The 119,773-nt window shown below is 44.6% G+C and overlaps 2 protein-coding genes across 5 annotated transcripts; one reads left to right on the forward strand and one right to left on the reverse strand.

Moving 5' to 3' along the window:
• Positions 1-12,074: 12,074 nt before the first annotated feature.
• PLA2G2D (phospholipase A2 group IID) lies at positions 12,075-19,676 on the forward strand. Of its 2 annotated transcripts, XM_524585.7 has the most exons (4): positions 12,075-12,166; positions 15,148-15,292; positions 16,014-16,120; positions 17,369-19,676. In XM_524585.7, the coding sequence occupies exons 1-4, from the start codon at positions 12,079-12,081 to the stop codon at positions 17,512-17,514; spliced, it is 486 nt and encodes a 161-aa protein (XP_524585.3). In that variant the 5' UTR covers positions 12,075-12,078; the 3' UTR covers positions 17,515-19,676. The 2 variants fall into 2 exon arrangements, with proteins under 2 accessions (XP_524585.3, XP_054536205.1); XM_054680230.1 differs by lacking the exon at positions 16,014-16,120.
• A 20,006-nt stretch (positions 19,677-39,682) lies between these two features.
• Positions 39,683-103,226, reverse strand: PLA2G5 (phospholipase A2 group V). 3 transcript variants are annotated; one of them, XM_054680246.2, is made up of 6 exons: positions 102,905-103,226; positions 71,885-71,945; positions 46,704-46,753; positions 45,347-45,491; positions 41,692-41,798; positions 39,683-41,019 (listed from the first exon to the last, which is right to left on the reverse strand). In XM_054680246.2, exons 3-6 carry the CDS (start codon positions 46,741-46,743, stop codon positions 40,895-40,897), a joined length of 417 nt encoding a protein of 138 aa, XP_054536221.1. In that variant the 5' UTR covers positions 46,744-46,753; positions 71,885-71,945; positions 102,905-103,226; the 3' UTR covers positions 39,683-40,894. The 3 variants fall into 3 exon arrangements, with proteins under 3 accessions (XP_054536221.1, XP_001160738.3, XP_016810774.2); XM_001160738.7 differs by lacking the exons at positions 71,885-71,945; positions 102,905-103,226 and adding an exon at positions 61,146-61,513; XM_016955285.4 differs by lacking the exons at positions 71,885-71,945; positions 102,905-103,226 and adding an exon at positions 50,788-51,251.
• Between the last annotated feature and the right edge of the window lie 16,547 nt (positions 103,227-119,773).

Raw genomic sequence — 119,773 nt, forward strand, 5'->3', positions numbered from 1 at the left:
CCCTACAGATGAATTTTGAGGACTTGTGCTAAGTGAAATAAACTGATTGGAAAAGGACAAATACTGTATGATTTTACCTATATGGGATACTTAGTCAAATTCACAGAGACATAAAGTAGAATGGTGGTTGCCAAGGGCTGAGAGAAGGGGAGAGTGGGGAGTCAGTGTTTAAAGGGTACAGAGTTTCAGTTTTGCAAGATTAAAAGAGTGCTATGGATGGATGGTGGTGATGGTTCCACAACAATGTGAATGTACTTAGCGCCACTAAACTGTACACTAAAAAATGATTAAGATGGTACATTTTATGTTGTATTTACTACAATTTAAAAAAATATTTAAAAAATGGATCATAGACCTAGATATAAAACCTAAGCTTATAAAAATTTCTAGAAGAAAACCAGGGAGAAAATTGTTGTGACCTTGGATTAGGCAGATTTCTTAATACAGCACCAAAAGCACAATTTGTAAGAGAAAAAAAATCAATAAAAAGGACTTCATGAAAATTTAACTTCTGGCCGGGCACGGTGGCTCACGCCTGTAATCCCAGCACTTTGGGAGGCTGAGGCAGGCAGATCACCTGAGGTCAGGAGTTCGAGACCAGCCTGACCAGCATGGTGAAACCCCATCTCTACTAAAAATACAAAAATTAGTTGGGTGTGGTGGCACGTGCCTGTAATCCCAGCTACTCAGGAGGCTGAGGCAGAAGAATCGCTTGAACCCGGGAGGTGGAAGTTGCAGTGAGCTGAGATCACACCATTGCACTCCAGCCTGGGGGGACAAGAGCGAGACCTCATTTAAAAGAAAAAAAAAAAAGAAAATTTAACTTCTGCTCTTTCAAGCATCCTGTTAAGATAGTGGAGGCTGGGCACGGTGGCTCATGCCTGTAGTCTCAGCACCTTGGGAGGCCAAGGTGGGCAGATCACTTGAGCCCAGGAGTTTGAGACCAGTCTGGCCAACAAGGCAAAAATCTGTCTCTACTAAAAATACAAAAAACTTAGCCGGGCATGGTGGTGTGCACCTATAGTCCTAGCTACTTGGGAGGATGAGGCACTAGAGAATTGCTTGAACCCAGGAGGTGGAGGTTGCAGTGAGCCGAGATCCCACCAGTGGACTACAGTGCAACCTGGGTGACAGAGTGAGACTCTGTCTCGAAAAAAAAAAAAAAAAAAGATAATGGAAAGACAAATCACAGAGTGGAAGAAAATATTTGTAAAGCACATATTCAATAAAGGACTTGTATCCAAGATATAGAAACAGCTCTCAACACTCATTAATAACAAAATAAACAACCCAATAAAAAATGAGCAAAAGATTTGAACAGACACTTCACCAAAGAAGGTATACAGATTGGCAAATTAGCACGTAGCATCATTAGTCATCAGATACATAAAAATTAAGAACATGAGATTCTGCTGTGCACCTATTAGAATGCCTACAATTGAAAAAGACTGACCAAATCAAAATGTAGCACAGGTGTAAAGCAACTGAAACTTACCCACACTTGTGGTGGGAAATGTAAAATGGTACAACCACTTTGGAAAACGGGCAATTTCTTATAAAGTTAAACATGCACTTACCATATAACACCCAGTCACTTTACTCGTTGGCATTTACCCAAAAGGAAAAAAAAAAAGCATATGTTCATACAAAGACTTATTCACAAGTGTTTATAACAGCCTTATATTCATAGTAGCCCAGAACTACAAACAACCAAGTGTCCATCAACTGAAGAAAGGATAAACAAACTGCAATGCATCCATCCAACTAAATACCACTCAGCAATAAAATTCATGCAGCAACGTGAATGAACCTCAAAAGCATTAGGCTAAATAAAAGAAGCCAGATACAAAAATTCTACAAATTGTGTGATTCCACCTATCTGAGATTCTGGAGAGGGCAAGACTCAACTACAGTGACTGAAGTGGACCAGTAGTTGTCACTGGTCCGTTTCTGTTACTATCATACAAATACTTGACAAATGTCATATATTTGTAAAAATTCACGAAACTTCAAATGAATATATTTTTATATAAAGTGTACCTCAAATAGTGAGACCCTGTCTCAAGAAAAAGAAAAAGTTTCTAAAATTAGATTGTGGTGATGGTTGCAAAACAGTGAATCTACAAAAAAAATAATTTTTATAAGAAACAATTTCTACATTTATAACAAAAATATTTAGATAATCACCATTTCACCAAATATTTCCTAATCATTAAGCTGTTAACTCTGGAGAGGGAAGCATCAAATGTCATTATTCCCATTTTATGGAGGTGGAAACTGAGGCAGCAAACTGGGAAGCCATGTGTCTCAGCCCCATGAACCAGGGAAGACCCGACTATAGGCGGCTCCCTGAGGACCAGGCCAGTCTCTCCGAGCAGGTCTCTGTCCTGCAGGGATTGCGTGTGCATACCTGGCGTCCAGTGGGAGGGGAGCAGGCAGAAGAAAGGAGCAATGACCTACCGGCTGCTCACCTCCTCCAGGAAGTCTACTGTGTATTCATTATTTTCTCTGGCCTCTCTTAACACCTGTATTAGTTTTCCAGTGCTGCCATAACAAAGTCCCACAAACTGGGTGGCTTACACAATAGAAATTTATTTTCTTACAGTTCTGGAGGCCGGATGTCTGAGAGAAAGGTGTCAGTGGGGCTGGTTCCTTCTGAGGCCTCTCTCCAAGCTTGTAGATGGCTACTTTCTCCCTGTGTCTTCACATGATCTTTTCTGTGTGCCTGTCTATGTCCTGATCTCTTCTTCTCATAAGGACACCAGTCATATTGGATTAGGGCCCACTCTAGTAACTTCATTTTAACTTAATCACCTCTTCCAAGGCCCTACCTCCAAATACAGTCACATTCTGAAGTATTGGGGGTTAGGACTTGAACATATTAATTTGGGGTGGGGGACACATGGGCTGTGGTGCTGCCCATGACAATACCATATGGCTCCTGACTGCGGGCCTCTAGGGGGAAAAATTAGACTTAAGGTGAGAAGAACCGGTTCTGGTCAGTCCTTTGCTGGAGACCCTTCTTTTTGGGATATCGAAAATGTTCTAGGCCTGGAGTGTTGGCTCACACCTGTAATCCCAGCACTTTGGGAGGTCGAGGCGGATGGATTGCTTGAGCCCAGGAGTTCAAGACCGGTCTGGGCAACGTGGCAAAACCCCATCTCTACAAAAAACACAAAAATTAGCTGGGTGTGGTGGTGCGTGCCTGTAGTACCAGCTACTTGGGAAGCTGAGTTGGGAGGATTGCTTAAGCCCGGGAGGTTGAGGCTGTAGTGATCCGAGATTGCACCACTGTACTGCAGCCTGGGTGACAGAGTGAGATCCTATCTCAAAAAAAAGAAAAAGAAAAAAAGTTCTAAAATTAGATTGTGGTGATGGTTGCAAAACTGTAAATCTGAAAAAACAAAAACAAAAACAAAAAACACCACCAACAACATTGACTTATACATTTGAGTGAATATCTCAATAAAGCTGTTTTGGTTTGTTTGGATTTTTTTTTTTTTTTTTTTTTGAGACAGCGTTTTGCTCTTGTTGCCCAGGCTGGAGTGCTGTGGTGCAATCTCAACTCACTGCAACCTCGGCCTCCCAGGTTCAAGAGATTCTCCTGCCTCAGCCTCCCGAGTAGCTGGGACTACAGGTGTGCACCACCATGCCTAGCTAATTTTTGTATTTTTAGTAGAGATGGGGTTTCACCATGTTGGCCAGGATGGTCTCGATCTCTTGACCTTGTGATCCACCCGCCTCAGCCTCCCTAAGTGCTAGGATTACAGGCATGAGCCACCATGCCCAGCCAATAAAGCTGTTTTTAAAAACAGATTATGTGACTCAGCCTGAAAAAGGAAGGAAATTCTGACATATGCTACAACACAGACGAACTTTGCGAACATTGTGCTAAATGAAAGAAGCCAGGTAGAAAGGGAGAGATGCTGTATGATTTCACCTATGTGAGGTACTTAGTCAAATTCATAGAGACAGGAAGTAGACCCTGCAGAGCCCCACCAACCTCATCTGCACCTGGTAAAAATAGTGCCCAAAATATAAAATGTGCTTCAAGGAGCGAGAAAGAGAGAAGATTCTGTGCGTGCCCAAGTGCTATTATTTCCTGTGGAGTGGATGGTGGACCCTTCTAGGCTAAACCTTCTGCCAGATTTCATGAGGCTATGAGCCCCTATGGGATCATATTAACAGGCAGAAATGGCTCTGTCCCACCCACATAAGTCAGCCCACCGGCCCTCCCAAAATAACGCCTTGCCATGTCAGCTGAGCATCTTCAGAAGCGTCTCGGGAGCCCCAGCTGCTCATATCCCTCTGCCCTGCTCCCCTGACCCCAGTGTTGACATCCACTCACAGCTACTCATGGAAGCCTTGGCACCCACAGAGATCGGGCCTATCCCAGGGTGCTGACCTTAGATTCCCCCAAAGCTGCAGACTCTCAGGGTGCCAGGAAAGTCGCCTTGCCTTCCAGCCTCAGAGCCATACACGCTCTGTATGGAAGAGGTGCGTGCCCCCAGTCCCATCCCATGCCACAGTGACACCCTCTATCACCTGTGCCTTGCATAGCCCCTCTCAGTGACCAGAGGGGTGCCAGGAGGTTCTACAGGGTCTCTCTGCAGGACTCTGGCCAAACCCACCAGACAATTATCTTGTTGTCCACAGTCAGCCCTCCATTCCAACTCCTTAGGCAGGGCAACCGACTTCTGTGCAAATCAGTGTGAGCCCCTCACCTGCACCTACCGGACAGGCCACCAACTATCTGCACTGCCCAGGTCCCAACCAGCTGGAAAAGTGTCTGGTCACTCTGAGGACACTGTAAGTTCATGGTGGGCAGGGCCTTGTCTTGCTCCTTCGTCTCTGCACCCTGCACAGTGTGCTGAGTCTGGCTGGGGCTGGCACAGAGTAGGTGCTCAGGAATGTCCGTGGAATGGAATCATGTGCTGGGCTCCTGTAGGACTTCCTGGAAATGTGCTCTTTGCCTCCCTTGAGCTAATACTAATAACAGCAGCACCAAGTGCCATTATCGAGTGTTTGTTCTGCACAAAGCACATTGCCAAGTGCCATGCATGCCCCACGTCTAGGAATCCTCATAACAATCCCACTAGCTGGGTATTATCAGTTTCCCCTGCCCCGTGTAACAGATGAGAAAACAGAGGGGGAGTCAGGATCCATGTCAGGTCTGTCTGACCACCAGGCCTCCTTCTGGATGCCCAGGGTCTGCGGCCTCCCACCGGATGTGGCCTTTATGAAGCAGCAGGGGGCTGGGCTGCATCTAAACATAGGAAAGAATCTTCCAGCAATGACCATCTGGAAGCTGCTGGGCATGGGGATTTCAAATGATTTTGAAAGTGCCTTCTCGTGGCCACTGGCTTGGGAATCCCCCCATTGCATGTGACCAGCTTTGTGTCATTCTGAAACAAGACTCTCTGGGCTTGAGGTGCAGAAAGAGGGCAGTTTGCCCTGCCCCTTGCCTGAGTTTGAACCCTAGACCTTTTCCTCCTGTTACTGACCACTTACCATGTGCCAATCATGCTACCTGTAATCATGACAACAAGCCTAAAGGAGCTGCATCATTGGTGCCATTTTCCAGTTGGGAAACTGACCCTCAGAGAGATGAAGCACCCCGATCAAAGTAACACAGTTATTAAACTAGAAGCCAAAGACAGAGTTTTCTGATATCAAAGCTGGGGCTTTCTTTCTACTACACGGCCTTGGTTGCTCATAACCTGGAAGGATACCTGATAACTTGGAAGGATGTCCAAAGGACTCCTGCTGAAGTTTGAACCTATTTTTTTTTAAGAGACAGGGTCTCAGCTGTCACCAAGGCTGGGGTGCTGTGGTACCATCACAGCTCACTGCAGCCTCGAACTCCTGGGCTCCAGGGATCCTCCTGCTTCAGCTTCCTGAGTAGCTGGGACTACAGGGGCAAGCCACTCTGCCTGGCTAATTTTTATTTTTGATAGAGATGAGGTCTGGCTATGTTGCTCAGGCTGGTTTCAAACTCCTGATCTCTAGTGATCCTCCTGCCTCAGCCTCGTAAAGTGCTAGGATTACAGGCACTACAAAAAAAAAAATTAAACCATCATCCTCATCCTCATTATTATCATTCAAATGCATGGTAATGTAACATACATCCAGGAAAGTGCACAAACCTTAGTGAACAGCGGGATGAATTATTGCAATGCGAACACACCCATGTAACCAACACCAAACAGACAGAACATCAGCAGCACTGCCTGAAGGAAGACCTCTAGTAACCCCCTCTAATCAGCACACACAGCCGTGGGGAACGCTGTCCTGACTTGTGAAATCACACATGAGCTTGACTATTGTGGAACGTCGTAGCAATGGAGTCTCACACTCTGTGCTCTTTTGTATCTGGCTTTATTTTTCGTTCTATGCTTGTGGGATTCATCCATGTCCTTGTGTGTCATTGTGGTTTGTTAACATGGTGTTCTCATCGGTTGACTATACCGCCACAGGTCTCTCCATTCTACTGTTGACAGGCATTTGGGGGGAGTCTAGTTGTTTAATCCATTTCCTTTGATTCAGGTAGAGAAAAGTGGGTCACTCTCCCACAAAAGCTAATCTCTCCCTCCTCCCTCTTTCCCGCCCTGGGGAAGCCCTTCTCCTTTGCTTCCCTCTGATCTTGCAAACCTGTGGGAATTTGGAGCTTCATTTCAGATACACTCTGGCAGGCTTTCATGGTGAATGGAACCTGGGCAATGGGACTCTTCTGGTCAACAGGGCTTTGCACGGGAGGTCTCCTGCCACGGGCTGAGAGGATGTGCTGTCACCTCGGGGGGTATTCTTAGGAAGTGAGAAAGAGGGTCCACTTTCTTCTGGTCTGCAGCGAGGGTGGGGGCAGCCAACTTCTAGACTCTGCCAGCTCTTCTGGCTTTCATGGTTGTCTATGCTGGGCGGGTAAGAGAATTCATATGGCAGTGCTCCAAGACACAGTGACTCATCCATGGAATGGAGATTATGACAGTACCTACTTAGATTTATTATATGTGGAGTTCTTAGGGCAGTACCCCCCCCCCCACCCCACAGTAAGGCGGGCTCCAGCAGAGCTGTGGTCTAACCCAAACTCTGCTGTGTACCTGCTGTGTGACCCTGGTCAAGTTTCTAACCTCTCTGAGCTCCAGCTTCCTCACCTGTAATATGGGAATAGCAGTGTCTTCTTCATGGTGTGGCTGTGAAAATCAAATGACATAAGAACTCAGGTCCTGACATATGGTAGAAACTCAGTCGACAGTAGCTATTTTTAACAGAGTTTCCCCTCTCAGCATCTGATAGCCTTCCTGTTCCCTTCCACCCTCCACCTGGAGAGCTTGCCAGGTTGTGGCTTAACAGTATCATCAATGTTTTTCCAACTGTTGCCAGGGAAGTAAAAACACACAGACTTGCTGATATGTCCCAAGAAACAACCAGGCCCAATAGATACTAAGACCTGCTGACGGGCAGAAGCAAGGGGGTTTCAAATTCACAGACTTTCAGAGAAAGGAAAAGCCATGGAAACCTTTATATATTCATCCTCATTTTTAATTCTTCAAATGCAAATTATATAATGCCTTTTTTTCTTGAGATAGGGTATCACTCTGTCGCCCAGGCTGAAAGAAGTGCAGTGGCATGATCGTGGCTCACTACAGCCTCAAACTCCTGGGATCAAGCAATCCTTCCACCTCAGCCTCCTGAGTAGCTGAGACTACAAGCCCACATCACCATGTGCCGTGAATTTTACTTCTTCTTCTTCTTCTTCTTTTTTTTTTTTTTTTTGAGATAGGGTCTCACTCTGTCACCTAGGCTGGAGTGCAATGGCTTGATCTCGGCTCACTAAAGCCTTGACCTCCTGGGCTCAAGTGATCCACCCACCTCAGCTTCTCGAGTAGCTGGGATTACAGGCACACAAGACCATGCCTGGCTAATTTTTGTATTTTTTATAGAAACAGGGTTTCACCATGTTGGCCAGGCTGGTCTCGAATTCCTGGTCTCAAACAATCCGCCCACCTCGGCCTCCCAAAGTTCTGGGATTACAGGCATGAGCCACCATGTCCGACCTCCCAGCTAACTTTTAAATTTTTAGTGGAGATGGGGTTTCACCATGTTGCCCAGGCTGGTCTTGAACTCCTGGGCTCAAGAGACCCACCCACCTCAGCCTCCTAAAGTGCCGGGATTACAGGTGTGAGCCATCACACCCAGCCTCCAAAAATCTTTATGTCTTCTGACCCAGAAATTTCACTTCTGGAAATCTATACTAAAGAAACCATCAAACAATAGAAAAATGCCCAGCAATGACACAAATGATAGAATTAGTAGTTGGAGGACATTGAAAGTTATAACTACAGTTGTCCTCCTTTATCATCAGGGGATACATTCCAAGACCCCCAGCGGCTGTCTGAAAGCACGGATAGGACCCAACCTATATAGACTACATTTTTTCATACATGAGCCATACAAATCTATGGTAAAGTTTAATTTATAAATTAGGCATGGTAAGAGGTTAATAATGATGACTAATAATAAAATAGAACAATTATGACAATATACTATAATAAAAGTTACGTGAATGTGGTCTCTCTTTCTCTTTCAAGAGAGAGTCACAGCCAGTGTCACGGCTGGGCACTGTGGCTCATGCCTGTAATCACAGCACTTTGGGAGATCAAGGTGGGCAGATCACGAGGTCAGGAGTTCGAGCCTGACCAACATGATGAGACCCTGTCTCTACTAAAAATACAAAAATTATCTGGGTGTGGTGGTGCATGCCTGTAGTCCCAGCTACTCGGAAGGCTGAGGCAGGGGAATCACTTGAACCCGGGAGGCAGAGGTTGTGGTGAGCCAAGACTGTACCACTGCACGCCAGCCTGGCAACAGAGCGAGACTCCATCTCAAACAAACAAACAAACAAACAAAAAACCTCAGTGACCTGTATACCACAGGTCACTGAAACTGTGGAAAGAGAAACTGCCAGGAAACTGATAAAGGGGAACTACTGTAGATTCTCTATGTTTAAGGATATAAAAGAAGCCAGGGACAGTGGCTCACGCCTGCAATCCCAGAATTTTGTGAGGCCAAGGTGGGTTGATCACCTGAGGTTAGGCGTTCGAGACCAGCCTGGCCAACATAGTAAAACCTTGTCTGTACTAAAAATACAAAAATTAGCTCGGCATGGGCACATGCCTGTAGTCCCAGCTACTCGGGAGGCTGAGGCACAAGAATGGCTTGAACCTCGGGGGTGGAGGTTGCAGCGAGCTGAGATCATACCACTGCACTCCAACCTGGGCAACAACAGAGCAAGACTCCATCTCAAAAAAAAATTTTTTTTTAATTTGAAAAAACAAAGAAAGATGAGCATGTTAAGGAGAAGCACAGAAAATATTTAAAAGACCCAGATTAAATTTACAGAGAGGACCAAATGCACTGAGATGGGAAAAAAACAATGGATAGTATTAACAGCAGATCAGAGAATGCAGGAGAAAAGGTTAGTTACTCCACTTATTTTAAGCAGTGATGATGAGGGTGATGATGAGGAGGAGGAGGAGGATGGGAGTCACTGCAGCCGACATTTATTGGTCTCTAGCTGTGGACCAAACCCTGTTCAAGTATCATCTTTTCATCCTCACTGTAATGCTATGAAGTAGGTACTGTCATCACCCCTGTCTTACACAGGAGCAAGAGGAAGACACGGAGTTAATAATCAGCTTGCTCCAAGTTAAACAGCCAGAACGTCAGGGAGGCCAGGCTGTTAACCCAGTCAGTCTGGGTTTGAATCCCATCTCCCCAGTCCTCTTAACCTCCCATGCTGTGGTTACTGTAATGGCATTCCCTAGATCGGTGAGGCTTGGTGCCATGTGCTTTATGGACATTGTATCTAAATCTCACAGCCATCAGGGAAGGGAGGGACTGTTGACCCCATTTTGCAGATGAAGAAACCAAGGTTCCTGGAGGCGAAGTAATTTGCCCAGGGTCCCACAGTTGGTAAGAGAAGGAGCCAGGATTTGAACCAGATCTGTCTGATCCCAAACCTCGCCTGTTGGATGTGCCCTGGGGCTTCTGGATGTGTCTGAGGTAACTCTGAAGATGGGGCTTTTGAGGACGCTTTGTAGCACCAATATCGTGCCTTCTCTCCCTTTAGGGAAAAGTCTTCTGGAATCAACAAAGGGCTTGTGGCTACTTTTGCTCCCATCCCTCCATACCAGATGGAGGGTGGCGTGAGTTCTGACAGGTAGCCACGTGGCCCTCCAAGAGTCCCTGTCTGGAGGATTGTCTATAGGGTAAGGTACCACACTGGTAAGTGCAGAAGACTATTGAGCCTACATGGGAGGGGGTGCATCAAAAAATGTGCCAGAGGCATCTGCTTTGCTTGCTGTTGAATTACTTTGTATGTAGATTGTTGACACACATATGAGCTGGTCAGTTGGTTGACTGAGTCAAGGAACAAAGGCAATAATCAGATTTAAAAGGGAGGGAAGAGAAGAGAGAGAGAGGGAAGCTCCTAGCAGTGGCTGCTGCTGGCATATTCTTTTGGATGGGCTGATTTGCTGGCAACAGAGGTCAGCCTGGTCATTCTGTCCTTAGACAGCCATCTATCAGGCATCAAAGCTGTGGGAACAAGGTTCTCGGTGGAGCCCTGGTGGCTGACCTTCTCTGTGTCGTGGCCGTGTGTGTCCTCCCGTCAGCTCCTCCACCCAAGTTGGGCCGGCTCCACCCCATTTGCCTCATTAGGATTCTCACATGTAAACTGGGGCAGACCTTCTGTAGGGTAAGTTGTCAACACATATCAATTGCCTGCCTTCAAATTGTGTGTGTGCTTTGATTCAGCAAGTCTACATTAGGAGTAGATCCTATGGAAGCAATTCTGGACATGAACTGACTGAAATTTGGCCTTCTTTCACTCTACAGTCTAGATTAGTAAAAAAATATCAGAAGCCACCCATATATCCATCAATGGGGCTTCATTAGATAAATGGTATAGCAGTATAATAATATATATAATAGTATAATGAAATAGGAACCTGCCTTTTTCTTTTTGAGACGGAGTCTTGCTCTGTCGCCCAGGCTGCAGTGCAGTGGCACAATCTCAGCTCACTGCAACCTCCGCCTCCTGAGTTCAAGCAAGTCTCTGCCTCAGCCTCCCGAGTAGCTGGGATTAGAGGTGCCTGCCACCACGCCCGGCTAATTTTTGTAGTTTTAGTAGAGATGGGGTTTCACCATCTTGGCCGGGCTGGTCTTAAACTCCTGACTTCGTGATCCACCCGCCTCGGGCTCCCAAAGTGCTAGGATTACCATCACGAGCCACCGTGCCCAGCCAGGAACCTGCCTTTCACAATGTTACTAGAGAGGAATATTTAATGACATAGAAATATGTGCAAGTTATATCAGCAAATGAAAAAATAGGCTACGAAGCTCTGCATATATAACATTTTCCTAATTTGGTTGGGGAAAAGTATGGAGAGAGAGAGAGACAGAAAGAGAGACAGGCAGCAACGGGACCACAGAGGGACGTACACCAAAATGTCAATGGTGCTTAATAGGTTTGCAGGCGATTTTAAGTTTATTGTTTAGGTTTTCCAAATCTTCTACACTGAGTGTATGTTTCTTTTATCAAAAAGGGCGTGGCGGGGAAGCCAAGGCATGGTGCTCACACCTGCAATCCCAGCACTTTGGGAGGTTGAGGCGAGATGATTGTTTGAGGCCAGGAGTTCGAGAGCAGCCTGGGCAACATAGTGTTGTCTTAAAAAAAATTGCCAGGCATAGTGGCTCATGCCTGTGGTCTCAGCTTCTTGGAAAGCTGAGGCAGGAGGATTGCCTGAGCCCAGGAGGTCGAGGTTACAGTGAGCTATGATCATTCTACTGCACTCCAGCCTGAGTGACAGAGTAAGACCCTATCTCAAAAAATATATATATATGAATATAAATAAATAAATACATTAAATAAATAAATAGAAAAAAACATATGTTTAAAACAAAACAAAACTCCCCAGTGCCAGAAAAGTGGAAGTGAAAGAAGCATGTGTTGCCTCCATGAGAGTGGGGGCTGGGCAAGGCTGAGTGGGGTGCATCTGATATAAGGGGGCAGCCTGCATGGAAAGGGACTGCCAGCATCTGCCTCCACTGCTCTGTGCTGGGATCATGGAACTTGCACTGCTGTGTGGGCTGGTGGTGATGGCTGGTGAGTCGGGGACGGGACCCAGGCTGGGAAGGGAAGGAGGGAGGCCAGTGTACCCCTGTGCTCTCTTTCCCAGATTAGGGGGCTGCTGCTCTGATCCCCAGGAGCCTGGCCCCCACTCCCCAATCCTTCTGCCCCTCTGCAAAGAGCCTTCAGTGGCCGTCAGTCTCCTAGCATGGTAGCTTCAGCCAGAGAGCTCTGGCTGGCCAAGCTGTGCTGCACGTCTCTGGACTGCTGTGAAAGTTCAAACTAGAAGTCCAGCACCAGGGTCTGCTGGGCCCATGATGATGACGCTTTGGACACAGGTCACTTCACCCCTGCCTCTCCCACTGAATAGGAGCAACCCGTACGAATGCATAGCACTCCATATTTTTAGAGCCGTTTCATGTTCATGATCTGCCTTGAACCTGGGAAGAGGGTTCCCTTGACCTTCAGTGAAGAGGGGGCTATTTCCATTTGATCTTAAGCAGACCAAATATAAAGTGCAGTTGCTAGCAAATTGGCCTTTTTGTCCTCAATCCATCTCAAAATTGTGATTTTGGAAAAGACTTGCATTTTAAAATGTAGTTTTATGTTATCTTGGGACTCCGAAATTCTCTAGAGGAACATGTCTCCAGGATTACAGCAAAAACCATTAGGAAATTTGCAATTGAGCTGCAAAAATTCATCTCTCAGATGTAAAGAGGGAAGACACTGTAGAGATCAAATACACAGATGAACCTGCAGTCAAATGCAGGCCCCGCCATCTCTTAGCAGTATGACTTTAGCCAAATCACCAAACCTTTCAATATCCTCATCTGTAAAATGGGTACAACCCCCTTCATAGGGCTGTTAGAGGGACTCTAATGGGAAAACAGATACTAAGTGTTGAGTAAACTTAAATAATAGCTTCACACATGGCACATGCATGAAAGGCGGCAGTGGCACCTCCTCCCACCCACTGTGTCCATCCCTTGGGAGAAGGAGCTTCACCCCTGTCAGTGGCAGCCAAGGGTGGGAAAAGTTACCCAGGCAAGAACGGCTGACAAGCTAAGCCAGTTCATCAACACCTCCCCAGCCACAGCTCCAGCTCCGTTTCTCAGGCTGGGTCCTCCTCACCTTAAAATTATGGCAAGTAAGACCACCCAAAAGCATTCTGAGTCAAAGCTGAATGTATTTCTCACATGGCAAGAAAGAGCTGCATCATTCAGGTGTGAGTTCAGTTTATGTATTTCTGAGCCCAGATTGAAAGGGCTATATTTAGGGCAAAAAAAAGAGGACCGGGGTACCCTAAGAAAGGCAAGATTCTGAACGCGGGGCTCTGGTTGATCTGCAAGGTGGACTCTCTGTTTGCAGTTGGGTTCCTTATCATGGAATCCAGGAATCTCTGATGGATTGTGTATGATTCCAGAGGGCCCGGGATCCTTCACCAGTGCAGCCAAAGCTTAGCAAGTCTTCTCTTGTACATGTCTTAACAGCTAGAGGCACCATGTCAAACAGGCGTGGCAACATGGACTCCCACACATTGAGGGGACATACTGGGGACACGATGGCCCAGTCACTTTGAGTTGCAACCCAAGGCCACCCGTGTGTGGTCTCACTCTTTGTCCACTGTATGAGTTTCTCCCAACCACCCTTCCCAGCCCAACGGGCCCCAATGTGTGGCTCACCCACTGTGTACTATTGACTTCATTTGCCTGAGGTTGGGTGCGGGTTCCATAAGTAGACTCACTCGAAGAGGGGCTGCCCAGCCCAGTCTCCCTGAGACTCTGGGCTCCATCGGGACGTGAGCTCCCTGCATTCTCTAATCATCTCTAGGAGTTGCACACAGGCACAGCTCCATTCCCTTCTGCCATCTGTTTCTCCCAACCTCCCACTTGAATTCATGGACTTAATATATTTTATTTCTCCTAACTCAACATAATGCATTCCTCTCTTCCAGTAAAATAAATTCCCCTTACTATCAATTCTAATCAGCAGTTATTATGAGTGAAATAAAATTATCCATGAAAAGCACTGATTTCTAAATCATGCTGCCTCCCAGAAGACCCACACACTGTCTTTATTACAGACTCAGATTTTTCTAGGGGCTGGAGGTAGGAAGGCTGACTTGGGATCATTCTTCCTATTATGGAGTGGGAAATCAACACCCAGAGACAGAGAATGAAACCAGACTGTTTTAAGTGATGAATTCTGGCTCCATTTACTAGCCACTAAGACTCTGAGCAAGTTACTGAGCCTCAAACTGCTCATCTGTAAAATAGGGCTTAAAAATAATATTCATTGTACCAGTGTTGGTTTTAACAAATGAATCACAAGTAAGATGATAACATTTGAGGAAATTGGCTGAGGGGTATACAGGAGCTTTCTATCTTTGCAACTTTTTTGTACATCTGGAATTATTCCAAAATAAAAAGTTTATTTATTTAATATAACAGTAATTATCTAGCCAGATGGAGTCGAGAAATCAATACAAAAGAAGACCTATAGTAAGCACTCAGTAATTGTCACTTTTTTTCCTTGAGACAAAGTCTCACTCTGTTGCCCAGGCTGGAGTGCAGTGGCAAGATCTCGGCTCACTGCAGCCTCCACCTCCCACCTCAGCCTCCCAAGTAGCTGGGACGACAGGTGTCCACCACCACGCCCAGTTAATTTTTGATGTTTTGTAAATACAGGGTGTTACCATGTTTCCCAAGCTAGTCTCAAACTCCTGTGTTCAAGCAATCTGCCCACCTTGGCCTCTCAAACCCGAGATCATGCCACTGCATTCCAGCCTGGGCAACAGAGCGAGACTTTGTCTCCCAAAGTGCTGGGATTACAGACGTGAGCCACTGTGCCTGGCCTGTCGCTATATTTTTAATAGCAGTAGTAGATGTCGTTTTATTATTATCATCATTTGAGGTCACTCATTTGGTCTGGGCAGAGCAGAGGTGCCGTCCTGTGCCCATTGGTGCTGCCCTGAAATTCATCTCCTCTTCTCTCCTGGTTGCTGGGCTGCTTGGCAGGTGTGATTCCAATCCAGGGCGGGATCCTGAACCTGAACAAGATGGTCAAGCAAGTGACTGGGAAAATGCCCATCCTCTTCTACTGGCCCTACGGCTGTCACTGCGGACTAGGTGGCAGAGGCCAACCCAAAGATGCCACGGACTGGTAACTCCTTTCTCAGGGCTGGCAATCCTATCCTGTCCCCGACTACGGTACTCTTCTTTTCTCTCCACCCATCTGTTCATTTAGTTGAGTTGAATCCATTTTGTTGAGCATCTACTATGTGCTAAATACCACTGAGTGCCAATACGGTCCCAGCCCTCCTGGAGCTTGCCTTCCAGAAGGTTCCCCAGGGTCCCTGAAGGCCAGACGCCCCCTTGCACTCCCATCCCCTACTCTGGTGACAATGCCCACATTCTCTCCTCACTGCAATGGACATTGGTTTTGAAAGCCCCCCTCGCCACCTCTTTTTTTTCCGTTATCTCATTTGATCTTCATAACAACCCTGGGAGTCAGCTAGAGGAGCGGTGAGAGCCGGCCAGGCCTGGGGACACTGCCACGATCTGCCACTTACAGGCTGTGTGACCTTGGGCAAGTGTCTTGACCTCCCCTAGTCTCAGTTTCTTCATCTCTGAAGAGCGGATAATATGAGTACCTCCATCCCATGGTGGTTTTAAGGAGTAAGAGAGAATGCATAGATAAAGCAAGTGTCTGGTGCATAGGAATCGCTCAAAAAATGTTAGTCATCATGATCCTGAGGAAGACTGCAGCCCTGCAGGCCTTGACTCTTCCCAGGTGGGGACACGGGTTCTTCTCCAGTAGGGGGAGCAGCCAGAGACCCCAGTAGGCCGGGGACCCATGCAGCTGTGCACCCTGTCTGCTCCAGGTGCTGCCAGACCCATGACTGCTGCTATGACCACCTGAAGACCCAGGGGTGCGGCATCTACAAGGACTATTACAGATACAACTTTTCCCAGGGGAACATCCACTGCTGTGAGTACGCAGACCTCAGGGCAGGAGCTGGAGACCCCAGGAAGGGAGATCTGGCCCCCACTGCCTTCACAGCACAGCTACTTGACCTCTCTGTTTTTTTTTTGGCATGGGTCCACTGGCTGCAGTTGGGCTGTGAAGAGGCAAGAATGGGTATGGGGGTATGGAGAGGACCCATGGGAGGTTTGGCCCCTTTAGCACCTGGAATTCAGGCCCACGACTGACCAGCTTGGTGACCACATTGCTTAACCTCTCTGAACCTCAGTATCCTCATCTGTAATCTACCCCATTAAGTTATTGCAAGAGCTAAAATGAGACAGACAGAATGGGCCTCACAGGATGCCTGCCACAATAAATTACACAGAGCTACTGATTGGCTGTTACTTTCATCATCACTGATGCTCGTGGCAGCCTGTCGAGGATCGGCAAAACCCTGATTATCTCCATTGTACAGACCAGGAAACCAAAACTAGAGTGGGGAAGTGTCTGCCTCCAACTGACAGAGCCTGGGCTGGAACCCAGGGCACCTGGCCCCTGCATCCTTTCCAGCATCACAAGCATAGAAATGTAGCAGGTCCTCAGGGCTGGGAATCTAAAGGGCTCATCACAGCAGCTGCTGTTAATTGAGGGCTTCATAATAATAGTAACAATAATATCCAACATTTATTGAGCACTTACTATAGGCTAAGTGCCTTGTCTTGTTACTTTAACTCTCATGACAGCCCCCTAGGCAACTCTTGCCATTATCCCCGCTTCATGGATAATGAAACTGTGATCCCTCCTGCCCGGGAGTCTTTGCATAGACTGTTGCCATCCCCCACTCCCGAACCCCAGCTTCCTCCAGGAAGAGCAGACCCTTCCGATCTCAGCTCAAAAGGCTCTTCCACCCTGTTTTCTGATCTCCTAGCCCTGCATGGTTCCTCATGTTAACTTTGCATAGCTGTTTTTTTCCTCCCTGTGGTGCTCTAATACCTGCCCCTCTCTCATGTCCCTATCGTTCAGTTCTCTCCTGCCATGACACGGTAGGTGCTCAATAATTGTTTAATGAATGGGTGAATAAATAACTGAAGGTGCAATGGCACACAGGGAGGTCACGGTACGTGGCCAAGTCATGCAGCTAGAATCCAGGTTGCTGGGACCGGTACCTCTACGACTGAGTAGGAACTGCACTGACTTCAGAGGCTGCTAGACTCATACCTGCCTCTGTCTCGGAAAAGGACAAACACATAGCTCCCCCTTCTCCGTCCACAGCTGACAAGGGAAGCTGGTGTGAGCAGCAGCTGTGTGCCTGTGACAAGGAGGTGGCCTTCTGCCTGAAGCGCAACCTGGACACCTACCAGAAGCGACTGCGTTTCTACTGGCGGCCCCACTGCCGGGGGCAGACCCCTGGGTGCTAGAAGCCCACACCCTCTACCCTGTTCCTCAGCATGGAGCTCTGGCATCCCCACCTCAGTATCTAACCTGAACCAGCCTGGCTTTTCAAACACTCCGGGGGGAGGTAGTCCCAGCCTCCCCCGGAACCCTCTACCAATGCCTTCTGACCTTCTGAAGCTTTCCGAATCCTCCCAGTTGAGGCAGCAGCTGTGTCCTCTGAGGGTGGATGGGAATCTTGGGAGAAGCCCAAGCAAGGGAGCCCTCAGAGGTGGTGTTTGGACCAAAGCATCGGGGTGGGGGAGGGGTCTGCCGCTGTCCCCCACCTGCTGGCCCCCTTGTCCTTCCTCACCCCCTCCAATATAGTCTCGGAGCTACAACCGCAGCAGCCACTATAAAGGGCAACATTGATCTTTCTGTCCATGTGGTTCTATCTTTTAAAACCTCAAGGCCCTCCACTGTCCTAAGATAAAGCCTCTCATAGGCGTTGGGGACCCCGCACAGTCTGGCCATGTGACCCTCTCCCCAGGCAAGCTCTGAAGTCCCTGCAGGTGGAGGCCATGCCTGTCTTAAACTCAGTTGCATCCCTGGTGCCCAAAGCAACACCAGAACCAAGAAGGAGCTCCATAAATCCTTCTTGGGTGAAGCCTAGACAAAGCCGCCAGGTCTTGTGGCTCCAGGCACCAGAGCCTTGAGTACTTTCTCCTGCCTCCAGGCATTGGCTCAGGGTGAATTACAAGGGGCTACTGAATGGCTATTACTTTCATCACGACTGATCCCCACCTCCTCAGGGTCAAAGGGCTACTTTCTGGAAGTCTCCCCAGGCTGACTCCTTCTCCCTGACTGCAAGGGCTCACTCCCTCCTCCAAGCTCCCACAATGCTTCATGGCTCTGCCGCTTACCTAGCTTGGCCTAGAGTGGCAAATGGAACTTCTCTGATCTCCTCCAACTAGACTGGAGCCCCTGAAGGATGGAGACCATGTCTGTGCCATCTCTGTTTCCCCTGTTTTCCCAGTTTTCCCACATACTAGGTGCTCAATTCATGCCTGTGAATGGCGTGAGCCCATAATGGATACACAGAGGTTGCAGCAGATGGTGTGGGTACCTCACCCAGATATCTTCCAGGCCCAAGGCCCCTCTCCCTGAGTGAGGCCAGGTGTTGGCAGCCAACTGCTCCAATCTGCCTCCTTCCCCTAAATACTGCCCTGGTCTACTGGGAGCTGCCTTCCCCCTGCCCCACCTCTCCCACCAAGAGGCCACCTGTCACTCATGGCCAGGAGAGTGACACCCTGGAGGGTACAATTGCCAGCTCCCCCGTGTCTGTGCAGGATTGTCTGGGTTGAACGACATTCTCAAATTGTTCCTGGGATCGGGCTGAGGCCAGGCCTCTTCTGGAACCACCTCTCTGCTTGGTCTGACCCCTTGGCCTATCCAGTTTTCCTGGTTCCCTCACAGGTTTCTCCAGAAAGTACTCCCTCAGTAAAGCATTTGCACAAGAATCCTTGTCTCAGGCTCTGCTTCTAAGGAAAGAGACTGAAGAGGGACAACTTTTTCCTATGAGGACTCCCAATCTGCCATTTGTGTGTGGCTAGCTGTTTCCAGCCAGGGGGCTGAGGCGCCTGCAGTCACCCACACTCTGGGCCTGTGGCACCATCTGTGCCTCAGCTGCCTGAGCAGTTCTGAGATGTGGTGACTCATGTGAGGTGGTGTCATAGGAATGAAGGACTGTGGGCGCTGGGTTCAAATTCCAGTTCTATGCACCACTCCAGGTGGGGATACCCATGGGGGCAGCTGTGCCTGTGTGGGGGAACAGGGTAGGGAAATCTCCATACCTTCTCAATTTTGCTGTGAACCTAAAACTGCCATATAAAGATAAAGTCTAGGCCAGGCATGGTGGCTCATGCCTGTAATCCCAACACTTCGGGTGGCTGAGGCAGGCAGATCACCTGAGGTCAGGAGTTCAAGACCAGCCTGCCCAACGTGGCAAAACCTCGTCTCTACTAAAAATACAAAAATTAGCCAGGCATCGTGGTGGGTGCCTGTAATCCCAGCTATTCAGGAGGCTGAGGCAGGAGAATCACTTGGACCTGGGAGGCAGAGGTTTCAGTGAGCCCAGATCGCCACACTGCACTCCAGCCTGGGCAACAGAGTGACACTCTGTCTCAAAAAATAAAATAAAATAAAATAACTCTAGTTTTTTTTTTTTTAATTCCACTTATATCACTGACTAACCATGTACCTTACAGGAGGAAACATTCTCTGCGTGTAAAGTATAAATGAAAATAAGAAGAGACCAGCCTGGGTAACATAGACCTCATCTCTACAAAAAATAAGAATTTTTTTTTGTTATTGTTGTTGAGACGGGGTCTTGCTGTGTTGCCCAGGCTGGAATGCAGCAGCATGATCATGGCTCACGGCAGCCTCGACCTCCATGGCTCAAGTGATCCTCCTGCCCCAGCCTCCTGAGTAGCCAGGCACCCGAACACCTGGGTAATTTTTGTATTTTTTGTAGAGATGGGGCCTCGCTATGCTGCCTAGGCTGGCCTCAAACTCCTGGGCTCAAGTGATCCTCCTGCCTTGGCCTCCCATCATGTTGGGATTACAGTCGTGAGCCACTGCACTGGACTGAAAATTTTTTAAAAAGAAGAGAATAAGAAGGTGTTCATGTTTGTATTAAATAAGATTAGTGTAGATTAAATTCTTAGCACAGCAGGCACCTGGCACAGGGTGTTAACTTTAAATGTTAGCGGCGTGGTTAATGTTGTTGTTTCGTAGTGACCAGATCTAAAGTCACCCCCAAGAGAAATCAGGAGGAGAAAGTGTCCTCCTCCTTTCCCGCCAAGTCTTCTCTCAGTGACACTGGATGCATTTACTCAAGAGACACCATCGGGAGCTGATGACTCTTATTTGTCTACCAAATTTGGCCCAATAGCTCCCTATGGCTTTGCAGCAACATCTCTCTTAATATTAATGTTGGCTGACTTAGCCATTACGATCCCCATTTTATAATTGAGGACCCTCCTGAGGTCCCACAACCCGAGAAAGGCAGAGCCACAGCTTCGCCCCAGCCTCTTCTTGCTCCGCTCCCTCGCCGCATCACGTTTGTATTGGTTAAGAAGCTTGCAGCTAAAAACTGTGACTCAGTGGGCTGAAACAATGCAGGCGTTTATGATCTCACATGATGAGACGTTCAGAGAGGAGGTGGTTCCAAGTCTGGCTCTTCGGAGCTTGATATCATCAGGGCCTGGTTTCCTTCCTGCTCCTGGCAAGCCACCTCTGTGTGTTGGCTTTGCCCTCTGGGTGACTCCCCTCACAGCTCCAAGCTGGCAACCATGATGCCAGCCCGCAGGCCAGGACGTGACAGCATCCAGCCAAGGAGACGCTGTGTCTTCCTCTCTTCCTGTGTCTTTTTGTTTGTTTGTTTGTTTGCTTGTTTGTTTGTTTTTGAGACGGAGTCTCGCTCTGTTGCCCAGGCTGGAGTGCAGTGGCGCAATCTCGGCTCACTGCAAGCTCTGCCTCCCGGCCATTCTTCTGCCTCAGCCTCCCGAGTAGCTGGGACTACAGGCACCCGCCACCATGCCCGGCTAATTTTTTGTATTTTTAGTAGAGACAGGGTTTCACCATGTTAGCCAGGATGGTCTCGATCTCCTGACCTCATGATCCGCCTGCCTCGGCCTCCCAAAGTGCTGGGATTACAGGCGTGAGCCACCCCACCCGGCCTCCTGTGTCTTTTTAATAAGCCCGCCAGCACCACCCACCGACTTCTCTTCAGGACAGGCCGCCCTAACCCAGAGGTTACCCAAGACAATGGGATGAGCCGGTTGGTTTAGATTCCTTAGGGTTTATTTACCCCCAAGACGGAACAGGATCAATGTCCCTGAGGGGTTGGGTAGCTGATGGAATTTGTGTTGGGCGAGCAAGCCCAGAGCCAGGGACTGCAACCCGCTCTCACTTTGGCTGGAAGCAGAGCTGTGCCTGGGGTGCTCCCATCTGTGACCACCTTCTCACCAGGGCAGGCTTGATATGTAGTAGGTGATCAATAGGGATTTGTTGAACAAATAAATGAATAATGAATGAATGAATGAATCTCAGATTGGTAAAGACATGGGATTTATTTAGATTAGGAGGCTAGATGCTCAGGTGGGGCCTCAGGCAGCAGGACTTGGAATGTCCCACCCTGCAAGTTCTTGTCCTGGATCAGTGTCCAATGATTGAAATTGGACAAGAGGCAGCAAGGAAGGAGTAATTCCCAGGAGAGCCTCTGTTCTCCACTTGCCCCTCTGAGTGCTCCTGGATGGCAGAGGCAGCCACTGTGCTTCCTGTTCCCTCTGGGGTTAGGCTCTGCCCAGTGTGGGAAGTGGAGTGGACACGGAACACCTGTGGTGCTCATTCACCCCTCCTCTTACCTACCTTGAGGCGCTGGTACTGTTACTGCATTTGACAGCTGTAGAAACTGAAACTCCAAGGGTGAGTCACTGGCTGATAAGTGGCAGGGTTGGGATTCGAACCCAGGTATCTCTGGCTCCAGGGCCATGTCCCACTCTATCTCCCACACTCTTGACTGAGACAGTCCCTGACTCACCCCTGGGTGCTCCTATCGGGGGACTAGCCACACCCAGGGACTACCAGGTGGGGGTGATGTGTGTCAAAGGCAGAAAGCTACCCATTGGTGGGTACAAGCCTCAGGCCACCTGGAATGCATGGTTCCACCTCCAGGGGGCCCAGCCCAGGGACAAAGTGACAGGGACGACTTCTCCAAGGCCCTGCCTGTCTTTCTGGCTGGATCCTGCTTCCAAATGCCCATGTTCATTCCCCACATCCTCGCCTTGCTTTGATGTGCAGGAGGGGCTGGGCTCCTGCCACCCCCTCCCCACCCTATCTCAGTGTCCCCTTGAGGAGGACTAGGGAGCATTCACACGTGGGGTTCCTGACTGAGGTCAGCTGGAGGGTCATCCTGACCTCAGGGCACCAGGGCAAGCTGAATAGCCCATGTCTCCCACTGGCTGGCCTGGCTTGTTCTCTAGAGCTCAGAGTCCCCTATTTTTTTTTTTTTTTTTTTAATTTAAAATGAAGAGATTTTTAAAGCAGTTTGTAAAAGCTCAAAGCAAGGTCAGAGAAGGCAGGATGAGGATTCCTCTCTGGTCCCTTTCAGTTTTTGGTTCCTGGCCAAGCCCCGTTCACCTTGGGGCCTCTGCTGGGGGAAGCCTCCCCTGGGTCATGGCAAGACGGGCTCCTTCTTCACCCAGAGCTCAGCTGAACTGCTTCTCCCTCCAAAAAAATGTCCCTGCCCTCCCAACCGAAAGCAACTACCTCCCACCCTTGGTTACTCCCAGTCTCCCTGCCCTGTTTTAATTCTCTGCTTTACACTTTCTGATGGTTTTCTTAATCAGCATTCAGCAATTCACTTCTCTCACCCCAACAATTGACTGGAATATGAATGCCTTGGACACAGGAAGGACCACAACATTCCCAGCATCTAGAACAATGCTGGGGGCATAGGACATTTCTGTTGAATGAATGAATGAATGAATGAATACGGATTGATAGGAAAGCTCCTCCTATTTCTTTCAGCTGGGCTACTTCCCAGCTGTGTGACCTTGGGCTTGTGGTTTTGTTACAAGAAAGGGGTCCGGATCTGGACCTAAGGAGGCTTCTGGGATCTCACGCAAGAAGGAATTCAGGATGAGTCCATAGAGTAAAGTGAAAGCAAGTTTATTAAAAAAAAATAAAGGAATAAAAGAATGGCTACTCCATAGGCAAAGCAGCCCGAGGGCTGCTGGTTGCCCATTTTTATGGTTATTTCTTGATGATACGTTAAACAAGGGGTGGCTTATTCATGCCTCCCCCTTTTAGACCACATAGGGTAAGTTCCTGATGTTGCCATGGCATCTGTAAACTGTCATGGCACTAATGGGAGTGCAGGAGTGAGGACGACCAGTGGTCACTCTCGTGACCATTTTAGTTTTGGTGGGTTTTGGCTGGCTTCTTTACTGCAACCTGTTTTATCACAAGGTCTTTATGACTCGTATCTTGTGCTGACCTCCTGTCTCATTCTGTGACTTAGAATGCCTTAAGCGTCTGGGAATGCAGCCCAGTAGGTTTCAGCCTTATTTTCCCCAGCTTCTATTCAAGATGGAGTTGCTCTGGTTCACACACCTCTGACAGTTTTACTTCTCTGATTCTCAATTTGTGATTAGTAAAATTAACCAATAACGCCTACCCTTGAAAGGGAATTTTTGACCAAACCCTCATCTCTTTCCTACTGAGAACTTCCCACCAGTGAGAAGGTTGGGACAGGGTGGAAGGGGTGGGTGGGCAGGTAGGAAAGGCAGGGACATTCTGTCACCTCCGAAGCCTTCTCTCAGGATGATCAGAAATTAGCTCTTCACCCTCTGCCAGGGCACTCCCCCTACTTTCAGGAGGCCATTGAAGTGGGGTCAAAGTGCATTCTGCTTGTGGGCTGCCTCTGCTGGAGTCCTTTCCAGGATCCAGGGCTAGGCTGGGGTGAGAGGAAGCCAAAGCTGTTCCTGTTCCCTCCTCAAGGATTCAGCCCTGAGATGATGCAGCAGCTGGCCCTGGCTCTGCGGTAAGCGTCCCTCCCTGCCCCAAACACCAACCCAGGAACTGCAGAGCAGAAGGAAGGGAGTAAAATTCAGCCATAGTGCTTCTCGCTTCCTGAGAGGGAATGGGAAAATGCCAATTTCTGGGTTCCCGTGTGCTAAGAACCTTATATACATTTTCTCACTTACCCTTCATTCTGCATGACCCAGCAAGGTGGGTATGATTTTTTTTAAAAACGAAGGTGGGTATGATTGGCCACACAGTACAGATGAGGACACAGGTTCTGATGAGTTAAACTTCTTGCCTGAGGTAACTCACTCACGGAGAAGTGGTGGAGGCCACTTTGGGAGGCTGAGGCGGGTGGATCACTTGAGGTCAGGAGTTCAAGACCAGCCTGACCAACATGGTGAAACCTGATCTCTACTAAAAATACAAAAATTAGCTGGGCTTGGTGGCGTATGCCTGTAATCCCAGCTACTTGGGAGGCTGAGACAGGAGAATTGCTTGAACCAGGGAGGCAAATGTTGCAGTGAGCCAAGATCGCACTCCAGCCTGAGTAACAGAGCAAGACTTGGTGTCCCCCCACCCCCTGCCCCCAGAAAGAAATGGTGGAAGCTGGGCAAAAGTGAGCAAAAGCCATGTTAAGCCCAGGGTCCTGGTGCGACCCTCACCACCCCAGGTAGTGTGCTCCCTACGCTGGAACTGTAATAGGTCTGTTGCCTGGTGCACACAGCAAGTTAACACGATGAGACACCAGGTTGCAGCAGAGAAGGAGGTTTAAACTTAGGGTCACCAAACAAGGAGACAGGAGAGAACCTTAAATCCATTTCCCTGAGGAGTTTGGGGCTGGGGTTTTTAAGGGTTTTGGAGTGGGACAAAGTGTGGAGATCATTGAATGGTTGAAGAGTGCAGGTTGATGTCACGGGACAGGGAGAGGAAGAACATGCATTCTCATGCTGATCTCGTTCCTCTGTGAGAGTCTTCAAGCTGGTGGTTGGAATTTGGGGTTTGAAAAACACCCTAAGCAATCCTTAAACAAGTCAGTCTTGCGATTCTAATGTCAGAGATCATATCTATAGGAACAATGGGAATACCAATCAATTGTAGTGTCAGGAATCCTATCTATAGTAACATGAGATGAAAGTGGGTCAGTATCTAGTGCTTTGTGACTTTTAGCAACATGGAAGTGAGCCAATGTGCAGCCTGATTAATGCTTCATTATCACCATATTTCTGTCCAGAATTCTTGAGGATGGCTTCAAAAGCAGCAGATCTGAAACTTTATGGTGGACAAAAAATCACCCAGGGGAGCAAGTTTACAATGCAGGTTCTCGGGGCCCCAAACCCGAAGAGTATGATTCTGTAGGTCTAGGGTGGAGCCCAGGAACCTGTATTTTGTAAACTGAAAATAAAATTCTAAGGCTCCCCAACCATCGGAATGGACTCCCTCCTCTCAGCCAGGGGCATTCCAAAGTTAGCCTGAAAAACTAGTTTCAGGCCATGATGGGAAGGAGAAGCCAGATATGCCTCATTAAACCCTCCTCCCTTTTGGAATTACTCATAAGACAGGATCTATTAAGCCTGATAAGAAACATTTACAATCTATTAACTCTGATGCCTGCTCTCTGGAGTCTTCATCTGCATGATAAAACCTTGGTCTCTACAACCCCTTATCATCACCCAGACGTTCCTTTTTATTGATAATAACTTTTTCAACCAATTGCTAATCAGAAAATCTTTGAATCTGCCTATGACTTGGAAGCCTCTGTTACAAGAAAGGGGTCTGGATCCAGACCCCAAAAGAGGGTTCTTGGATCTCATGCAAGAAGGAAATCAGGGTGAGTCCACAGAGTAAAGTGAAAGCAAGTTTATTAAAAAAGTAAAGGAATAAAAGAATGGCTACTCCATAGACAGAGCAGCCCAGAGGGCTGCTGGTTGCCCACTTTTATGGTTATTTCTTGATAATATGCTAAACAAGGGGTGGATTATTTATGCCTCCCCTTTTTAGAGCATATAGGGTAACTTCCTGACATTGCCATGGCATTTGTAAACTGTCGTGGTGCTGGTGGGAGTGTAGCACTGAGGACAACCAGAGGCCACTTTTGTAGCCATCTTGCTTTTGGTGGGTTTTATCTGGCTTCTTTATTGCAAACTGTTTTATCAGCAAGGTCTTTATGACCCATATCTTGTGCCGATCTCCTGTCCCATCCTCTGACTTAGAATGCCTTAACTGTCTGGGAATGCAGTCCAGTAGGTCTCAGCCTCATATTACCCAGCCCTTGTTCAAGATGGAGTTGGTCTTGTTCTAATGCCTCTGACACCTGCACTTCCAGTTGTCCCGCCTTTCCAGCCTGAACCAATACACATCTTACATGTATTGACTGATGTCTTATGTCTCTCTAAAATGTATAAAACCAAGCCGTACCTCCACCACCTTGGGCACATGTTCTCAGGATCTCCTGAGGGCACTGTCATGGGCCACCAGTCATTCATGTTTGGCTCAGAATAAATCCTTCAAATATTTTGCAGAGTTTGACTCTTTTGGTCGACAGTTTTTAACAAGGGCTTCCCAAGATCCTGATGCACCTGGCCAGGGATTATGTGCTGAAAAGCGTGTAGGCCCCCCCTCCTCTATCACCCCCACTATCCCCACTTCCCCTACTCGCAGCACCTGGAGCAGACAGAGACCTGTCTCCATTGCCAACCCAGGGATGGAGCAGCTGTTCACACCAAGGTTTGTCCATCCTGTGTAGACACGGCTCCCTGGGCTGCCAAACTAGAGACCACATTCTAGATCACCTGCACCCAAGCCTCCGAAGTTTCATCTGTCAAGTAGAAGATAGGGGAGGACTATGCTCAGAGCTCAGCTTGCCACAGGTCACCTTCCTGAGGCCTGGTTGAATATTTGCTTTTGGGTTTTTTTTTTTTTTTTCACTTAATCTAAATTTATTTTATTTTATTTTATTTTTTGAGACAGAGTCTTGCTCTGTAGCCCAGCCTGGAGTGCAGTGGCACCATCTTGGCTCACTGCAACCTCTGCCTCCCAGGTTCAAGTGATTCTCCTGCCTCAGCCTCCCCGGTAGCTGGGATTATAGGCATCCATCACCACACTCAGATAATTTTTGTATTTTTAATAGAGACAAGGTTTTGCCATGTTGGCCAGGCTGGTCTCGAACTTCTGACCTCAGGTGATCCACCTGCCTTGGCTTCCCAAAGTGCTGGGATTACAGGCGTGAGCCACCACGCCTGGCCTAAATTTATTTATTTAAGGGTTTATTTAAGAAGGAAATTTATATCCCTCTGGCATAGGGAAAACAAGTATCGCTTGTCGTAAACAGAGGGTGACCATAAAAATAAATATAATTTCACTTCGAGAAAGGTGCCCCCCACGCCTTGCACCAAGGAGAGAAGAGTGATTCTTATCCTTGAAGACGAATTTGCCTAAACTGACCTCACTACAGTAGCTCTTATCTTGCATTAGCTCCCCATGTCTTTCCTAGCCACTTCCCCACAATTTATTGTCCCTCGAAGCCCAAACCCACTTTCCTTTGTTAAAAGGGTACAGAAGCCCTGAGCTTTTTCACTCTGGTCACTTTGGTGTTGATGGGGAGTTGCAGGTCAATGTCAGGGAGAAAGACTTTTCCTCTACTCTTTTTTTTTCTTTCTTTTTTTTTTGTGATGGGGTCTCACTCGGTTGTCCAGGCTGGAGTGCAGTGGCACAATCACCGCTCACTGCAGCCTTGACCTTCCTGGTTCAAGCAATCCTCCTGTCTCAGCCTCCCAAGTAGCAGGAACTACAGGCGTGCACCACCACAACTGGCCTTTATTCTCTTATTTTACTGCACTGGGGCCCTGTGAATGAATAACAAAAGACCTATTAGCAGAAGAAAAAGCACTAAATTTCTATTGATATTTAGACACATGAGAGTTCACATAAAATAAGTAAAATTCAAAGATGGGCCCTTGGGACACTGTCCACATTGAGACCTGCTCAATGGCGTCCAGCACCAGGAAAGCCCTGGGGCGCACAGAGGAGCCACGGTCCCCGTCCATTGAGAGGCTCTGTATTACGGCCGTGGGGAACCAGCTCAGGCTGGCGGGACTGCCCCAAATGCCAGGATCTGAGAGCCTGGTTCAAGTTCTGGCTTCGCTACTAACTTGGGGGCAACCTTAGGTGAGACACGTTTCTCTCTATCTCTTGGTTTTCCACTCTGTAAAATGAGATGTTGTGAGGTGCAAATTGGGTCATGGATTTGAAAACACTTTGAAAAGCATAAAAATGTGAAAAGGTCTGTGTAGAAGGGAAGTCTGTAAAATGACTCTTTAGAACTTCGACTAGAGGTTCAATAGGACAGTATAGCTGTCTCCAGATAGAGTTTCTTAAGACAGTAACAAATGTGACCATTGCTTGTAGATCTGTACAGAAGATGTAACAATGACTTGCTTGCAACCCACAAGTTTATTTGAAACCTGAGTAATCTCAGCATCCAGCAGCTGGTTCACTTTGATTTATAGGAAACCAATTATGCAACGTTCTGAATTTACTGGATCAACAGTTTAGAACTGATGACTCAAAGAGACATGGTAACTAAAGAATTGTCAGGTTCTCTGAATCAAGCTTGCCCTGATTTAATGAATGAGTTGTTCACTGATTCTTAGAATTGACCATTTTGGAATTGTTGCATAGGTTATTTTGAGTTCCAACTTTTCTTTCTGTAAGGTTTATCTCACTATCCCCCAACTCTTTTGCTGGGCCAGGAATAAGTCACTGCCAGGGCATTAACACAATGACCCCAAATTATTTTAAAAAGGTTAACCAAATTATAGGCGTTATATTCAGTTCAAAAAGGCAAAGAGGTACGTAACACATTTAAAGAAAATGTTCTATCAAAAGATGAAAAATGTTTTAAATAAAATTTTATCATTTTATTTTATATGCAGCAAGGTCTTGCTCTGTTGCCTTGGCCAGAGAGCAGTGGTGCAATCACGTCTCACTGAAGCCTTGATCTCCTGGGCTCAAGCGATCCTGCCACCTCAGCCTCCGGAATAGCTGGGACTACAGGTGCACACCACTGTGCCTGGCTCATTTTTAATTTTCTTTTTTTTTTTCTGTAGAGATGAGGTCTCACTATGTTGGCCAGGCTGGTCTTGAACTCCTGGCCTTAAGTGATTCTCCTCACTTGGCCTCTCAGTGTTGAGATTGCAGGTGTGAGCCACCATGCCCAGCTTAAATACATTTTTAAAGGAGAAAGCTGTAAAATGTCCACATTAGGGGGATGATGATGGTGATGTTTTGTTCTTTACTCATTAGGAGGGTGCACCTCCCACCCCTCTACCCCTGAGTAGTGCACAGTCCCAAATTTAGAAACCTGGAAAATTAGTACCAGGACCAAAGCTTGTCTCAGCCTCTGGGGATGTCATCAGGTATACCTGTGGATGTGTGAATAGATCAAGTAAGCTTTGCTCATCTCTTGGTGCAAAATAACAACATAGCATGTGTGAGTGGCCCATACAGCCCCCCAGGGCTTGTACCCCTTCCCAGTGTCCCACACGTGACCACCGGTTGCATCACTGGGGAGCTGGTTGACAGATACAGATGTCCAGGCCCTAGACCAGCTGTGTTGATTCCTCTCAGAGCTCTGGTCATTCTGATGCAGCCCTTCTACCTGTCAGTCCCTGGGACAGCCTCAGAATCCACCAGGTCCCAGTTTCTCCTCTCCCCTAGGCCTGGATTCCTTCTGTCCCAGTGGAGGCTGTGCCTTGTCACTGGGGAGAGGTGCTCACTGAACAGGAGTCACGAGGTCCCCCCTGTGGGAGGAGGGGGCTGAGAGACTGTAAATCAGACCCTTTACACACAGCACATGCCAATCTCTGCTGGCTTTGGTGGAGATGGAGCCAAGGGGCTCATGGCAAACTGCCACCTTCCTGCTTAGACATAGCTGCTTTCGTTTTTGTTTTTGAGACAGGTTCTCACTCTGTCACCCAGGCTGGAGTGCAGTGGCATGATTACAGCTCACTGCAGCAGCCTCAACCTCCTGGGTTCAAGCAATCCTCCCACCTCAGCTTCCTGAGTAGCTGAGATTACAGGTGTGGACCACCACACACAGCTAATTTTTAAGTATTTTGTAGAGACAGAATCTCACTGTGTTGCCCAGGCTGGTCTCAAACTCCTGGGCTCAAGCAATCTTCACGCTTTGGCCTACCACAGTGCTGGAATTACAGATGTGAGCCACCACAACCTCTTGGTTCAACTCAAAATGCTTTCACTGACCTCCTGTTCTCATCACAGTGTGGAGTTCTTGCTTCTTGCATGTCAGTCCCTGAGAGACTAACAGGTGGTGGTGGAGATGTGGTGACCTTAGTGCCTAGCCCAGGCCTGGCACACTAAATGTGTGTTGAAGCACTAACTGCGAGTGTTTGAGCGGATGAATCAACAGGATGATGTGGGAACCAGAAGAGAAAGGAGAACCTCTGCTGGGGAAACAGGGGAAGTGCACGAGGCAGCCTACAGGGAGGGAGGGATTTTGCCGGTGGGGTAGGGGGACAGGCGTTCCAGGCAGAGGGCACCACCCAGGCGAGGACTGGAAGTGTCGACATGCGCCACTTTGGGACCAGCTGCAGGGCTGTGTGCCCTGGACCCAGCCTGGATCTCCCCACAGGTGCTGTCTCCCGCATGATTGCTGCTACTCCCTCTTGACACCTCACCAGAGCTCCCCTAAGTGGCACCGATGCAATTCCAGCATCACCGGTGGCCATATCCAATGTAGTGAGTGCTTCATGGGGCAGCCTGGGAAGATGAGAAGAGGGGCCACCTTCTGCCCCAGACACCTGCCTTGGCCCCTAGGACTTGGGTTTAGGGCGAATGGTTGGAGTCAAAACTCTTGGGCTGGGGTTTGGTGGTCCTCTTCCATGACAGGTGCCATTGATTGAGCACCTACTGTATATAGGGCCCCGTAGCGGATGCTTTATGTGCATTGTCTCATCAAATACTCCCAGCAACCTAGTGAGGAAAGTGCCATTAGCCCACTTGACAGCAGAGACCACTGAGACTTAGATAATTGAAATCACCTGTCTGAGGTCACACGGTGAGGAAACACACAGGGCTAAGATATGAGCCCTGATCTGATTTTAAGGCCCTTACAACACAAGCTCTGCGTGATTTAAACTCAGTGGCTTGGATGTCTGTCCCACAGAGGAGCCAAATAGCTGTGCTTGTGTGGCTAGTTCCTGCGCTGGGTGGTTAGTGAACATGTTGGGACTGATGCTGTCAGAGGCTTGGAGATTGCAGGCCAGAAGCCCAGTTCCATTTGTTTGTTTGTTTGGGATTTTTGTGTGTGTTTGTTTGTTTGTTTGTTTTTTGAGACAGAGTCTTGCTCTGTTGCCCAGGCTGTAGTGCCGTGGCGCAATCTTGGCTCACTGCAACCTCCATCTCCTGGGTTCACGTGATTCTACTGCCTCAGCCCCCCAAGTAGCTGGAACTACAGGCACCCACCACCACACTTGGCTAATTTTTGTATTTTTGATAGAGACCAGGTTTCACCATGTTGGCCAGGCTGGTCTTGAACTCTTTACCTCAGGTGATCCACCTGCCTCAGCTCCCCAAAGTGCTGGGATTACAGGTGTGAGCCACCACACTCAACCTCAGAAGCCACTTCTGATCTAATGTTTGAAGACAAAAGAGAAGGATGAGGGGGAGTCCAGGGACATTAAGCCCCAGGGGAGCCTTTGGGGGTTTGTTTAATTAAGACTAAGACACTAAAGCCACTCAGACACCTGCAACTTCAGAGCCAGAAGGGCCCTGAAAGGTTATGGGAATGAGGCTTTCTCAGATCCTTTTGAAGGCAACCCACAAAATGTAATAAAATTGACATCTGGACCCAGTCCACCCACACATACACAGCCAGCATAGACACACAAAGTGCTGAAGCAGCACTTTACTACTTGTGATATATTAACACACACATGTGCACACACACTGGATGCAACCCTCTAAACTGATTTCATGACCCACTAGTGGACGGGGACTGCAGTTTTTAAAACATGATCTATCAATTCTTCTGTAAAGATGAGAAGCAGAGACCCATGACAGGTAAAAAGGCTGCCCAAAGTTAGTACTTGCGCAAAGTCATAACTAGAGCCTGGTGTTTAGTTTCTTTTTCTTTTCTTTCTTTCTCCGCACCCCACCCCCCACCCTCTTTTTTTTGAGACGGAGTCTCACTCTGTTACCCAGGCTGGAGTATAGTGGCACGATCTCAGCTCATTGCAAGCTCTGCCTCCTGGGTTCACACCATTTTCCTGCCTCAGCCTCCCGAGTAGCTGGGGCTACAGGCACCCACCTACACGCCTGGTTAATTTTTTGTGTTTTTAGTAGAGATGGGGTTTCACTGTGTTGGGCAGGATGGTCTCGATCTCCTGACCTCGTGATCTGCCCACCTCAGCCTCCCAAAGTGCTGGGATTACAGGCATGAGCCACCACGCCCGGCCCCAAACCCGGCATTTAGTTTCTAATACTTCTAGCTACCCAAAACTGTGGTTAATAGAATGTTAGCCCATCTTAGTATGTATGAGGTACTTGGATAATTTGGGGTACAAGACATTGAACTGGACCTCACAGCTACAGAGGGTCTAATTCTGTGCTTCTGAGGAAGTTCAGAAGGTGCTTGAAATGCCTCTGGCCAGTAGGAGACCCAGTGGGAGTCCTGGGGGGCCAGTCTTCCCCCAGACCAGGTTTTCTGTGTTGAGTTCCTAATTCTGACTTCTGCCTCTCACATTGTAAAATCTGACTCCTGGGTGTGGTTCCCCAGAAGACACAGCTGTGACCCCTGCCCTCTGGGCACCACTGATGGCAGTCATGATGTAGAGGTATGCATGGGATTTAACTCGTGGACATTTACTGGGCGCTCCCTCTGTGCCAGGCCCTGTGTCAAGCACAGTGGAGAGTGATGAGAGCAGCGAGGCCTAGGCTCTGTGCCAGTGGGCCCAGCCTTGGGATTTGCAGGGACCCAGGCTCAAATCCCCACTCTGCCCATCTCTGATTGCATGGCCTAGGGCACACGTTCAGCCTCAAATTGAAAGTTACTCCCCCATTAAGTGGGATGATTACACTTAGTTGTTGGGCTGTTGGAGATTCAATGAGATAAACTGTAGGAAAGTCCCTGGCACCTGGTAGACAATCAGCAGGTGGTAGCTCTTATTATTGTTACTGATATTAAAAATGCAATTAGTAGCTAGAGATAGGGGATGAACATTCCGGAGGGGGAAGAAACAGCAAGAGCAAGGGCAGAAAGGTGGGAAAACCAGAGCAAGAGCAGAGGAGTGGAGGTTTGGGAGGTGGGGAATAATTGGGAATTCAAACTGGAAAGGCAGTGCAGCCACAGCGAAGTACCTTAACTGTCAGGCTGAGGAACTTGGCAATGGGAAACCATTGAAGGCCTTAGAGGAAGGGAGTGATGCAACTGGAGTTCATGAAAGAGAAGGTGGCCAGCAGACCCTTGATTGATAATATCAAACCCCTGCCAGGGAAGACACTGTATAGTTGTGGGCTTTCTAAATTCAGCAAGAAAAGGGGCCCTGGCACCATCCTGGGAAGGTCTTGACACCTGGGTCAGGGTAGAGGTGGGATGGTCTGTCTGTCTGGCCAGAAGTGAGAATCCAGATTTCTTCCCTGGCTGGTCCAGGTTCTGGGAGCAAGTGCCAGAAGCAGATCTGCAAGTGTGACCTGAAGTTGGCTTCATGAGTGCAGCAGCACCTGGACACGTACAATGGTTGGAAGCTCATTTTCAGCAGGAAGCCATGCTAGAAGATGACACTTCCCTGTGGGACACTGGGGGACTGAGTTAAAGACTCTGAGCCCCCTGAGGACACCACCTAGCATGCCAGTCCTAATGCAATGCCCATCCCCTTACCCAGCCAAGCCCAGCCCAGGGAGACCTCAGGGACAGTGAGGTCACCGGTGAGCCCAGCTCTCATCCAGACTGCCCACTGCAGATGTCAAAATCCCACAATCACTGTATTGTCTGCCCAACTCATTGGTTCTCTCTGTTTCCACACTGGTATGTGAGCTTCCTGAGGATAGGAGCTGCATCTCAGTCATTCGCTTATTTATTCAGTCACTCATTCATTCAACAAACATTTTCCAAGCATCTGCTATGGTCCAAGCATGCTGGCATGTTGATACAGGCACTGGGAAGCCTGTAGCAACCAGGATTTGATATAAGCAACAGAACTACTAGGAGATACCTATATATAAAATAAGAGATGTATTATAGGGATTTAGCTTGCTGTGATTATGGGAGCCAGTAAAACAGTGTGGGTGGGGCTGTTTCTGTTTGTGCTGGTGCTGTGACCTGCAGTCCCGTGTCCCAATTGGCAAGGCAGAGTGGAACTACAAGGATGAGTAGAGCTCTATGAGGACAGACAACGACATCCTTCAGCCTCTCACTGAAGACCGCCACGTCTTCCATGTTGATGATGCAGTGTCTTCCAAGGGAAGCCAGTGCCCTTCATCATGGAACCAAGTACGCTCCTGGCTCCGAAGTAAGAGGAGCTGAAGATCCTCTGCCAGGACCTGGAGTTGCTGCAGCTCCCAGTGCTTCCCTGCACTAACACCATGAGCCAGCACATAAGGGCCAGCATACATTGGCCGCAACAGCATTTCATGCCCTGCTCCGACTATGAGATTGTAAAAATTAAATTACTCCATACCAGTTTCCAAATCTTATGCAAGACATCTCTTGAGACCCATGCTAACCTGGAACTCTGCAGGGAAGGGAATTCTAGGAAATGAAACTTTGGCTTAGTTAAGTGAAATAATACAAACCCCCAAGAGTTCACCCCTTGTTGACTTGGCACCCATATGCACCTCTCCCAAATAAAGGCAATAGCAAGATCATCTTCCTGCCTAACATAATGCAGTTTTCCCTGTATACAATCTAACAAGCTATCCTCTCCCCAAAGTGGATAGAGGATACAAAGTTCTTTTATCCATCTCAATTTCTTATTTCTATTCTAGTTGAGTGACAATCCCCTTTTGATATCCTCTGACTTGAATATTGAGATATAAGGTTAACAACACTGATACACCTTATGTAAACAGCAGCACCCGAGATGGGGCTGCAATGCTGCAGCCATCCACTGTCAGGGAATGGTAGCATATGTGGAGAGCCATCTGTAAAACAGGCCCGGGTCTTTTTCTTTCTCCTGCAATTGGTCACAGGGAACTCGCCATGAATTCATAGGTATAGGTGAAGGAGGAGGCTTGTGGCAGGCACTAGGGCCATGGGCATGCTCACACAACTTACTTGGGCCTTCAGAAGCTATTCAAGCCCGATTTCACAAGACCATTTCCATTTGATTATGCAATTGCTGCTATCCATGCTGAACTTTGTTTTGATGGTCCTGTTAACACCCAGTTCATGATAGGCAACTCAGGTCTCATGATAACGTGGTAACCTGAGGTCAAGCATTCAGTGTCTACCAAGACCTGCTGGCAAGCCAGATACTGTTTCTCAAAAGGAGAGTAGTCCTCTGCAGTTGATGACATGGCTTTGCTCCAAAACCCTTAAGGTCTGCCCTATGCTTTACCCACAGATGCCCCTCTGAGCTTCCATGTAGCATCTCTATGTGCATATACACGTCAAGCACCATTGGATCTGCTGGGTCATACACCCAAGTGGCAGAGCCACTTGCATGGCAGCCTGGACCTTTTTGTTCTGGGCCCCACTCAAAACAAGCAACTGTTCAGGTCGATTGGTAAGTGGGTTGAAGTGGTACTTCATTGGTATCACTGGTAAATGGTACTTCAGTGGTACTTTGACCTGAAACATGAGCTACTCTCTAAAATCTGAAGTGCCCACAAGGCACTGTGCTTCCTTCTCAATAGATGGGAGGGCCAGATGCTGTGACTTGTCCTACCTTTTCAAAGGGATATCTCAACATGCCCCAGACTAAAGAACCCCTGGAAAATGCCACTGCAGTAGCAGGCCCCTGAATTCTTGTGGGATTTTTCCCCCCTAAGGCAAACACATGTCATACATGTCATCACCAATGCTGACGTCCTGTGAGATGCAAAGATAATCAAGGTCCCTCTGGACTAGATGATGGCATAGAGCTGGAGAGTCGATGTAGTCCTGCAGTTGGAAAGTGTAAGTGTATTGCTGTCCCTGCAAGCTGAGAGCAAATGCTTCTGACAGTTTTACTAATAGGTATAAGGAAAAAGTCATTCTGCAGTGGAATAATTAAAAAATAGGTGCCAGGGGATGTGTTGATTGGCTCCAGCAACAAAACTACAGCAGCTGTGATTGGAGGCATTGCTTGATCAAATTTGCAGTACTCCACTGTCTTTCTCTAACAGGCATCTGTCTTCCATACAGGCAGGCAAAGAAGCATTCATGTCCTGTATGCAGATTTTATTTTGTAGAGGCAGGGCCTCATTATGTTGCCCAGGCTAGTCTCAAACTCCTGGGCTCAATGAATCCTCCCACTACAGCCTCCCAAAGCACGAGGATTATAAATGTAATCCATCATGACTGGCCCTGTCTGTGGATCTTGAGTGAGATTTTAAAGCCTTGAGACCATCACTTTCTTTTTCCAAGTTCTCCAACCCATAATAATATTTTTGTTTCCATTAAAGTGCTCTGTGCCATCAACTACTTGGTCACCCTTGAACAGGTGTGGACAGAGGTGATCATTTAAGTAGCTGTTTTATCTCTTCAGGCTGTGGTCAATCAATGTTCCCCTTACCACTAAAAACCAGTCATTTATGCCTTTAAATCTAACCAAGAAGAAAACCAATTCCAGATGCAATTCAAAGAGCCCATCCTTCAAGTTGTTCCTCAGAAACCTCTCCTAGTACCAAATTCTGAAGAGGTTAAGGAGTTCAGGCAGAAAGGCAGAAGTACTCTCATACGACAATACTTTTTTGGTAGAGATTTGACCTGGTACGGATGGGATTGCTGGCTTAGTCCTTCATAGGAGGCTGTTTCTCCTGTGCCTGGTGCTACAGCCTGAAGTTAGCAGGGCAGACAGTCTGAAACGGAAGATGGGTGTGAAGGGGCAGGGGAGAGCAAGGACAAATTGGTACCTGGGAGGATGCATGGAGCCCAAAAGAACAAACAAGAACCAGATGGATCTCAATACCTTCCACCCTAGTTTAACTGCCTGTGCACCCTGCAGGGGAAGTTGGCTCCCTTACTTACAGAGCTAAACACACATCTGGCCCAAGAGTCAGAGAAGTTAAAGAAATCCAGCAGGCTCGCCCCAGCAAGGCGAGCCAGCAGATCCATGATCCATGGGCCTGAGCCACAAACACAACATGCCCTGCTCCCAGGTATAAAGAGAATATGACTGCACTTCCCATCTGCCTCCCAAATCTCAACAAAACATCTCTTTGGGCCCTAAACTACAGCAACTAACCAGAACCTAACCCAGAACTCTACAGGGAAAGGAATTCTGGGAAACATAGCTTAGCTAAAGTTACACAATCCAAACTTGCCACACCCACCCTGAACAAAACAAAATGTGTTTTCCTCAGTGCCTGTTGCAAGACCTGGCCCCAGCTCCAAGCTTCCCCTGCATGATGTTCTACTAAGAACACGGTTTTGGGCCGAGGTGGGAGGATCGCTTGAGGCCAAGAGTTCAAGACCAGCCGGGGCAACAGAGCAAAAGCCTCAGCTCTACAGAAAAATAAAATTATCAAGGTGTAGTGGTGCATGCCTGTAGTCCTAGTAACTCTGGAGGCTGAGGTGGGAGGATCATTTGAGCCCAGGGGTTTGAGGCTGTAGTGAGTTATGATCACGCCACTGCACTGCAGCTAGGTGACAAAGTGAGACCCTGTCCCTGAAAAAAAAAGAGACCACAGAACATGGCTTTGGGATCAGACAGACTGCTTCCTTCCCACCTCTCTTCCTTATTACCTGTGTGGTCTCAAGCAAAACACTTCACTTTCCCAGTCGTCAGGTCCCACCCCTCACATGGGAATGAAAACAGCAGCCTCACTGGGCAGTTAATAATGTCTACATGGTGTCCCGCACAAAGAAGAAACTCCAGCCAGACTCGCTGGCTCAAACCTGTAACCCCAGCACTTTGAGAGGCCGAGGCAGGCAGATCACCTGAAGTCAGGAGTTCGAGTCAACATGGTGAAACCCTGTCTCCACTAAAACCACAAAATTAGCTGGGCATGGTGGTGCATGCCTATAATCCTAGCTACTCGGGAGGCTGAAGCAGGAGAATAGCTTGAACCCAGCAGGCAGAGGTTGCAGTGAGCCAAGACCATGCCATTGCACTCCAGCCTGGGTGACAAGAGCAAAATTCCATCTGAAGAAGAAGAAGGAGAAGGAGGAGGAAGAAGAGGAGGAGGAAGAACAAGAAGAAGAAGAAGAAGAAGAAGAAGAAGATCCATACACCTCCTACCTCATCAGCCCACCTTAGCTCTGTCCTCCTCCCTTCCATCCTGATCAGTGGGCTTTACTTGAGGCTTTTTCAGTTTGGTAACAACTGCAAGGGGGCTCCCCACTGCCCAACCCCTCTGTAGATATGCTTATAGAGATCATTTTACTTATGTTTGGAGGCTCACATTTGTGCCTGAAGCCCAATTCAGATAACAGTAAAGGATCTGTATGTACAGGGCAGTCTGTCCATTAAGGACGTATAAAGATCTAGCTAGGGAGGCATTGCGATCTGGTCTGTATGTTTCACTAGCTTTCTTAAAATGGGATGACCTCCCTGATGGTTCTCCTGCCAGCCAAGGGATCAGCAAATGCAACAATTGAGGAGAACGCCTTTCCCCAAGTTTCGAGGCTCCCTTTGCTCTCATAATTTCCCCAGAGCTGTTCAAAGCAGCCAAGGTGGAAGAGAGCAATGGGATCTCCTCCACTGAGGATGAAGCCCAGAGCCCCAGACTGACTGACCACCCGGGGACAGCCTCCAGAATCCAAAGAGGCAGTTGCAGCAGGGAAGACATGGAGCTGGCCCTCAGCTGGAATCCACGGGTTCCCCTGACGAACCCCTAATGTGGGTGAGTCCCTGAACTGCTCCTTTTGTGGACTGGGGTTGAAGGCAATGTGGGATAGTGGCCAGAGCCCAGGGTTTAAAGCTAGGATCTGAGATCGAATCCTACTTCTGCTGTTGATGTGCTGTGTGACTTTTGGACAGTCTCCTAAACTTTCTGGGCCTCAATTTCTTGGTAGATAAATGAAGGTTCTCCATGGTTCCTTCCAACTCAATCCCACACCAGCCTGTAGTGTTGCCTTCATAACCTCATAGCATCCTGCTCCTGTGTGGATGCTGGGACTCTGAGCTGGGATGTGCCAATGAGAAGGGCCTGCCCACACCCCCTCCTGCAGAACTTACCAGCAAAACACTGCCCTGCCTCCCACCTGACCCCCATGGGAGAAGGGAGAAGTCTGGACTGGGTTCTCTTCTCTGTCATCCAGAATATCACAATTGAAGGAAAATGGGATTAGAGTGAAGACTTCAATTTCCCCCACATACCCATTCAAAATTGGATCTGGGAAATGGCTTTGATTTTAAATATTTCATGAGCAAATTCAGCATTTAAGTCCCTCCCTGTGTGGCATTGTCAAATATAGACACCGAGTCTAAATCAAACTTTTCTAAAGCACTGGTGCATTCAGGGTAATCTCATAAAATTAAATTTTATTTTGAAAACATTCAACACTAGAGCTTTTTAAATATAGACCTATTTATCATGCAGTTATTTTGGGGTATGTCGGAATAAAGAAGCCATAGGTCCTTTCTTGGAAGGATGTTCCTTTGTTTTGGAATACATCCATTCTTCTTTCAGTCTTGGTATCAGAACATCCTTTCTTTTATGAATTGATAGACGGGTTGGTTTTTTTAATGTCCTTACTTTGTAAAAAATAAACCCCACAGCTGACACCTATTAAAAAAAAATTCCTGCTGTGTGAAATCCTAGAACCTCAGCATTCTCCATATCAGCATCAAGGTGGGCTTTAGAAGTCTCATTTTACATTGCAAGGAACAAGACAGTTTATTTCTCAAAGAGACTGAAAGTCGAAGAGGTTCAGTAACGGGTCCAAGACCACACAGCTGAAGAAGCCAGCACCGGGATTTGAATGCCACCCTCTCTGGCCTGGAAGCTGAAGCTGGCATAATCACCAGTTATCTTTCCCTGACCCCATCGAGGAAGAATGAGACCCAATACTGGAGAGGACCCCAAGGTCTAAGAAAATTAGCCCAAGAGAAAGCCTGAAGCTCATCCCAGAAAACCGTGCATTTACTAATCTTCCCTTCTGTTTCGGAGATAATGTAGACATCTTTGGGTTTATTGCCCCAGCGGCAGAGAAAGAGGCACCAGTGATCCCCCACAGCAGAGGAAAATGCCAATGTGGTTTTTATTAGCCTTGAGAATGAATTTTATTTAATACCCATACACCAGATTTAAAGAGTCAATTTGGCTCTTCTTGCGTAAAAATTCTCTGGAGGGTGGTGGTGATGATAATCTGATCGCAGAAGCTGAGAAGTAAGTGCATCTCAGGAAAGTGTTCCAACTGGAGCCAGGACGCTGTCTTCAGAGAAGAAAAGAGACACAGCCAACCCTGAGTTGGAGGAGAGCTCTTGGCACCAGAGGGGCTGCCCTCAGAAGTGGAGGCCTAGGGACCCTGGGACCCTACCAAGTCCTATGACCAGAGTCACTCTCCTGGGACTCGCTGGAGGGTACAGTGTGGCCCTGGGGGTCCGCCAAGCTTCAAGAAAGACTGAGGTCTGTGACTTAGGAGCCTCTCTCAGGAACCAGGCAGAGTCAGTACTCTGTGTTGTAGAAAAACAGAACAAAAGTCTTGGTCTGGGAGGAGCTCGCTGGGGAGGCCTAGGAGCAGAGGATGTTGGGAAAGTATTGGTACTGTGGGTTGTAGCTCCGTAGGTTTCTCTTGAGGCAGTAGACGAGCTTCCGGTCACAGGCACAGAGCTTCACATGGCAGAAGGGCCCGGGCTCTGCAACAGGACACCAAGAGCAGAATGAGGGTGGGAAGAGCATGCTCCAGTCTCAGCAGAGACCCCATGGACTTCCTGCTCCGAGGAGCTTTCAGCCTGATGGAAGAGGCATGGCTCCTAAATCGGGGGAATAGAGAATCTGATGGAAGGGGCACAGCTGCTGCTCAGGGTGAGGTTTCAGTCCAGGAGACAGCTCCTGCCCTCAGGGAGTTCCCAGTCTGATAGAGGAAGCACCTTCCTTCCTCTGGGGGACTCCCAGTCTGATGGTGGAGGCAGCCGCTGCTCTGGAGGAACTCTCATTCTCATAGAGCAGAACCATCCCCAGATTTAGCCTTGAACTCAGAGGCCCTGAGCTTGAATCCTGCTGTGTGCACTGGCAGGCTTTCGAGCTTCCATTTCCTGATGTCTAAAATGGAGAAGACTAAACATACTCTACAGGTATTTTGGGGGGGAATCAAGAAAAAGGAAGCATGTCAAGCACTTTCGCACCCAGTGGATGATTCAGCCCTACCCTGGGGGTCTGATACAGCTGCAGTAATCCTGCTCCTCTCGTCCCAGTTCTGCACCCAACTCCTCCTCCCCCAACAAGATACAGGCTGGCTGTTCTCTAGGGCAGCTGAACTTAAAGTCAGGTGCTCTTCCAATGGCCCGAACGGGAAGCCCCAGCCTTACCGCAGGTGACCACGCCCCACGCGAATCTGTATTTGTAGGACTGTGTGCGAATGTTGCAGCCCTTCTCCTCCAGCCGCCCATAGCAGTGGTCATGCGCCCAACAGCACCTGTCCGTGCAAGAGACTTAGATCCCAAGGGGGAGGGGTGCCCTCCTGACCCCATCCCTAATAGGAGCAAAAATTCAACCATGTCACTTTAGCAGAGGCCACCTTGGTGGACGCGATGTGGCAGGGAGGATCTGGTAGTGTGACTGAGTAATTTCCTGCTCCTCATTTCTAGCCAGCAGGTCATGGACCCTCTTTTTCCTCCTGGTCTCACGACTAGACTACATTTCCCAGCCTCCCTTGCGAGTAGGTGTGGCCGCATGATTTGGTCCTGGCCAGGGGAGGTAGGTGGAATTAATACACTCCACCTCCAGACCTGCCCAGACAAACTTCCCACACTTTACTCCACTGTCCCTCTGCCGCCATCCTTCGGCTGGATGGAGATGACCCAGCAAAGAATTCTGAGGCCATAGGGGATGGCAGAACTACAAGATAGGAGGAGCCAACGTGTGATTCCTACTGAACTGTTATGTGATCCAGAAATAAACTTCTCGTATCACAGGTCCCACATATGTGGATCAGCCAATATGGATGGAAAATGTAAGCAGGCCTATTTTCTTGTGTCTATACTAAACATGTACAGACTTTTTTCTTGTCATTATTCCCAAACAATACAACAACAACTTCCATAGCACTGACGTTGCATCAGCTACGATAAGTAATTTAGAAATGATTTAAAGTATGTGATGGCAACCGAGCGCGGTGGCTCATGCCTATAATCTCAGCACTTTGGGAGGCCAAGGCAGACTGCTAAAGTCCAGGAGTTTGAGACCAGCCTGGGCAACATGGTGAAACCCTGTCTCTATTAAAAAATGTATATATAATTAGCCAGGCATGGTGGCACGTGCCTGCAGTCCCAGCTACTCAGGAGGCTGAGGTGGGAGAATCATCTGAGTGCAGAAGGTCGAGGATGCAGTGAGCTGAGATCGCATCATTGCACACCAGCCTGGGCAACCAGAGTGAGACCCTGTCTCAAAGAAAAAAAAAAATGGTTGGGGGGATACAATCACATAGGTTATATGCAAATAATATGCCATTTTATATCAGGGACTAGGGCATCTGCAGATTTTGGTGTCCACGGGGATCCTGGAACCAGTCCAAGGGATGACTGTATGTTAGATGTAGCAGATTGCATATAAAAGGTTTTCTTGGTTTACAGAATAATTGAGATCTTACAGAGGAAACACCCAGTTCCTCCTATTACTAATATCTTATATTAGTATGAGACCCATGTTAGAATTAATGAACCAATATTGATACATTATTCATAATTATTCACTAAATAATACATCATTATCTCACTAATTGTAAAAAAAAAAAAAAAAAAGCCATAATTGATTCAGAGTTCCCTAGTTTTTACCTAATGTCCTTTTTCTGTCCCAGGATCCCACTGGGGATCCCATGTTACATTTCATTGTCTTGCCTTTTTTTTTTTTGAAACGGAGTTTCACTCTCATTGCCCAGGCTGGAGTGCGATGGCGCGATCTCAGCTCACCACCAAAACCTCTGCCTCCCAGGTTCAAGTGATTCTCCTGCCTCAGCCTCCTGAGTAGCTGGGATTACAGGCATCTGCCACCATGCCCAGATAATTTTGTATTTTTAGTAGAGATGGGGTTTTTCCACATTGGTCAGGCTGGTCTCAAACTCCCGACCTCAGGTCATCCACCTGTCTCGGCCTCCCAAAGTGCTGGGATTACAGGCGTGAGCCACCGTGCCCGGCCCATGGTCTTGTCTCTTTAGGCTCCTCTTGGGTGTGGCAGTTCCTCACGCTTTCCTTGTTCTTGACTGTTTTGAGGGGGTACTGGTTAGACATTTTATAAGATGCCCCACGATTGGGATTTGTCTGATTTTCTTTTTTCTCATGATAAGACTGGAGTTTGGGGCCATTTATTTTGCTGCTAAATTGTTCCAGTGTTGGCCACTGGGGGCTCTTTCAGTCAGCACAGGTGCCACTTGTCACATCCCCATCAATGTGGGCTTTCGTTTTGTTTGCGTTTATTTAAGCACTTCCTTACTTTTTGGCACTAAAAGAAGTTCCAGGCTCATCTCGTATATTTCCTGCCTTGGTCCTAGAATTGACCATTTCTTCAAGGAAATGGTCTTGAAGGGGCCTTCTATTGAAGAATGACATTGGAAACTAGATCTAGGCATTAAGTGTGCTTGTTGCTACTGAGATGTCATTTCTTTTAGACCCTCTCCACTGATAGCAAAAGAATGTTTCTATTTGCCCATGTGTATAAAAAAAAGTATATGCTACTTGGGAGACTGAGGCAGGAGAGCGGCATGAACCCAGGAGGCGGAGCTTGCAGTGAGCCGAGATTGCGCCACTGCACTCCAGCCTGGGCGACAGAGCAAGACTCCGTCTCAAAAAAAAAAAAGTATATGATCACACAGGTTATATGAAAATACTGTGCCATTTTATATCAGGGACTAGAGCATCTGCAGATTTTGGTATTCACAGGGGTCCTGGAACCAGTCCGAGGGATGACTGTATGTTAGGTGTAGCAGATTGCACATAAAAAGTATTCTTGGTTTACAGAAAAACTGAGAAGATCTTACAGAGGAAACACCATTTTCTCCTATTACTTACATCTTATATTAGTATGATACTAATATATCCATGATATCTATGCATACTGCTACCTATGCATACTTCCACATGTAAACATCTGTATCTACAATAAGCTAAACAGGAGTCCATAGTGATGTCTCCAACTTTAGTCCTTTTGCACATGGAGCATTCTGGCTTCCTGCCCTGGCTTATCCCACTCCAACAGTGAGAAACTTGGCCCCAACCATCTGTCCTTCATTTGCTTAATCATCCCTTTCCTTTATATATGTCTAGCAGTATCAGAATTGTTAACCCAGTTGGGTATGCTTTCCAAGGAGCAAAATCTCCCATTTCACACGTTCTTCTAGAACTTTAGCACTTCCCGATCAAGAGGTGGAATCTAGATGCCCTCCCTCTTAAAGCCTTTGTGACTGCCTTGACCAAGAGTACAGTGTAAGTGACACAATGGGATTTCTGAGGCTGACCATAAGACACCATATCCTTTGGTCTTGCAGTTTGGGGTCACTCACTCTTGCAACCCAAGAGTCACCATGCTGGGAGGAATCCCGAACATCCTTGGAGAGGCCTAAGTGACAGGAATTGAGGCCTCTGACCCGCTCCTAGGCCAGGAGATGCTGACCACTTGCCAGCCATAGGAGTGAGCCATCTGGAAGGTGGATTGTCCAGCCTCAGTTGTCCAAGCTGAAGCTGCGACAAGCCATCCCCACAAGCCCTACCCAAATGGCAGATTCATAAGCAAAGTAAATGACCAGTGCTGTATAAGCTACTACATTGAGGACCACTTGTTACGCCACAGTTGACCAACTGACACCTTAGGCCACTGAGATCTTGGGATTGCCAGCTAATTTCTTTGAGGCTTAGTTTTCTTATTTGTAAAATGGTACTTTAATACTCATCTTCCAGAACTGATATGGAATTGAATAAGAAAACATGGGTGCAGAGCCTGGAGCCTAAAGGGCAGTTATAGCGATCAGCTCACCAATCGGTGCCATCCTTGGGGGTTCCTCGGCCGCCCCAGCCGCAGTAACAGCCGTAGAAGCCGTAGTTTGTCAGGGCGTTCTTCCCTGTCACCTTCTCGATCATTGATTTTAGGTCCAGCAAGCCTCCTTGCACAGCAGGCACACCTGGAAGATAGCCCATGTCCCCAGGTGACACCCAGGCAGCCCAGCCCTGCTTTAGGCCCACTGCCCAACATCTCCTACCCTTTCTCCCACCCAGGGCTTGGAGGGACCTGCATGTCTCTTTTTTATTCTCTCCATTAGTGGGAAGGGAGGTGCAAGCAGTATGGAGAACTGGTTAAGAGTTTGGAATTGAAAAATGAGCAGACCTGGGTTCAAATCCTGGCTCTGCCACTAATTCAAAGTATGGTATTGAATGGAGTCAGAGCCTCAGTTTCATCCCCTGGAAAACGGGGACCCCAAATTAGCAGCTACATCTTGGAGTTGTCATGAGGGTTAAAATAAGATCAACTATGTAAATTTTGAGCATGGTGGCAGACACATAGTAAGTGACCATGACATATAAGGTGTAATTCATAATGTATTTGCATGAAGCAGGCAGATAGGAGCTTCCTGTCTCTCTTGGCAATACATCCCTCTTCCCCACCACTCCCTCCCCTCACACCCTTTAGAATATAAGGCAGAGAATCTAAAAGCAGGATGGGACTCTTAGAAATCGCTGAAGCCAGTTCCCTCATCTTACTAATGGGAAACTGAGGCGTGGAGGGAAGAGGTGCCCTGTCCAGGGTTTCACAGTGAGCCCAAGGCTCTCTCCTTGCACCAGGCCTCCAGCTCCTCCTGGAGTCTCCAGGGATCTAGCAAGACATCAAGGAGCAAGACAGCCTGTCGGGGGTTGTATATACGGTCACGGGGCCGCAGGATGGGACTAAAGCCATCTATACAGTCACTTCCCAGCTGGACAAGCCTGAGCTGAGAATGACCCAGGAATCATAGGTTGGGATATTTAGATAAGAGTTTTGATTTTTATTTGGATTGATTGGGGGATTTTGTAAATCTTATTTTATTTGCATACAGGGAAAAAATCTGCCTCCTACATTTGCCAGCCACATAACCTCTATGTCCACAACCTTTACACAGCTGAGGTACAATATCTCCTAGGACCCTGCCACAGCCTTACGCATGGACTGCATTAGCCCATGCCAGATGAGGAAGCAGAGGCTCGGAGGCATGAAAGCTCTTGCTGAATGTCTATGCAGTCAGTGCAGAGCCGAGATTCAAACCCAAGTCTCTACGACCTCAATGGCTGGTGTCCTTTTCACCACCCTGTTACTCCCATGGGGTAAAAGTTCATTCGAAGGTCACGGGGCCAGCACTTACTACAAGCCAGGAACCAAGCCAGTGGGAGGAGGCCTTTCATCTCTGGGGTTCTGGAAAAAAAAACACATCCCACAACAGGTCTATCAGGCAATGCCCCCGTGGCCCATTCAGATCCCACCCTGGCTCTCCACCAGGCCCCATCTATTCCACTCCCCGTCATGGTGGGCAATAAACAAGATGAGTCCAGCCAGAAAAGATGAGGCAAAAAACTGTAGGTCCACTGAGGGCCCTGGAGGCAGAGGGGCAACAATGGAAGCATTTGCAGGGACAGTGTCCCTACCACCAGTGCACTTTTAGCCACAAACACCCTGACATACTCACCCCGTTGGCAAAATGGCTAAAAGGGACCAGAGAATGGGCAGGATTCTTAAATGGAGATTTGGTGGCATACGTGGAGAAGCAGGACTTGATATAACCTAGACATGGCCTTTGATGAAAGATGTAAGACGGAAGAAAAAAATTCCTGGACAGAGAGCACTTGACGCCCACAGCAGGAGGGCAGAAGGAAAGCCGATGATTCTACATCTCATACTCCTTTTAGCTCACAGTGCTGTAGTTGCCTGTTTTCAAGGATGTCTACCCTGATGGTTCTTTGCAGGCAGAGGCTGGGTGGATGCACACCTCTATTCTACCACTGAGAATAGTGCCTGGCCCAGAGGAGGTGCTCAGCAGTGAAGCCTGGGCTCCCACAATGTGCCAGTGGCTTTCAGGGCCTGATTATGGCTCTTATGGGCCCCAAGCGCTTTTGCCTTTGTAGGCATCTTTCTGCTATATCTTTATATTTATATCTATATTCACACAATTATTTTTGACAACTATGATGCTATAAAGAAAAATGTAATCCAAGCTGGATTTATTATTATATATTCATTATTATGTTCATTTCCTTCCTCTTGATTTTAAAAGAATTTATAAAATTAAGACACTCTCCTGGGACCCAGGCACTGTGTCTCCTAAAGAATAAGTCAACCCTGGGGGCTCACGAGAGTGCTGCAGGGTAGGTATTACTGTCCTCATTTTGCCACTGGGAAAGTTGAGGCTCAGAAAGCTCAGGGACCTTGCCAGAGGTCACACAGCCATTAAGCAGTGGAGGCTGGATTCGAACCATGTCCTTCTGCGCCCCTCACTGCACCACGCAGCCTCCCTTCCCAGAGGCATGAATCCTTTGAGGGGTCTGTGTTTGTTCCTTCTCATGCTCTACCTCTCAGGCCAGAGCCCTTGGCTTCACTCCTTAGAATCTGTCTTTGGTAAAAACAGCCATTGCCAGCCTAGAGTCCAGGAAATTCCATGTGTCTCAGGCCAGCACCTGATTCTAATTTGGCTTCTCAGAGGTTCCTTGCCGGCAGCTGCCTGATTCCCTTCCTCCTAGGATCCAAAGTCCTTGTTTGTCCACAGCTGGGCAGGCCTGGGGCTCTCCCCTTCAGTGCTCTGTTGTCTCAAGTCCCTGAGTTGAATGGTCGCTTGTGCCAGAGCTCTACCTGAACCCCTGGTGCCTCCCAAGACCTGGCCTCCAAACATGCTTCAGACTCCCCTGGGCTCCTGGCTACTGCGCTGGCAGGCCAGCCCTTGTCCAGTAGCAACTCTGAGTTCCAAGAACATTCCTGAGGGTTCTGTCCACAGCTGGCCTCTGGGACAACCCTTGTCCAGCAGCAACTCTGAATCCCAAGAACATTCCTGAGGGTTCTGTCCACCCATAGCCTCTGCTCCAAGGGCTCCAAACAGCCAAAGAAATGGCCCTAGACCCCACCATTCCACACCAATCTTTCTCTGCTGCTCCCTGGAACTGTGGCACAAGGACACCACCTGCCACTCACTGAGCACCTCTGGTGTGCCAAGCACTATCCTCTATCTCTCTAAACCCATCAATGACCTTGGCAGGCCCGGTGTCTGTCCTTTTAAACAGTCACTTGTTCAATGAATAACAGTTGTTGATTTTACAGATAAGGAAATTGAGGCTCAGACAAGTGAAGTGAGTTCCCCAAGGGTTTAGCCCAGAACTGTGAATCTATTTCCTTGACTGACTCTACTCCACTGCCTCTGAGCATACCTGGGCACTAAACATGCTTTTGATTTTCTATATTTTAGGACGCTTTGACATCTTGGAGGCCAGAGACAGCCTGCTCCTTCCAGGGCTGCTAGTTAATTCCTAGACACCTCAAATGGCTCCTCTGTGAGCATGCCTTTCATATACAGACCAACTGTGACAGTAGGTAGCTGGTCAGACAGGAGCAGGGCAGGAATGTTAGGCAACCATCAGGTGATGGGCAGGAAATTATTAACCATCTCTCTAAAATAATAACTGGTCACAGCCAGCACCAGGGAAAGGTAGTCTCCCAATAAACAGGAATACCTGAAGTGGGTGATCAGCAGCTTCCAGTAAGATCTCAGGAGCTGGGTGAGTGGGCTCACACATGTGCATGAAGAGGCAAAATGGCGGCATTTAACTGGTATATGACCTGCTAGGGACGTTCGGCTGGTAAGGGAAGAACGCCTCAAGGGAGCATGCATACAACTACAGTACACTACATGTACACTGTGCATGCTCCCTCCCAAGTGCTGGCAGGTCACTGAGCGTGCGGACAGCCCACCCCACCAACCCAAGGGAAGAATCAGGGGATAAGGAAAACAAGACCCCGGAAGTATGCCAATGTATAAAACCCCAAGTCAAAGGTCAAACAGAACCCCTGAATCTCTCAAGTCGCCTGGTTGGCCCCTCTTCCAAGTGTACTTTACTTCTTTTCATCCCTGCTCTAAAGCTTTTTAATAAGCTTTCACTTCTACTGTGAAACTTGCCTCAGTCTCTCCTTCTGCCTTATGTCCCTCAGTCGAATTCTTTTTTTTTTTGTCTCACTCTGTCGCCAGGCTGGAGTGCAGTGGCACCATCTCGGCTCACTGCAACCTCCACCTGCCAGGTTCAAGTGATTCTCCTGCCTCAGCCTCCCGAGTAGCTGAGATTACAGGCGCCTGCCACCACACCCGGCTAATTTTTTGTATTTTCAGTAGAGATGGGTTTCACCATGTTAGCCAGGATGGTCTCAATCTCCTGACCTCAGGATCCGCCCACCTTGGCCTCCTAAAGTGCTGGGATTACAGTCATGAGAATTCTTTCTTCTGAGGAGGCAAGACCTGAGGATGCTGAGGCCTGTATGGATACGTCCCACTGCTGACACAACCAGTGCCTTGGTACACCCGGGCCACCTTTCCCTCACTCTCACACTCCAAGCCAAGGTTTCTCCTGCCCTAAATCACCCCAGGGCCAGAAACTGGACAACTAGGGAAGCCTGGAGTTCCACTGACATGATTCAAACTGGCCGGTCCTAAACTGTGTCCCCTGCCCCACCAGCCTTTCCCAGAGATCACAGCAAAGGCCCTGGGTGATGCTTCCCGTGGCTCCTCCTGACCTGCCGACCTGGCACTTCCTGCGTGGCCCTGGGTGGAAGCATGCCTTCTTCTGGGAGCTGTAAATAACAAGCTATCTTTTCAATGGCAATCATTTCTTGATCTGTTGGCCTCCCCATACCTGGAGAAAACCCACACCCTGGAAAGAGTAAAAAAGCAGTTTCATGGTGGAGGTGGCAGAGGCATGGAGTGGCTGCCCCAAAGAGCGGAGAGCCATCCACTCAGCAGAGCCCAAAGCGGGCCCCAGGAGGAGGATGTGGGCTCAGCTATTTTAATCAAATGACCACAGAGAGGAAGCACATAGCCGCGAGAGAATTTCGGAGGAGGGCAGCGGTTGCAGTAATGAGAGGGGAGAGAATAGAGACGGACAGCCCAAAGGAAGATGTGGAGGCCAGGACGTGGCCAGGTTGCCAAGGGACGGGTCCCCCAAGTCCACATGCAGCAGCTCCAAGACCTCCCAGTTCAGGTCTCCTGGCTGGAAAGAACGCACAGTGCGGAGCCTTACTGCACAGAAGGCGCTGCTGAGCCCTCCTGCTGTCTGTGAGAGAGGTGATGGGGGTTCACTCCTCTTCGGGCCCTGCTCCCCTGACCAAGGGGTCCAGGTGTCTCCTCTCATAGCCCCTCTCTCGGCCCTGCTCTCTGCACCTCCCTCAGGCAAAGCAGCCCCAAAGATGAGATTCCTCACCAGTGAGACCTTTTCTCCGTCCTCAGGCCCACAGAAGAGGCCGGGGCTGGGCCCGCCTGGTTTTAAAGACCTCTCTGTCACCTCCCACACTCCTGCGTGGGCCAGCTCCAAGATTCCTGGTAACTCACATAGGAAGCCCTACTTCCCTTCACCCTGGCACAACTCCTGGGGATTTTTTTCCATTGTGTATTCAGAAGCAGTTGTTTATTTTGGTTGTTTTTTTGAGACGAAGTCTGGCTCTTTCCCTCAGACTGGAGGACAGTAGCCCTATCTCAGATCACTGCAGCCTCTGCCTCCCTGGTTCAAACAATTGTCCTGCCTCAACTTCCTAAGTATCTAGGATTACAGGCGCATGCCACTACGCCTGGCTAATTTTTGTATTTTTAGGAGAGACGGGGTTTTACTATGTTGGTCAGGCTGGTCTCGAACTCCTGACCTCAAGTGATCCACCCACCTCACACTCCCAAAGTGCTGGGAGTACTGCCACAGAAGCAGCTGTTTTCTGAAGCAGGTCACAGTGCCCAGGTGGCTATCAGGAGAGACAGTGATCAGAGTCGGGCTTGGGCCACCCTTGATCCAGGGCTCTTCCCCACCAAGAACAGGAACTCTGGAATACCCCTCCAGGGCACAGCCTCCCTCCCACCCACCACACTGGGTCTTTGCCAAGTCCCCCAGCCGTGGGCTCCTGCTCAGATTTTATCCTGTCTCGTTCAGCCTCAACCCAGGAACTGCCAGAGAAGACAGGCAGCCCCGCTCCCGGACTTGAAGCTTTGTCCCCGTCCTCTTCCTCTTGTTCCTAAGTTGCCAACCCCCAACTTTTTCTGCCTTGTTCCTGAGCTGGGGTGACTCGGGAGATGCCTGCAGAAACACCACAGAATGTTGCCTGCCACGTCCAGGTGGTAGCCCTTTTTTGGCACCTGACTCTGTGCTAACTTCCTACAGTTCTTCTCTCAGGGAAGGGGAAAGTGCCAGGCTTGCGGTTAGAGAGATGCAAGCTGGAGTCCCAGCTCAGCCACTTAGTATCTGTGTGACCCTGGGCAAGTCACTATATTTCTCGGTTCTTAATGTAAAACATGAGAATTATGAGCCCCTCCAAACCCAGAGGCTCCTGGTGAGGAATGTAGTATATAAAACAAGGCACATGTGGGTCAGGCACAATGGCTCACCCTGGGAGGCTCAGGTGGGAGGATGGCCCGAGCCCAGGAGGTCCAGGTTACAGTGAACTGTGATTGCACCACTGCACTCTGAGCAACAAAGCAAGCCCCTGTCTCTATTAATGAATAAATGAATGCATAAAAATAAAAATAAGGCCTATAAACTAATGTCAGTTGGGGAAGTATGTGGCCCAGTGGGTAACATCACAGGCTCTATATCAGCTCCAAGTCCTGGGTTCAAATCCTGGCTTCCTCACCGCTAGCCACATCACCTCAGGGCTGACTGAAGTTCATTTGCCTCAGAGAGCTGTTGTTAGGATTAAATGAATTTATAAATTTATAACTTAGAGCCATAGCAAAGGCAGAGTAATGCTAATAAATCAACGACAGCTCACCTTCTAGAATGTTCTCACAGGACATAAGTAGCTACTAGTATTCTCCATTTTCTACTTCTGTTAATTCCACCCTTCACACCACCACCCCACACACACTTTTTTGAGAAGACTTGGATTTTTGTGTGTGTGTGTGTGACAGGGTCTGTCTCTGTCCCCCAGGCTGGAGTGCAGAGGCACAATCACAGCTCACTGCAGCCTCCACCTCCTGGGCTCAAGCCATCTTCCCTCCTGCCTCTGCCTCTCGAGTAGCTGAGACTACAGTGGGCACCACCATGCCTGGCTAATTTCTTTGTGCATTTTTTATAGAGTCGGGGTCCCACCATGTTGCCCAGGCTAGTCTCGAATTCCTGGGGTCAAGTGATCCTCTCACCCGTGCCTCCCAAAGTGCTGGGATGACAGGCATGAGCCACTGTACCCCGCCAAAGACTTGGATTTTTGGCTCCTGCCTCTACTTGTATTGACTTCTTTTTCTCTCCCTCTCTCTTGTCATGGTAGCATCAGAGAGAAGCCCCTCCTTAAGGCCCCCATGAACCTTTCTCTTCCTAGGACTAACCACTGGGCTCCCGGAAGAACCCTGTGAATTCAACTCAATATCAAAAATATTTATGAAGTGTCTACTACGTGCCAGGCACTGGGATCCCACGGTGAATGAGACAGAACTTGTGCCTTCACAGAGCTGCCCTTGTGGCTGGTGGGAAACAGATCGTGAAGACAGAAGTAAACACAGATGGTGTCTGGCGGTGATCAGAGCCATGGGGAAGAGTCCTCTCCCCGTCCTGTATTTTCATTTCTTCTTCTCAACCAGTTTCTTCCCCCACCTACGAACACACACCTGCTCCGCCATTCTCAACCAAACAAAACCAAGCCACAAAAAAGAAAAAAAAATCCCTTGCCTCTAGGGACAATTCTACTTCTTTTTTTCTCTAAAAGTCAAATTTCTAAACAGAGAAGCCTGCCCTTCGTCATCCCCCACTCTGAACCCTTCACTGCCTGGCATCTGCTGCATCCTTGAGCTTGCCCTCAGGGACCCCCAAAGCCTGGCATAGCCCAAGCTTGGGGGTCACCTCCTCAGTCCTTCAGGGCACTCATCTTGAAGTCCACCTCCTCCTTCTCGAAACTCTCTCTCCCTCTGGGCTTCACAAGGCTGCACTGTGCCGGCTGCCCTCCTGTGGCTAATCCCCCCATCCCATCTCTGTTGGCCCCCCAAATGCAGGTGTGTTTGTGGGACCTGCCCTCTGGAGTTGCCCTTCTCTGTCTCAGCCACTCTCTGGATGAGCTCATTCGAGTTCAGGGATTTAGCTCTTATTTCTATGCAGGCATCCGGGGGTGTCCCGGACAGAGAAGTTTGGCCCTAGCTTTGACTCAACAAACAATGCTTAATGAAGGAATGACTGAATACAGCGACCAGGAGAAAGCACAATGTCAGATCCAAGATCCAACGTAGGAGAGACGTGTGTTCAAATCTGTGTCTCAGCTGTGACCACTGTGTCACCTGAACCAGCTTTTTCTCCTCTTTGGGTCTCAGTTTTATCTGTGTAAAATAGGATAATCATAGAACCAGCCTCACTTAGTAACGCTGATAATTCGATGAGATAAGTCAGGCAGAACGGCCCGGGACAGTGCCTGGCACCCTGTAGGTGCTCAGTAAGTCATAACTACCATAAATATTATTGTGATTATGTCTTTCCAGTAAACTGAGAACTCCATGAGGGTAGGCTCTGCGTCTGCTTCGCCTCTGTAACCCAACACTTGGCACATAGTAGGTGCTCAGTAAGAGTTTGCTGAGTGAATGCACGACTCCTCTGGCTCCAGCTCCATTCTCACCCCACTGCCCAGTCCACATGTCAAATATGATTACACAGAGATGGATGGATGGATGGATAGATAGATAGATAGATGATAGATAGAGTCTGATATTCTATCCCAATAAGCCTTGGGAACCTCAGAACTAAACTCACTGTCCCCTCAAAACAGTCTTTCCCAGTTCCCCTTTCTTGGCAATGGATCCAATCATTCACACTTCGGTGATTAAAGATACCCCAGCCACTTCCACCTCCAATTGAATGGAAGCCTCTTGAGGGCAAAATTCTCCTCTGATCCATTTCTGATCTTAGCACCTAGAACAATGTCTGACCCATTATAGATCCTCAAGAACTATTTGTAGAACTAATTAAACATCACATAAACACACTTGTTCTCTGTCATTTGCTGGGTCTATCACATGCAGGCTCGCCCCAGGGCTAAAGCCCTGCCAAGGGTAGCCATGGAAACCTGGACACTCCCTCACCCTGAGAACCTAAGCTGCTAAGATATCCCTGGCCTTGTCAAATGGTTTATTGGCACATGGAACAGGATTACCCAGGGCTCATTGGCAGAAAATCTACATCAAGTCCTCCTCCTCCGGGAAGTCTTCCATGATCCTTCTTTCCACAGGGAGCTTACCTGTCTCTGGAATGTTATAGACCTCATCTGATATGCTGTCCACTCTGGCATTTCCTGTTGGAGGGGATTACAAGGCTGATGGCTCAGAAAGGAATGAGGGAAGAACTCGGTCTTTAATGAACATTTGCTATGCTACAAGTGCAAGGCAAGTTCAGCATTCATGGTATTCCTTAATCTTCACAAAATCTCATGGGGCATTATGATCGCAATGTGTAAGCAAGGAAACAGAGGGGCAGATGTTAGGTACCTCATCCAAGGTCACACAGTTAATAACAGGAGGACCCAGAATCGTACACCTGACCCATCTGTCTGTCAAATCTGTGTTCTTTACAAAAAAGGGTTGAGACCCAGTAAGGACATAATGATTGGGATTTTCACAAGACATCTAACCAGAGTGTCACGTGGTTTCCTTATAAACAAGGTGGAAAAGTGAGAGCTGAGTTACAGTTGGTTAAGTTGGTTCAGTGTTCCAATAATTGCGGATGAGTGGAACTGGATTTTTGGTTATAAACTTTCAGCCCAGGGCTCCATACAGCCCTAGGAAATGCTTTGCTTGATCTACACGGTGCTTTAAAAAAAAACAAAATGGAATTAGCTGCCAATGTATAAATGCTAAGAGATCTTAGACAGAAATCCACATTTCCAGGCCAGGCACAGTGGCTCATGCCTGTAATACCAGCACTTTGGGAGCCCGAGGCAGGCCTGAATTGAGGTCAGGAGTTCGAGACCAGCCTGGCCAGTGAGGTGAAACCCTGTCTCTACTAAAAAGTACAAAAATTAGCTGGGTGTGGTGGCGAGTGCCTGTAATCCTAGCTACTTGAGAGGCTGAGGCAGGAGAATCGCTTGAACCCGGAAGGCGGGGGTTGCAGTGAGCCGAGGTTGCGCCACTGCACACTATCCTGGGGGACAGAGTGAGACTTTGTCTCAAAAAAAAAAAAAAAAAAAAACAAAAAGAGAAAGAAATCCACATTTCCACATTTCCATTTCCAGTTTCTTTTTAAAAGATCTAGGAATCCTGGGTCTGGACTCCTACAGGCAACAACTGGCCATTGCCAAGAAGTAGCTGCCCCCATAGATGTGGTATGTGTTTTGCTCTGCCCTAGTCCTTAACCACTCCTTACAGTCTTAAGTCTAATCTGCCTCACAATTGCTCTCTGCCTGGAGGAATCACTGGTCAGCCCTCATAAGCCAATACAAGCTGCACACCATGGACTGAGGCTGGATGCGTGGTGCCAATGCCCTGGAACCACCACTTATTAGCTGTGTGGCCTCTGGCAACTTTCTTAACTGCTCTGTGCCTTAGTTCACCATCATGAATAATTGGGTAAATAATTGTACCTGTCTCATCTCTATGTTCTGAGTTGATACACGGTAGATGTTTAGGCACATAGTAAGGTCTCAATAAATATTGGTTATTTGTAATAGGATGGTGGGACATGCCCCCAAGTGACTGCTCAGAAACTTTCTTCAAGTGTTTAGTAGGAATTCAGGAATGGTGGGAAGGACTGGCCAAAGAGCTGGAGCTGGGTAGGTCACAAAGGCCCTTGGGGGTCAGGCTAAGGAGGTTGGATCTTGATCTTGTCCTGATCTTATCCTGATCTTGATCAAGAACAAGATAACCTGAGTTCTATAAGAAGAGAGTGAACAGGCCCTGTCCAAAGACCCCCAAAGCTGAACTGCACAAGGACAGGGTGGGTAACACAGCTCAGCAATCACATGCGTGACCCCCAAACCCAGCACTAGTCACATCACAGAGGCAGTGGTCATCTTTGGCGGTGGTGGCAGGACTGTGGTGCCCAGAACGAGGGTTCCTAGCAGGCCACACCCAGAGGGATGTGCCTGGCCCTGGGCCCCCATGTGAGGAGGCTTAGGAGGTGTCTGGATCACAGGAGACAGAAGGGAGGGAATTGGGGCTGACTTGGGTTTGGAAAGTGGCTGGGGGTACCCAGTCTGTCTCCGAATCTCTGAAGGGCTGTGGGGAGTAGGAGGAATCAGAACTGTCCCATGTGGCTCCAGATTGCGGAACCAACACCCACCAGGCACGGACGCGCTAAGCAGTCAGATTTTGGCTCAATCCAAGAACGTTTTTCTAACAGCTCATGTGTCCTGGGAATTGAATGAGCTGTCTTGGGAGTGGTAAGTTTCCTCTCCCCGGAAGGCACTTTTTATTTGCCACTTTTTAGGAAAAGAAATGTCGCATGGGAGGTGGGCACTGAGTGGGTGGGATATGCCCCCGCTCGACTTCTCAGGAAAAGGAACTTAATCTTTAAGTGTTGGAAACACTTAAAATGCAGACAAGATCTGTCAAAGCTCATGAAGTCAGCTTCGTCAGTTATGAAGCCTCGGTTCTACCCTGTAAAAAATGTTTTTAAAATTACGTTTTGCCAAGGTTCAAAAACAAAGAAAACTCATAAGCCCTTCAGTTGCTCCGTAACATGGAGGGAGCTGTCAATTATTTTGTGCTCCCTGTCCTGTAGGACCCCCTCCCTGCAACAGTTTATGCAGGCCAGAGTCGTGTGCAGATATGTTGCAAGAGCAATGACCAGCATGAGAGAAGTGGATGGGCTCCAGGATGCCCGCAGGCTCTGACATTTTGTGCTCTTGAACTGACTTATTCTTGAACTCTCTGAGCTTTTCCAACAACAGCTTTTGCATTTCCTGCTCCCCCTGCCTAGAATACTTAGTCCTTGATTCTTTATCCTCCAGGTCTCGCCTTAAATGCCACCTTCTCCAGGAGGCCTCCCCTGACTACCTACCCAAGGTCACCCTGTTTTTCCCCTTCCTGGCACTGACCGTCATCTTTAACTCTCTTTTACTTACTTGTTTATGGCTCATGTGCCTTATGCCTTCCCCTAGAATATAGGCATCTGAGGGCAGGAAACATGTTCATCTTGTTCTTTGTTATATTATTAGCAGGTAGCAGAGGGCCTAATGCATATCTTCTTTTTTTTTTAGACGGAGTCTCCCTCTGTCGCCCAGGCTGGAGTGCAATGGTGTGATCTCGGCTCACTGCAACCTCCGCCTCTCAGGTTCAAGTGATTCTCCTGCCTCAGCCTCTTGAGTAGCTGGGATTACCACGCTGGGCTAATTTTTGTATTTTTCATAGAGATGGGGTTTCACCATGTTGGCCAGGCTGGTCTCGAACTCCCAACCTCAAGTGATCTGCCTGCCTCTGCCTCCCAAAATGCTGGGGTTACAGGTGTGAGCCACCGCACCCGGCCCCTAATGCATATCTGGTGGCTGATAATTATTTGTGGAATAAAAGAATGATGGGATGGATGAACCAATTAAATGTGGAAGTAGAAGCAGCCCCATGTGGGTTTCAGCCAGGCTGTAAATTGGCAGCTTCCTGTAAAGATACACACCGCTAGTTCTATCTGGGTATCAGCCTAGCATGCACATGCAGCTTATACATATGTTACAGCTATTGGTTAATAACAGGCTCAAGTTCAACTTTCACCATAACTTTGGCTAAGAAGGCAATCCACACACCAACTTCATAGCAAATACATGTTTTATCTTTGAAAAATGTAATCCATTAAACTGTTCACTCTTAAGAAATCTCCCATGAACTAACCTTCCTTTCTGTCTTTGTTTCTGTTGTTTTTCCTCCACCTAAAATGCTCTCCACTCTCTTTTTCTAACCGGTTAAAGTCTACTTGTTTTTCCACATGGTTAATGTCCCTTCTCTTTTTGAGGAGGGAGAAACCCTAGGAAATGCTGTCACTCTGCCTGGCAAGATCACAGATGGTGCCCAAGGTTCTAGGCTCATGAGCCTGAATCACCTACAATTCAAGGCCGCTCCACCTGCCTCAATCCCAATCCAAACGAGCAAATCTTTCTTGAGCAATTTTGTGGGCAGAGGTCCCGTTAGGCACTACGAGGACCAAATGCAAAGTGAAATCCACCAGTGCAAGCACCGAAAAGTTTCTAACCCAGTGTCTGTCTGTTAGGACAGGGGACGTGGGAACAGGCCTTCAGAATGTCTGTCACGTCTAGAATAACATTGAAACTCTTTCCCTGGGCCTAAAAGGAGGTGCCTCCTCTTTTGAGACACCTTCCCTGATACCTCCCCAGCAGAGTTCATGGCTTCCTACTTTTTTCCTGGGTCAATCTTCCTAACCTCTGTAACAGCACATAGCACATCCGCCCAAGTCAGAGGCACCTGTCTCCCCTCATAGGACATGGCCCCGCACAACTTAGCCCGCCACCTACTCCAGCCTTGCCTTATAGCACCCCTAAAGCATTCCTGGGAAGAAGCCAGATGTGAAGGCTTTTAGTTGCTTAAACTCACTAATTTCAATCTCTCTCTCTCTCTCTTTCTGTCTCTCTCTCCCTCCCCCTTTCCCTTTTCATCTGTTATTCCCTCCCTTTCTTCTCTTACTCAACTCCTACTCATCTTTGTAAACTTAACATACTTATCATTCAACAACTATTTAGCAAGCACCTATTATGTGCCAGGCACTGTTCTAGACACTGGGGATACAGCAAAGAGCAAAACAGCTGAGAACCCTACCCTCATGGCAGAGCTTGCATTCTGGAGGGAGAAGCCAGAAATAGGCAAGCAAATAAATAAAATGTACAGCTTGTCAGGTGGTGATCGATGCAATGGAGAAAAATAAAGCAGGGAGCAGGGTGGGAGTGCTGAGTGTGTGTGTTTGGGGATGGGGACGGGGACTGTTGATGGTGGGAGTGGCCACTTTATTTATTTATTTTTGAGACTTCTTGCTCTGTTGCCCAGGCTGGAGCGCAGCGGTGCGATCTCAGCTCACTGCAACCTCCGCCACCCGGGTTCAAGCGATTCTCCTGCCTCAGCCTCCTGAGTAGGTGGGACTACAGCTGTGCACCATCATGCCTGGCTAATTTTTGTATTTTTAGTAGAGACAGGGCTTCACCATGTTGGCCAGATTGGTCTCGATCTCCTGGCCTCAAGTGATCCACCCACGTTGGCCTTCCAAAGTGCTGGGATTACAGGCATGAGCCACGGCACTGGGCTGGAGTGGCCACTTTAAACAGGGTGGCCAAGAAAGGTCTTGCTGGGGAGGTGACACTTGAGTAAAGCCATGAAGGAGGTGAAGGAGCAAGCTATGGAGACATCCTAGGGGAAGAAAGATCCAGGCAGAGGGAAGAGCAAGTACAAAGGCCCCAGGTTAGGAGCGCACCTGTGAGCTGAGAGACATGGAAGCTGGGTCTGCCTTTGCCAAAATGTCTTGTGAATCCATCGCCCTGCCCCGAACTGGATCAACCCCCTGCTCTGAGCTCTCCCAGTACCGTGTGCTCTCTCTCTCTTCACAGAACCAATCATATTGTGTTTCAATGTCTCTCCCACCAGGCTGTGAGCAACCTGCGGACAGGGACAGTGTCTTTTATTAATACTTTGACATCTCCAGTGCTCAGTGTAGGGCATGATACATATTTATTGATGAAATCAATCAACAAATGAACAAACTAGACTGTGAATCCTTGAGGGTGTCTCATTTATCTCTCCCTGGCAGCACCTAGCACTCTGCATGGCACAGATTGGGTCCTAGGAAAAAATGTTTGTTGAATGGCTAATAAAAATAGCTGATGCCTTATTGAGCCCAGATACCACACTAAGTTCTTTATGGGGCTTCTCTCATTTTATCCCTAGGGTGACCCTATGAGGTAGATATTACCATCATATGCACTTTGCAGATTGGGATACTGAGGCTTGAAGAAAAAAAAATGACTCACACCTGTGCCCAGCTGGTCAGTGACAAAGCTCGGAGTCGTCCTGATCCATTTGACTCCTGAGGCCACGTATACTTAGCCCAAAGCTAGACCATCTTCAGAGAGGGAAGCAAGAGAGAGAGAGAGGGAGAGATGGAGGAAGGGAGGAGAAAGATCTCCCTATAAGGGCATCTCACCCTCCTCTGGGTTTCTTTCTGTGTGTACCAAAGTGTCTGGCACACAGTGGATGCTCTCAACAGTTAAGGGATGTTAAATAGATGTCGGCGAATTCTCTCCCTAAAGGGGAATATTTGCCTGTGGTTTAGGTTAAAAAGAAATCCAAGCAAGGCCTCAGATTCACATAAACACAAGTCCTAACTCAGCCTGTTCATAACTCTCCCTGGTTTTGCCCGTAATTTTAGGTATGACCTTCCGGTAACCTCCATCTTCCCTTGAGGTGTGGCCTGGCCTCCTTAAGAGCCCGCTCTCCAGGCCTGACAATGACAGGTGAAGGACCCTAGCAGCCTTAGAGAGACTCCTTCAACAGAGGCTGTGCCTGCTCACCTCCACCTGGGCCACCTCTTGGGCTCTCCACACACCCCCTTCTCCAGTCTCTCCCTCCCAGCTGGCGTCCCTCCACAACCCCCAATTTATGCAGCCCCCATCAGTAACTAACCTCTTTGGCCTGGCCTCAAATCCTGCTCTAGAGGTCTGCTCCCATGAGCAACTTCCTTGGGCAGACCCTGGAGCCCCGGGTCTTGCTGGCTCCCCGTCTCCAGTCGGAACATTGGTATCCACAGACCATGGATCCGGGGGGAGTCAAATTCTTGGCCTCCAGAATCTTAAAGCTGTGAATGGGAGTGACCGATGATGAGGACAAACCCGGAGGTGGGGAGGAAAAACTTCTGCCTGGACCCAGCCGGGTAGAACCCTGCTCAGCCCCCGACTGCCTTTGCAGAGGCAGGAAGTCCTGCACAATCAGGGCCTGTGGCTGGCTGTCCTGCCAAAGGGGCTGGGCAGTCACCCAGAGAATTCCAATGCGGGTGGATTTGAGTCCTGAAATATCCAGGCCACGGCTTTAGCCACTTCACAAGCCTTTGCTAATCCCCTCAGCCCGAAGTAACCCCTACCTCAGTCCTGGGCTCAGAACCTTGTTAAGGCTCTGAGAGCCTGCTTAGAATCTTGACTATCTGAGTCCCTGGGGGCTCATCAGTCTTGGCGGGGACAAGAACATGAACACAATACTGTATCTAGTATACAGTAAAACTATCTAATATACAAATTTCCCCTATTGTCCCAATAATGGTTTTTATATCCAATTTATTGGCTTTTTTCCAATCCAGAATCCAAACAAGAATCAGGCATTGCATCTAATTGTTGTGGCTCTTTGGTGTCCTTTAATCTAGAAAGTTCTTTAATCTGGTTTCTTTCTTTCTTTCTTTCTTTTTTGAGCTGAGGTCTCACTCTGTCACCCAGGCTGGAGTGCAGTGGTGCAATCTCAGCTCACTGCAGCCTAGCTTCCTGGGCTTAAGCGATACTCCCAGTAGCTGGGACCACAGGCACATGCCACCCCATGCCTGGCTAATTTTTTGTATTTTTTGTAGAAACGGGGTTTCACCATATTGCCCAGTCTGGTCTCAAACTCCTGAGTTCAAATGATCCACCTGCTTCAGCCTTCCAAAGTGCTGGAATTACAGGTGTGAGCCACCATGGCCAGACTTAATCTGGTTTCTTTTTGAAAATGACATTGATGCTCTTGAATCCAGACCAGTTGTCTTGCAGAATACTCACCAATTTGGATTTGCCTATTGCTTCCTCATGATTATCAGGTTAAATGTTTTTTGTAAGAATATTGCATAGGTCAGATGAGGGGCATGCACATTTTCAACGTTACTAGTCATTCCTAAAATACTCTCTTCAATGGATGTGCCAGTTTACATTCCTAGCGGCACCATAGCCAGCACTTGATAATATCACATTTGTCAATTCTTCCCAATCTGATGAGTATAAAATTGTGTATCATTGTTTTCACTTGCTTCCCCTAGCTGTTGGTGCAACTGAGCATTTTTACATACACCTTATGGCCATTTGGATTTCTTCTTCAACGAATGGTCTGTTGGTATCTGTGCCAATTCTGGGCCTCTTTGTCCTAACTTCCATCCGGGTCCTTCCTGGCTCTGCTGTGTTGGAGAAGGACGTAGGGGGAGTGTGTTCCCTCAGGCTTCTGTATCAGCGGCTTCCAGGAGGCAACACATTGGAAAACAAGACAACAAGTGTTTGCTATATATCTTGCAAATATATTCTGTAAGCATGCCAATTGTCTTTTATTTATGGCATTTTTATAATATAAAAACTTTTGGCCGGGCGTGGGGGCTCACTCCTGTAATCCCAGCACTTTGGGAGGCCAAGGTGGGCGGATCAGCTGAGGTCGGGAGTTCCAGACCAGCCTGACCAACATGGAGAAACCCCGTCTCTACTAAAAATATAAAATTAGCCAGGCATGGTGGCACATGCCTGTAATCCCAGCTACTCAGGAGGCTGAGGCAGGAGAATCGCTTGAACCCAGGAGGCGGAGGTTACAGTGAGCAGAGATTGTGCCATTGCACTCCAGCCTGGGCAACAGAGTAAGATTCCATCTCAAAAAAAAAAAAAAAAAAAAAACTACCACTTTTAACTTTCATGCCGTACAAGTTATCAATCAGTAATGTTTAGTACCTTGTTTGCAAAGTCCTGCATGACTCTCTGTAACATGAGTTTAACAATATTTTTCTCAATATCTTTCTCCTATTGGTTCTAAATTTCGGGGTTTTACACTTAGGGCTTTAATCCTTTAATCCATTTGGAGTTTATTTTCGTGTGTAGTATGAGGCAGAAATTTAGTTTTATTTACCCATAAGGAAAGTCAATGATTCCAGCACCTTTTGTTGAACAGACCAGTGTTTCCCCTCTGATTTTATTTTATTTTTATGTATTTATTTTTTATTTTTTTTTTGAGATGGAGTCTTGCTCTTGTCACCCACGCTGGAGTGCAATGGCACGATCTTGGTTCACTGCAACCTCCACTCCCAGGTTCAAGCGATTCTCCTGCCTTAGCCTCCGGAGAAGCTGGGATTACAGGCGCCTGCCACCATGCCTGGCTAATTTTTGTATTTTTGGTAGAGATGAGATTCCACCATGTTGGCCAGGCTGGTCATGAACTCCTTACCTCAGGAGATCCGCCTGCCTCAGCCTCTCAAAGTGCTGGGATTACAGGTGTGAGCCACCGCGCCCGGCCTCCCCTCTGATTTTAATGTTTTCTTTATCACGTAAGTTTCCACCTATGCTTAGATCTATTTCTGGGCTTCCTTTATGTTGCTTTGATCTATTTTTCTACACCTGCCCTAGTATCACTCTGCCTAATTACTATAATTTTTTTTTTTTTTTGAGACAGAGTCTCACTCTGTCGCCCAGGCTGGAGTGCAGCAGTGCAATCTCAGCTCACTGCAACCTCTGCCTCCCAGGTTCAAGGAATTCTCCTGCCTCAGCCTCCTGAGTAGCTGGGACTACAAGTGTACACCACGACGCCTGGCTAATTTTTTGTATTTTTGTAAAGACAGAGTTTCACCGTGTTGCCCAGGCTGGTCTTGAACTCCTGAGCTCAGGCAAGCTGCCCGCCTTGGCCTCCCAAAGTGCTGGAATTACAGGCGTGAGCCACCAAACCTGGCCTAATTACTGTAATTTTTTTTAAGTCTTCATATATACTAAGGAAAATCCCTCTTCTCTCTTCTTTAGACATATTTTGGTTATTCTTTTTTTCCAAGAGATAGGGTCTTGCTGGATGAGATGGCTCACACCTGTAATCTCAGTACTTCAGTACTTTGGGAGACTGAGGTGGGATCACTTGAGCCCAGGACTCGGAGACTAGCCTGGGCAACATAGGGAGACTCCATCTCTACCCAAAATTCAAAAAGTATTTGGGCATGGTGGTGTGCACGTGTAGTCCCAGCTACTTGGGAGGCTAAGGCGGGAGGATCGCTTGAGCCTCACAGGCAGAGGCTGCAGTGAGCCATGATCGTGCTACTGCACTGCAGCCTGGGTGAGAGAGTGTGACCCTGTCTCAAAAAAAAAAAAAGACAAGGTCTCACTCTGTCACTCAGGCTGGAATGCAGTGGTGTGATAATGGCTCACTACCATCTCGAACTACTCAGCTCAAAAGATCCTGCCACCCAAGCCTCCCAAGTAGCTCAGACTACAGGCACATGTCACCACAGCTGACTACTTTTTTTTTTCTTTTTAGAGATGAGGTCTTGCTATGTTGCTCTGGCTGTTTTGGAACTCCTGGCCTCAAGCAGTCCTCCTGCCTCTGCCTCCCAAAGTCCTGGAATTATAGGCATGAGCTACCATGCCTTGCCAAGAGAAATTAAATCAAAAGAAAAATAAAATACCAATATCTTACATATGTACACAAAACAAAAAGCTTCTCTGGTACATAAAAAAAGTTATAACTAAAGTAATAGACCAACTGGAATGATTCAATAGAAAGTTCATAGGAGGCAGTCGTGTGCTATAAAATGGTTTAACAATCAACTCTTGTAAGGAAGGTGGAAATCCCTGATTTGTAGAGTCTGCCAATTTCTTCAGTGTAAATACCCCCAATATGGCTGATCCCAAGTTACCAACATGATACCACTGAATGTGGAGCTGGGAAAAGAAATGTTAAGTTGGACTTTATTAAAATATGAAACTCCTGCTTTGTGAACAATACAAAAGTCACAGACTAAGAGAAATGCTTCCAAAACACATATCTGATAAAGGACTTGTGTCCAAAATATACAGTGAACTCCTAAAACTCAAAAATAAGAAAACGAATAACTCAATTAAAAAATGAGCAAAAGATCTGAACAGACACTTCACCAAAGAAGACATACAGATGACAGTTAAGCATATGAAAACACATTCAATATCATATGTCATTAGAAATTGCAAATCAAAATAACTATGACATACCTACGAGGATGGCTAAAATCCAAAACGTTAACACCACAAATGCTGCCAAGGATGTGGAACAGGGACTCCCATTCAATGCCAGTGGAAATTCAAAATGGCACGGCCACTTTGGAAGACAGTTTGACAGTTTCTTTTGTGCATCTGTGCAGTGGCTATTCACAAGTGTGATTATAGCATACTCCAGTCTCAAACTCCTCGGCCCAAGAAATCCCTCCTGCCTCAGCCTCCTGAGTAGCTAGGACTACAGGTGCACGCCACCACACCCTGCTCCAATTTGACAGTTTCTTACAAAGCTAAATATAGTGTTACCATTCAATCCAGCAATTGTACTCCTAAGTATTTACCCAACAGAGCTGAAAACTTATGTTCACTCAAAAACCTGCACACAAATGTTTACAGCAGCCTTATTCATCATTTTCCCAAAATGGATGCAACCAAAAGAGTTTTCAATAGATGAATGTATAAACAAACTGTGATACAGCCATACAATGGGATGCTATTTAGCAATAGTATAAGAAATAAGCTATCAAAAAGAAATAAGCTATCAAATCACAAAAAGACATGGAGGAACATAAAGGCATAAATTAATTCAATCTGAAAAGGATATATACTGTATAACTCCAGCTATATGACATTCTGGAATAATTAAAACTATGGAGACAGTAGAAAGATCAGTGGTTGCCAGGGGTTTGGGAGGACAGAGGGATGAACAGGCAGAGCACAGAGAATTTTCAGGGCAGTGAAACTGTTCTGTAGGATATGGTGATGGTGGATACATGACATTATGCATTTGTCAAAACCCATAGAACTGCACATCACAAAGGTGAACCTTAATGTATACTATGGGCTTTAATAATAATATATCGATATTGAGTCAATTTTAACAAGTGTGCCACAGTAATTCATGATGTTAATAAGAGGAAAATCTGTATATGTTGGGATAAGGGGGCAGTATATGGGAACTCTATACAATTCTTATGTAAATCTAAAGCTGTTCTAAAAAGAACCATCTACTAATTTAAAAAGAATTCCTATTGTCATAAATGTCCTGAAGTTATTGCGTGCATTCTCATTACAATGCAAGCATGGTAAATACTTTATTTTCTTCCTTTGTTTCAGGTCTATTTTGTGTTTGACATGTTTTGGTGCTCTCAGGCAGTACATCTCAAATTTTCCTGTGTCTACAAGTCAACTAGGGGATCTTGCTAAGATACAGGTTGTGATCTACCAGGTCTGGGGGAAAGCCTGAGATTTTTACATTTTTAACAAGCTCCCTGGTGATTCCCATGGAGCTGGTACATGGTCCACACTTGGAATAGCAGGACCTACAAGCAGACAAACAAGACTGGAGACCCAGACTCCACCCTTTGTACTCTGTTTTCTTTCTTTTTCTTTTATTGTAGATACAGGGTCTTACTATGTTGGCCAGGCTGGCCTTGAACTCCTGGCCTCAAGCAATCCTCCCACCTTGGCCTCCCAAAGTGCTGGGATTACAGGTGTGAGTTACCATGCCTGACCTTGTATTCTGTTTTCTTTTTTTTTTTCCTTTTTTGAGATGGAGTCTCACTCTGTCACCCAGGCTAAAGTACAGTGGCATGATCTCAGCTCACTGCAACCTCCGCCTCCCAGGTTCAAGCGATCCTGCCACCTCAGCCTCCCATGCAGCTGGGACTACAGGTATGCACCACCATGCCCAGCTAATTTTTTGTATTTTTAGTAGAGACAGGATTTCACCATGTTGGTCAGGCTGGTCTTGAACTCCTGACCTCAAATCATCTGCCTGCCTCAGCCTCCCAAAGTGCTGGGATTATAGGCATGAGCCACCACACCCGGTCTGTATTCTGTTTTCTAAATAAGGAAGAAGAGCTATCTAATTTTATGACTATGCTAACCAGTAGTTATATTTAAAAAAAAAAATCTTGAAAGGTCTGTTTCCACTGATGTTTCATCCTGAGTCATATCCATTTTCTATTTCCAAAGGCATTGGGATTCCCTGCTCCAACTAAATGAGTCAGTTGAGATCAGAAGTTCATATGTCCAAGTGAAACTCAGCGAAAGGTCCATAATGCTCCCTGGCAGTCAAAGGGCCACTAAGTGTTGGTATTTGCATAAGTCAAGTGCATTTTGCATTCTAGAGGCGATCAAGGTCACTGCCAGAGTCGCCCCAACAATGGCTACTTTGTGGTCAGTAAGAACATGCTGCTTACTTGCTTACTTGAAGGAGAGTCTTAAGCAGGTGGCAAACATGATGAGAGAAGGTGGTTGCACTGGACGGATTTCGTGTTCCCTGATAGCTAGGGCTCCAGGCAAAGCCTCACAGAGGATTGGAGCCCCATTTCTGCCATGAACTTGCTGAGCCTGTTTCTCCATCAATACATTGGGATGATTGAGCTCCATCTGTGTTAAGAGCTCCTCCAACTCTGCATAATTATTTTTATTTTAAACATATTCATTCCAAATCAGGGCCTTGCTCTTCATTTCCCAGGCAAGGGTTTCAAGTTTCCAACTGCAGCCTCTGCACCTACCATGCTCATCCTGCCTTTGGTCCATAGAACAGTGGTCAGATGAGGTGTCTGTCCTTCCAGCTGCTCGACTTCACATCTTAAAGCCAAGGAAGAGTCTAGTTCTGGAGGGGCAGCCTCTCCTGGGCAGGTCAGAAACAACTCCAGGATGTGAGCAAAGATAGAACCTGCTCTTCCCCATCCCTCTCCCCACAGTTTCCACTGACCCCAGCTGGCCTCAGAGACATTTGACTGGAGAAGATCCTGGCTCCATCCTGGGGCCAAAGGAGACTTTACTGCAGTTTGATAGACTCAGAAAGTCGACTGAAAAAATGATGGAATGGGCAGCCATCACTAACCAGGGCACCTATTTGTTGTGAGAAAATCAAACTCTTTTGGTTTTTTTCATTTTCATCTTCATTTTTATTTTTTTAGGGAGGTGGTCTCACTCTGTTGCCTGGGCTAGAGTACAGTGGCGTGATCATAGCTCACTGCAGCCTTGAACTCCCGGGTTCCCATCCTCCCACCTCACCCTCCAGAGTAGCTAGAACTACAGGCACATGGCACTATGCCTGGCTTCAATGTAAACCAAACACAGACTCTCTGAGGGACTATGAGTAGGTGCTTCCCCACGTCCATGGATCTTCTCAGTAGTAAAGCCTGGGCTCTAGAAACTTGGGGCCACAGATCTCTCAGAGATCTGTCCAGTGGTGAGTTGATTGGGGCCCAGACAAGCAGCTTGTCCATCATCTCAGAGTCTCTCGAAGGCCAGGCCTAGAACTCATCTGGCTGCCTTACTACCTGGTGTCTGGAATGGGCCCCCTAGGCACACAGATGTACCATTTATTCATCCAGTCCATCACCCAACACACATTGACAGCGCCCCTTCCATTCCACAGGCCCTGTGCTACATGGTAGGGGAAAAAGAAGGACAGCAGTGTGCCACCTCCCCTGTCCCCTCTGAATTTTGGTGGTTTGTTTGTTTGTTTGTTTGTTTTAATACTTAACGAGGTTTCACTATGTTGCCCAGGCTGGTCTGAAACTCCTGAGCTCAACTGATCCTCCCACTTTGGCCTCCCAAAGTGCTAGGATTACAGGCATGAGCTGCCACACCCAGCCTGCTCTGAGTTTTCAGTGCAGGAGAGGAGAGAAGTGGGGACTTGCTTTGATTCCCCTGAAGCCACCAGAGTTTTCCTCTCAGAGGATGTCCCTGCTCATCTTCTGTGTCTGGGAACTCCGCATTGGTTTTAAACTGAAGTTTCTTGCATCTTTCTGGCGTGGGATGTGGAGAGACAGGAGTATGAGATGCTGGGAGTTTCCTGTCTGATGGGAAAGACCATTTCATATTCTCCAGGGGTTCTCAGTCTGAAGGAAGAGACAGCCTCTGTATTAGGCCGTTCTTGCACTGCTATAAGGAAATACCTAAGACTGGGTAGTTTATAAAGAAAAGAGGTTTAATGGCCTCATGGTTCTGCAGGCTTTACAGAAAGCATGATGCCAGCATATGCTCGGCTTCTAGGGAGGTCTCAGGAAGCTTAGTCATAGTGGAAGGTGGAGAGGGAGCAGGCACATCACATGGAGAAAAGAGGAACAAGCAAGAGATCTCAGAGTGAGAGGTCACTCATCACCAAAGGGATGGCCCAAGCCATTCTTGAGGGATCTGCCTCCATGATCCAAACACCTCCCACCAGGCTCCTCCTCCAATATTGGGAATTACATTTCAACATGAGATCTGGGTGGGGACAAACATCCGAACTGTGTTAGCCTCTATCCTTAGAGACCCCCAGGCTTTGAGAAGCCCCTTGTTTGGGGGACAGATCAGATACACAAATACAAATATGCAAAGATGTACAACAGTTTATAAAAAGGCAGAGGGCTGGATTATTGCTGAAGGAAAGATAGGAGGTGGGTTACCCACAGGGGAAGGCCTTTGGAGTAAGATATATGGAAAGAGGGATTCTTTTAGGCCCTGTTTATTTCAAGCACAAAGGAGAAATCTGCTTTCATAATAGTGCTTAGATTTTTTTTTTTTTGGAGACAGGGTCTTACTCTGTTGCCCAGGCTGGAGTGCAGTGGTGCAATCACGGCTCACTGCAGCCTCAACCTCCTAGGCTCAAGCAATCCTCCCACCTCAGCCTACTGAGTAGTTGGGACTACAGATGTGTGCCATCATATCCAGCTTATTTTTAATTTTTTTTCTAAAGATGGGGTCTCCCTACATTGCCCAAGCTGATCTCGAACTCCTGAGCTCAAGTGATCCTCCTGCCTCAGCCTCCCAAAGCGCTGGGATTAGAGGTGTGAGCCACCATGCCTGGTATGTGCTGAGAGATTTATAATATGAGTGGGGCAGTCAGGCCAGGGTGGGGTGGATGTGAGATGGCTATTCTGGGGCAACAATTCTTAAAGTAGAAAACAGCATGAAGTATGCTCTCTGGAAAAGATGAAGAGGTAGATTCATTTCTATCCCTGGGTCAGATCCCACAGAGAGGTGAGAGCAATGGAGAGATGAGGCCAATCTGGGAGGAGGTCCGGAATCACCAGGCTGCCTGGTCCATGAAGGGCCATCCAGTCCAGTTTCCTGCTGCAACAAAAGACTTGCTCTAGGCCGGGTGTGATGGCTCATGCCTGTAATCCCGGCACTTTGGGAGGCCAAGGCAGGTGGATCACCTGAGGTCGGGAGTTTGAGACCAGCCTGACCAACATGGAAAAATCCCATCTCTACCAAAAATACAAAATTAGCTGGGCATGGTGGCTCATGCCTGTAATCCCAGCTACTCGGGGGTCTGAGGCAGGAGAATCGCTTGAACCTGGGAGGCAGAGGTGTGCCATTGCACACCAGCCTGGGCAACAAGACCGAAACTCCATCTCAAAAAAAAAAAAGAAAAGAAAGAAAGACTTGCTCTATGTAGCCCTAAGTGGGCTGTTGGCCTCCTCCTAAAAGTCATTCTAACACTAGCCACTCGTTTCCTTTGAGTCTTAAAACCACCTGCTAAAAGGAGGTGCTCTTTACATCTAGCCTAAACTGACCACTGCAATCTAATGTCTTTCTGTTGAAAACACTGAACTGGCTGGGCATGGTGGCTCACGTCTGTAATCCCAGCACTTTGAGAGGCCGAGGTAGGTAGATCACCTGAGGTCAGGAGTTTCAGACCAGCCTGATCAACATGATGAAACCCCATCTCTACTAAAAATACAAAAATAGCCTAGCGTGGTGGCGCATGCCTATAATCCCAGCTACTTGGGAGGCTGAGGCAGGAGAATCGCTTGAATCTGGGAGGCAGAGGTTGCAGTGAGCCAAGATTGCACCACTGCACTCCAGCCTGGGTGACAAAGTGAGACTCTGTCTTAAAAAAAAAAAAAAAAAAAAAAAGAAGAAGAAAAAAGAAAGTAAGTAAATAGTGAACTAATTGAAGATAAGGGCTGGTTAACAGTATTCTACCTCCAAAAGCATGGCTTTACAGTGCCGTAGGTTGAGCCAAGAAGGTCAGTGGCCTATAGCAATCTGGCCCCTGCTGACCTCCAACCTATGTTTCACCCTTTGTGCTCCACTGGGCTGGGCTTTTCTCACTTCCTCAATATCACACTTCCTCCTTGTGTGCAGCCCTAGTGGTTACAGTATTCTCCAGAATCCTTGGGGGTGCTGGAAAAGCAGGTCCTAGACTGAGTTTCCAGAAAAAGACTCCCAGAGTCACATCCCAGAACTGATCTGTTAAGGGAACGGCTGCTTCTACCACAACAAGGAGCTGCTCATTAAATCATGAAGCTGTTGTTCCCACTTCTATCCCCAGAGTCACACCTCTGCTATGACAACCTATACCAGCAAATCCATGCTTTACATCCTGCCTCTTTTCCCACTCACTCAATTCTGATTTCAATTCCCAAGCAAATATATCTGATAGGCAGAATCTTAAAATGGATGAAAGCTTACCTGCAAGGAAGCCTTAGCCATCATTTTTGCCTTTCCAGCCTCTGCAGAGTAGAAAGGTACACTAGAAGGAGATGAAATAGATGTTGAGCAAGCCAGTTCATAGATAACCTCCACAGTTAGTAACCCTTTCATTTATCTGACTGATGCATAACCCTCTTCCCATATTTGTACTTCACTTCCAACTAAGTGGTCCTCCTTTGAGCCTATTGTTCAGTAGCATGAAGACCCCAAAATGGCCATATGGTCTTTCTCTCTCTCTCTTTTTTTTTTAGACAGGACCTCACTCTGTCACCCAGGCTGGAGTGAGGCAATCAGGGCTCACTGCAGCCATGATGTCCTAGGCTCAAGCTATCCTCCCACTTGAGCTTCCCATGTAGCTGGCACTACAGGCATGTGCCACCACACCCAGCTAATATTTTTTAGTAGAGAATAGGTCTTGCTATGTTGACAAGGCTTGTGTTGAACTTCTGAGCTCAAGCGATCCTCCTACCTTGGTCTCTCAAAGTGCTGGGATTATAGGCATGAGCCACCACACTTGGTCATGTGAGCCCTTTTTTTCTTTTTTTTTGAGACAGTCTCACTCTATCACCCACTCTGGGTGATTCTCTCACCTCAGCCTCCTGAGTAGCTGGGATTACAGGTGCACACCACCATGTAATGCCTAGCTAATTTTTGTATTTTTAGCAGAGATGGAGTTTCTCCATATTGGCCAGGCTGGTCTTGAACTCCTGACTTCAAGTGATCCTCCCACCTCGGCCTCCCAAAGTGTTGGGATTACAGGCATGAGCCACTGCACCTGGCCCATGTGATCATCTTTAAGTTTAGTTGAACCAATTTTGCGCACCCTAGTAAAGGCATTCCTCACTTGGCTACTAATATCTTCAGCCTCAAGACTGGGCTGCAGAGGAAGCTGTTGGCCCTGACACAATCAATAAACCAGCTTGTCAAATCGAGAAGCTGCTGCTGGAGCTGCAGCCCCAGAATTTAACACCCCTCCTACACACTGTACTGGCAAAACCACTTCCTCCAGGCTTGACTCACTCAGCCATTAAATCAGTTCTAAATTCAAGGCTCATATGATTGTATCTTATTTACAAATCCTGAATCTCATTCAGAAACCTAGCTGCAAAAGAGACCAGGCATGTTGTCTACAAGTTCACTTTAAATATAAAGACATATATAGATTAAAAGTAAAGGGAAGGAGAAAGATATACCCTACTAATACTAATCAAAAGAAAGCTGGAGTAGCTATGTTAATTTCTGCAAAGCAGATTTCAGAGTAAGGAAAATTATCCGGAATAAAGAGGGGCATTTACATAATGATGAAGAGGTCGATTTTTCAAGAAGACATAACAGTCCTTAATGTGTATGCCCCTCACAATGGAGTGTCAAAATACGTGAGGCAAAAACTGAGAGGACTGCAGGAGAAATAGACAAAGCCACTATTATAGTTGGAGACATAACCACCCTCTCTCAGTAATGAACAGAGCCAGCAAGCAGAAAGTCACTAAGGACATAGTTGAACTGAACAGCACTTCTAACAGCTGGATCTAAATGACATTTATAGAATACTTCTCCCAAACAACAGTAGAATACACATTCTTCTCAAGTTCATGTGGAACACTCACCAAGATAGACCACATTCCATGCCATAAAACATACCTTAACAAGTGTAAAAGAATAGAAATCATACAATGTATGCTTTTAGACCACAGTGGAATTAAACTAGAAATCAGTAACATAAGATAGCTAGAAAATCTCAGAATAATTGGAGATTAAACAACACACTTCTAAATAACACGTGGGTCAAAAAAAAAATCTCAAGAGGAATTTAAAAATATTTTGAACTAAATTAAAATGAAAATATAACACCAAAATTTGTAAGATGCAGTAGGGTGCGGTGGCTCATGCCTGTAATCCCAGCACTTTGAGAGGTCAAGGCAGGTGAATCACCTGAGGTCAGGAGTTTGAGACCAGCCTGGCCAACATGGTGAAACCCCATCTCTACTAAAAATACAAAAATTAGCTGGGTGTGGTGGCACGTGCCTGTAGTCCCAGCTACTTGGGAGGCTGAGGCAGGAGAATCGCTTGAACCCAGGAGGTGGAGGTTGCAGTGAGCCGAGATTGTGCCACTGCACTCCAGCCTGGGTGACAGAGCGAGACTCTTTAAATATAAAGACATATATAGATTAAAAGTAAAGGGAAGGAGAAAGATATACCATACTAATACTAATCAAAAGAAAGCTGGAGTAGCTATGTTTGCAGAAATTACCCCCCAAAAAATTTAGGGGATGCAGTGAGAACAGTGTTTAAAGGAAAATGTATAGCATTGAACACACACATTAGAAAAAAAAAGAAGACCTAAAACCAATAATCTAAGCTTCTACTTTAGGAAAGAAAAAAAAAAGAGAGCAAATTAAATCCAAAGTAGGTAGAAGAAAAGAAATAACAAAAATTAGAGTAGAAATCAGTGAAATTGAAAATAGGACATCAATAGGGAAAAGCAATGATACCAAAAGCTGATTCTTTGAAAATATCAGCAAAATTAATAAATCTCTAGCCAGGCAACTAAGAAAAAAGAGAATACACAAAAAACTAGTATTATGAATAAATGAGGGGCCATCACCACTGATTCCATGGACATTAAAGGAATAAAAGGGATATTATAAACAACTCCATGCTCAGAAATTTGATAGCCTAGATGAAATGGACCAATTCCTTGAAAGATCCAGTTAGCCAAAACTCACATAAGAAGAAATAGATCATTTGAATAGGCCAGCGTCTATTAAATAAATTGAATCAATAATTAATAACCTTCTAAAATAGAAACTACTAAGCCCAGATTGTTTCACTGGTAAATTCCACCAATATTTAAGGAAAAAATCATATTAATTCTCTACAATCTCTTCCAGAAGGTAGAAGCAGAAGGAATATGCCCTAACTCATTCTATGAGGCCAGTATTATTCTAATACCAAAACTAGACAAAGTTATTATAAGAAAGGAAAATTACACACCACCATATCTTAAAAACATAAATGCAAAAGTCCTCAACAAAATATTAGCAAACTGAATCCAATAATGCCCAAAAAGAATTATACACCACAACCAAGTCGGATTTATTCCACACATACAAGGCTGATCCAACATTTTAAAATCAATTAATGTATTCTGTCACATCGACAGCCTAAAGAAGAAAAACAACACAATCGTAGCAATAGATACAGAAAAGGCATTTTACAAAGTCCAGCATTTATTCATGATTTAAAACTCTCAGCAAACTAGGAATAAAAAGGAACTTTCATTGAGTTCCAAAGACTGAGCCTAGGATAGGGGGGCAAGATGGCCAACTAGATGCAGCCAGGAGGAACACCTGCCCTTGAGGGAGTGGGACATTGGGAAGACTGCCACACTCTGAGTGGATCTTTAGAAGGAAGGCATTGGGAGCTACCGCAGTGGGGCAGGATGCTGATGATGCAAGAGGATGTGTATTTTGGGTAGAAGGGGTATGTGGGAAACATTTGTACTTTCAGCTCAATTTTGCTTTGAACCTCGCGGCTCTAAAAAGTAAAATCTTTTAAAAGAAGGGGAAAGAGGGAAAGGGAAATGCAGTGTTTAGCCTTTTAGCCTCTGGAATTCAGGGACAGATACCAGGAGGCTGGAATAAATGTTGAGTGAACCAAGATGCAGAAAATACTTACCCAGATAACTCCTAAACTCCCTGCAGACCTCAGATAAAATGTCATCTTCCTAGAGAAACTTCTCTGATCCCCAAACTAGTTGAGGACCTTCTGTTCAACATGCTGTTGCAGCACTTAGTTCTCCACTGCACTTACTACATGTATAGGTCAGGGTTCAGTCAGGGAAGCAGAAACATTATGAAGATTAAAGAGGGAGAGATTTATTACGGGAAGTAGACCTCCTGCAACTTTAAGAGGAGCTAGGGAAGCAAAAATCTAAAAGAGAGAGTGAGACAACCAAAGAAGGGTCACTGCTAGTCCCAAAGCACTGGGTCGGTGGACAAGTTGGATCTACAGGGAAATCTGAGAAACTGTCTCCAATTCCCAGAGTAAGAGGCAAATGGCAGCTTCTGGAGAGGTCTACTAGAAGGGGTTATCCCAGTGCAGCTACCAGCTCTATGGTCCTGCAGCCAAACATCAGGTGGTGGGCCAGAGCTGTAGCTGGTCATCAAGACCAGTGGGCAGTAAGAAAAGCTGGACACAAAGCAGAGGAGAATGAGAACAATTGAAACCACTCCAGAAACCCAAGCACCAGTCCGTCCAGAATTCTGGCTACAAGGACTTGCAGAGAATAAAGGTCACTGATTTATTTCCGCCCCTAAAAATCTTGGGCAAATTTACCTGTTGGCCCACTCTAATCTAGAACCATACAGGAAAGAGAATTCTGGGAGGCATAGTTCCCAGATTAACTGAATGGATCATGGAACAATCCAGCACACAACATTCTGTGACTGTGTGGGGGTTTCATCATCTGGCATACGTTTCTCTGTGTTGCCAGATTGAAATGCCATCAGGGAAGGGACTGTTTTTGTTTTGCTCACAGTTGCATTCCCACATAGTACCTAGATTATTGACTAGGTCCTCAATAAATATTTGTTGGAGGAACAGTGATTTTTTTATTAGGATTTCAGCAATGACTTGGAAAAATTATTTTTTCATTATAAGAGGAATGCCTGCAAAATGGAAAGTCTAATAAAACATTCTGTTGGGGAGGGCATAGTGGAAAAGGCAGTCTCATACATTACTAGTGAGAATGTGAGCTAGTTCAACTATTCTGTAGGGGAATTTGGTATCACCTAACAAAACTACGTATGCACTTACCTTTTGAGCCAGTAATCCCACTTCTAGGAATCTCTCCAGAAGATATAACTGCAATATTATGAAAATACATATGTACAGGTCACCGACTAAAGCAATATTTGTAATTGTGAAACAGCGGAAAAACCCTAAATGTCTATCCTGGGAGAATGGTTGGAAAAATTATAGTACATCCCAACAATGGAGGACTGTAAAAATGAAAGAGGGGCTTAGACCCCACTGAGACAGCCACCAGAAAAGACCTCTCCAAGTTGGGAGGAAAACATTAAACATATTTTGAAAAAAAAAAAGAAAAATGATCTCCATCTCTTTATATGAAATGATTTCCCACATCTACTGCTAGGTGAAAATAGCAAAGTACAAAATGATCTATGGTCTCGTATCCATCATATAAGAAAGAAGAGGCTAAAAGAAAATATATGTGTATCTACACATTTATGCAAAAGAATTTCAGGAAGAACCAACCAAAAATGAATGCAGCTACTATGATAGACACACCCTAGAGGGACCTCCAGTGAGTTCACCTTTGAATAATCCTTCCTGCTTTAGTGCAGGAAGAACCTCTGAATTGCTTCTAACTAATGGAATATAGCAAAGGATGTGGGGTAATCAGTCACTTGATTATATTACATTATAGAAGACTCTGCCTTAGCGGATTGAATTGAGAAATTCTCCCGGTAGCCTTGAAGAAGGTAACTGTCATGTTGTAACTGCCTATGGAGAGGACCTCTAGGAGTTGAGGCCATGGAGGAGCATGGAGGAGGACCAAGTGGAGGGTTATGATCTTCACATAGGAACATGGTCCAAACAGCATCTTGTTTGCAGTCTTGTGAGATAACAAATCTAAGTGGTTCTAAGCTGCTTGTTTTGTTTTAAATTTTAAGTTTCTGAAAACTTATTACACAGCAATAGATAACTAATACTGTAAATTAGTTTGTGTGGTATGGTACTATAGAAGTGGAAACACATCCTTATTCATTTGTCAAAATCCATGGAATATACAACACAAAGAGTCAACCCTAATTAAACTGTGAACTTTGTTTGATAATATGTCAACATTGCTGCATTAATGGTAACAGAGGTACTGCACAGAGGTGCCATTAACAAAAGATAACTAAATCTGCAGGAGGAGAAGGGAATTAGGTGGAAAGAAGAAGAAAATGGACAGAGAATAGTAGAGACAAGTGAGAAGCAACACTCTTCTGAGTATTCCTTTTAGTATGACTTTCATCTTTTTTCACAAGGGAAAGTTTTGCATATCACCCCACCCCCCGCAAAGTAATACATAATTAAAATCAACTAGGATGTGAATAGAACCCAAAATAGAATACAATCACAAAGAAATATAACTATATGAAAAATAAATTTCATAATCACACTTAAGGGAGGCAGGAAAACAACTAAAAGACTGACCTAAATAACTTCAGAAAACAGTACTTTTATGGTATACCATAAGGCTAAAGATAAAAAGAAATGTACACAAACACTACCTGCTAGTTAGTAAATTTGTTTCTCACAGAGGTATGGGTTATCAGTTTTGAAACTTCTTTATTTGTACTACAATTGAACAAATAAGTAAAAATGTTGTAAATTTTAAAATTCCTGTCAGATAAAAGAGTTATAAATTGAAAAAGAGAAGGTTTGAGAATTGTGAAACCTGAATATCTGAGACAGGTCTCAGTTAATTTAGAAAGTTTATTTTGCCAAGATTGATGACACACATCCACAACACAGCCTCAGGAGGCCCTGATGACATCAGGCCAAGGTGGTCAGAGCACAGTTTGGTTTTATACATTTTAGGGAGACATAAGACATCAATCAACATAGGTAAGATGAACATTGATTTGGTCCAGAAGGGTGGGACTACTCGAAGAAAAGGCAGGACAATTTGAAGTGGGGAGGGGGCTTCCAGGTCATAGGTAGATAACAGACAGATGGTGGCATTCTTTTGAGTTTCGGATTAGCCTCTCTAAAGGAGGCAATCAGATATGCATTTATCTTAGTGGGCAGGGGGTGACTTTGAATAGAATGGGAGGCAAATTTGCCCTGAGCCGTTCCAAGCTTGACTTTTCCCTTTAGCTTAGTGATTTGGGGGCCACAAGATTTACTTTCCTTTCACATTTCCCCCTTTTCTTTTTAAAAATAGTTTGGAGAAAGAATTTTAGAAGAAAATGAGTCTCTAGTCTCAGGTTTTGTCTGATTACTCATGGATTCCTGGATGAGTAGGTCCAAAGTTATTACAAAATAACTTTGTATTTTTTGCAGGTTGTGAAGTCTCATGTCCTCTGAAGAGAAAATACAGGGAGGAAGGGAGAAAAACAACAACAAATGAAAGAACAATCCTGGAAAATCAAGATAGGCCACATTACTCTGAGGTCCATGCATCAGGTATGAAAGTGGCTTATGTATGTAAATAATTTGCTGTTATTTTCTTCTGAAGTTTGAATTGTCTATCTTCAGTTCACAGAGCTTTACAAAAGCACAGCTTAGTTTTCAGTGACTCCAAATTAGGAAAAATGGAGGAATAAAGAAGGAAAAAAATGGAAAACATTATTTGAAAGACTTGTAGCCAAGAAAAATTAGAATTCAATCCAAGCTAAAAACAGGTGTACTATATTTTTTGAAACATAATTTTTCATTCTCCAGTTTCCCTTTTTTTTTTTTTTTTTTTTTTGAGACGGAGTCTCGCTCTGCCGCCCAGGCTGGAGTGCAGTGGCGCGATCTCGGCAGTTTCCCATTTTTAATAAAGAAAAATCATGGTAGGACTGATTTGCTTTATTATACTTGGACTGATTATTTGTACACAGTGCAGCAGCAAGAATAATTATTTTTTACATAGGCTTTTAAATTGGCTTTGATGGAACTTTGTTCCATAGAAGGAATCTCAGATTAAACTTTGTTAAAGCCAAGCCCAGCCATAGATTTTTACCATCAAATACTTGAATTGGGTGAATTCCTCTCCCCTTGAGGTTCCAAGATAAACTTGGGGCTCCTGGGCCTGTCAGAAACTGTCATTCTTTACTTACCTCAGGTCAGGAACCCTGTACAGGGACTGTATAGACTAGGTATGAGGCCAGTTTTCCCAAGGGGCTTTTATTGGCTCCATAACTCAAGTTTGATTCCTTAAAGGAAAGCATGCCATTCCAGTCAAAGCCTTGGCAAAATAACCAGTTTCTCCAATTGTGTCCTATTATAAATGAAAACAGATTCTTACTGCACTTACGCAATTAACTGTATTGCCATAAGTTATGAATACCCACAAATAGTTTCCAAATTCTGGAGAAATCAGGTGGAGATAAACAAATATGTTCTAAATTTTGTTCCATAGGAGTATACTAAATTGTTAAAAGCTGTTAATAGCTCAAAAGAAAATTGTCCTTGACTCTGAAAAAACAAAGGATCAGCAACATTTTAAGCAAAAAGTCAAAAAGATTACTTCAGTCTTCTATTAGTTCAGTCTGTGTAGTTAATTCCTGTTCTGCTTCATATTCATGAACATTTCAGTTCTCCATGAGTCATGACAGTTTTTCTTCTATTCTGATGTCACAATCTCCAAAGTTATCAGAAACTTGTATTTAAGAGCACCTGTTAGAGTTTCATAACTGATTATAATAGCATCTTCTAAAGAGGACCTAAACAAGACAATTGTCTGTGGATGACAAAAAGTTTCAGGGCAGCCATAGTCAAAGACACAATTGACAAGGGAATTTATTACCTCTGTGGCACACAATAATTTAACATAACTATTTTAAATGATCATAACTAATTAACATAACATAATTACTATAGATAATGTACACTAAGTCAATCAGAATTATAGAAGTTTCCCATGATTTCAGAACACATACCAATAACATATTTATATAAACATAACCCAAAGAAAACCAAACACAATTTCATATTTAACAATATTTCCTGTATAGTTTTTATACAAATAAGCAAAATTATGTCATTTTTGGACTTCAGGGAATCTAATATCTTAAAGAATTAATTAGGTCAGAAAAAGACAGAATTTATCATTTGATTTTGGAAAGTTTGTAAAATATCAAAGCTTTAAAACACTTGATATCAGAAGTCATTGTAAAATAAGTCATTCATTTAACCAAAGTGATAACTCAAGTATTTCCCCAAAAAAAGTCAAAAACCTTTATTATTTGAGAAAGGAGACTTCATTTTCCAAACTATAAACCCTAATAAAACAGCATGAAGCCAATTAAATTTGTTTTTCAAAATTTTACAAACAATCTATAAAGTTTTAATCTTGACCATAAAATTTCCATAAGCCTTCTATAACCTTTATTAAAAAGTTGGTTAATGCTTCAAGAAGCTCTTGTTAGTCTGACACAGGGTCCCATATGCTGGTCTTGCATCAGTGTGCCTTTGACATTAATGATTAACTTATAGAGAAACTGAACTTATTTTATCTCTCAAAATTGGCCCTTACAATCTCACATGCCCACCTCTTCCATGATAGTCTCTGGGCCTTGAGGAGTTGATTAGCTTTAATTTCTAGCCCTGTGTCTAAGAATGCAGTTTATTTTTATTGGCGTCTTCTACTGGGCCTGAAGATGAGGCTTTCATTACTGACAGTGTTTAAGATCTAGCAGGACTTGGTGTCCTTTTTAGACCCAGGAGTCAAAGCCCTGTAACTCAATGTCACAAATACTTAAAAGCACATACAGAAAGATACATGAATATAATAACCTTAATTTTAAAAAATTTTATCTGTCTTTTCCTAAGCAAACCAAAACTTAATAATAATACATAGGAATTGTTTCAATAAACCTTAAAATCTATTAGGCCAGTTACCAAAAGGCAAAAGAAAAGACCTTCTGCACTTCACAGGATATTATGTTGGAAGAAAACATTTCCTTTAGACCTTTAAGAAAACATTGTTAGCATTAGGCCACAACAAATAAAACTTGAGGAAAAAACTTATGTGAGCTGAAAATAAGTTGAAGGAAAGTGTTACTATTTCACACCCTTTAAAAGGAGAGAGAAAACCAAAAATGGTGAGATGTAATAAAAGTTGAACTTTGGGTTTGTATTCATCTGTTCTCATGCTGGCAATAAAGACATACCTGAGACTGGGTAATTTATAAAGGAAAGAGGTTTAATGGACTCACAGTTCCATATGGCTGGGGAGGCCTCACAATCATGGCAGAAGACCAAGGAAGAGCAAAGGGACATGGCAGCAGGCAAGAGCACATAACATGTGCAGGGGAACTCCCCTTTATAAAACCATCAGGTTTTGTGAGTCTTATTCACTATCATGAGAACAGCATGGGAAAAACCCACCCTCATGATTCAATAACCTCCCACTGTGTCCTTCCCATGATACGTGGGGATCACTACAATTCAAGGTGAGATTTGGGTGGGGACACAGAGCCAAATCATATCAGGGTTAAAAAAAATTAAAAGCTCTTATAATTTATTAAGAATAAATCAATTCCTTAAGAAAATTTCATTGTTCTAACCAATTATTTAGTGTATAAGTTTTTTACATCAAGCTCAGTCTCTAGAAAGAAGATTATAATGTTCCTTTAATTATAGACAACTTGATCGTGTAAAAGCTTTTTAAAATAAATCCTCTTATTGTGACTTACACAGACCATTCATGATATGCCTGGACTTTCTGGTTTGTCCTGAACATCCCTCTTTCTTAAATAACCAGTCATTTTATTCTAGGACTAAATTTACCATACAAGATTCTTTCTCATATAAAATTATGTATCTTTAAGTTTTCTTACCAGAAAAAACCCTCTTTATTTTTATAACTTTCTTTAAACCTCTCTTATTTCCTTGTTCCTTTTACTTTGTTTTATATATAACCTTTAAATAAGCTTTGAATTTGACAAAAATTGTTCAACATTTTAAAAAAGAACACAACTTTTTTAGAAAGAATGTCTTCCTACAAATATATTTTTATTGGAAAATACCCAAATAATGAAATATCTATTACTTAATTTAATATAACTTTAGATTCTAAATTGTGACATTTGTCTACAAGTATTTAGTCCATTACACTTACCTAATTATTTTATTTTAATCATTTGCCTAGATTGTTTATGAAAACTGTCATAGTCATCATTTAAACTTATGGAACCACCACTGCGAAATTATAACAGACACAGTGAAGAAGATCTGACCTAACTGACTCTATCTTGCTTTTAAACCTCCAAGCTGTTCTTGTTCATACCTGGGCATAGGCCAAACTAACTTTTGGAGGAACTTAGTTTATAGTTTAGCTTTGAAATAAAGATGATAACAGTCCTTTCCCAAAACAAACCCTACTGTCTGTGGACCAGACTGCCTAAAGCCACAAGAGTAGAAGTTACGGTAATCTTACTAAATTCAAGATGTAGCTAGTTTCATTAAACAAATATCAATGTCTTATTTATTAGAAATTACACAAGCAAAGATCATTCTGATTGGGGCTTGGTTTAGAGTTTTGTAACCCCTATTCCAAATTTTGATGCCTTATAGTATTTGGTAGGGATATGTATAAAATTTCTTGATTCATAAGCACAAACAAAAATGTATGCTGGAAATTCTTAAGACATTTCTAATATTATTATACTTTACCAACAATTTTAAGGCTATCTTATTTATTAAAGATTTTACTTAAGTTATTAAACTTGAAAAAGCATTTGACTACTCTTTTCTTTTTTCCTGATAAACTATTTGATTCAAGAGCTTTTATTTTCTTAAGCCAATTAATTAGAGCTTTTATATATTTTCAGTAGTGAAACATTGTGTACACAACACATAAATAGATAGATGTGTTAGGCATGCCAATAGAAGTACCTCTTATAGAGTCATAAAAACCTCTTTTTTCCCTCTCAGACTTTAAAATTCTTGAAAACCTGTTTCAATAACCTGTATAAATTATTGGTAACCCTAGGCAGTTGTCAGCTAAGTCGTCTTAAATTTGCATATCAAAGGAAACAAATCAGGTGAAAATCAAATAGTAAAATTTACATCATTAGGTACAGAGAGAAAAAGTCTAGTGTGTTACAGGAAAATTAAAATGGATTGAATTGCCAATTAAACATAAAATTATAGAAATTATAAAGGCCTTTTAAATATATACACATACACACACACACACACACACACACACACACACACACACACAAAGATCCTATAGCTTTTACTTCAGAACTTTAGCCATGAGATAAACACAAATTCACCAGCTTGCAAACAAAACACCTGTTGGATCCAAACAGTGGTTTTTATCTTAATAGAAAAATAACAGCAGATTTAAAGCAGGCAGAAAATAAAATAGAGAAAAAAAGAGAACTTATGAACTCTATACTTTGCAGGTTGACCTTAGGGCTCTTTTTCTCAATGTAAATGTGCACAAAGACCATACTACTTCCATTTTACATAAACTCTGGCAAGTAGAGATGCCATAAAACCTACAGAGTGCTCACAGAGGAGTCATTCTCTTTGTTTTCTCCTCATTCTTACATCATTTGTTTCCCACTTTTTTTTTTTTCCTAAAAGGAGGAACTGAGCTGTGGCTTAGGGTTTTTGTGTGGTGGATCAATGTGTGCTTGCTTGTGGGCAGGACTCCACAGTGTGTCACCACTGAGTTGTTTCCACCCTCTTACATGTCTCAGTTTCTCTCTCCAGAGGTCTAGGACTTCAGAGAGGGCTCAAAACACTGGGCAATCAGCCCTTATATGAGTTTCCTGGATGAGCGTTATTCTTTCAAATTAATTGTTGTTGAGGATTTCCCTGCAGGGCTGCTGCAAATCACAGGGGGTTAAACCCCCAGACACTCCCACAAGGCCCCTGGTTACTCAGGGGCACCTTTTGGCTGGGAGGAGGAAAATGACCTTTCTCTTCAGAGCTGAGAAAACTCAGTCTGTCATTTACGTATGAAAACAACTGTTTCTCACCCAAATGCACACAGACAAGCTCATTCAAGATTAATTTTGGGAGAAAAAGTAAATAGAGAAGACCCTTTAGAATGTATCTCCAAACTAGAATTAGGATCCTTAAACAACTTCCTAGGAAAAAATAAGAAACAACAGCCAAGACCACTTTCTGTAAACTGTACTCAGCCACCCCTACTTTGTAGCTCCCATTTGCCGTAACACATGCCAAGGTAAAATCCTCTCACAGTACAAAGTAATCTCTGGTACCCCCAAAGCCAAAAAGGTCAGCTCATTCAATACAGGAAAACAGAGCTTTAGACCTAAGAAGAATCTGCCCATGACTCTCGAAATTCCACAAAGAAAGAAGAACATCCCAAAAGGGGTGATTGGTGCCTTTGTTCTGAATTATTTAAAGGGGTTCAAGTCATTAAAAGCCTTTTCTAGATTTTTGGTGCTGCAGGTGGCAAGAGAGGGAAGGAGATATAGGGTGGAAAAAAAGTAAAAGAACTTTTTTTTAAGATAGGAAGTAAACACAGAAACCAAGCACATGGTTTTGGGGATTTTTGTTTGTTTGTTTTTTCCTCTTTTGCAGTTGCAAGGAATTTTAACCAAATTAGAGAGGCTTTGTTACCCATAATTTGGAATTCTCACTTGGATTTAACCAAGTCAGGTAGAGTTGGTCAAATCTGATTGGCAAAAGACTGGAAGAAACAACAACAAAAAAAACCCAACAATATGACCGCTGAGCACTCTAATGGTAAAAAGAAATTAAGACAAGCTGGTTGTTAGACTTTAGATAAGACAAAACCCAAATTCAGCTACTTACCTAGGGATGGGTCTCAGGCTGAAGACTGTCCTCTACCATCCTAGAACCAGGAAGAAACTCAAACTCATCCTGCCTGCTGGGAGTGAGCTCAAATTCCATAAAGGAGTTACCTGCCTTCCAACATCATGGAAACAGGAAATCTTGCTTTCCTTGTTGGAAGCAAGTAAAACTCAAAAAAAAAGGATGGGGTGGGTAGAGTTGTACAGCAAAATAAACTTTAGATCTCCACCAAATTTTGGGAGATCAGAGATTCTCTGTGTCACACGCATCCATGTGAAGAAACCATCAGACAGGCTTTGTGTGAGCAATAAAGCTGTTTATTTCATCTGGGTGCAGCCTGCACATGGACACGCATGACATTTGGTGCTCAGACTTGGATAGGGGAGCCTCCATTGGGAGATCAATCCCCTGTCCTCCTGCTGTTTGCTCCATGAGAAAGATCCACCTATGACCTTGGGTCCTCAGACCAACCAGCCCAAGGAACATCTCACATTTTAAATCGGGTAAGCAGCCTCTTTTTACTCTCTTCTACAACCTCTGTCACTATCCCTCAACCTCTTTCTCCTTTCAATTTTGGTGCCACCCTTCAATCTCTCCCTTCTCTTAATTTCAGTTCCTTTCCTTTTCTGGTAGAGACAGAGGAGATATGTTTTATCCATGAACCCAAAACTCCAGTGCCAGTCATGAACTTGGGAAGACAGTCTTCCCTTCATGTTTAATCACTGTGGTGATGCCTGCCTGATTATTCACCCACATTTCAGAGGTGTTTGATCACCGCAGGGATGCCTGCCTTGATCTTTCACCTTGGTAGCAAGCACCACCTCCCCAGGGGGGCAAGTACCACCACCAACCACTTCTCTCCGTGTCTCTACCCTCTCTTTTCTCTGGGCTTGCCTCCTTCACTATGGGCAACTTTCCACCCTCCATTCCTCCTGTTTCTCCCTTATCCTGTGTTCTCAAGCACTTAAAACCTCTTCAACTCACACCTGACCTAAAACCTAAATGCCTTATTTTCTTCTGCAATACTGCTTGACCCCAATACATACTCAACAATGGTTCCAAATAACCAGAAAATGGCACTTTCAATTTCTCCATCCTACAAGATCTAGATAATTGTCGTAAAATGGGCACATGGTCTGAGATGCCTGATATCCAGGCATTCTTTTACACATCAGTCCCACCCTAGTCTCTGTTCCCAATGCGACCCATCCCAAATCCTCCTTTCCCTCCCCTCTGTCCCCTCAGTCCCAACCCCAAACGCTGCTGAGTCTTTTCTAGCTTCCTTTTCTACCGACCCATCTGACCTCTCCCCTCCTCCCTAGACTGCTCCACCTCAGATCGCTCCCTGCCAGGCTGAATCAGGCTCCAATTCTTCCTCAGCCTCCGCTCCTCCATCCTATAATCCTTCTATCACCTCCCCTCCTCACACCCAGTCTGGCTTACAGTTTCATTCCGTGACTAGCCCTCCCCCACCTGCCCAACAATTTCCTCTTAAAGAGGTGGCTGGAGCTAAAGGCATAGTCAAGGTTAATGCTCCTTTTTCTTTATCTAACCTCTCCCAAATCAGTTAGCATTTAGGCTCTTTTTCATCAAATATAAAAACCCAACCCAGTCCATGGCTTGTTTGGCAACAACCCTTAGACGCTTTACAGCCTTGGACCCAGAGGGACCAGAAGGCTGTCTTATTCTCAACATGCATTTTATTACCTAATCTGCTCCAGACATTAAATACAACTTCAAAAATTAGAATCCAGCCCTCAAACCCCACAACAGGAATTAATCATCCTTGCCTTCAAGGTGTACAATAATAGAGAGGAGGCAGCTAGACAGTAATGCATTTCTGAGTTACAATTACTTGCCTCTGCTGTGAGAAAAAACCCAGCCATACCTCCAGCACACAAGAACTTCAAAATCCCTAAGCCACACATGCCTAAGCTGCAGTGGTCAAGCATTCCTACAGGACCTCCTCCATCAGGATCTTGCTTCAAGGGCCAGAAATCTGGCCACTGGGCCAAGGAATGCTCACAGCCCAGGATTCCTCCCAAGCAGTGTCCCATCTGTGCAGGGACCCACTGGAAATCAGACTGCCCAGCTCACCCAGCAGCTACTCCTAGAGCCCCTAAAGCTCTGGCCCAAAGTTCTCTGACTGACTGACTCCTTCCCAGATCTGCTCAGCTTAGTGGCTGAAGACTTACACTGCCCAATCACCTCGGAAGCCCCCTGGACCATCACGCATGCCTCGCTTCAGGTAACTCTCACAGTGGACGGTAAGTCCGTCCCCTGCTTAATTGATATGGGGGCTACCCTCTCCACATTACCTTCTTTTCAAGGGGCTGTTTCCCTTGCCCCCATAACTGTTGTGGGTATTGACGGCCAAGCTTCAAAATCCCTTAAAACTCCCCCACTCTCGTGCCAACTTGGACAACATTCTTTTATGCACTCTTTTTTAGTTATCTCCACCTGCCCTGTTCCCTTATTAGGCTGAGACATTTTAACCAAATTATCTGCTTCCCTGACTATTCCTGGACTACAGCCACAGCTCATTGCCACCCTTCTTCCCAACCCAAAGCCTCCTTTGCATCTTCCTCTCATATCCCACTACCTTAACCCACAGATATGGGACACCTCTACTCCCTCCCTGGCAACCAATCACACACCCATTACTATCCCATTAAAACCTAATCACCCTTACCCCACTCAATGCCAATATTCCATCCCACAGCAGGCTTTAAAAGGATTAAATCCTGTTATCAATTGCCTGTTACAGCATGGCCTCCTAAAGCCTATAAATTCTCTTTACAATTCCCCCATTTTACCTGTCCAAAAACTGGACAAGTCCTACAGGTAAGTTCAGGATCTCCACCTTATCAACCAAATTGTTTTGCCTATCCACCCTGTGGTGCCCAACTGGTACACTCTTTTGTCCTCAATACCTCCCTCCACAACTCACTATTCCATTCTTGATCTTAAAGGTGCTTTTTCCATTATTCCCCTACACCCCTCATCCCAGCCCCTCTTTGCTTTTACTTGGACTGACCCTGACACCCATCAGTCTCAACAACATACCTAGGCTGTACTGCTGCAAGGCTTCAGGAACAGCCCCCATTACTTCAGTCGAGCCCTTTCTCATGATTTACTTTCTTTCCGTCCGTCTGCTTCTCACCTTATTGAATATTTTGACAACCTTCTACTTTATAGCCCCTCCTACAAATCTTCCCAACAGGACACCCTCCTGCTCCTCCAACATCTATTCTCAAAAGAATATTGCGTATCTCCCTCCAAAGCCCAAATTTCTTCCTCATCCATTACCTATCTCAGCATAATTCTTAATAAAAACACATGTGCTCTCCCTGCTGATCATGTCCGGCTAATCTCCCAAACCCCAACCCCTTCTACAAAGTAACAACTGCTTTCCTTCCTAGGCATGGTCAGGTACTTTCACCTTTGGATACCTGGTTTTGCCAACCTGACTAAACCATTATATAAACTCACAAAAGTAAACCTAGCTGACCCCATAGATCCTAAATCCTTTCACCACTCTTCTTTCCATTCCTTAAAAACAGCCCTAAAAGCTGCTCCCACCCTAGATCTCCCTAACTCATCCCAACACTTTTCATTACACACAGACAAAGTGCAGGGCTGTGCGGTCAAAATTCCTACACAAGAGCTGGGACCGCACCCTGTAGCCTTTCTGTCCAAACAACTTGACATTACTGTTTTAGGCTGGCCCCCACATTATTCCTAATACCACACCTGACCCCCACGGCTGTATCTCTCTGATCCACCTGACATTCACTCCATTTCCCCATATTTCCTTCTTTCCTGTTCCTCACCCTGATCGCACTTGGTTTACTAATGGCAGTTCCACCAGGCCTAATCTCCACTCACCAGCATAGGCAGGTTATGCTATAGTATCTTTCACATCTATCATTGAGGCTACCATTCTGTCCCCATCCACTACCTCTCAGCAAGCCGAACTCATTGCCTTAACTCAGGCCCTCACTCTTGCAAAAGGACTACACATCAATATTTATACTGACTCTAAATATGCCTCCTATATCCTACACCACCATGCTGTTATATGGGTTGAAAGAGGTTTCCTCACTACGCAAGGATCCTCTATCATTAATGCCTCTTTAATAAAAACTCTTCTCAAGGCTGCTTTACTTCCAAAGGAAGCTGGAGTCATTCACTGCAAGGGCCATCAAAAGACATCAGATCCCATTGCTGAGGCCAATGCTTATGCTGATAAGGTAGCTAAAGAAGCACCTAGCGTTCCAACTTCTGTCCCTCACTGCCAGTTTTTCTCCTTCTCTTTGGTCACTCCCACCTACTCCCCCACTGAAACTTCCACCAATCGATCTCTTCCCATACAAGGCAAATGGTTCTTAGACCAAGGAAAATATCTCCTTCCAGCCTCACAGGCTCATTCTATTCTGTCATCATTTCATAACCTCTTCCATGTAGGTTACAAGCCACTAGCCTGTCTCTTAGAACCTCTCATTTCCTTTCCATCATGGAAATCTATCCTCAAGGAAATCACTTCTCAGTGTTCTATCTGCTAGTCTACTACTCCCCAGGGATTGTTCAGGCCCCCTCCCTTCCCTAGACATCAAGCTCAGAGATTTGCCCCTGCCCAGGATTGGCAAATTGACTTTACTCACATGCCCACAGTCAGGAAACTAAAATACTTAAAATAGATTTTCCACTACCTATCCAAATCCTACAAAACTGCCCCACCCCTATCTCCCTTTACTGACTCTCTTTTCATACTCAGCCTGCCTGCAGCCAGGTGATTAAAAAGCTTTATTTCTCACACAAAGTCTGTTTGGTGGTCTCTTCACACAGACATAGGTGACACTCTGGAGGGGGTGCTCCCAGACCTCAGCAAATTGTTCTATTGATTTGGGCCATAAACTTAGCTTATGCTGATACCAAGCACCTATAGGAGATTCGTCAAAGATCAGGGGTACCTCCACTCAGAATCCCTTTGTGGTTGCTAAAATGTAAATGCTGAATATCTGAGACAGGTTTCAGTTAATTTAGAAAGTTTATTTTGCCAAGGTTGAGGACACACACCCATGACACAGACTCAGGAGGTACTGATGATATGTGCCCAAGGTAGTCAGAGCACAGTTTGTTTTTATACATTTTAGGGAAACATGAGACATCAATCAACACATGTAAGATGAACACTGGCTCGGTCCAGAAAGGCAGGACAACTTGAAGTGGGTAGGGGGCTTCCAGGTCTTAGGTAGATAAGAGACAAATCATTGTATTCCTTTGAGTTTCTGATTAGCCTCTCCAAAGGATGCAATCAGATACACATTTATCTCAGTGAGCAGATGGGTGACTTTGAATAGAATGGGAGGCAAGTTTGCCCTGAGCAGTTCCCATCTTAACTTTTCCCTTTAGCTTAGTGATTTTGGGGCCTCAAGATTTATTTTCCTTTTACAAAATACTTGTTGATATCTTGGATTGGAATTGGAGTTATCAGTATGAATTCATCATTTGAGTAAATGAGTGTGAGTGTTTGTGTGTGTGTGTGTGTGTGTGTGTATTTGTCAGCTTTGAAGCAATGACATCCCACTAGCAATGAGCACTCTTAGTTCCCAGATATTTGTTTCTAAATGTCATTTTGAGAAAAAGGAAAAAGAAAAGAACCATGACTTCTCAGAAAACACGTGGCTAATTCCAGGGCTTTGAAAGACAGAAGATAAATTTGGGGCATTTTGTGGTGTCAGAAAGTAGGATGTGCTAAAACAAAAACAAAAGCAAAATGATGAGGAGATGCACATAAGTAAGATGGCTGAATAGGACTCTCCATTGCTTATCCCTTTGCATCATCTTGAACAACTATCAATGTACAAAAATACCTTCACAAAAGTTAAAGAAACCAGGTGAAAGATTACAGTGCCTGGGTATAGCAAAGGACATATAGTATAGCTTTACTATACTATAGCAAAGGGTATAGTAAAGCAAAACAAACTTTCTAAATAACAAAGGAACACATTGAACAGTGTAGGAAGGACAGTTTTTTGTTTGTGTGTTTGTTTGTTTAATGATATTGTTGTCTATTTTAAACAAAATCTTTAAGGGCAGAATATTTTGAATACAAGAGTAGAAAGAAGACTCAAAACAAAACCCATACCAGTCCATTGTGGTTCTTTGTGAATAGTTTGGTGGTGAGAATGCATTCCACAATATCTAGTATATAAATTTTAGTTTATGGCCCACAGGGTCAAATGAGAGATATATTACAGATGGTTACATTATAAACCTAAGTTTAAGAAACCTGACCAAGCTAATGCTTAAGGTCTATTCTTTTTGTGATCTGATTAAAAGCCTGCAATTCTTGAACTACCTAAAAACTGTACAGAATGGAATACACACAGATACACAGTGAGTATGTAAAGTTCTTATAAGACATGGCACACAAAAAATGGCTTCTCTCTCTCTCTCTCTCTCCACTTCCCCTCACTTTCTCAAATGATATTTCCTATTTATAGGAAATGTTTACAACAAAAGAAGAGCTAGTAGAATCAGACTAAGTAAATTGCAATAAGGAGAGTTGGTGTTAAATCCAGTATTTTTTAATTATTCCATTCCTCAGCAGCAATTTGTAAAGTTTTACTGACATTGATTCTTTGCAACAATGTAGAGCTGAATTGTGGAATAGTTCTCCAAGTGTAATTCCTGTCTATTTAATCCTTGTTTTGTCCTCTATGAACATTACTGGGCCAGATATAACATTGCTTTTGGAAGCTTGAAGAAACCCTGAGGAAACAAGTTTATTGACACCTTCCACTGCTCAGAGGCTAGAATCAGTGATTCTGCCCTCCAAAAGACATTAATGTCCATGCTTTGGCCATAGTTGACCCTCATGATAAGATAAACAATTTCATTGAGGAATTTCTCAGAGAAGCCCTCTCCTCTGGAGCAAAATCACAGCTACAACTCAGGCCTCTGGTCACAAGATGCTGGGGAATGCCTCAGTCACAGATTCTTGCTCGATGGACAACCTACATCCACAGACAGTGAACCTGTAACTCGAGACTCAGGTGCCACAATAGGTTCACAAGACCCTAACTGAGCTTAGGAACCCAGTCCCACAGCCTCTCCAAGCACCTACACCTGGAACCCACACCACCACAACTGAGTGTAGACAATGTCAGATCTGATGCCAAGAGGAATACCCTCAGCTGTTACCCCATTGTGGGGAAAATGAGAATAGGAGGACTCCAAAAGCCCTTGACGCTGAGGACATCAACAACTACAGGACTGCTGTGACTGCCAAAACTTCTACAGTCTAGGCCACTTAGTTGCCCACTATTATTACTTATCCTTTTTTTCTTTTTTTGAGACAGGGTCTCAATCTGTCACCCATGCCAGAGTGCAGTGTCCAATCATAGTCTACTGCAACTTCAAACTCCTGGGCACAAGTGATCCTCCTCCCTCAGTCTCCTGAACATCAGGGACTACAGGCATTTACCACCATGCCCAGTTAATTTGTTTCTTGTAGAGATGGGGTCTTGTTATGTTGTTATCTCAAACTCCTGGACTCAAGCAATCCTCCTGCCTTGGCCTCTCAAAGTGCTGGGATTACAGAAGGATTTAACCTTACCTAGAGCTGAAATGAATTTAGAGAGCAGAGCAAAATATAAAGTAGAAGAAGCAGCAGGAAGAGTCCTGTGGGCATTCCTGATCCCCAGGAAAGCCATTTCTGACTTTGTCTCACAGGGGTCCTTGGGGAGGGCTGCTAGTGTAATTGGGGAAAGATCACAGGGAGAAGGAAACTTCCAGTTAAATCTTATAATAATTTTGACTAGCTGTGAACTTTCCTGGGCAGATTTTTTTTGGGGGGTGGTGGTGGCAGGGAACAGGATGTGCAGATATGACCACAGAATCCACCGCAGTCAGGGAAGGGCAGGGCCTAAAAGCCCTGCTTGCTTTCTCAGCAGGGAGTCTTGTAACCTGGGGCAAAATCTCAGCCCTGCTCACCAGCTGCCTGGATATGAACTCAGTGCTGGTGGTGGAGCACAGTGGGAATGAGACTAGTCTTGCTGGCTGCATGGGAACTGGGTGAAGCCTGTCACTGCCAGCTTCCCCCTACTTCCCTGGTGACCTGCATGACACAGCAAAAGCATGCATAATCCCCCCGGGAACCTAATGTCATTGGCCTGAGAACCACATCCCTATCCCCCACAGCCATTGCAGCAAGCCCCACCCAAGAAGAGTCTGAGCTCAGACATGCCTAACCCTGCTCCCAACTGATGGTCCATCTCTACCAGCCCTGGTAGCCAAAGACAAAAAACATAATCTCTTGGGAGCTCTATGATCCCGCCCATTGCCTGAAAAACCTGAATACTTACTTAGGCAACCTTAGGGCAAACTTGTATTTCCCCATACTACCACAGCTGATGGTCTCTTGAAAGCACCAGCCCCTAGCTGGAGGCCAGCCAATGCAAGCCATTATAGCAACTCATAACAGAACAACCCTGCTCCAAGAAAGGAGAAAATAACAGCTAATTCCACTGCCTGTAACATCCTGGCCAACTAGAGGTCCTGAGTCTGTCCATGTGACAATTTCACTGCTAGCACAACCAGCATTCAAGAAAACCAGCACACCAAATAAAACTACAACCAAGGACCCTCACAGAGTCCTCTTCACTTCCCTGCTACCTCCACTGAAGCAGGTGCTGGTATTCATGGCTGAGAGACCTGAAGATGGATCACATCACAGGACTCTTTGAAGGCGTTCCCCAGTACCAGCCCAGAGCCCAGTAGCTCTGCTGGATGGCTAGACCCAGAAGAACAATAATGATCACTGTAATTCAGCTGTCAGGAAGCCCCATCCCTAAAGGAAGGGGGAGAGCACCACATCAAGGGATCACCCCATGGAACAAAAGAATCTGAACAGCAACCCTTGAACCCCAGATCTTTCCTCTGACATAGTCTACTCAAATGAGAAGGAACCAGAAAATCAATTCTGGTAATATGACAGAGCAAGGTTCTTTAACACCCCCATAAGATCACACTAGCTCACCACCAATAAATCCAAACCAAGAAGAAATCTCTGAATTGCCAGAGAAAGAATTCAGAAGGTCAATTATTCAGCTACTTGAGGAGGCACCAGAGAAAGGTGAAAACCAACTTAAAGAAATTTTTAAAAGGCCAGGTGTGGTGGCTCATGCCTGTAATCCCAGCAGTTTGGGAGGCTGAGGTGGGCAGGTCAGCTGAGGTCGGGAGTTCGAGACCAGCGTGACCAACATGGAGAAACCCTGTCTCTACTAAAAATACAAAATTAGCCAGGTGTGGTGGCACAGGCCTGTAATCCCAGCTACTCCAGAGGCTGAGGCAGGAAAATCACTTGAACCCAGGAGGCAGAGGTTGCAGTGAGTCGAGATCATGCCATTGAACTCCAGCCTGGGCAACAAGAGCAAACTCTGTCTCAAACAAAAAAAAAGAAAGAAATTGTAAAAATAATACAGGATATGGACAAAGAAGTCTCTAGAGAAATAGAAAGCATAAATAAAAAAACAATTGCAACTTCAGGAAATAAAAGACACACTTACAGAAATGCAAAATACACTTGAAAGTTTCAAGAATAGAAGAAAGCAATAGAAGATATATTTTCAGAGCTTGAAAACAAGGCTTTCTAATTAACCCAATCTGACAAAGAGAAAAGAAAAAAGAATTTTTAAAAAATGAACAAAGCCTCCAAAAAGTTTGAAATTATGTTAAATGGCCAAACCTAAGAATGAATAATTGGTGTTCCCAAAGAAGAAATCTAAAAGTTTGGAAAACTTATTTGAGGAAACAATTGAGGAAAATTTTTCTGGCCTTGCTAGAGATCTAGACTTCCAAATACAAAAAGCTCAAAGAACACCCAGGAAATTCATCACAAAAAGATCATCACCTAGACATATAATTATCAGGTTATCTAAAATCAAGACAAAGGAAATAATCTTAAGGGCTGTGAAGCAAAGGTATCAGGTAACCTATAAAGGAAAACCTATCAGATTAACAGCAGATTTCTCAGCAGAAACCCTACAAGCTAGAAGGGATGGGGGTTGTATCTTTAGTCTCTTTAAACAAAACAATTATCAACCAAGAATCTTGTATCTAGCAAAACTAAGCTTCAGAAATGAAAGAAAGATAAAGTCCTTTTCAGACAAACAAATGCTGAGAGAATTTGCCACTACCAAGCCATCACTACGAGAACTACTAAAGAGGAGTTCTAAATCTTCAAACAAAACCTTGAAATACACCAAAATAGAACCTTCTTAAAGCATAAATCCCACAGGACCTATAAAACAGTAACACAATGAAATAAAAAAACAAAATAAAAACAAGGTGTTCAGGCAACATCTAGCACAACAAACTGAATAATACCTCACATTTCAATACTCACATTGAATGTTTAAATGACCTATATGCTCTACTTAAAAGATACAGAATGGCGGAATAGATAAGAATTCACCAATCAAGTATCTGCTGTCTTCAAGAAACTCATCTAACACATAAGGACTCACTTAAACTTAAGGTATGGGGGTGGAAAAAGATATTCCATGAAGATGGACACCAAAAGCAAGCAGGAATAGCTATTCTTATATCAGATTGTTAGCCCAAACTGCACCATTTTTTAAGATGCCCACTATTTTGCAGACCTTCGTCAAAGTGAAACATTCCAAAGAGGTTCAGGCTGTGAGAAATAGCCTGTCTCTTATATTCTGCTGGGAGAAAATGCAAGGAACACCACATTCTGCCGGAAAAGGGCCAAAACTCTCATCCTGGGAACACGTTATCAACATTTTCCCAGGCAACAGGCCATGCCCCGCAACTCCCCTCCCACCCAGGCCTATCAATTGCCCCAGCCTGTAAGTAGTGGTGGGAACTTGGATTAAGTTGGTCTCCCATCTCTATAGGTCTTATGCTGGACATAAAGCCTGGATTTGCTGTTAAGCTGCCCTCTCTCCCTCTCTTTCTGTGTCTTTCTTTAACCCTTACCTTCTCTTCAAAATCTAACATTTTGGGTGCCAAAACCTGGAATGGGGATTGGGTTCTAAATGGGTAAGTCTTCTCTTGCAATCTGGAAAGCAGCAAGCAGAAAAAACTAGAACCGGACCTGCTTCCAGATCCTGAGTGGACTCCCTGTTCCCAGCCCCCTTCCCTCATTCTCATCACATCCAACACCTGTCTCCAATTAGTGGGTGACTCTCCTTTTTCCTCCTTTCCAGATCCCTATTTCTTCCAATTCACCAGAAAATCCCAGCACTGGGTGAGAGGTCTTCCCAGTCACCAGGTGACCATGGCCTGCCTTCTTAGGGGATGCACTCAGAATGCTTGCTGCTCCAGCCTTTCCTCACTATCCACCTTGTTACTTTCTGTTGATCCTGAAGTTTGGAACGTTTCTAGACTCACAATAGCCAAACATCACATCCCAGTCAAAATAACTCTCCAAAACCCCTCCATTTCCCTTCATCAGTCTCAATATCCCCTTAACCCAGCCAGCCTCAGGGGCCTCAAACCTAGTATCTGTAAACTTTTACAAGCTCAAGTTCTCAAGTCTGTCAATTCTCCCCACAACACTCCTATCCTGGCTGTCAAAAAAACCAGATGAGTCTTACTTCTTGGTCCAGGATCTCTGAGTTAACAACCAGGCAGTTGTTCCAATCCATCCAGTGGTCCCCAACCCACATACTCTAGTCTCCCATATTCCCCTATCTACCATACACTTTTCTGTATTGGATCCAAAGAATGCCTTTTTTACTATTCCCTTGGATCTGGCTTCCCAAAGTCTTTTTACTTTCACTTGGTCAGATCCTGATACTCACACATCCACCCAACTAATATGGACTTCCACAGGGGTTCCAGAATAGCCTCCTCCTATTTGAACAGGCCTTCACCAAGGACCTAGCTGAACTTCCCCTTGCTCCTAACACCCTCCTCCAATACATCAATAACCTCCTTCTCTGTAGCCCCTCCTTTAACCTGTCCAACACACCACTCAGCTTTTAAAATTCCTCCATAGTTGAGGATATCAGGTCTCACCCACAAAGGCTCAGGTAGCCCAAACCCAGGTCACTTACCTTGGGATTATTCTAACCCCTAATTCTTTGGCCGTCCCAAATCAACCAAAGGAGCTAATAAGGGACATGTCCCTTCCCTTCATAAAGAAGGGCTTCCTCTCCTTCTTGGGCCTTGTGGGATACTTCCGACTGGGAATTCCCGACTTTAGCTTGCTGGCCAAGCTCCTCTACATGAATTCACAGCCGGAAGTATCTCACAAGGCCCATCCTAGAACCCCTGAACTCAGCTTGCCCCATCAACTACCACTTTAAAAACTTTAAAAAAAAAAAAAGTCCTTTTAATGACCCCAGCACTGGGACTGCCCAACCCCACCAAGCCCTTTACTCTGTATGTACATTCTAACCAAGGCCTTGCTCTTGGACTACTCTGCCAAACATACAGCAACACCCCACAAACTATTGCATACCTCTCAAAACAACTGGACTCTGTCATCCAAGGCTGGCAACTCTGCCTAAAAATATTGGGTGTGGCCACATTGCTGGCCCCAGAGGCACAGAAACTCACTCTCTAACCAACACATTACAATTGCATCTTCCCATAACCTACAGGACCTCATAAGCCATCAATCCCTTCTATCCCTCCTGTCATCTTGCTTATAGCAGGTATATGTCTTATTCATAGGTAACCCTCTAGTCACCCTCCAGAGATTAAAGCTCTTAACCTGGCCACCCTCCTCCCTGTAAACACATGAGCTCTCTCACTCCTGCCTGGACCTCTTAGACTCCCTCTCCTCCCACTTCCAACACATTTTGCAAGCCCTTTTGCAGGGAACACCTACGTGGTTCATTAACGGAAGCTCTTTTAGGGAGCCATGTCCAGCAGCTGGCTATGTCATCATTGCCAAAAACAAACTCCTAGAATCCAATGCTCTCCAGCCCCATACTACCTCTCAACAGGCAGAACTACCTGTCAACAAGAGGAGTTAGTTGCCCATCCTAGCAAAAGGAAAAAGGAAAGGGTTAACCAATTTACACCAATTCCAAATAAGCATACCATATCCTACACTCTCAGGTCTTAATCTGGCAGAAAAGGGGTTTTCTAACTACAAAAGGAATCCCCATAGGAAATGGCAAACTCATACACAAACTGCTGGAGGTAGCTGAACCACCACTAAAGGCCACCATTATCTATTGCAAGGAACACCAAAAGGCTACAAATGCCAAAACCAATGAAAACTTCTTAGCAAATTCAGCAGCCTGGCAGGCACCCCTTAAAACCCCATCATTACTGCCCATTTTTCCCAACATACATCCTGTATATACCCAGGAAGAACAAACCTCACTCATCCAGGCTGATGCTGTTCAGGAAGGAGGATGGTTTTACCTCAGTAATAAAATTGTCTTGCCCAAGTTCCAGGAACCTTCTGTACTTTCATATGTACACAACCATTTTCATACTGGTTACCGCCCCCTATGCCAACTCTTATTCACATTCTCCTGCCATGACTGCCAATCTCAAAGATATTACTAAGGCATGTTCCCTTTGCACTCAAACTTCCCCTCAGGGAGCTATCAAACCACCTCCTTTCCCCACACACCAGGCCTGAAGACACCTGCCAGGGCAAGACTGACTGGCAAATCAACTTCACTCACATGACCCCCCGTAAAACAAATCCAGTACCTTCTGACAATAATAGATACATTCTCTGGATGGACAGAAACTTTTCCTACCACCATCAAAAAAAAAAACCACACACACACTGTCACTTCTATTCTCTGTATTACCTGCATTATCCTCCCATTTGGACTCCCCTCTTCTATCCAGTCAGACAACAGGCAAGCATTTGTTTCACAGGTTAATCAACAGCTAGCGAAGACTCTAAACATTAAATGGGCATTCCATATTCCTTATCACCACCAATCTTCAGGTAAAATTAAGCAGGCCATTGCCCTTTTAAAACAACAAGTAACCAAACAGTCCCTAGAGGTTAAGATGGCCTGAACTTCACTTCTCCCATTGGCCCTCATGGGTTTATGAGCCATGCCCTAAAATCCCCTCAGCCTAAGCCTATTTAAACTCATGTACAATGCCCCTTTATCCTCCAGAATCTCCCTGTTTCTCCTCCCCCTTCTATACTGGGTAGTTGGCCTGCATGACACCTCACTCAACATCTAATAAGACAGTACACAAACACTTACTTGCCCCAGCCTAAAGGTCCATCATCAAAACACACCTCCCTGTCCCTACAACAAGTGGACTGGGTCTGGATCACAGACTTCTCCTCCTCCCTTCTCCAATCTAAGTGGATGGGTGCTCACCAGGTTATTCTAATTACTCCCACATCGGGAAAGCTAACATCCTTTCCACACGGGATACACCATTCCAAACTAAAAAGAGCACCAATTTTACATCCAGAAATTCCCTCCCCACCCCCCCCACCCCAAAATTCTTCCTTTCTTACAGGACTAACCTAGCGGCACTTAACAAAAATGCCAGAAGTTGCCAATCCAGAAGGCCCTGGTCCGTAACACTCTCTTCCTCCAATTTCAAATCTTTTATCTGGTACATTGTTTCAGATCTTTCCTGGTATTCCTTCCCCACGTCCCTGGATAGACCACTCCTATTTCCTACACTAATCCAGGAGCTATGGCTGCAGGGTATCTTCCAAAATTTCACTCCCACTCAAATCTCCTTTTGTCTTCTTTGTGAGATACTCTAAGTCCCCACCCCCAGCCTCTGGCAGTAGGGCCCCCTTTGTCAACTTCACACATTACCTCTTAAATCAGTCACGCTCCCCTCTTTCTTCCAACTGTTAGATTTGTCCACACAAATCCAGCTGTTCACAGCCCTTCCTGTTAATCTAACCACATGAACCCGGTCCAAAATAAACCTACATCTCACCTAGTCGGCCAATCCATTCTCTCGACTGCAACCTATATCCTTCAGCCCTATCAGAACCACAATGGCTATTAATTACAAAAACCCATTTCTCTCTCTCCCTCTCTCTGTCTCTCCAAAACCAAACAGCCTTCATCTCCTCCCTGACCAACAAGCCTTCACAGGGGATATCCTTACTAACAACTGTCGGGGAAAGAAAGAGAGATCAGACTGTTACTGTGTCTATGTAGAAAGAAGACATAAGAAACTCCATTTTGTTTTCTACTAAGAAAAATTATTCTGCCTTGAGATGCTGTTAATCTGTAACTTTAGCCCCAACCCTGTGCTCACAGAAACATGTGCTGTGTTGACTCAAGGTTTAATGGATTTAGGGCTGTGCAGGATGTGCTTTGTTAAAAATGTGTTTGCAGGCAGTATGCTTGGTAAAAGTCATCACCATTCTCTAGTCTCGAGTACCCAGGGACACAGTGCACTGCAGAAGGCCGCAGGGACCTCTGCCCAAGAAAGCCTGGGTATTGTCCAAGGTTTCTCCCCACTGAGACAGCCTGAGCTATGGCCTTATGGGAAGGGAAAGACCTGACCATCCCCCAGCCCGGCACCCATAAAGGGCCTGTGCTGAGGAGGATTCGTGAAAGAGGAAGGCCTCTTTACAATTGAGATAAGAGGAAGGCATCTGTCTCCTGCTCATCCCTGGGAATGGAATGTCTCGGTGTAAAACTCGATCATACATTATATTTACTGAGATAAGAGAAAACCGCCTTATGGCTGGAGGTGAGACATGCTGGTGGCAATACTGCTCTTTACCGCACTGAGATGCTTGTGTAAAGTCAAACATAAATCTGGCCTACTCTCACATCAAGGCACAGCTCCTTTCCTTAACCTTATTTATGACACAGAGACCTTTGCTCACATGTTTCCCTGCTGACCCTCTCTCCACCATTACCCTATAGTCCTGCCACATCCCCCTCACCGAGATAGTAGAGATAGTGATCAATAAATACTGAGGGAACTCAGAGACCAGTGCCAGCGCTGGTCCTTCGTATGCTGAGCGCTGGTCCCCTGGGTCCACTCTTCTCTCTCTATACTTTTTCTCTGTGTCTTATTTCTTTTCTCGGTCTCTCATCCCACCTGACGAGAAATAGCCACAGGTGTAGAGGGGCTGGCCCCCTTCAACAACTATTCAACTTGGAAAAACAAAAAGTTGGAACAAAAACTTTATCCAGGATTCAACCCCCACCTTCTCATGGCTGGCCACCATAACCTACAACTTTTGTCTGCCCACCCCTATTGTTTTCTTTCTGTGTAGCACAAACTCTTATCTTTGCCTGCAGGCAAGTTGGTCAGGAACATACACACTGGTGTTTCAATCTCCAGACATTAACATTTTGCCTAACAACCAAACTATTCAGGTTGCTTTCCTAATCTCTATTTCCTCCTCCTCCGCACACACCAGACTAACTATACACATCATCCCCTGTTCGCAGGACTGATACGTAAGTGCTGGGAAGGGAAGAGTGTGGTCCCTTTAAATGATATGGAAGGGGAGAAGGGACGTGCTGGGTAGAGGAAGGCATGGTCCCTGGTAGGGCTCCACTCCCATAAACCTAGGTGAGGACAGGCATTTGCTGCCCAAATGTTGCATTTCCCGCCCAAATGTTGCATTTCCCAAGACCACCCTCGCCTGCCATGCCCCCATCTTGTGCCTATAAAAACCCGGGACGCTAGCAGGCAGACACACAGCGGCTGCACATCAAGAGGAGCAGATCAGCGGAAGAACACACAGGCAGCTGGACCTTGAGAGGAGCATATCAGCGGAGGAACATATCCACGGAGGAACACGTCAGCGGAGGAACATGTCAGGGGAGGGACGTATCAGCGGAGGAATGTATCAGCGGAGGAACGTATCAGCGGAGGAACACACGGGTGGCTGGACGTTGAGAGGAATGCACCAACAGGCTTAGCATGCTGGCAGGCCACCGAAACAGCAGAACTACATGGAGTTTGGTGGGGGCAGTCAGAGGAGAGCCCAGGGTGCCAAGCGGCCTGAACCAGGGGAAAACCATCTCCCTTCTGGTTTCCACATCTGCTGAGAGCTACTTCCACTCAGTAAAACCTTGCATTCATTTTCCAAGCCCATGTGTGATCCAAGGATCACAGGATACAGAAAGCCCTCTGTCCTTGCAACAAGGTAAAGAGTCTAATTGAGCTGGTTAACACAAGTCGCCTATAAATGGCTAAACTAAAAGAGCACACTAACACACGCCCACTGGGGCCTCAGCTGTAAACACTCATCCCTAGACACTGTCGTGGGGTCAGAGCCCCACAGCCTGCCCATCTGTATGCTCCCCTAGAGGTTTGAGCAGCAGGGCACTGAAGAAGCAGCCGCAACCCGATGGCACACCCTGCAAGGGGTATGAGGGAACCTTTCTTGTTTCAGACTAAACATCCCTGCTGCACTCAGAGCCGTGATAGCAGGTTACCCCTTTCTCAGGGCCCTTAATCTTCCTCCTCTTAGCTAACAATTGGCCCATATATACTCACCTTCATAGCCCAGTCAATCTCCCAAAAGCTGAACTCCCTTGTCCAGGCAGTCATCCAGAAACACATTGATACCATCGTTCTCCTCCACTAAGTCCAGTATCAGCGCTTCCAGGAAAACAACTCTAAAGTCGAACACCCACTACTTCAAAATCCAAACCCTGGTTACAGTGCCCGTAATTCGACAGGAAACAGCCAGATAATCAACAACGCCCCTCTTTCTTTTATATTAAAGTAGAAGGCAAGAAAGTCCAATCTGCACCATTTTGTAAGTCCCCCGCCATTTCACAGACCTTGCTTAAAGTGAAATATTCCACAGGGATTCAGGCCATGAGAAATAGCCTGCCTCTTATCATATTCTGCTGGGAGAAAGTACAAGGAACACCACGTTCCACCACAACAAGGGTCAGAAATGCCTCATCCTGCGAACATGTTATCAATATTTTCCCAGACAGCAGGCCATGTCTCCCCAAACCCCTCCTGCCCAGGCCTACAGATGGCCCCAGCCTGTAAGCAGGGGCGGGCACTGACATTAAGCTGGTCTCCTGCCTCTATAGGTCTTATGCTGGACATAAAGCCTGCACTTAAAACCTAACACGGACAAAACAGGCTTTAAAGCAACAATAGTTTAAAGGAAAAAGAGGGACATTATATAATGATAAAAGGACTAATCCAACAGGAAAATATCACAGTCCTAAATATATATCCATCTGACACTGGAGCTCACAAATTTATGAAACAATTACTACTAGACCTAAGAAATGAGATAGACAGCAACACAATAATAGTGGGGGACTTCAGTATTCCATTGAAAGCACTAGACAGGTCATCAAGACAGAAAGTCAACAAAGAAACAATGGACTTAAACTATACCCTAGAACAAATGGACCAACAGATATTTACAGAACATTCTACCCAACAGCTGAGGAATATACATTATATTCATCAGCATATGGAACATTCTTCAAGATAGACCATATGATAGGCCACAAAACAAGTCTCAACAAATTTAAGAAAATCAAAATTATATCAAGTACTCTCAGACCACAGTGGAATAAAATTGGAAATCAATTCCAAAAGAAACCCTCAAAACCATGCAAATATATGAAAATTAAATAATCTGCTCGTGAATGATCAGTGGGTCAACAATGAAATCAAGATGAAAATTTAAAAATTCCTTGAACTGAATGATAGTAACACAATCTATCAAAAACTCTGGGATACAGCAAAAGCAGTGTTAAGAGGAAAGTTCATAGCATTATATGCCTACATCAAAAAGTCTAAAGGGGCACAAATAGACCTAAGGTCACATCTCAAGGAAATAGAGAAACAAGAACAAACCAACCCAAACCCAGTGGAAGAAAAGAAATAACAAAGAACAGAGCAGAATTAAATAAAATTGAAACAAAAAATACAAAAGATAAATAAAACAAAAGCTTGTTCTTTGAAAAGATGAACAATATTGATAGACCATTAGCAAGATTCACCAAGAAGAGAGAAGATCCAAGTAAGCTCGATTAGAAACAAAATGGGAGATATTATAACCAATACCACAGACATACAAAAGATCATTCAAGGCTACTATGAATGCCTTTATGTGCACGAACTAGAAAACTGAGAGGAGACTGAAAAATTTCTGGACATATACAACCTCCTAGATTAAACCAGGAAGAAATAGAAACTCTGAACAAACCAATAACAAGCAGCGAGATAAAAATTGGTAATTTTTTCAAAACACAGAAATAAACCCAAATACCTACAGTCAACTGATCTTTGATAAAGCAAACAAAAACATAAAATGGGGAAAGGACACCCTATTCAACAAATGGTGCTGGGATAATTGGCAGGCCACATGTAGGAGAATAAATCTGGATCTTCATCAGTCACCTTATACAAAAATCAACTCAAGATGGATCAAGGACTTACATCTAAGACCTGAAACTATAAAAATTCTAGAAGATAACATTGGAAGAACTCTTCTAGACATTAGCTTAAGCAAGGATTTCATGACCAAGTACCCAAAAGCAAATTCAATAAAAACAAAGATAAATAGATGGGACTTCATTAAACTAAAGAGCTTTTGCACAGCAAAAGGAGCAGTCAGCAGAGTAAACAGGTAACCCACCAAGTGGGAGAAAATCTTCACAATCTATACATCTGACAAAGGACTAATATCCAGAATCTACAATGAACTCAAACAAATTAGCAAGAAAAAAACAACCCCATCAAAAAGTGGGCTAAGGACATGAATAGACAATTCTCAAAAGAAGATATACAAATGGTCAATAAACATATGAAAAAATGCTCAGCATCACCAATGATCAGAGAAATGCCAATCAAAACCAGAGTGTGATACCACCTTACTCCTGAAAGAACGGCCATAATCCAAAAATCAAAAAATAATAGATGGTGGCATGCATATGGTGAACAGGGAACACTTCTACACTGCTGGTGGGAATGTAAACTAGTACAACCACTATGGAAAACAATGTAAAGATTCTTTAAAGAACTAAAAGTAGAACTACCATTTGATCCAGCAATCCCACTACTGGATATCTACCCAGAGGAAAAGAAGTCATTATACAAAAAACATACTTGCACACTCATGTTTATAACAGCACAATTCCCAGTTGCAAAAATGTGGAACCAACCCAAATGCCCATCAAACAATGAGTGTATAAAAAAAACTGGTATGTATATATATGATGGAATACTACTCAACTATAAAAAGGAATGAGTTATTAGCATTCACAGCAACCTGGATGAGATTGGAGACTATTATTCTAAGTGAAGTAACTCAGGAATGGAAAACCAAATATTTTATGTCCTTACTCATAAGTGGGAGCTAAGCTATAAGGATGCAAAGGCGTAAGAATGACACAGTGGACTTTGGGGACTCAGGGCAAAGGAGTGAGAAGGGGTGGGGAATAAAAGACTACAAACTGGGTATAGTATATACTACTCAGGTGATGGATGCACCAAAATCTCACAAATCACCACTAAAGAACTTACTCATGGCCGGGTGTGATGACTCACGCCTGTAATCCCAGCACTTTGAAAGGCTGAGGTGGGCAGATCACAAGGTCAGGGAATCAAGACCATCCTGGCTAACACGGTGAAACCCCGTCTGTACTAAAAATACAAAAAATTAGCTGGGCATGGTGGTGGGCGCCTGTAGTCCCAGCTAATCAGGAGGCTGAGGCAGGAGAATGGCATGAACACAGGAGGTGGAGCTTGCAGTGAGCCGAGATCAAGCCACTGCACTCCAGCCTGGGCGACAGAGTGAGGCTCCGTCTCAAAAAAAAAAAAAAAGGGAACTTACTCATGTAACCAAACACTACCTGTTACCCAATAACCTGTGGAAATAAAAAATTTTTTAAATAAAATAAAATGCCAACAAAAAAAGGTCCAGGACCAGATAGAGTCACAGCTGAATTCTATCAGACATTGAAATAAGAATTGGTATTTCTCTATCTTTTTGAATTGAAACTATTCCAAATAATGGAGAAAGAGGGAATCCTCCATAAATCATTCTATGCAGCCAGTATCACCCTAATAACAAAACCAGGAGAGGACATAAAAACAACAATAATAAAAACTACAACCAATATCCCTGATGAACATATTTGCAAAAATCCTCAACAAAATACTAGCTAACTGAATCCAACAGCACATCAAAAAGATAATCCACCATGACCAAGTGGATTTCATACCAGTGATGCAGGGATGGTTTAATACACACAAGTCAATAGATGTGACACACCACATAAACAGAATCAAAACCAAAAATCACATGATCATCTCAACATATGCAGAAAACTCGTTTGACAAAATCAAGAATCATAAAGATTAAAACCTTCAGAAAAATCAGCATAGAAGGGACATACCTCAAGATAATAAAAGCCATCTATGACAAGCCCACAGTCAACATTATACTGAACAAGGAAAAGTTGAAAGCATTTCCCCTGAGAACTGGAACAAGATAAGGATGCCCACTTTCACCACTTCTAGTCAACATAGTTCTGGAAGTACTAGCCAGAGCAATCAGACAAAAGAAAAAATAAAGGGCATCCAAATTGGTAAAAAGGAAGTCAAACTGTCACTGTTCACTGATGATATGATTGAACATCTAGAAAATCCTAAAGATCCATCCAAAAAGCTCCTAGATTTGATAAATGAATTCAGTAAAGTTTCAGGATACAAAATCAATGTACACATATCAGAAGCACTGTTAGACACCAATAGTGACTAAGCTGAGAATCAAGTCAAGAACTCAATCCCTTTTACAATAGCTGTGCACACACACACACACACACACACAAAATACTTAAGAATATATCTAACCAAGGAGGTGAAAGACTTCTACAAGCAAAACTACAAAACACTGCTGAAAGTATCATAGATGACACAAACAAATGGAAACACATCCCATGCTCATGGATGGGTAGAATCAATATTGTGAAAAGGACCACACAGCCAAAAGCAATCTAGAAATTCAATGCAATTCCCTTCAAAATACCATCATCATTTTTCACAGAACTAGAAAAAACAATCCTCAAATTCATATGGAACCAAAAAAAAAAAAAAAAAAAAAAAAGCCCACACAGCCAAAGTAAGACTAAGCAAAAAGAACAAATCTGGAGGCATCACATTACCCAGCTTCAAACTATACTATAAGACTATACTCACCAAAACAGCATGGTTCTGGTATAGAAATAAGTACACAGACCAATGGAACAGAATAGACAACACAGAAATAAAGCCAACTTACAGCCAACTGATCCTAGATAAAGCAAACAAAAACGTAAAGTAAGGAAGGGACACCCTGTCCAACAAATTGTTCTGGGATTACTGGCAAGCCACAAGTAGAAGAATGAAACTGGATCTTCATTTCTCACTTTATACAAAAGTGAACTCAAGGTGGATCAAAAGGCCAGGCATGGTCACTCATGCCTGTAATCCCAGCACTTTGGAAGACCAAGGTGGGCAGATCACTTGAGGTCAAGAGTTCAAGACCAACCAACATGGCAAAACCCCATCTGTACCAAAAAATACAAAAATTACCCGGGCATGGTGGTGCACTCCTGTGGTCCCAGCTACTCAGGAGACTGAGGTGGGAGAATTGCTTGAACGCAGAGGCAGAGGTTGCAGTGAGCCAAGATCACGCCACTTCACACCAGTCTGGGTGACAGAGACCCTGTCTCAAAAAAAAAAAAAAAAAAAAGGATCAAAGACTTAAATCTAAGACATGAAACCATTAAAATTCTAGAAGATAACATCAGAAATCCCCTTCTAGACATTGGCTTAGGCAAATAATTCATGACCAAGAACCCAAAAGATAATACAACAAAAACAAATATAAATAGATGGGATTTCATTAAACTAAGAAGCTTCTGCACAGCAAAAGAAATAATCAACAGAGTAAACAGACAAGCTACAAAGTGGGAGAAAATCTTCACAAGCTATGCATCTGACAAAGGACTAATATCCAGAATCTACAAGGAACTCAAACAAATCAGCAAGAAAAAAAAATAATCCCATCAAAAAATGAGTTAAGGACATGAATATACAATTCTCAAAAAAGATATGCAAATGGTCAACAAACATATGAAAAAATGCTCAACATCACTATTATCAGGGAAATGCAAATCAAAACCACAGTGCAATACCACCTTACTCCTACAAGAATGGCTGTAATTTAAAATATATATATATATGTTGACATAGATGTCATGAAAAGGGAACAATTTTACACTGCTGGTGGGCATGTAAACTAGTCCAACCATTATGAAAAACAGTATGAATATTCCTTAAAGAACTAAAAGTAGGTCTATTATTTGATCCAGCAATGCCATTACTGGGTATCCACACAGAGGAAAAGAAGTCTTAATATGAAAAAGACACTTGCACATGTATGTATATAACAGCACAATTCACAATTGTAAAAGTATGGGACCAACCCAAATGCCAATCAATGAGTAGATAAAGAAAATGTGGTAAATATACATATGTAATATAAAAATATTAAATATAAATATATTATATTTTAATATTATAAATATAAATATATATAAATAAATATATATATACACACACACCATGGAACACTACTCATCTGTAAAAAAGAATGAAATAATGGCATTTGCACAACCTAGATGGTGTTGGAGATCATTATTCTAAGTGAAGTAACTCAGGAATGGAAAACCAAACATCATATGTTCTCATTTATAAGTGAGAGCTAAGCTGTGAGGACACAAAGGCATAAGAATGATATAATGGACTTTGAGGACTCGGGGTGAAGAGTAGCAGGGGGCTTAGGAATAAAAGACTGCTTATTGAGTATAGTGCACACTGCTCGGGTGATGGATACACCAAAATCTCAGAATTCACCACTGAAGAATTTGTCCATGTAACCAAACACCACCTGTTCCCCAAAAACCTATTGAAATAAAACAATAAATAAAATAAAATGCTATATGCAATGTAGGTGGCAACTTTTTTTTTTTTTTTTTTTTGAGATGGAGTCTCGCTCTTTCGCCCAGGCTGGAGTGCAGTGGCACTATCTCGGCTCACTGCAAGCTCCACCTCCCGGGTTCACGCCATTCTCCTGCCTCAGCCTCCCGAGTAGCTGGGACTACAGACGCCCGCCACTGCACCCGGCTAATTTTTTGTATTTTTAGTAGAGACGGGGTTTCACTGTGTTAGCCAGGATGGTCTCGATCTCCTGACCTCGTGATCCGCCCGCCTTGGCCTCCCAAAGTGCTGGGATTAAAGGCATGAGCCACCGTGCCCGGCAGGTGACAACATTTTTGATACACCATCACTAGCAAATAAATTACCATTCAACTTTTGTTTTATTAATACGTACGATATGTACCCTAGTGTTTGTTTAATTTGCATTATTTTTATAATTGACAAAGTGTTATTTTATGTTGGTAAATTTTATTTTCTTATTATCTTCTGGTTTATTTACTCAGGTCTTAGCATTTATTGCAAATTGCATTAACCTTCTTCCCCTCCCCCCAAGAATTCTGAAGACATTCAAAGCAATAACTTTTATGTGCCAAAAATATCAATCTCTTCTCTATCATATTTGCTTTATTTTTTTCTTTTGTTGATAACGTTTCTTGTGGTGTAGGTATTTAAAATTTTTTCTATCACATCTGTTTATTGTTCTAATTGTTAAAAATCACATATATACTACTTAGGAAGTCTTTCTCCTTCAAACTTTCCAGATGTACTAAACTATCAATTACTTGAGTGTCTATAATTATATTTTCATGGTTGGAGCTTTACATTTAGCTTCTTTATTCTTGTAAAGGTATTTTACATGAATAAAGAAAGTTATTCTTTCCCTAATGTTGATAGCAAAACCAACATTATTAAATATTTCTTCTACCTTCAAAAAAATACTAGCAAACTTAATTCAGCAGCACATTACAAAGATCTTTCACTGTTGTCAAGTGACATTTATTCCAGGAATGCAATAATGGTTCAACATATACAAATCAATAAATGTACAACATATCAACAGAACAAAGGACAAAAACCATATGACCATTTCAATAGAAGCAGAAAAACCATTTGATAAAATTCAACATCTCTTCATGATTAAAAAAAAAAAACTCCCAACTAGTTAGGTATATAAAAGGAATGTATATCAGCACAATAAAATACATATATTGCAAACCCACAGCATACTGAACAGTGAAAAGTTGCCACTTATTGCTTTAAGGTGTGGAAGAAGACAAGAATGCCCATTTTTACCACTTTTATTCAACATAGTACTGGAAGTCCTAGCCAGAGAAACTATGTAAAAAATGAAATAAAAGAATTGGAAAGGAGGAAGTCAAATTTTTTTTTGAGATGGAGTCTTGCTGTGTCACCCAGGCTGGAGTGCATTGGTGCTATCTAGGCTCACTGCAACCTCTGCTGCCCAGGTTCAAGCGATTCTCCTGCCTCAGCCTCCTGAGTAGATGGGACTACAGGCACATGCCACCACGCCTGGCTAATTTTTTTTTTATTTTTAGTAGAGATGGGGTTTCACCACGTTAGCCAGAATGGTCTCAATCTCCTGACCTCGTGATCCACCTGCCTTGGCCTCCAACAGTGCTGGGATTACAGGGACATAATCTTATATATAGAAAAACCTAAAAGCCTCACAGAAAAGAGCCTTAGACCTGACAAACAAGTCAGTAAAGTCACAGGTTACAAAATCATATGCAAAAATTAGTATTTTTTTCTATATACTAACAACTAACTAGTGGGAAAACATCAAGAAAGCAATTCCATTTATAATGGTTTTAAAAAAAAAACCAGGAGTAAATTTAAACAAGGGGTGAAAGATGTCTCCAAGGAAAACTGTAAGACATTGATTAAATAAATTGAAGAGGACACACAAACACACAAAAAAAGACATCCCATGTTCATGGATTGGAAGAATTGATACTGTGAAAATGACCACACTACCAAAAATTATCTACAGATTCAATAAAATGCCTATCAAAATACCAACTGCATTCTTCACAGAAATAGAAAAAAAATACTAAAGATTTTATGGAACCACAAATGACCCTGAATAGTCAAATCAATCCTCAGCTAAAAGAACAAGGCTAGAGGCATCACACCACCAAATGTCAAAATATACTACAAACCTATATTAACCAAAGCAGTGTGGTGGCTAGGTACAGTAGTTCATGCCTGTAATTTCAGCACTTTGAAAGGCTGAGATAGGAGGATTTCTTATGGCCAGGAGTTCAAGATCAGCCTGGGCAACAAAGAGAGATGCCATCTCTGCCAAAAATAAAAATAAATTTAAAAATAAAACAGGACAGTACTGGCATGAAATCAGACATATAGAGCATTGAAACAGAATAGATAACACAGAAATAAATCCATGTATTTACAGCCTATTCATTTTCAACATAGCCACGAAGACCATTCATGGAGGAAGTGACAGTCTCTCCAATAAAGGGTGCTGGGAAAACTGAATATCCATATGCAGGCAAAAAAACAAAAACAAAAACAAAAAAAACTAGACCACTATCTCTCACTGTATAAAAAAATCAACTCTAGACTGAGCGTGGTGGCTCACACCTATAATCCTAGCACTTTGGGAGGCCGAGACAGAAAGATCTCTTGAGTCCAGGAGCTTGAGACAAGCCATGGACAACATGGCAAAACTCCACCTTTACAAAAAATACAAAAATTAACTGGGCATGGTGGTGCATGTCTGTAGTCCCAGCTACTTGGGGGGCTGAGGTGGGAGGATCACTTGAGTCTGGGAGGTCAAGGCTGCAGTGAGCTGAGCTCATGCCACTGTACTACAGCCTGGGCAACAGAGTGAGACTTTGCCAAATAAATAAATAAAGGAATAAATAAACAAACTCTAAATGGATTAAAGAGTTAAACATAAGACTCCAAACTATGGAAGTACAAGAAAAAAACATAATAGGAGGAACAGTTTAGGACACTGATCTGGACAAAGGTATTATGGAGAACACTTCAAAGCACAAGCACAAAAACAAAAATAGACAAATGGTATTACATTAAACTAAAAGCCTTCTGTATAGCAAAGGAAACAAACAGAATGAAGAGACAACCTGAAGAATGGGAGAAAATATTTGCAAACTATTCATCTGACAAGGGATTAATACTAGAATATACAAGGAACTAAAACAACTCAAATAATCCAATTTTAAAATGGGCAAATGACTGAATAGACATCTCTCAAAAGAAGACATGCAGATGCCCAAGTCTGTGAAAAAATGCTCAATATCACTAATCATCAGGGAAATGCAAATCAAAACCACAATGAGATATTATCTCACCCCAGTTAAGTGACTATTACCAAAAAGACAATAATATAACAAATGCTGGTAAGGAAGTAGAGAAAGGGAAACTTATACATTGTTGGTAGGAATGTAAATTAGTACAGCCATTGTGGAAAATAATATGGAAGTTTTTCAAAACACTAAAACTACCAATGGTCTAGCAATCCCACTACTGAGTATACACATCCAAAGGAAAGGAAATCAGTGTAACAAAGAGCTATCTGTGCTCCCATGTTTATTGCAGTACTATTCACAATAGCTAAGATATGAAATCAACCTAAGTGTCTATAAACACATGAATGAAGAAAATGTGGTACATATACATAATGGAATGCTGTTTATCCATTAAAAGAATGAAATTCTATAATTCACAACAATATGGATGAGCTTGGAGGACATTATGTTAAATGAAAAATTCAGGCACAGAAAGGGAAATACTCTATGTTTTCACTAACATATGGAAACTTAAAAAGTTGATCTCACCGACATGGAGAGTAGAATGGTGGTACTAGAGGCAGAGAAGGGAAGGGAAGAGAGGACACTCTCAAGGGTTGGCTAATGGATACAAAAGTACAGCCATGTAGGAAGAATAGGTCCCAGTGTTCTATAGCACTATATTGTGACTATAAATAACAATAAATTATTGTATATTTTCAAATAACTAGAAGAATGGATTTTAAATGTTCTCAATACAAATAAATGATAAATGTTTGAGGTGATGGATATGCTCATTACCCTGGTTTGATCATTACACATATTATATACCTATATCAAAATATCACACTGAGCCCCACAAATAAATACAATTATTATATATCAATTTAAAAAGTCATAATGAAAGCAAAAAAGCAAACAGAAATTCTGGAACTAAAAAACACAATGAATGAAATGGAAAATGTAATACACAGTATCAACAGTAGACACAAGCAGAAAAAAAATCTGTAAACTTGAAGTCAGATTATTTGGAAATGCACCGTTAGAAGAGAAAAAGGAATAAAAAGAAATGAATAAAGTTTATAGGACTTATGGGCAGTATCAAAAAAGCAAATGTTTCAGTTAGAGAAGAGAAACACAAAGAGATACAATGTGTATATCAACAAATAATAGCAGAAAACTTTCCAAATTTTTAAAAAGATATAAATATCCAGGTATAGAAAGGTCAAAAGTCTCCAATCAGATTCAATCCAAACATAACTACATCAAGACATAAATCAAACTGTCAAAAATCAAGGACAAAGAAAAGATCCTGAAAACAGCAAGAGGAAAGAAGCAAATAATATATAACAGAGTTCTAATAAGGCTAGCAGCAAACTTCTCAGCAGAAACCTTACAGGCCAAAAGAGAGTGGGATGATATATTCAAAGTTGCTAAAGGAAAAAAAAATCTGTCAATCAAAAATATAATATCCAGGCTGGGTGTGGTGGTTTACGCCAGTAATTCCAGCACTTTGGGAGACCAAGGCGAGTGGATCACTTGAAGTCAGGAGTTCAAGACCAGCCTGGCAAACATGATGAAACCCCATCTCTACTAAAAATACAAAATTTAGCTGTGTGTGGTGGCTCACGCCTGTAATCCCAGCTACTCAGGAGGCTGAGGTGCGAGAATCACTTGAACCCAGGAGGCAGAGGTTGCAGTGAGCCGAGTTCACACCACTGCACTCCATCCTTGGTGAGAATGAGACTCCATTAAAAAAATCATACCTGGCAAAGCTATTCTTCATAAATGAAAAACAGAAAGGCTTTCCAGATAAATGAAAGCTGAGGGAGTTCATCACCACCTGATTTGTTTTACAGGAAATGCTAAAAGAAGCTCTTTAAGCTGAAAGAAAAGGATGCTAATCAATAACAAGAAAACACATAAGACTCACTGGTAAAGTAAGTACACAGTAAAATTCAAAATACTCTAATACTATACTGGTGGTGTATAAATCATTTATGTCTTTAGTATAAAGGTTAAAAGATAAAACTATTAAAAATAATAATGGCTACAATAATTTCTAAGGGACACACAATATAAAAATTTTTTTAAATTTGTGACACCAAAAATTTTAAATGGTAGAAAGGGCGAATAAAAGTGCAGACCTTATTTTAATGTAGTCAAAGTTAAGTTATCAACTTAAAACGTGTTATAACCATAAAATGTTTTTTGTAAACCTCATGGTAACTACAAAGCAAAAACCTATATGTTTGACTCATGAACTACACAGGGGTTAGGGGGACAAACACTCCCACCTCCCCTTGCAGTTGAAAATCCACATATAATTTTGACTCCCCCAAAACTTAACTACTAATAGCCTATTATTGACTGGAAGCCTTACTGATAACATAAACAGTTGATTCACACATATTTTGCATGTTATAAGTATTATGTACCTTATTCTTACAATGAAGGAGTAAGACTTCCAGTCAATAATAGGCTATTAGTAGTTAAGTTTAGGGGGAGTCAAATAATCAAGAGGATATGATTATAAGTATATATGCACTTAACATCAGAACACTGGAATACATAAAGAAAATATTAATAGATCTGAATGGAGAAATTTAAAAAGATTTAAATCATATCTGCTATCTTCCAACCACAATGATATGAAAGGAAATCAATAACAATAAATTTTGGAAAATTCACAAATACATGGAAATTAAACAATATTCTCCTGAACAATCAGTGGGTCAATAAATTAAAAGCGAAACATAAAAATAACTTCAGGCAAACAACAATGGAAACACAACACACCAAAACTTACAATATACAGCAAACGCAGTTCTAAGAAGGAAGTTTATAACAATAAATACCTACATAGAAAAATGAAGATCTTAAACAACCTAATATTATAATTCAAGGAACTAGAAAACAAAACAAACTAATCTCAAAGTTAAGAAGAGAAAGAAAATAATAAAGACCAGAGCAGAAATAAGTAAAATAGAAACCAGAAAAACAATAGAAAAGATCAACAAAACTAAGTTGGTGTTTTGAAGAGATACATAAAATAAACAAACCTTTATCTAGACTAAGAAAAAGAGAAAACTCAAATAAATAAAATCAAATATGAAAAAGGAGACATTACAATTGATAACACAGAAATACAAAAGATCATAAGATACTACTATGAATAATTAGATGTCCACAAATTGGATCATCTAGAAGTGGATAATTCCTAGACACATACAAACTACCAAGACTGAATCACAAATAAATAGAAAATCTGAACAGACCAATAATGAATAAGGAGATTGAATCAGTAATGAAAAAACATCCAAACAAAGAAAAGTCCTGGACATGATGGCTTTACTGTTGAATTTCATCAAACACTTAAAAACCTGAAGAAGAGGAAACACTTCCAAATTCATTTTATGAGGCCGTCATTACCATAGTAGCAAAGCCAGACAAAGACACTAAAAGCAAAGGAAATTATATACCAGTACCCCTGATGAGCATAGAAGAAAAATCCTCGAAAAATACTACTAAACCAAATTCAGTAGCACATTAAAGAGATTGTTTACCATGATCAAGTGGGATTTACACCAGGGATACAATGATACTTTAACATACACAAATCTATAAATTTGATACACCACATAAACAAAATGAAGGAGAAACCCAATATGATCATCACAGGAAATACAGAAAGAGCATTTGACAAAATTTAACACCCTTTCATGAAAATACTCTCCACAACTTCGCTATACAGGGAATGTACTTCAGCACAATAAAGGTTATATATGACAAACCCACAGCTAGCATCATACTCAACAGTGAAAAGTTGCAAACTTTCCCCCTAAGATCAGGAACAAGACAATGTGCTCACTCTTGCCACTGGAAGTTCTAGCCAGAACAATTAGGCAAGAGAAGAAAATAAAAGGTGACCAAATTGGAAAAGAAGTTAAATTGTCTCTGTTTGTAGATAACATAATCTTATATATATAAAACACTCTAAAGACTCCACTAAAAAACCTGTTATAACTAATAAAGGAATTCAGTAAAATTGCAGGATGTAAAATCAACATAAATGTTCTGTGCTTCCAGAGGTTGAAGAATAAATAAATAAATTCAACATACAAAAAGTACCATTTCCATACATTAATAATAAACTACCCTAAATATGAAAATCCAGAAAATAATCCCCTTTTCAAATAGCTATTGCAAAATAAAATACTTGGGAATAAATTTAATGAAAGAAGTGAAAGTCCAGTGCACTAAAAACTATAAAACATTGATGAAAGAAATTGGAGAAGACACAAGTAAATGAAAAAAATCCTATGTTCAAGGACTGAAAGAATTAATATTGTTAAAATGTTCATACTACCCAAAGTGATCTACAGATTCAATGCAATCCCTATGAAAACTCCAGTGGCATTTTTCACAGAAATAAAACAAAAGAGACCCTTGGAATCACAAGAGACCCCAAATACCCAAGTACTCTTGAGCAAAAAGAACAAAACTGGAGTCATCATACCACCAGACTTTAAAGTATACTACAAAGCTATAGTAATCAAAACAGCATGGCATTGGCATAAAAAACAGACACATATATCAACGGAACAGAATGGACAGCCCAGAAATAAGTCCATGCATTTATGATCAATTGATTTGTGACAAAAGTGCCAAGAACACTGCTGTGGTTTAAATATTTGTGTCCTCTTCAACATTCATGTTGCAACTCAATCCCCAATGCCATAGTATTAAGAGGTGGGACCTTTAGGGGTTGATTAGGTCATGAGTGTTTCTCCCTCATGAATGGGATTAAGATCCTTATATAAGAGGTTTCAGCATTTAGCCCTTTTTGCCTTTCTGTCCCTTCTGCCATGTGAGGACACAGCATCTGTCCCTTCGAGGACACATCAAAAAGGTGCCATCTTAGAAGCAAAGACCAGGCTTTCACCAAACACTGAACCTGCCAGAGCCTTAATCTTGAACTTCTCAGCCTCTGGAACTCTGCGAAATAAGTTTTTGTTGTTTATAAGTTACCCAGTTTGTGGCATTTTTTTTATAGCAACACAAATGGACTAAGACAGAAATTAGAACTGAGAAGTGACATGTTGCTCTAACAAATACCTGAAAATGTAGAGGTGGCTTTGAAATGGGGTACTGGGTAGAGGCTGGGATAGTTTTTAAGTGTATGCTACAAAAAGCCTGGATTGCTTTAAAGAGAACATTAATAACAATTCTGCTGAAGGCTCCAAAGAAGAGAGCTGTAGAGACAGCCTCAGTCTTCTTAGAGATTAGATGGTCATAATCAAAATGCTGGTAGAAATATGAATAGTAAAGAACATTCTGATAAAGTCTTAGATGAAAATCAGGAATGTCTTATTGGAAACTGGAAGAAAAACCATCCTTGTTGTAAGGTGGCAAGGAACTTGGTGGCCTTGTGTCAATGTCTTCATGTTTTGTGGAGGGCAGAATTTGCAAGCAATGAAGGAGGATTTTGGTGGAAGAAATATCTACATGAAGTATTGAAGGAGCAGCATGACTTCTTTTGATTGTTTATAGCAAAATGTGAGAAGAGAGAAACAAATTAAAGACAATTTATAATCAAAGGGGAAGCATAACTTAAAGATTTGGAAAATTCTCAGCCTTCCTGTAAAAAATAAAAAGTCGTGTTTGGGAGAAAATATCGAAAGTGTGGCCAAGTGAACATTTGAAAGAGATTAGTATGGATAGAAGAAAGTTAGATGCTACTTATCAAGACAATGAAAAAATGACCCTGAAGACATTTTGCAGATCTTCAGGGCTGCCACTCAAGGCCTGAGTGTCAGGGCTTTGGAGGCAGAATGGTTTCAAGGGAGGGGCCCAGGGTGCCCATAGGACTGTGGAGCTCACTTCCCTGTGGCATCTCATGTCTCTGCTCCCTGCAGATTGGCTTAGATTTCTCAGCCACCCCACCTTTGGCTCAAATGGGCCAAACTGTGGCTCAGGCCACCCCTCTGGATGCCATGAGGGTAACCCTTGGCAGCCTGCACATGGTGATAATTCTGACAGTGTGCACAGTTCAAGAGGTGTAGAAGCATGGAAGGATACCTCTATCTAGAATTCAAAGTATGTCTCAGAGAGCCTTAGGGCCCAGGAAGAGAACTGCCACAGGGGTGGGGCCGCTGCAGACAGCCTCCACTAAGGCAATGCCCAGTGGGGCCATGGCATCAAGACTGCCACAGAGAGACTCCATAAGGATGTCTGGTGGAACCATGACAGTGGGGTCACCCCAAAGACCACAAAACTGTAGAGCCACCAACGTGCAACTGCAGTCAAGGAGAGTCTCAGGCACTAGACTCCAACCCACGAAAGCTGTAATGTAGGCTGCACTGGGCAAAGTCATTGGGCTTAGTCCCCCAGAGCCTTGGGGACACAACCCCTGCCCCAGTGTGTCTTGGAGGCAGGACATGGTGTCAAAGATTATTCTCAAGCCTCAAGATTTAATTTTTTTTATCTTGTTGGGGTTGGGACTTACCTGGGATCAGTTACCTTTTTCATCTTTCCTATTTCTTCTTTTCAAAATGAGAATTCCTGTGCCACCACTGTATTTTGGAAGCACATAACTTGTTAGATTTCACATCTAAAGAGGCTCACATCTAGATATTATCTAAATCAAGGAGGAGAATTTGCAATTATCCTCCTTGGTTTAGATGATATTTAGATGAGATTTCTGACTAGTCTCTAAAGTTGATGCCAGAATGAGTTAGGATTTTTTGGTTTACTAGGGTGGAATAAATGTATTTTGTATTTAAGAAAGCTATGAACTGTTGGCAGGCAGAGGCAGAGCGATATAGTTTGAGTGTTTGTGTCCCCTTGAAAATTCATGTTGAAATGTAATCCCCAATGCAAAAGTACTAAGAGGTGGGGACTTTAGGCAGTGATTAGGTCATGATGGCTCCTCCTTCATGAATGGGATTAAAGCCCTTATAAAAGAGACTTCATATAGCATTTAGCTCTTTTTGCCCTTCTGACCCTCACCATGTGAAGACACAGCACCCATTCCCCACCACCCCCTGGAGGACAGAGCAATGAGGCACCATCTTGGTAGCAGAGACCAGGCTCTTAGCAGACA

The sequence above is a fragment of the Pan troglodytes genome, chromosome 1, assembly GCF_028858775.2.
Source record: "Pan troglodytes isolate AG18354 chromosome 1, NHGRI_mPanTro3-v2.0_pri, whole genome shotgun sequence".
Classification (NCBI taxonomy): domain Eukaryota; kingdom Metazoa; phylum Chordata; class Mammalia; order Primates; family Hominidae; genus Pan; species Pan troglodytes.

Bases quoted from the DNA above. Each gene is read 5' to 3' on its own strand.
- PLA2G2D (XM_524585.7), top strand. From the start codon at position 12,079: ATGGAAAGGGACTGCCAGCATCTGCCTCCACTGCTCTGTGCTGGGATC. The intron at 12,167-15,147 runs GTGAGTCGGGGA...GCTGCTTGGCAG, and splicing joins TGGGCTGGTGGTGATGGCTG to GTGTGATTCCAATCCAGGGC. The intron at 16,121-17,368 runs GTGAGTACGCAG...CTCCGTCCACAG, and splicing joins CCAGGGGAACATCCACTGCT to CTGACAAGGGAAGCTGGTGT.
- PLA2G5 (XM_054680246.2), bottom strand. From the start codon at position 46,743: ATGAAAGGCCTCCTCCCACTGGCTTGGTTCCTGGCTTGTA. The intron at 45,492-46,703 runs GTAAGTGCTGGC...GCTATCTTCCAG, and splicing joins GGCTTGGTTCCTGGCTTGTA to GTGTGCCTGCTGTGCAAGGA. The intron at 41,020-41,691 runs GTAAGGCTGGGG...GTCCTGTTGCAG, and splicing joins GTGGGGCGTGGTCACCTGCG to AGCCCGGGCCCTTCTGCCAT.